The 144,179-nt window shown below is 30.2% G+C and overlaps 7 protein-coding genes and 1 pseudogene across 49 annotated transcripts; 4 read left to right on the top strand and 4 right to left on the bottom strand.

The window, feature by feature from the left end:
• The first annotated feature begins 22,126 nt into the window (after positions 1 to 22,126).
• Positions 22,127 to 33,204, top strand: LOC111295380 (two-component response regulator-like PRR37). 3 transcript variants are annotated; one of them, XR_002690809.2, is made up of 11 exons: positions 22,288 to 22,421; positions 22,898 to 23,010; positions 23,709 to 24,180; positions 26,240 to 26,401; positions 26,514 to 26,716; positions 26,947 to 27,105; positions 30,844 to 30,931; positions 31,020 to 31,473; positions 31,547 to 32,354; positions 32,443 to 32,565; positions 32,741 to 32,963. XR_002690809.2 is itself a non-coding variant. In XM_022888838.2 (10 exons), exons 2-10 carry the CDS (start codon positions 22,957 to 22,959, stop codon positions 32,843 to 32,845), a joined length of 2,505 nt encoding a protein of 834 aa, XP_022744573.2. In that variant the 5' UTR covers positions 22,127 to 22,421; positions 22,898 to 22,956; the 3' UTR covers positions 32,846 to 33,204. The 3 variants fall into 3 exon arrangements, 2 of the variants coding, with proteins under 2 accessions (XP_022744573.2, XP_022744577.2); XM_022888838.2 differs by lacking the exon at positions 32,443 to 32,565 and having other exon boundaries at positions 22,127 to 22,421; positions 32,741 to 33,204; XM_022888842.2 differs by lacking the exons at positions 22,898 to 23,010; positions 32,443 to 32,565 and having other exon boundaries at positions 22,159 to 22,421; positions 32,741 to 33,203.
• Positions 33,205 to 55,086: 21,882 nt separating this feature from the next.
• LOC111294345 (uncharacterized) lies at positions 55,087 to 63,569 on the bottom strand. Of its 19 annotated transcripts, none has more exons than XR_016327640.1 (18): positions 63,129 to 63,557; positions 62,119 to 62,188; positions 61,046 to 61,678; positions 60,795 to 60,974; positions 60,565 to 60,678; positions 60,425 to 60,483; positions 60,092 to 60,158; positions 59,903 to 59,954; positions 59,693 to 59,790; positions 59,430 to 59,513; positions 58,884 to 59,308; positions 58,029 to 58,090; positions 57,654 to 57,723; positions 57,103 to 57,183; positions 56,903 to 57,004; positions 56,270 to 56,394; positions 55,778 to 55,895; positions 55,087 to 55,570 (listed from the first exon to the last, which is right to left on the bottom strand). XR_016327640.1 is itself a non-coding variant. In XM_022887619.2 (18 exons), exons 1-18 carry the CDS (start codon positions 63,200 to 63,202, stop codon positions 55,412 to 55,414), a joined length of 2,571 nt encoding a protein of 856 aa, XP_022743354.2. In that variant the 5' UTR covers positions 63,203 to 63,569; the 3' UTR covers positions 55,087 to 55,411. The 19 variants fall into 19 exon arrangements, 18 of the variants coding, with proteins under 18 accessions (XP_022743354.2, XP_022743355.2, XP_089599780.1 ...); XM_022887619.2 differs by having other exon boundaries at positions 58,881 to 59,308; positions 59,698 to 59,790; positions 63,129 to 63,569; XM_022887620.2 differs by having other exon boundaries at positions 59,698 to 59,790; positions 63,129 to 63,569.
• Positions 63,570 to 67,826: 4,257 nt separating this feature from the next.
• Positions 67,827 to 72,875, bottom strand: LOC111295738 (putative protein phosphatase 2C 38). 4 transcript variants are annotated; one of them, XM_022889422.2, is made up of 5 exons: positions 72,541 to 72,875; positions 71,113 to 71,604; positions 69,979 to 70,346; positions 68,882 to 69,118; positions 67,827 to 68,405 (listed from the first exon to the last, which is right to left on the bottom strand). In XM_022889422.2, exons 2-5 carry the CDS (start codon positions 71,435 to 71,437, stop codon positions 68,175 to 68,177), a joined length of 1,161 nt encoding a protein of 386 aa, XP_022745157.2. In that variant the 5' UTR covers positions 71,438 to 71,604; positions 72,541 to 72,875; the 3' UTR covers positions 67,827 to 68,174. The 4 variants fall into 4 exon arrangements, with proteins under 4 accessions (XP_022745157.2, XP_022745155.2, XP_022745156.2 ...); XM_022889420.2 differs by having other exon boundaries at positions 69,979 to 70,361; positions 72,541 to 72,844; XM_022889421.2 differs by having other exon boundaries at positions 69,979 to 70,361; positions 71,113 to 71,531; positions 72,541 to 72,844.
• A 5,396-nt stretch (positions 72,876 to 78,271) lies between these two features.
• LOC111295740 (deaminated glutathione amidase, chloroplastic/cytosolic-like) lies at positions 78,272 to 82,462 on the top strand. 3 transcript variants are annotated; one of them, XM_089743670.1, is made up of 9 exons: positions 78,272 to 78,539; positions 79,712 to 79,841; positions 80,121 to 80,249; positions 80,385 to 80,443; positions 80,734 to 80,846; positions 80,925 to 81,017; positions 81,225 to 81,327; positions 81,518 to 81,600; positions 82,202 to 82,462. In XM_089743670.1, exons 2-9 carry the CDS (start codon positions 79,729 to 79,731, stop codon positions 82,241 to 82,243), a joined length of 735 nt encoding a protein of 244 aa, XP_089599796.1. In that variant the 5' UTR covers positions 78,272 to 78,539; positions 79,712 to 79,728; the 3' UTR covers positions 82,244 to 82,462. The 3 variants fall into 3 exon arrangements, with proteins under 3 accessions (XP_089599796.1, XP_022745160.1, XP_022745161.1); XM_022889425.2 differs by having other exon boundaries at positions 78,273 to 78,539; positions 79,705 to 79,841; XM_022889426.2 differs by lacking the exon at positions 80,734 to 80,846 and having other exon boundaries at positions 78,273 to 78,539; positions 79,705 to 79,841; positions 80,121 to 80,236.
• A 68-nt stretch (positions 82,463 to 82,530) lies between these two features.
• On the bottom strand, positions 82,531 to 89,401 carry LOC111295737 (uncharacterized). 3 transcript variants are annotated; one of them, XM_089743650.1, is made up of 6 exons: positions 89,066 to 89,395; positions 88,886 to 88,910; positions 87,260 to 87,714; positions 85,175 to 87,143; positions 84,790 to 84,996; positions 83,445 to 84,075 (listed from the first exon to the last, which is right to left on the bottom strand). In XM_089743650.1, exons 3-6 carry the CDS (start codon positions 87,616 to 87,618, stop codon positions 83,755 to 83,757), a joined length of 2,856 nt encoding a protein of 951 aa, XP_089599776.1. In that variant the 5' UTR covers positions 87,619 to 87,714; positions 88,886 to 88,910; positions 89,066 to 89,395; the 3' UTR covers positions 83,445 to 83,754. The 3 variants fall into 3 exon arrangements, with proteins under 3 accessions (XP_089599778.1, XP_089599776.1, XP_089599777.1); XM_089743652.1 differs by lacking the exon at positions 83,445 to 84,075 and adding an exon at positions 82,531 to 82,956 and having other exon boundaries at positions 88,886 to 89,401; XM_089743651.1 differs by lacking the exons at positions 88,886 to 88,910; positions 89,066 to 89,395 and adding an exon at positions 88,314 to 88,822.
• A 687-nt stretch (positions 89,402 to 90,088) lies between these two features.
• LOC111294539 (protein MAEA homolog) lies at positions 90,089 to 93,587 on the top strand (annotated as a pseudogene). Its single transcript, XR_016327243.1, has 6 exons — positions 90,089 to 90,752; positions 91,380 to 91,502; positions 91,782 to 91,967; positions 92,809 to 92,941; positions 93,204 to 93,391; positions 93,486 to 93,587. The product of XR_016327243.1 is annotated as a protein MAEA homolog (transcript).
• Positions 93,588 to 95,728: 2,141 nt separating this feature from the next.
• On the bottom strand, positions 95,729 to 99,863 carry LOC111293726 (serine/arginine-rich splicing factor RS2Z33-like). Of its 12 annotated transcripts, none has more exons than XM_022886630.2 (7): positions 99,779 to 99,863; positions 98,841 to 98,966; positions 98,258 to 98,667; positions 98,020 to 98,115; positions 96,785 to 96,981; positions 96,565 to 96,645; positions 95,729 to 96,270 (listed from the first exon to the last, which is right to left on the bottom strand). In XM_022886630.2, exons 3-7 carry the CDS (start codon positions 98,279 to 98,281, stop codon positions 95,880 to 95,882), a joined length of 789 nt encoding a protein of 262 aa, XP_022742365.1. In that variant the 5' UTR covers positions 98,282 to 98,667; positions 98,841 to 98,966; positions 99,779 to 99,863; the 3' UTR covers positions 95,729 to 95,879. The 12 variants fall into 12 exon arrangements, with proteins under 12 accessions (XP_022742365.1, XP_089599771.1, XP_089599772.1 ...); XM_089743645.1 differs by having other exon boundaries at positions 98,258 to 98,662; XM_089743646.1 differs by having other exon boundaries at positions 98,258 to 98,656.
• Positions 99,864 to 101,229: 1,366 nt separating this feature from the next.
• On the top strand, positions 101,230 to 115,838 carry LOC111295240 (SAC3 family protein A-like). 4 transcript variants are annotated; one of them, XM_089743641.1, is made up of 14 exons: positions 101,230 to 101,263; positions 101,799 to 101,870; positions 102,777 to 103,646; positions 105,663 to 106,100; positions 110,082 to 110,183; positions 110,851 to 110,948; positions 111,083 to 111,263; positions 111,427 to 111,918; positions 112,030 to 112,170; positions 112,301 to 112,360; positions 114,042 to 114,172; positions 114,285 to 114,418; positions 114,514 to 114,749; positions 115,340 to 115,838. In XM_089743641.1, the coding sequence occupies exons 2-14, from the start codon at positions 101,811 to 101,813 to the stop codon at positions 115,436 to 115,438; spliced, it is 3,042 nt and encodes a 1,013-aa protein (XP_089599767.1). In that variant the 5' UTR covers positions 101,230 to 101,263; positions 101,799 to 101,810; the 3' UTR covers positions 115,439 to 115,838. The 4 variants fall into 4 exon arrangements, with proteins under 4 accessions (XP_089599767.1, XP_022744380.1, XP_022744379.1 ...); XM_022888645.2 differs by having other exon boundaries at positions 101,230 to 101,347; XM_022888644.2 differs by having other exon boundaries at positions 101,230 to 101,363.
• Positions 115,839 to 144,179: the final 28,341 nt, after the last annotated feature.

Below are 144,179 nucleotides of genomic sequence, written 5' to 3'. Positions count from 1 at the left end.
TGGATTTTAGAGCCTTGCTAATTGAATTAACCTTTTATTAGTAAATTAAATAATTTTATATGTATTTCATTTTTATGATGATGATGATGTAAGACTTACCTTGTTTTTTAAAATTTTTTGCTGTGGATTTCATATTTGTTTAACTCCTTTTACCAACTTTACATGTCATATGCTAATCCCACTTTTACGTTGACAAATAATTAAGTAATCGAAAATATGTGAGAAAAAAAATTGTAAGGAAAGCATTTTTTGCAAAAACCTAAGGCACCAAGTTAAGGACATAAATGGAACAAATGAGAAATTCTGAATAGAAGCCCTAAAATACAGTTTCACGTACCTTACCTTTTAAAGGTTTTCTATAATTAAGAGGTAAAGAATATCTCAAACAATAAAGTCTCTCCACTATCGCCTTCAACAAATGATCGCAAATTACTTAAATTAAATTAAATTAAATTATGTTACATAATTTTTTTCTTATATTATTTTTGAAAAGTTAAAAGTTATAATGTGTTAGCTTTTTAGGTGAGATGGTGTTCAGAAGGAGGTGAATTGGATTTCTTCAAATTTTTCTCAAATAATGATTTCAAAATAATTGAATGAAAAATTAAAATCATTATTAAAATATGATGTAAATAACAATAAATTGATGAGCTATAAGTAAATATAAACTATAATCAAAATAAAGAGATAGGGATAGAGAAATCAAATGCAAGGATTTATAGAGGTTCGATCCTTTTTCACAAAGCACCTACATCTTCTTTTTTAGTTGTCCACACTAAGCCTTTAATCCACTATTTTTGAATTGAAAATACAACCTTATCTTTTTCTCTCTAAGGCTTAAGATAGAAACCTTACACTATCTACTTTTTAGGCTAAGTAGCAACTTCTTAATCTCACAAATTCAAGAGGATACTTCACTTCTCGATTATAAAATTATTTAATAGAAATAAAAACTTAAAACACCTTTCAAAGGCTAAGTTTTTACCTAATGAAGTACAAAAAAAAATTTATGAATAAAATAGCACAATATAGCTTGGATATAACAAATACAAAAGATATAGATTTTAAGCTCTAACAACTCTTAATTCTTTGAGAGAATGAAAATATAGCGTGTTGGTTATTGTTCTCTTGATTCATCAACATTCTTGCTGTGATGGAGTGCCTAATTTATAGAGGAATTAAAGAACTACTGTTGGGGATGGTTTGGAAAAAGAAATGCTCGTTGGAAGCTTGAAAAGATTAGCTGTTAGAATGTTTCTAAGCATAGGGGATTGATCCTTTTTTGGTACCAATTGATCCTTTTTTTAGGTGATCAATCCCTTAATCTAGGTGATCGATCTCTTTTGCAATCTTGGAGCAAAAAATCTATTTTGGGTAGAAAATCAAATGATCTTTTTTTGAGGGGATTGATCTTGTTAAGCTAGGTGGTTGTCTCATATTTTGCATTCTATTCACTAATTTAATCATATCTTGAGTTATACAATTCCAAATAAAAAACTTTTTAAAGATTTAAAAACTAAACTTAAATAACTTTCCATCCATATAAAATTCATTACCTAATTCATTGTATATAAATTATAGTAAATTTTTAAATCTACCCCTTGTGCAATTTTTAAATAACTACAAAATGTTTAGTAAAAATTCAAAATCTTTTCATAGAAAATTTGAATTTTGATTTTGTTTGATTCATTAGAAAGTAAACTTAAAGAGCTTTCCAACCATATAAAATTCAAATATTAAAGCTTTCTGAATTAATACAAAAAAACAAAACAAGTTTAATGTTAGAAAACTTTGTTCTTGTAAAACAATTTTCTTAAATTAATCTATTTCTCAAAACTAATATTATCAAAATTGTATCAAGTCCAAAATAAATAAGTTCACTTTAAAAACGACAACTAGACATTCATTTAACTTTAAATAAATAATGTTTAAAGATAGTTTTGATTTGACAAATAAGAAAATATAAAGAAATGTTTGTTCAAAATTGAAAAATCATATTATTTATTTAGTACCAAAAATAATAAAACTTAAGAATATGTACTAAATAAATCTTTTTCAAAATCTTAATTAGGTTTATTTAGCTTAATATTTTGTCATTTCAAAATAAGGATTAAATCAGGACTAACAATCTCTTCTATTTTGATATGATAAAACTTAAAGAAATTTGCTTAAAAAAAAACTTTCTTTAAAACATGTAAGATTTTAAAAAATATTTTGAAAAACTCCCCTTAAACTTTACAAGGCAAAATTCTGCTTCAATTAATGCATCTTAATCCAACACAACTAAATAAACATATATTAGTTAAATATATAAATAAACACACTCAAACATATGCATGTCAAGCACAAACAAATTTATACATGCAATATTTCTTTCCCTTTTTTTCATAGCAAAATGGCATAAGCAAATAAACACAAAAAGAAGGTATTAGCAATTATATTCATGAAACATTTCTCTGCCTTTTTATTTAACCTCTTTATACCAAATATTAAAGCTTCTATACCAATTGCTATAAACATACAAGAAGAAATATCTATAAACTCTTCCCCTTTTGTCATAGCAAAAAAAAAAAACGAGATCACTTCAAGGCATGAGACAAAATGTTTGATACCAATAATATCAAAAGTTTTTTGAATGCATGTAATCAAGTGTAATATGCATAATGAAGTTCACATACATGTCTTCAAAATAAAAGCATCAATGTATCCAATTTAAATGTTATAGTACAAAATCATTCATTCAGCCTAGTCACATGAAAGTCATGAGCAAAAGGATAATAAATGATATGCAACCTACTCGTAAATCATGTTATCATAAAATGTGCTTAGAATCTAAAACATCATTAACAATTAAGCATAAATTCCAGCACATGCATACAAACTCATACCAATTGTTAAGGATACCAATTGTTATCACAAAATAAATCAAGCAAAATTGTATTATAAGATTTTTTCTCATTTTCAAAATAAAGATTAATCAATATAAGACACACATAATTTTGCATAAAAGGTACAAGCTATATCAAAGATAGACACATAAACAAGTGTCTATGAAAACTAAAAAATTTTTAGCAATTTTGATACCATAAAATTCTTTAGCAATTTTGATATCAATTGTTACCAATTATTAGCAAATTTATTTAACAACTTTCATAGAGCACACATACTTCAAGTGTATGAAATATTCATTCAATACATTTATAAATGATAATGGTAATCTTTCATAAGCTATCTTATCCAAACAAAAATCAAAAGCTCATGTATTTAATAACGTATAAATACTAATGAGCAATAAGGTTCAATTATCATCATGTCATAACAAATATTATTCAAGTATTTTTCAAATATGATGAACACATAAGCTATAACAAAGTGTGGAAACTGAATTGTGGAAACTGAATGTTTATTGAAAAACTGCTTGTTTTAAATTATACAAAAGTCTTAGGTTTATATACAATTAACTAGGGGTTAAACTAGGAAACTAAATCTTCCTTAATTCTAGGGATACAAATACTTAATTCTAGAGATACAAATATAAATATACAGATTACAATATTACAATCAGCTGTAAAAAAGTGTTTTCCCACACTCCCCCTCAAGCTGGTGAATAGGTGTTTTCCATTCCCAGCTTGAAAATAATTTCTTGAAATGTTGCACTGCTGAGACCTTTAGTCAACACATCTGCAAGTTGACCCTTAGTTGATACATAAGGTGTACAAATCAACCCACTGTCTAGTTTCTCCTTTATGAAATGCCGGTCTACTTCAATGTGTTTTGTTCTGTCATGTTGCACAGGATTGTGTGCAATGCTTATTGCAGACTTGTTATCACAGTAGAGTCTCATTGGTCCATCCCACTTGATCTTCAAGTCTTCTAGGATAATCTTTAACCATAGTAGTTCACAAATTCCTTGAGCCATTGCTCTGAACTCTACTTCAGCACTTGATCTTGCCACCACATTCTATTTTTTACTCCTCCAAGTCACAAGATTACCACCTAAGAAAGTGCAGTAGCCTGAGGTGGATCTTCTATCAGTTACTGAACCTGCATAATCAGAATCTGTATATGCTTCTAGAACTAACCCCGAATTTCTTTTGAATAAGATACCTCTCCCAGGATTGGCCTTCAAATAGTGCAATATACGGTAGACAGCCTGTAAGTGCACTTCTTTAGGACTATGCATAAATTGACTTACCACATTCACAACGTATGCTATATCAGGTCTAGTATGTGAGAGATAAATGAGTCTTCCAACTAATTTTTGGTACATCTCTTTATTTACAGCAACATCTTCATTAGCTTCTCCAATTTTATGATTAGGATCTATAGGAGTATTTGTAGGTTTACATGCAAGCTTCCCAGTTTCTTTCAGAAGATCCATCACATATTTCTGTTGTGAAATAAAAATACAATGCCGTGAGTGAGCTACTTCAATTCCTAGGAAGTACTTCAATCTCCCTAGCTCTTTTATCTCAAATTCTCTAGCCAAACACTGTTTTAGAGATTCTCTCTCTTTTTCATCATCTCCAATTACAATTATATCATCAACATACACTAATAGAACTGTGACTCTCCCTGAATCAGAGTGCTTGATAAACAATGTGTGATCTCCTTGACTCTGTTTATATCCCATTGCTAGCATCACTTTTGGCAAATCTCCCGAACCAAGCTCTAGGAGACTGTTTAAGGCCATATAAAGCCTTTTTTAGCCTACATACTTTGTTTGCTTCTAGAGGACCTCCAAATCTCGGTGAAACCTTCATATATATTTCTTCTTCCAAATCACCATGTAAAAAAACATTCTTTACATCAAATTGTTGAGGCTGCCAATTGTAATTTGCAGCCAATGATAACAAAATTCTAACTGTATTCATCTTGGCAACTGGAACAAAGGTTTCCTGGTAATCCACTCCATAGGTTTGAGTGTAGCCCTTAGCCACTAACCTGGCTTTATACCTTTCAACAGTACCATCTACCTTGTATTTTACAGTGAAAACCCATTTACACCCCACTGGATTTTTTCCTTTAGGCAACTCTACCAGTTCCCATGTCTGATTTTTCTCTAAGGCCTCCATTTCTATTTTCATGGCTTGCCTCCATTTCTCACTGGATAATGCCTCAGATAATGTAGTTGGAATAGAAATAGTGTTTAGGCTCACAAGAAAATTTTTGTGGGATGGTGAGAATTTTTCAAATGACACAAAATTAGATATTGGGTAAAGTGGATGCTTGGTACATTCTCTGGTTCCTTTCCTAATGGCAATAGGCAAATCATAATCACTAGTTATAGTTTTAGGAGATTCATGCTCATTTTGAGAAACAGAGTCAAAAACTGTAGTTACCTCATTTTCAGAGTTAGGATCAGGTTCTTGGACTTGCATTGGTTCAGGATCTGGAACTTTTCTTCTTGAGTACACCTGTAATTCCTTCATAGAATCAAGAACAATATTATCTTTTATCACATCTTCCGTATTTGGAATGGGTTCAGACTCAAATTCAGTGTTTGACTTGGGCTCAGTAGAAACAGGTTTCGACTCAGAAGAATTAATGGGTGTAAATATTGAAGAAGGGGGCAAATCAAGCAAAAAGAAGTCTTTATCCTTATCTTCCATGAATGAAGTCTCCCCCTGAAGATAAGGTTGAGTAAAAAATGGTTTATTTTCTTCAAAAGTTACATCTGCAGACACATAAAATTTTTTGGTAAGAGGATGATAGCACTTATATCCTTTTTAAGTTGAAGAATACCCCATAAAAATACACTTAATCGCTCTTGGATCCAACTTTCCCCTGTTATGACTGTGAACATGAACAAATGATGTACAACCAAATATCCTAGGTGTGAGATTGTTTGTGGTATTGAGGTTGGGATAAAATTGTGAGAGTAGTTCCATAGGAGTTTTAAATCTCAAAACTCTTGAAGGTAACCTATTTATAATGTGTGTGGCAGTGAGAACAGCTTCCCCCCAATAAGATTTAGGTACATTTGCTTGAAAAAGAAAGGCTCGGGTTGTGGCTAGTAAATGACTATTTTTTCTCTCTGCCACTCCATTCTGCTGTGGAGTATTAACACAAGATGACTCATGGATAATCCCCTCTTTTTGAAAATAGGTGGATAAACTCTGATTAAATTAGTCTCTTGCATTATCAGACCTAAATTTCTTGATTCTCACTCCAAATTGATTTTGGATCATGTTTTGGAAGCTTAAAAACACATTATTCACATCTGATTTGGATTTAAGTAAAAAAACCCAAGAGACCCTAGTACAATCATCTATGAATGAAACAAACCATCTCGCACCAGAAATATTAGAAATTGTAAAGGGACCCCAAATGTCACTATGAATGAAGTAAAATGGAGTAGAACTTCTTTTGTTACTGATTGGAAAAGACACACGTCTATGTTTTGCAAATTCACAAATATCACAATGAAAATCTTCAACATTTAATCCTTTGAACAAAGAAGGAAACATGTTTCTCAAGGTTCCAAAAGAAGGATGTCCAAAACGAAAATGATAAAGCCAGATTTTGTCTTTATTGGAAGATTTTTCAGAAAAAAATGACAAAGGTAAACTATTTTTGATACTACTTGTGTTATTTGATGTCTCAAGATAGTATAGTCCATCATTCTCCTTAGCAAGTCCAATCATTTTCCCTGAACTCTGGTCCTGAAATTCACAATAAGAGGGATAAAAAGTTACTTTGCAATTCATATCTCTGGTAAGTTTTTGTATGGATATCAGATTAGTAGACAATCCAGGAACATGAAGAACATTTTTTAGAACAAACGAGGGATTAACTTGAACATCTCCTAATCCTGCCACTGTGGTAAGTGAACCATCAGCAACAATAATTTTCTTATTACTAGGACACAGGTTATATGTACTAAACTTTTGTGAGAAATGTGTCATGTGGTCTGTGGCTCCTGAGTCAATGACCCAAGAACTCGTAATAGGCTTAGCCGAGACATTTAATCCATGAGAACCAGAAGTTTTACCTGAACTAGAAACTTTACCCAAAGAACATACCATAGTAGGCTTTTCAAGGATTTTCAATAAGTTTCTCAGCTTTTCAATCTCTTCCCTGTTGAACTCTCCTTGTTTCTGAGACATTTGTAGTACTCTAGTGATTTTCCCAGTTAACATTTTCTCAAATTGGGTGCTAGTGATATCTTTCATTGAAAGGGTTAGGCAATGAAGGCCTAAACAAGATTTGACAATGAAGGCCTAAAAAAGTCAGCAATGAAGGCTGAAAATTTTGCTTCCCAAGAAGAGCCTAAAGCTCTGATACCATGTGGAAACTGAATTGTGGAAACTGAATGTTTATTGAAAAACTGCTTGTTTTAAATTATACAAGAGTCTTAGGTTTATATACAATTAACTAGGGGTTAAACTAGGAAACTAAATCTTCCTTAATTCTAGGGATACAAATACTTAATTCTAGATATACAAATATAAATATACAGATTACAATATTACAACCAGCTGTAAAAAAGTGTTTTCCCACACAAAGAAATAATAAAAGTATAATTATTCAGATATATTTTAAATTATTTTAATGCAAAGCAATATTCTTAATCCAAACATATACAAGTACATAAATATAGTTCAAATATATTTTTCAATTAAAATCATATAAGCATATGAAAAAATATTTCAAATCACATATGGCAATATACTAATAAAGATACAAACATTTAGATATAATGTGATATATGCTATCTCAATTATCTTAATTAATAAACATGTTCAAAGAAATCTATCTATTTAATTCATATCCACATCCAAAGATTCAAATGAATATTCATGCAATACAAACTAGTAATCAATGCAATCAAGAACTAGGCATGAATATTAATCAATCCAAACATTTAACAAAGTTAAGACAAATTTTATCAAGTAGCTTGGTGATTAATTTGTGCAAAGTGTTCACAAATTCAAACATAATATCTCAATTTTGCACATATAAAGGTAAGCATTTATCAAATCATACATTAAACATTATAAATCATAGGTACAAAGCATAGATTCTATACAATTACCTTCATCATTGTCAAGCTATGTTGTTGTGTTCATTGTAGTTAAGTGAGGCTTTGAATCCTCCATTCCACATCATTTGAGCTAGTTTTTGATGTACTTAAGCTTGATTAATGAAGATGACTTGCTTTGCTTGTTCCACTTAAGATTCTAAAAATTTAAGCTCATTCTGCTCATTTCAAGTTCTCCTAACATAAACTTAGAAAATATTATTAAGAAAGAAATATTTGTTAATAGCATCAAGAATAAAAATTATACTAATTGTTAGAAAATAAATTCCATATTCTAAGTCATTATTGGCAAAAAAAAATTTTGCTCATTAAGCACAAGTTACCAATTTGCTAGCAAATCATTCAACGTTAATTAAAGCTATAGACCATTCATCATAACAAATATCATATAGCACAATGGTGCTACTAAAGCAAAAGTTCTTAAGTAATGTGCAAAACGTCAATATTTCTAGATCATTTATAAACACAAAGAGGACATATTCAATAATCATATATATTCAAAAAATCACCAAAGAATATGTTAAAACTAATTTAAGGTCATATAGAATTCAAAAACTCAATGAAGACATATTTATCATAAAAAATATATTCAATAAAATTTTAGCGCAAAAGCATAAATATATCAACATAAATTATAAGTCATAATCAATAATGACTTAAGCTGAAAATAAGCATAATAAAAAATTCATTTACTTAAATCATGTTGCGACCATGTCAAGTGAAAAAAAATCACATTTATCATATATGACATACTTGACAAGAATAATAGATAAGCTAATAACACATATCATTTACAAGTAAGTAGTTTATCATATTCAAAATCATAAATCAAGAGATATATCAATTGAGCATAAAGATCTAAAACATTTCACAAAATTAATAAAACTGTTAAGCAAAAAAAATTCAAATCACAAATGTATTTCACAAATTAAGAAATAAAAAATTAAGCACTTTCAAATCACAAGTATTAAAGTCAAGGTGAACCAATCATCATATGAGCATATATCTTGACCAAAAACATAGATGAACAAAAAATCAATATATATCTTTTAAGCACATAAAGTTTATCAATTCATCAATCACAAATCAAGAGTTAAGAGAGTTGAGAACAAAACAATCAAGTTTAAAAAATATTTCACATTATCCAAGCATTAAGAACAAATTGAGTAATTTTAATCAACATGGTCATATAATCATTTTCAACAAAAACAAATCATATATGTCATAGAAAATGCATAAAAATCAAATCTATTATGCCAAACTTATTCGATCAAATATATTTATACAAAACATAATAGGATAAATCATTCAAAGCTTAATATTTTTAAGATTTTAATTTTTGATATTTTAAGCTCATTTTTACTTGAACAAGACCTGAATAAATCTCATAACTAGTCAAGCTCATTTTTAACCAACTTGAACCATTCCAACAAATTTCAAATGACAAAACAAAGTTGTTTAAGTGATCATTTAACATTAGAAATAAAAAAATGAAAAAATCAACTCTTAATCCCATATTTCTTTGAAAAATGCTATTAAAATGGGCAAATATATTTAAACACACATTTAAGCTCTTGAAACTATTTAAAAATATTTTATATCACACTTTGAAAAAGTCTAAATGGTTTTTATGCCCATAAATGTTCAAAAACAAGATTTGATATTTTAAGCTCCACAATCTTTTGAAACTTGCATGTAGCATTTATGAAAATTTTAAACCATTGCAAGTTATCAAGTTATCAAGTTATCTTTGCTTGAACAAGTTTAAATCATTGAATTCAAGATATTCAAATTCATTTCCATTTAAAACTTGCTAAAATAATATTTCATATTTTAAAGTTTGGCACTAGCAAAAATCATTTTTAAAGTAAAACATACAATTTTAAAATCATTAAGCTTTGAATGCTCCCTAAGTTTGTGCATAAATATAAAAACAATTTAGCACACAATTAATCACATGAAGCACCAATAACAATTTCACGAAACATGCATGATATCATCAATATCCAATATTCATATACACAATCATGCATTAGCATAAGTTCTCAAGAATGTCAATTTCATAAATAATATCAAAATATCAAGATCATTCAAGCAATCTCAATATTAAGAGCATTAACATGTAATCTCACAAATTCATTAAAGCGTTCATAAATTCTCTTAAAAATGTATCTTAAGCAAATAAGTATTAAGCACAATATCAACAACCATATGAAATATATTAAAATCATACAAAAAAATATATACTTAATTCAAGCTTACATATATCAAATAAAATTGGTATATTTAAGATATATCAATAAATCATATACCAATATCCATTAAGCACTTAATGTTCAACAATAATAGGCAATCGATTTCATATTCACTTAAAATAAAAGTTTAGAGGTTACCTATCTCCATTGTGTATCTAGAGTATTCAATCTTCAAAATCACAATATAACTCCTTTCTCTAGCACACCCACAAGAGACATTTTTTGTTTGATTTTTGGTACCCAAATTACTTTGGATCCGTAAGAGTTAGTGACCAAGTCTCTAGTTTCTTTTAGAACCCACACTTATTTAATTCTAAATACAATTTTTCTCTTTATAGGACAAGAATGTGTAGCATGACCATAAAAATTACAAAAATTATATTTTGTTATTTTAGCACTTAAACAAAATCTTAAAAAGATTTTGTTTTCGTTCATCAATTCATCAAATTTTTTTTTCTAATCAAAATTTTCTTTTTCTAAAAATTCATTTCTATTTTGAGAGGTTTCAAAATCTATTTTCAATTTTTCATTTTATTTTTCCAAAATATTTTTTGCATTCATCAAAAAGTCATTTTTAATATTCAATTTTGAAATCATTTTCTTATATTTCTCTTTCATTGATTCACATTCAACATATAGCTTATTATAAGCATCTTACAATTCATCAAAAGCATATGAATTTGAATCAATTAGGTCAAATGTTACCTTAGGCTCTTCAAGAGTCATGAGACATCATGCATTTTGGTTGAAAATTTATCTTTCATATAACTCGTCTAACTTCTTCCATATCTCATCTGAAGTGGAGCAATTTAAGATCAAGTTGAAGTTGTGAGAGTCAAGAGCTCCATAAGGAATGCATTTAGTCTTTGCATCATCTATTATTTGCTTCATATATTTTGTATCTTTGGAAATAGTATTAAGCCATTTTTCTATCACATTTCATGCTCTAAAATTTTAGACCATTATGAACACCTTCATCCTCATTCTCCATTCATAAAACTCATATTTATCAAACATATGAGTTTTGAAAATTTCGTCACCATCTTAAAATCTAAATTTAACCATAGGATCTTTACTCAAGGTGGTTAAACATACAAAAAGAGACCAAAGCTCTGATGCCAATTGTTAGCTTTCTAAGTGAGATGGTGATCCAAGAGGGGGGTGAATTAGATTTCTTCAAATTTTTTCCAAACAATGATTTCAAAATAATTAAATGAAAAATTAAAATCAATATCAAATATGATGCAAATAACAATAAATTGATGAACTATAAGCAAATATAAACTATAATAAAAATAAAGAGATAGGGATAAAAAAATCAAACATAAAAATTTATAGAGGTTTAATCTTTCTCCATAAGGCACCCATGTTCTCTTTCTTGGTTGTCTATACTAAGGCTTCAATCCAGTGTTCTTGGATTGAAAATATAACCCTATCTTTTTCTCTCTAAGGCTTAAGATAAAGACCTTACACTCTCTACTTTTTAGGCTAAGAACAACTTCTCAATCTCACAAATTCTAGAGAATACTTTATCTTTTAATTACAAAATCACTTAATAGAAATACAAACTTAAAACACCTTTCAAAAGCTATTCCTAATGAAGTAAAAAAAAATTTGATGAATGAAACAACACAATATAGCTTAGATACAACAAATACAAAAGATATGGATTTTAAGGTCCAACACTTCTTGATTCTTTGAGAGAATGAAAATATAACTTGTTGGTTCTTACTCTCTTAATTCATCAATCTTATTGGTATATTGGAGTGCCTAATTTATAGAAAAATTAAATAACTAGTCGTTGGAGATGGTTTGAAAAAAGAAATGCCCGTTGGAAGTATGAAAAAACTAACCATTGGAATGTTTCTAGGTATAGGGGATTGATCCTCTTTTTGGTACCAATAAATCCTTTTTTCAAGTGATCAATCTCCTAGTTTGGGTGATTAATCCATTTGCAATCCTGGAGCAAAAAATCTATTATGGGTAGAAAATCAATCGATCCCTTTTTTAGGGGATCGATCCTGTCAAGCTGGGTGATTGTCTCTTATTTTGCACTCTACTTACTAATTTGATCATATCTTGAGTTATACAATTCCAAATCAAAAACCATTTGAAGAAGTAGAAACTAGACTTAAAGGGCTTTCTATCCATTGTACAATTTTTAGACAACTACAAAAAGTCTAGTAAAAATTCAAAATATTTTCATAGAAAATTTAGATTTAGATTTTGTTTGCATTAGAATGTAGATTCAAAGAGCTTTCCAACCATATAAAATTCAAATATTAAAGCTTTGTGAATTAATACATAGAAATAAAATAAATTCAATGTTAGAAAACTTTGTTGTTGTAAAATAACTTTCTTAAGTTAATATATTTCTCAAAACTAATATTATAAAAAATGTATTAAGTCCAAAGTGAATAAGTTCACTTTAAAAACAATAATTAGACTTTCATTTAAGCTAATAAAAAATGCAAGAAAAATAAAGCACACCAAGATTTACGTGGAAAACCCTTTAGTGTAGGGGAGAAAAATCACGGACCACCAGAAAAATCTTCACTATCAAATAATAGGTATACAAAGTTCTTCTCTAGCTAAAACTAGAGCTAATCAACAACTAGAGAAACAATTGGAGAAATCTCACCAAATAAGTGGCTCAACAAATACACCCTGAATTTGTTCCTAGAGAACTTCAAACCCGATCTTCACCGTTCAGAATGTAGAACTCTAAATCATAAACCTCCTGACAAGGTTCCAACTCAATTGGATCACGAATCGACTTTCGTTCAACCAACTCTCCATTCTTCTTTTTCTCTCTGCTTTTCCTGACTTTTCTTTTTTCTCTACTTAGTTTTCGACACACACTTAAAGTAACCCCACCTCTTTTTTATTAAGTAACTAGGGCTCTGTGTAAAATGAAAAATCAAGGCCTATGGCCTTTACTTGGTCCAAAATCACTTATATGAGGCTGGACCCCATTTTCCTAACAATCTCCCCCTCCAATCCCATTAGGAGGAGATTCATCACCATAGTAGTTTCATTTGGAACTTACCTTGGCCAGGGAACTCATTCCGGCCAAGTTACTACAAAGCTCAAGCTTTTTCCTGAGAAGTATCTTAGTCAACATATTTACTACATTCTTATCAGTATGGACTTTCTTCAATAGCATCTACTATTTTTCAATCACTGAACGTAACCAATGATATCTAATATCAATGTGCTTTGTTCAAGCATGGTACATGGTATTCTTACTCAAATCTAAAACACTCTAACTATCACAAAATATCACATACTCTTTCTGATTCAACCACAATTCAAGAAGAAAACGTTTCATCCAAAGCATTTCTTTACATGCTTCAATTGCTGTAATATACTTAGCCTCTGTAGTTGACAAAGCAACACACTTCTGTAACTTAGATTGCCAAGATATAGCTGCTCCTGCAAAAGTGAACAAATACCCTGAAGTAGATTTCATACCATCAAGATCGCCTATCATGTCAACATCAGTAAACCCTTTTAGAACTGATTGTGAAACTTCATAAGTCAAACATATTTTTTAGGTACCCTTTAAATATCTAAAAATCTAATTCACTGCTTTCCAGTGAACCTTTCTCGGATTAGAAAGAAATCTGCTCACTACACCAACTGCATGAGCAATGTCAGGCCTTGTACAAATCATAAGATACATTAAAGAACCGACTGCAGAAGAATAAGGAATACTAGATATAGCTAGTTACTTTTCCTTAGACACTGACAAGATTTCTTACTTAGATGAAAATGGTTGGCAAGTGGACTGCTAACTGATTTAGCATGTTACATGTTGAATCTACCAAGCACTCGTTCAACATATTTTTCCTGTGACAACCACAATTTTTTAACTCTCTTATCCCGAATAATATCCATACCAAAAATCTGTTTTGCTGGACCTAAATCCTTCATATCAAAGGACTTAGACAATTATTCTTTCAACTTGTAAACCATACTACCATCTTGTCTTACAATCAACATATGATCAACATATAATAATAGGATAATGAAATTACCATTAGGAAATTATTTAACATACATACAAGAATCCGTTGCTGTTCTTTTATAGCTATGACTCACCATAAAAGAATCAAACTTCTTGTACCACTATCGCGGAGCTTGTTTCAAGCCATACAAGCTTTTTTTCAATTTGTAAACTAAGTGCTCTTTTTTTTTCACTTCAAAACCCTCAGGCTGATTCATATAAATGTCTTTCTGTAAATCATCATGTAAAAATACAGTTTTAACATCAAGTTGTTCAAGCTCAAGATTTAAACTAGCTGCTAATCCCAGTGCCACTCGAATAGAACTCATCTTTACAACTGGAGCAAAAATCTCATCAAAATCAATGCCCGATTTCTGAGAAAAACTTTTTACTACCAATCGAGATTTGTACCTCACTAGTTTGTCAGCATTCTTTTTTAACTTGAACACCAACTTCTTTTTTAATGGCCTCTTCCCTGTTGAAAGTTTAATAAGATCATAAGTATCATTCTTTCGTAATGACTCCATCTTTTCTTTCATTGCTTTTAACTAGTGCTCTCTATCTAGAGTAACTTATACATCTTTGAAGCTTTCTGGCTCTCCTTCACTAGTAACTAAAATAAAATATGAACTTGGATACCTAGTAGATGGCTTACGCTCCCTAGTAAATCTTTTAAGCTGAGACTCTATATCACTTGATGTCGAAGGTAGTTCTCTCTGCTCAACACTCTCAGGTAGAGATGATTGCTCCCCTTGCTCAAAACTAATTGTATTTGGCTCATCACCAACTGTGGCTAGCTCATTCATATCCTCAAGTTTTATTTCTTACTCATTTCCATCATCTGTGGCTCTTTCCTGTGGAATCTCTATCGGTATTGAAACATCACACTCAACAGTAACCCGTGTAATTTTTTCATTTTTCTCAAGGTCTGCTATAGTTTTTTTTCATAAAAGACCACATCTCTGCTTCTGACTATCTTTCTCTTTACTGGATCCCATACCTTGTAGTCAAATTTTTCATCACCATATCTTACAAACACACACTGTGTAGCTTTACTGTCAAGCTTTGATCTATACTTTTTCAGTACATGCATGAATGTTTTACACCTAAAAACTTTCAAGTGAGAGTATGAAGTATCTTTTTCTGTTCACACTCTTTCTGGAATGTCAAAGCCCAAAAAAACTGATGGTGACCTATTAAGTAAATAACAAGCTGTGTTGACTGCTTCACCCCATAATGGCTTTGGTAATTTTATCATCCTCAACATACATTTGACTTTTTTCACAATGGTGCGATTCATTCTTTTAGCTATACCATTATACTACGGTGTTCTAGGTTCTGGCATCTCATGCCTGATCCCATACTTTGAGTAATACTCTTTAAAGCCTTTAGATGTGTATTCCCCACCATTATCAGTTCGAATACACTTTAAGAGTAATCCTGTCATCTTTGCAACCATGGCATGAAATTTTTAAAAATATTGTAGTACCTGACTTTTGTATTTCAACATATACACCCAAGTCTTATGTGAAGCATCATCAATAAAAGTAACAAAATATATGCTACCACCTAATGACTCAACCTCAATGGGATCACATACGTCAGAATAAATTAATTTCAATCTATTTTCTTTTCTTTGAGAACTTTTACTAAAAGAAACTCTATGATACTTACCGAATAAACAATAATCACCTGAATCGAGAAACATACCTTTGGTCAAAGGAATGAGAGACTGCCTTGTCAAAACCTGTAACCCTTTTTGACTCATGTGTACTAGTCTTCTATGCCATAAGTTTGCTAAAGCATCATTTTTAACGATATTTACCTGGTTACCGTTCAATTACATCTATGTCTTATACATTATGTAGCATAGTTTTCTTCTTACAATTACCATAGATCCTTTGAGAAGCTTTCACTATCCATTCTTTTATCGACTTTCAGATCCATCATTATCAATGACATTAATAGCAAGCAAGTTTATTCTTATATCTGAAATATGTCTGACATCCATCAAAGTCAACATGCAGTCTATACTAGTTTGTACAATAATATCACCAATCTCAACAATCTACGACACACTCTTATTTTTTATCTTGGTACAACCAAAGTCTCTTACTTTGTAAGTTGTAAACAACTCTCTATTAGAAACACAATGATATGTCGCTCTTGTGTCAACTATCCACTCAATGTTGGAATCACTAACATGATTGCAATCACCATGTGTACAAATTAAAGTAACTGAATCACTATCTAAATTTACTGCTGCAACATTGTCATCATCTGAACTCTTGTTTTTCTCATCTTTTCGCTCTTGCTTCAAAATTTTACAGTTTCATTTTATATTATCTACCTTACCACAATATAAACACTTCACTTTACCTCTAGACTTGGATCTATGTTTAAACTTACCACGACCTTTTGAGTCTTGACCTCTGTTGATATTTTTATCCCTATTCTCTGTGATCAAAGCTTGATTCTCAAGGTCTACATCTTTTCGTCTGCTTCTTCATTAAGTATATTGTCTTTTACTATCTCCAATATTACCTTATAATTAGGAGTTGAATTAAAAATAGTCATAACTAGAGTATTCTAACTGTCTGGCAATGAATCCAAAAGAAATAATACATTCATTTCATCATCTATCTTAAGCTCCATAATAGTCATCCGATTAAATATATCTTGAAAATCACTCAAGTGCTCTATAACAGATTGTCCATCCCTGTACTGTAAAGTTGTAAGCTTTTTAACAAGCATAACTTTATTCATACATGTTTTTCTCTCATACAATGCTGTCAATTTTTCTCAAACAATGTGAGCATCTGACTCCTGCGCTATATGATGCAACACGCTGATATCAACCCATTTTTTGATTGTAGCCAATATTTTTTTACCTAGTTTATTTCAGCTTTCATCTTTCATATCTATTGGTTTAGTCGAATCACCCAATACTGGCTTATATAAATCTTTGTAGTATAGATGATCCTCCATCATAGGCTTTCAAATTGAATAATTCGATGTTGTCAATTTTATCATAGAATCTGTATTACCATCCATGATCTCAAACAGAATTTACTTCTATACTGGGTTGCTTTTGTATCGATGTCTCAAAATAACCCTCGCTTTGATACCACTTGTTGCGCCTGAAGCAATAATCACAATAATACAGAAGCAATAGACAACAATCAATAATAAAAAACGCAAGAAGAATAAAGCACATCAAGATTTACGTGAAAAACCCTCCAGTATAGGGGAAAAAAACTACGGACTATCAAAAAAATCTTTACTATCAAATAATAGGTATACAAAGTTCTTCTCTAGCTAAAACTAGAGCTAATCAACAACTAGAGAAACAATTGAAGAAATCTCATCAAATAAGTGACTCAACAAATACACCATGGATTTGTTCCTAAAGAACTTCAAACCCGATCTTCACCGTTCAGAATGTAAAACTCTGAATCATAAACCTCTTGACAAGGTTCCAACTCAATCGGACCACGGATCGACTTCTGTTCAACTAACTCTCCATTTTCCTTTTTCTCTTTGCTTTTCCTGGCTTTTCTTCTTTCTCTACTTGGTTTTCGACACACACTTAAAGTAACCTCACCTTTTTTTTATTAAGTAGCTAGGGCTCTGTGTAAAATGAAATATCAAGGCCCGTGGCCTTTACTTGGTCTAAAATCACTTACATGAGGCTGGACCCCATTTTTCTAACACTCTTTGGGAATTGAGAGATGATATTGTATTAGTGGTGAACACCTATATTCCATGACAGATTTTCCATAATCAAATGAAAGTAACGGATAAAATTCCTTTGTAAGAAGCTAAAACTATATAACAGGGAAAAATCATCTGAATGGCTGCAAAAATGTGTTGTGTAAAGATAAGAAAGATAGAACAAACTACAAACTAAAAAGCATGAAGCTTTGTTCGATATCTTCTCTTTCAAATGGAAATAGATATCTGCTCCAATCATTTTTTGAGCACCTGGTCCCAAGCTTCAAGCATAAAAAATAAAGTCTCAATTTTTTTTTTATCTTTCATAAAAAAATTTATTGTCGCCATTTATTAATTTCTAGGAATGTACAAACAAAAATGTTAAATGTTTGTTTAATAATTATATTAATTTATTAATTATGATCCAACGCATAATATAATCTTATAAATTGGTATAAAAATTTTATAAAAAGTTACCAGTGCATCTACATAATTTGTAATCCATTAATTCATGCCAAAAAAAAAAAAAAAGGGTTGTATTTTGCTCGTCCATCAATTCAACAGAAAAGGTTGGTGACATGAAGTGATATTCTCACGAGCCTATCTTCTTGCACTCACTTTACTATAAAGTTTTGTAGTCATCTTTTTTTCAAAGTTTATGTTATGCGTCTTTTCTTTGACTTATGCAAACAACAAAAGTCAACATATCTTTAGTCAATTGACAACAACTGATAATGATTGTGAAAAATTAAGAATATTGTACCGAAAAAATTAATTAGACATTAAATTTCCAATGAATTATGATTCTAATCACTCCATAATCATGATATTGCACAATGCACATTGATCATATATAATTAATTTAAAATTTATCTTGGATAAATATTAAGAAAGTTTATTAATGAGTTTTCAGTTTCGTTTTCAATCTCGTGATCTTAATTTCATTTTCAAATTGGAATAATATCAAGATTAATTTTTAATGATTGGTAAATCCTTTTAATATAATTAGGATGATTATGAGTTTATCAAATGCATTTATTCTCTTGAAAAAGGTATATGAAGCAATTTCTTGGAGGAATATATACACTCCAAAATTCGAAGTTGGCTCCCAAGAGACAAATTGGATAGCCAAAATTTAGAACAAAGTTACAACCTAACAAGATACGAAAGAACCAATTGGATAGAGATGAAAGGATTCCAACTAGGAGAATGAGATGAGGAATCCATGAGATAAGGAATCCCTTTTGTCAATTTGAAATGTGAAAAGGTAAGGGTAAATGTGAAGAATAAGAAACCCTTAAACAAAGGCCACAAAGAAGGAATGAGATGCAAAGATTAAAGAGAAAAAAGTAAAACATTAAAAAAGAAAAGGGCATGCAAAGTCACAGTCTCGTAGGTCTTTTATTGCTTTAGCAATGTTAAACTTTTTATAATTGGGACGTGGGAATCTAAATAAGTGGATAGGAATAACGAACCAAATATATATACAAGAAGAAGACACAATATACAAATAGAAGTTATTAGGAGATGTAATATAGAATTTCTTTTTAAAAGATGATAAAAAAAAAAAAAAAAAGAGACCATTTACATGTATGCATTATGCATTTGACTATAAATTGACTAGGTGGAAACATCATGCATGCATGCATGCACTTGTTAAGAACTTAAGTTGATATGAAAATTAAAAAATGGTAGTATTATTTTAATTTAATTATGGTTAATACTTGTCATTTGAAATATATGATAAAACTATATGAATTTTTTTTTTATTGGAAAAAAGAGATTTAAATTCAACTTTTTTGAATTTGAGGATACATCTATCTATATATAAGTGCTAGATATATGTAATTTTATATAAATTAATATATAAAAATCAAAACTTTTGACAAAAAAAAGTCTAATGTGGATGGTCTATAATATTAACATGTGGATAACTTTTATCAATCGTCACATATCTTGTATTAATTATATTTGTTCATTTTTTAAAAATTGATATAAATTGATTTGATTTGATAAAAATTTTAAAATATTTTAAAATATTAATTATATTTATTTTCTTTCAAATTTTCAATTGACTTATCTTTTATTTTTAATAAAATATCCTAAATTATAAATCAAAACTAAATCAATGATATATTATAATCAAAAAATTTCTTAATGATTCAAAAAATTAATAAATACTATAATTATGGTTATTAAACATTTTTCTAATAAAAGTCTAATTAGTTGGAAATATATTTTCATATTTCTTTCTATATAAGTATTAATAACAATTGGTATAATTTATTATCTTATAAGAATTTTTCAAAATTTTAAATGTAGTTTTTTTAAAATAAAAGATATATTACATAAATAATTAATAATGCATTATAATTTTTTATATAAATTACTCTCAATTTATAAAATTTTTTCAAATTCTTATTATAAATAGAGAATCCTGTATACTAAGAGTATTAAGAGATTACTCTTCAAAAGCCTCCAAATGTATTGATTTCATTATAATCAAGAAAATTTTGATCACCAAGTTACATTTTTGTTTTATATTCATAACCTTTTTTTTGTCATATTTGTCAGGGGATTTTATTTCTCTTTTATTCATTTTTTATGCATGTTTATACTCCATTTATCCTTTCATTTTCAATATTAGTTTTTTTTTTTTTTTTTTTTTTTTACTTTTGAATGGAATAATTTCATGTATTTTATCTCTTTTGGTTTTAATCATCGGAGATTTTATCATATTTTTCTTCATGACTAATAATGGATATGAATAAGGTTAGATTTTTTTAGTTAAGTTTGGAGTTTGCTAAAATTTGACACAAGTTTTTCTCTCCTATTTACTTTTTATTAACAATTTTATCCATATTTAATATGTAATATGTAGTTTCAATCCCATTAATAAAAAAAATGCAAATTTAATTTGAATTACTTTGATTTTTATGAATATAATGCAAAGATGAGGACCACCTAGTCAAAGGTTTGCTATTATTATTGTGAGTTCTAAATGTCTTACACCAAAGTAAGGGACAACACCAAGTAAAATTTTTTACAAAAAATTGATTTTAAGTAAAATAGATTTCTATCTTTGAAATCAAATATTATTTAATTTTGTATAAATATCACTATTAGATGAGTTATGATACAAAGCATTTTTCTTTATATTATATAGGTACATATTGATTAGTAATATTTTAATTTTTTATTTTCTTATATAAAATTTATTAATTATATTATATATAATTTAATTATATATAAATAATTACATATCTATATATTACACGAGCTTAAAATTAATTCTCTTAAATTTTTTGATGTATATATATATGTAATATGAAAAATTGACTTAATTAATTAATGATCTTGATTTCATTTTACTCTTTATAGAGTCTGTTTCTATACTTTATCACATTAACTCTTTTGTGATGTCATTACCGTCATAAAGTCTGAGCGTGAGCGGAGCTTTGATGGATCATTTCCCTTGAACATTTACAGTGGGTTAGACATTATTGTTCCCAATTTGCCCAATGGGCATCTTTCGTTTAAGTATTTGAGATTGTAATTTGAAAATTTAGCATCCAATTAAAAAAATGAGGGAGATGTATTTATATGAGACGAAAAAAAATATTTTCCTCAAAATAATATGTAAAAAAAAAAAAAAAGTGAATCCATCAAACTATTGAACCGATCGTATCCGGATCGATTATATTCCCAAGGAGCTAAGCAAGTCAAAAGAAGATTTTTTCTTGCTGACAGGGCAAAACGTTTGAACTTAGTCATGTAAAAATTGAATTATAATTAGGGTATTTCCGTCATTTAATCAAACTTCCACAACTAGCCAATGGCAATGGGCTTCATTGTGGTCACGTCAAAAACGACATCGCTAGCTTATATCGTCTTCTCAGTTCCTGAAGCAGCTTTAACTCATCGCACAAAGTGCCACGTGCCCTTTCGAAGATCGAGTGGTTCTCCTTAGATCCAGCACAAAACAGTTAATAGCCAGCTTTAGATCTCTCCTCCACGTCATCTCATCCAATCCCACGTGGTTTGTTGACGTGGCGTAACTTGACGCCTTCACTTGGGCCATGTCATCGAAACGTTAGCTCACATAATGTCTTCCATGCGACGTATCGTTCTTTCTCATACAGCCTTTTGCCTAGCCGTTTCTCAACGAGTCAAGCCAGTTTCTATTTCAGAATCGTCTTTTAAAATTTTCCGTCTTTCATCTTTTATTATATCTTATTTTTATAGAACCCTGAATTTTAGTTTGTTTTGCCTCGAATAATTGACAAACTTTCCAGAGCATTGCCATTTTTTCCTCTGAATTTTTCATGTTTTGAAGTTTTTGAAATTTTCGACCTGTGGGAGAATGGGATGAGGATCGACTTGATTTGATTTTCAAAAGGTAAATAATTATAGCTTTATTTTTCTTTTTTTTAAAACTTTTTTTTCAAGAATTTTCGCAGTTTAATTGTTTCAATATTTTTTTTCGTTGGAAAACTTTTTATTTTATTTTATTTTTATTTCTTCCCTTTGAAACTCGGAATTTTGAAGTTCGAATGTTGGTTTATGTTGTAACTATTTATTTAATCTCAGAATCGTACTTTTTTTTAATTTCTTTTCTTTTATGTTCTTCAAAACTCGAAAGTTGGTTCTTTTCTTTTTCCAATGGAAAATGAGAATATAGCTTTACTAAAACATCCTTTTTTTTTTGGAGAAAAAAGAAGCAAAATAGAGAAGCATTTCTTTGAACAAAAATGTGATTAAATAAGTCAAAACAATCGGACTCGGTTTACTTTTGGATGTCTCAGCAAGATTTCTTCTTTTATTTTTTCATTTAATTTGAGTTATCCCTTCCTTTTTTTGTTCTTGTTCTCATAGAAAATTGATGCTCTGTTCAACTTCACCGCTGCAAAATTTGAGAATTCTGCTGTGTTACGATGCTTGGACTGTACGAAATTTGGGAAGAAAATCTCATAGATCGAATTTTTGAAGTCTGTTTTAAGTTGATTACTTGAATTCACCATATGCAGAATTTAAATTTCTAATTCATTTTCTTTTCCTGTTTATAATTTCAGTTCGTAACCGTTTCTGGATTCCTTTAAATTTCTTTTAACTTGCTAAATATTATGAAATAGTTAATTCTAATTGCTAAGTTTGAGTCTTTAATTTTAATGTAATTTATGCTCTCAGAAGAACAAAACTTACTGGTTTCTTGAATCAAATGCTCATTTTAAGTGTTTGAGCATTTAAATTTTATTTGACATGTCTCAAAAACATGAACATGTTTATATTCATATCTTTGTCATACCTTTTGATTTTTAATTTTTGCATTTCTCATAGAAAAAAATTGCTTGTGGTTTATGATAGGTCGGTTAGTTTTCTTCAAAATTTCTAATTTAGTTATCTGAAACTAATAATATGAATTTCTATGCCATGAAAATAGAAATAGCGGTATAACCTAGCTTAGGCTTCTTTCGTATTGAATATAACAGTTTCTTATGTGATATTGAAAAAATGAACACGTATTTAGATGTGTGTCCTTTTTTATGAGTTAAATAGATCTGAGTTTTGTGGGGTTTATGCATATTTGGCAGTAAGAGGAGGACTAAGTGTTATGTACAAGTTTCTGTATGATTGTTATATGTGTGTTACATCTTATATGAAATCTTATATATGTTCTCTTCCATAGGATTTCTTGAAGGTCAGACAATGGGATGTGCAAACTCTTTCGTGGAATAAAGGAACCCACTCAATCTGGTGCCATTCTTATTATTGTTGTTTTTTAATCTGGTTGATGGGGATAGTTCAAATGAATAATAATGGTCCCGTGAACAATGGTTTGGTTGAATTGAATACACTTATGCATGATGAGCATAAACAAATAAGGGATGGGGTTACGGGTCAGGGGCAAGGCCTCTCAGAGGAAGACGAGTCACGGATTAATGATTATGTTGAAGACAACGATGATGGGAACGCGGAGGTGGTTAAGCTTCAGGTCCAAATGCGAAGTGTCCAGCAGAGGTCACAACAACAGTCTCGGGGTCCTCTGGTTTGCTGGGAGAGGTTTTTACCTCCAAGGTCTTTGAAGGTTCTATTGGTGGAAAATGATGACCCAACTTGCTATGTCGTCTGTGCATTGCTGCAAAACTGTGGTTATGAAGGTCAGTTAATATTTCTTGATACAAAATTTCTCTTTTTGCAATCTGAAATTAAAATATTGGATATGCTAGTGAAACTCAAACTAGCAACATAAGTACCTGAAGATAGGACTATTTTAGAATCTTATTTGCATACAGGTTCTCAATCCATGTAGTGGGAAAAGACTTACTTTATTATTGCTATTTGCATAAGGGAAACTTATGGTGGATAGGCTTTTTTATTATTGAGTGCAAAATTTTTATATTAACAGTTTCTTTTAACTTAAAAGCTTTATCTGGTAATATAAATATGGATTTTCTTCTTGGTAATGTGAATATAACAGTCGTCCACCCCCTGAAGTCTAGTGGCCCCAAATGCAGCTGGACTTGATATAAGGCTGATAGCCTGAATTGCTTGGTGGTGGCCAGGCAGACTTCAGTCCACTCATCCTCTTGCTCATTCAGCCTTCTGGAGTACTCTGCACGTTCTCCCTCCAGCTCTGCCTCAAACTTTGCCAGCTGCTCCTACAGTTGTAGGGTGTGCACCAAGGTCTGATCCCTCTCTACCTGCGCCTTATTGGTGTGTGCAGTGGCCACTACCTGCTCATTCTGCAACTTATTCCTTTCTCCTTCCACCTCTTTTAGGCGGGCGCTGGTCCCATCTAGCAGCAGCTGCAAAGCAAGGTTTATGCCAGTAGTATCCCTTAACTGGCTTTCCAACTCCTCGATATTCTTCAGATGGAAGCCATTCAGAGTCTTCAACCCTTCAATGGAGGCCTCCCTCTCCTTTATTAACACCTCTTGGTCAGACCTCCTCTTGGCCTCCATTTGTAGGTCCTTCCTCTTGGGGTGTAACTCATCCAACAGTAGCCTCACCTGCTCATAGAGACCCATCTTATTTGCCAAAGTCTGCAAGAACACAAGTCACATCACTCTATCAATTCTACACAACAAGATACAAACACAATACACCAACACCACCATCCATTAGTTGCCTCAGCAGCCAAGCATAATTCAGCCTGCAGGTTGCTGAGTATTGGAAACTTTCCCAACATCAACTTGTCAAATGTTTCTTTTTTAACATCTGCTTAAAAGTAAGGTCCATGTAGTTTAGCACCTTGGCTAATTCTTTAGGTACGGTAGAGCAACAAGGTTGGAATTGTTTCAAAAGCTAATATCTAAAGTTAATATGGTGAAAATGTTGGAAAATAATATGGTCATTTGAGATTAATATTGGATAAAAGAAACCGAGATTTTGTAAGCTGTTTGAGGGCTTCATAATTCTTGTTGAACAGTGCTGATGAAAGGTAGGTTAAAATTTGATGCCTCATTGGTGTGCTTTTGTTAGGATTTGAAAAGGTCTTATCTAGGCTTCAAAGTGAATAAGAAAAGGTTTCTGGCTTAAAATAGTGCTTAAGATACAAAGATGGTGTAGGCTTCACAGCTAGATTTCCTTTGGAATGGCACCTAAGGGTCCCACAGGCTTCAAACCTAGGTTAGGGTGGTTCTCTTTACAATCCCCATGAAACTACATTAACCTGAAGTTTCTGGACTCAGAGGAGAGACTCAAAATAACACTGAGTGTCATTTTTCACAGGATGGAAGTGCTTTATTTATTTATTTTTTTATATAAAATGAGGGCTTGTAAAAATTTGTTATGCCCCATTAGCATGAAGATTTTCGTTTCACAACATAGGCTTCTAAACTAAAAGGAATAAGATGAGGCTTTAGCAAAAACGTAAATGATGTCAATCTGTTCATTGGAAAACTTTATTTCAATTTGGTGGTTAATTTTTATTGTTGATACTTTCTTAATTTACCTAAGCTGCTTTCTCAATTTTTTTTTGACTGATGGTCTTGAGAGAGTGGTATGATGTCTCATTGAGGTTGTGACTGGTCATCAAGTTTGTTCTATATTGCATTTCTTTTCAATGTAAGTAGCTTTCTTGATTGATATGTATATGATTGCTTTATCTAGAAAATATCTTGTATGCACCATTTATGGATGTCCATTTTTTTCTTAATTTTTTTTGTTACTTATGACCCTAAGATCCTTTTTTCTTTTTGTTTTCAATCTTAGCAGTTACTGCAGTGTCAAACAGTCTGCAAGCTTGGAAGATCTTGGAAGCTCTAACCAGTCATATTGATCTTGTTTTAACTGAGGTAGTCATGCCTTGTTTGTCAGGCATTGGCCTTTTAAGCAAGATAATGAGCCACAAAACTTGCAAGAATATTCCAGTGATTAGTGAGTATATTTCCTTTATTTTTACTCCCCTTTTTAAAATAATGCAATTTTATTCCTATTTTTTTAACAAATTGATACTTTTAACTGCTACACCTGTGAGTTTTGTGTGCAGTGATGTCATCTCATGATTCTATGAGTATAGTCTTTAAGTGTTTGTCCAAGGGTGCAGTTAACTTTTTAGTGAAGCCTATTCGAAAGAATGAGCTTAAAAATCTTTGGCAGCATGTTTGGAGGAAATGCCATAGCGTGTGTTGCTATAGTTATCCCACTTTATGTATGAAACAATATGGACCAATTTTGGACTCTAAACTTCAGGTCTGTCCTTAAATATGCCTTTTGTTTTTCTGACAATTGTTGAGCTACTTGAATGAAAAGAAAAGTGTTCACTTTGCCAAGTTTTCTTTACCATTGAAATTTTGGAATGTTTATGAAATATTTTTGCTTTTATGTTTTCATTGTCATTACCAGTTCCTTGACATAAGACAGCAGAAAAGTGCAAATTTTTTTCTCTTCAGTTTTTCATTTACTGTTCATCCTTTCATCAGCCTAGCAGTAGTGAAAGTGAAAGTGGTATATGGACTCAGAAATCCACAAAATCAAAAAGTGTTGATTCAGACAATGATACTGGAAGTAATGATGAGGATGACATTGGAAGTGGTGGTTTGAATGTTGGGGATGGAAGTGACAACGGAAGTGACACTCAGGTTAAGTTATACTTCATTATAGAATCATTATTTTATTCTTTCTATTTTTATCAGTCTGATGTACATTGAGACTATGTTTGCTTCTACTTGGCTTTCAAATATTTGATTGGTTTGCTATTTCCTTAATGCTTTTATAAGGCTTGTGGTATCCTATGTTTTCTCTATTTACTAACAATTAGTATCAAAAGAAATGACAGAATCATTCTTCTATTTTAAGCATTAAAATAATTATTATGAAATTTCAAAATTAATCATCAAATATAGGAATTGATTTGAATTTAATGATAGGTTTTATAATAATCATGTATACTTTTCTCAGCCTATTATATGTAAGCTTTTGTTTCTCTTGAGCTTGTTCCATCTTCCTTTGCTTTTATTATGAATGCAGATACCCTTTGCATAGAGCTCTCAAAATAATGCATACAAAAAGGAAGGTGATGCATGTTATACCACATCTTATTAACTTGGTTAAGTTCATTGATGCACACTCTAATGAATTGTAAAATTAACTTAGTTTTATACGTAATGGTGTGGCACTTATAAATTTGATTCAGTATCTAAACAATCTTTTTTTAGTTTCCACTAAAAATAATGTCATGCTAATCTCCTGAGCAATTTCATTTAAAAGAATAAATCATTGGGGTGACCTTGCAGTATGGGCATAGTGTATAATGCTAGAAAAAACACTCACATTGTTTTGGACAGTTGAAAGGCATTCACTCTAGCATGTATGATATAAGAAGGTTGAGATACCCCTAAAGCAAATTTCTTTCACATGATTAGGGCAGATGTTGTATCTGGTAGCTCGAGGAATTATTGTATTGTCTTGCTTTCTAAGTAATAGAGTCGCTTCCATTTTTTTCTAAACAAATAAAAGATTTATCTGTGTATGTATGAGCTCATGCATTTCCCAACTTATCTTACTTCAAAAGAAAACATTGTTTTGGCATACGTACACTTAAACGGTAAGGTTATAAACAAATTAGTCATGTTTTCCTCTATATTGATTGATGACATATTAGATGAAGTGTAACAGATACTTTCAAGTAGATTTAAACAGCAACTACTTCCATATTCAAATACGATGTGTTTTCTGGAAGATAGCCAACATTCTTATACAAATGATTAGTTATATCTTTTGGCCTATTTGAAAAATATTAGTAAATTTGTGCATAGTTCATATTCTCAAGCCATATACTAAAAAGTAGGTTATTTTTTACCTTGTTTTTTATGGTCTTATGTGGATGGTTGCTTTTAGCAGTTCTATTTTGTGCATCTTTAAAAATGTTGTGAATGAGAGATTGTACCATAACCTTCATAAGAGTAAATTTTGTCAAAAAAAAAAGCTGCTTTTCTAGATTTATGTGGGGTCATTGAATGATATTTTATATTAAATTAGAACTTTCATGGATTAGCCTATTTTTCAATTGCAATTTATTGGCTTTTCTTTTTTCAAAGAACTGAGGTTGAAGAGGCTTCAATTGAGGGAAGAAAATTTTTTATTATTTAAAATAAAAGAGTAGGCTACATAGATAATCGAAAACTTTGGCCTCCTTCCATGCAACACTTAAGACTCTTAAATTCTCTCTAAAGTCAACTGACAACCATTATCTAAAAGTTCACTGCCACTGATGCAATGCTTACTGGAGAACTATAGCATTTTCTTACTGTAGCCAACTATCAGCTTGTCGGAATAATTGAGAGTTTACCGTATGTGTTAGGCTTGCTTTTCATTGTGAATGGATCTATAACTCTCCAACCCCCTTCAACCTTGCTCCCAAACCCCCTATGTGTTTGGCCATTTAATTGATACAGGCTGTTAGCTAATAAACACCATTAATGAGACAAGATGATAGGGTATAGTGCATCATTTTTTCTTGAATTAATACATATCAACCAAAGCTAGTATTCAACTTTAATTTAATTGATTGCTTGACCCCATACATTTTCCAAGAACTATCTATTTTTACATATTTACAAGATCTTGAACTGTGCATTTCTTCATGCTTTCTCTTATGGATCACACTTTCAATTACTTTTCAGATAGTTTTTGATTAAACCTAGGTGAACTGATCTTATAGAGAGCTAAACTTGACGGTGGGATGTCTATGTATATTGACACCTCAAATCATTTCTTTCATGCATTAACCTATTCAATGAAGAGAAAAGCTATCAATGTTTCTAGCTTTTTCTATATTTGTTTCCCTTTTCTTTTCTTTTGAGGTTTTATAAAAGGGTAAATTTCATCCAAGTTCTTTTGTTTTAAGCATGATTTAACGCAAACTCATTAATTTGAAAAATGGACAACCCACAACATTCTGTTAAGCAATTACAAAACTACCCCTCCAAATTTATTGTATTTACATATATTATTCTTTATTTTATATGTTGAATATATAATAACAAAAATTATTTGTATTTCAACATTACAACTTTTTAATTTGGGTTTACTTATTATAAATGATTTTTAATTTAAAATGAATTAGTTTGTCATCACTATATTTTCGCAAACATGTAGATTTAAATTTATGATATATACGAGTATTATAATAACCAAAACCAAATTGACAAATATTCATTTGTGATCATTTTCCTTTTTTTTCAACCAATCTTTTTCATATTATATCCCTCATTTTTTTTTAAATTGTTACATGCTAAAATAATATTACATGCTTAATAAATTCATTTTATTTTACATATATTTATATAAAGAATACTTATATTGTAAGTTTTATTTTTATATGTTGTATCTAAATTTTTTATTATCAGTAGATTTGATATGTTTTGAGAAAAAATTAAAAAAAAAATATTATAAATATTACATTATACGACCTTTGAGGATATTGACTTTTTAAGGGTAAAATAGTCTTTAAATGAGATTTTTAACATAGAAAGACCTAATTGTCCTGTGAAAGTAAAAATTTGAGGTAGGCTATCTATTTTCCAAATTAATGGACTTGTGTTGAATTATGTTCAAAACTCAAGGACCTAAGTGGAATTTAGACTTTATAAATCCATTCTTTCATGGTTAGACCACTATACTTCAGTAACCATAATGCTAGTTACTCCTCTTATATTGCCCTTAGCATCAAAAGGAACCTTATCTTTATAAGCTTTATGGTAAATTTAAAAGACACGTTGATGTCTTGATCGAAATATAGCTTGTTATCCATTTAGGTTGCTGTTTAGATCAAGCTTCTCAACCAGCATGATAACTCAAAAATCTGTAGAACTTGTCCTAGCCAAACAATTTGGCACACAGTCACACTCACATTTTCCTAGTTTGAAATTTGTTCTGCCTCTAATCAGATGAATGCTTGTGTGTTTGGATGTGCCAATCATTTTAGACATGGGGCCAATTACTAAAGCTTTGTTAGAGTATAAGAACACAATTTAAGGTTATAGACATGGATTTTGATTTTTGCATGCATAGCTTACCAAATTGTTTCAGATAACACTCTTTCTCTAAACATGTGATTGTTGGAACATGTAATGAATTCAAGTTATAAAAAGGTTTCAGTGTATGATACTGAAAGGTAGATGACATGTTCACTGATGCAACTAAGGACATATTTATGGCCAAAACCCTTAAATCCATTGTCAATTTGGAATTTCTGGATGCATTAAATTCTTTCTTTGCAAAGCTCATGGACAAAGAGAGCAGTAGAGGTTAAAAGCTCCCAGCCAATATCACAATGAGGTCAGTTAGTTAATCCTCCTGATATCACTTGTGTTCAGGTTATCCATTGCAGGCCTAAAGAGTTAGGTAACAGCTGGATTCCTGTTACAGCGGCAAGGGAGTGTGATGGGCAGGATGATGAACTTGGTATGTGCAGAACTATTCATTATTTACTTCTGCAATCTGTCTGATTGTTGTTGTTGTCTCTGTTTTATTAAATTGTGATGCATCTCAGTGCCAGACAATGTTGTTATGGGCAATGACTTGGAGATAGGGATACCTAAAATTACAGCTTTGCAGCTTGCAAACCCAAGTGAAAAGGTACTGACCAACATAGCAGGTGCTAGCAAAGACAAATTATCAGAAATAATCCCTATGAACGATGAGAAATTAGAGAAAACGCAATTGGAGCTTAGTAGTGAGAAACCCGGTGGTGACTTGAGAAACCAAGCTACTGACCTGATAGGTCTCATCACCGATAACACTGATGCTCGGATAGAAAGTGCGTTCTTTGACATCCCAAATGGTCTCCCGAAGGTCTCTGATGCAAAAGATAAGGTTATCTACGAAACCAAGGAAATACCTTCTCTTGAGCTCAGTTTAAACAGACAGAGATATATTGGAGATACTGGAACAAGTTCCCTTGAACGAAATGTATTAAGACATTCAGACCTTTCAACCTTCTCAAGGTATTTGGAAACTGTGGCTTCTAATGTTTAAATATCCCCATTTTATAGTCTGGTAATTTTCATTTTCATGCAGATACAATTCTGGTTCAATTGCTAACCAGGCTCCAACAGGATATATTGGTAGTTGTTCTCCACTTGATAATAGCTCAGTAGCAGCTAAAACAGCCTCTATAAAGAATTTTCAATCTAACTTTAATAGCGTGCCTCCAAAGCAACAATCCAATGGAAGTAGTAACAATAATGACATGGATTCCACCACTAATAATGCCTTCAGTAAACCAGCGGTACTCAGTGACAAGCAAGCACCTAACACTTCAGTCAAATCTTTTCATCTCTCTTCAGCCTTCCGATCAGTGCAGAATGGCCATGCTTCTGCCCCACAGCCTCTGGCACAAGGTAAGGATGATCCTGTACTTGGTAACATGACTTTTGTTCAAGCAAGGGGCACAGACCAACAGGTGCAAGTGCAGCATCACCATCACCATCACCACCACCACCATGTCCATAACATGGCCCAAAATAAAAAATTAGGTAAACAAGATGATTTATCTTTGGAAAATATGGCAGCAGCAGCTCTCCAGTGCGGGTCATCCAATGTGCCAGGTGCACGAGATGTTGAAGGCCATGCTGGTAACAATAGTTTGAATAGAAGTGCATCAGGAAGTAACCATGGAAGTAATGGACAGATTGGGAGAAGCACTGCATTAAATACCAGAGTAATGAATGTTGAAAGTGAAACCGGGGTGACTGGGAAAGGTGGAGTTGTTTGTGGAATTGGATTCGGAAGCGGGAATGGAGTTGATCAAAATCGTTTTGCTCAAAGAGAAGCTGCTTTGAAAAAATTCTGCCAGAAAAGGAAAGAAAGATGCTTTGAGAAGAAGGTAACTGTAATGCACTGTTACCCTGGAAAATGTATGTTTGTTGAAGTATGGAAATGCATCTTACTTTTAACTCATAATATAATTTCAGAAATTATGACAATTGATGAAACCTTCCGCGCTGAACCTAAATATTTATCAGACATGAAGATGTCATCAATCACCTCGGATTTATGGAAAACTAGATTTTCCCTAACAGCGTTCAGCTTTGCAGGTATCGAATGGGGCTATCCACCAGCATGATAATTCTTATGGTCACCTCACCTGAGTTGATTTACAAGTTTTAAGTGTTAATTTGTTGATTTTTCATTCTAATTTGCATTAGCTTCCGGAAGTCATTTTTTGAATTAAACATGGACAATGACGTCTCTCTAACATCAACGTTTCAGGTTCGATATCAGAGTAGAAAGAAACTGGCCAAGCAGAGACCAAGGCTTCGAGGACAGCTTGTAGGACAGGCCTATGAAAACAAAAACAGTGACACAAATTGTTAACCTAACAACTTCCCTTAATCTGTGCAAAATTTTGCATATCAGATTAGCCCTAATGGGAAGTGAGCATTCAAACATAGTGATAAAAATATTACGTACTCTTTTATCAAAGACCAAATTCATTAAGAGGACTCGAGTCATCTTGAATTGTACGTTATTATCTGACCTATATGGCTACGGCCGAAACTATTAATTATTACTACTACACTACTACTAGTAGTACCATCCAGTATGGTCTGCCGTTGTTTGTTTAAAGACATGCATGCAAGAATGGGTACTTAAGAGACTGTTGTCTTATGAAGTTCATTTCTTGCGCATTTCTTAACCTTTTTCTTATGAAATAAAGTTATGACAATTTTGTTAAACTTTATTATTAGTTTGGTATCTTATGATGTAATTTTGATAATCTTTTATACAATTTTGATAAAATTTTATAAAATTTTGTTAATCTTTTGATGTAAATTTAGTAACTTTCAAGTAAATTATTATATATTTTTTATAATCATTGATAAAATTTTATCATGGTATATTTAACAATAAATTCTCGTAGGAAAATGACTTCAGTTCTAGTGTAAGATTTTTCTTTTTTTTTATAATAACATTATTTTCATTCAAATTTAAAATTTTTCACTAATTTTTTTATTGAATAGTTCATTGTAGGTTTATTCAAGCCTTCCAAGATGAAATTTTTAGTTTTGTTTTTGTTAATAACCAAAGTTCAATTTTTGACAATTTCAAATATAAAAATATTTATCAATGATTGGCAATTAAGTTATTATTAATTCACTATTATATTATAAGCATTTTACTACTAAGCTATCAATAAGATATTGCTAAAATATTAATGATTTATTACTAAGTTATAAATGATTTATTATTAAATTATCAATGATTTGTTATAAAGTTATAATTGATTTATTATTAATTTAACAATAATTTACTATAAAGTTATCAATGATTAATTAATTTATTACTAAATTATCATTGAATTACAACTCAGCTATTTGTAATTTACTATTAATTTATTATAAAACTATTAAATATTTATTAGTAAATTAACCATGATTTATTATTAAGTTATTACTGATTTATATTAAATTATCCATAATTTACTATTAAATTATTATTAATTAACTATTAAATTATTGATGATTAACTACTACTAAGTTATATTTACTTACTTTGTTTTTAAAGATTAACTACTAAATTATAATTTATTTACTATTAAGTTATTTATGGTTTACTACTAATTTTATCAATTAATTATTATTAAACTGAAATTGATGTACTATTAAGTTATTACTAATTTACTGTTAAGTTATTATTGATTTATTATTAAGTTATCAATAATTAATTATTAAGTTATCACTAGTTTTTTATTAACCTATTATTGATTTACTAATATGTTACGCATTTACAACTATGAAACATGGAATTTAAAAAGTCTACTACTAATATATGAGATAATTTTTTTTTTGTATATATAGCTTTATTATTTTATTCAAATTTAGAATTTCTTTACTAATTATTTTATTAAATAGGTTCACGATAGGTTTATTTTAACCTCAAAATTAAAGTTTTGGTTTCGTTTCTACTAATAATTAGGATTTAATCCCTAATAATTTCAAATATAAAAAAGTTATCAAATGTTTACTACTAGGCTATTAATATTTTACTACTAAATTATTAATGATTTACTATTAATTTATAAATAATTTGTCATTAAATTATAAAAGATTTACCCTTAAATTATTAATGATTTCTATTAAATTGTTGGTGATTCATCAATAAGTTATTAATGATTTCTTATAATATTATAATTAATTTACTACTAATTTACTAATGATTTACTAAAAAGTTATTAATAATCGTCTAATTTATTATTAAATTATCACTGATTTACAATTAAATTATGAGCAATTTATTATTATGTTATCAATAATTTACTACTAAGTTATCAATTTACTACTAAACTAACAATTATTTATTATTATATATTTTTTATGTATTTACTATTATTTTATCATTGATTTACTATTTAATTTTTTATTATTTACGACAAAATTATCATTGATTTACCATTAAATTATCTATAGTTCACTACCAAATTATTACTTATTTATATTAAATTATACATGATTTACTATTAAATTATCATTGATTAACTATTATATTATCAATAATTTACTTCTAAGTTATACTGATTTACTTTTAAGTTTTCAGTAATGAATTATTAAATTATCAATTATTTATTATTAATTTATCATTAATTTATTATTAAATTATTTATGATTTACTACTATCAATTAATTATTATTAAACTGAAAATAATTTACAATTAAATTATTACTAATTTACTATTAAGTTATTATTAATTTATTAATAAGTTAACAATAATTAGCTATTAATTTATGACTTTTTTTGTTAAGTTATATTTGATTTAATACTATGTTTTTATAAATTTAGAACTATATTATAATTGATTTACCATTAAGGGATTAAGCATTATTATTATTATTATATTATTATTGATTTACTAAAAAGTTATTAATTATTGACTACAAAATTATCATTATTTTACTATAAGTTATACTACACTAATTTAATACTAACTTATCAATGATTATTACTAAATTATACTGATTACATTTAAGTTTCAATAATTAATTAATAAGTTTTTTTTTTAAGTTACACTTATAATTAAGTATTACATTCATATAATTAACTAATAAACTATAACTTCTAAACAATCAAACCCACACACAATGAGACTTGAACCTAGGATAAGGTTTTAGGGTCTCCACCTTGCTACTTAGTCAAGGCCTCATGGCAATTACTAAATTATTAATTATTTATTATTATGTCATCATTGATTTGTATATATACAAAAAGAAAGTAACTACAATGTATGTTAAATAATAGAATTTATAAGATAGAGAAAGAAAGAGTAAAAAATTCAAGTGTAAATGATTTAAAAAGCATGAGTAAATACTTTTTATTTATTATCCATAGTTTAACTTGTAATAATAAGTTAAAATTATAATTTTTTATACTAATACAAATATTAAAACTAAATTAGATAAAATATACAATAATATTAAGTCAATACTTCTAAGATATTTTTAAAATTTTGTAGTTCATGGTAAAATAGTACATATTAAGATACGTTTTATAAATGATTTGACTAAATTATTATTGTATGTATTTTTATACCTATTAGCAAAGTACAATTGCATAAAAAAAATTAAAAATTTTAAAGTATTCTATCACCAATGGAAATAATAAACTTTATCTAATATTTCTATCTTTAATTATATAAATTTGGACATACATTTTTTTTATATATATGATAAAAGTACTTAGAATAAATTTACTAAATAAAATTTATAAAAATCAAACATACAATAAGTTTAAAAAATATCAAATTCACAATAATTATCTTTGCATTCTCCATAAAAAGCTCTACTAAATGGAAAGATGGTATATTTTTAATTATTACTTTATTCTTATCACCACCATTCAAAATGATTTTCTTTATATTTTGATACAAATCAACTCCTTCAATTGGAAAGAGTAAAGAATATTGTTTAACTTTATGTTGTTTTCCTGAATTAGGATTAACTATAATATCTCTTTCAAATAAAATGTTTGAATTATCATTAGTATCTCCATCACTTTGACACTTGAATTTTTTATTATGTTGTATTCTCAAACAATTTTGAAATTTATTACTGGTATCATAAAAGCATAGCTAAAATAACATGGATTAATCAACACAAACTTGAAACAATTTAAAACTCAAATTAAGTATAAATAAAATTTTTACTAATTTTAAATTTTAATTTAATTAAAAATAATATAATACATATAATTATAAAAATGAACTAATTTGACTCAATTTCAATTTATTTTAAAAAGTCAACAACTTAGTAATTATTTAAAACTCAAAATGATTAAATATAATCAAAATCCGAATTGAAATAATAACCTAACCAAAACCAATATTTCTTATTCATATTCTGTAACAATTTAAAAGTTCTTTATTTAAATTTTTTTCTCTTCGTTCTCAATGTCTTAGTTTTATTATTTTTTGGTCAAATTAATGATTGTTATTTTTTGTAATGCTTGCAAATACACGGTCATAATCAAGTAATAGTAGTGATGAAAGTAGGTATCATCCCATAAGAATTATATAATTGAATTGTTGGGTGAATTTAAGTATCAAAGTTGATGAACTAATATCTTATATCTAAACGAATGAAAACTTAATTTGATTTGCAATTAAAGATAACAAAGAAAGAAAAGATTATATAGGTCTAGATCTATTTATTCAAGTGTCACTTGAAAAGTATTTTGATTTGGCTGAATGAACTAGAACTAAAAATCAAAGTTGCAACTTGAAAATAAGAAAGAATTGTGAAAACTGAATATAGGATTTCATAAAAGAAACAATTGTAACAAAGAGTGCATGAAAAATTGAAACTTGTATTGTAAAATAATTATGGCCGAATATTGGTAAAGAAAAAAAGAACTTGAAATAAAAAATAGAAGAAAGCTTTGAAAGAATGCTTGTATTGAAATAAAAAGATTTAAGAAAACAAAAGCTCTTGTAATGGCTAATCTGTCATCTTAGCTTAATACAAAGAAAACTTAAAAAAAAAAACACTAAAAAACTTAAAACAAAGAAAGAAAAAGAATAGTATGGAATGGGATGTGAAACATAAAAGGTAGCCTCATATTGGGGGTATTTAGTGGTCCAAAGGATATAATGGCCTTTTTTTTTATTAAGAGCCCCTGACAGACAACCATGAGTATTTCAGACATTTGTGTTGGCCTAACATGTCGGTCGACCTGATACACTCAGTGTCATATCAACTTGGCCATGTCATTATTATCCCCCATTGGCCCACTACTTTTCATCTATAAATATAAGTATTTAGACATTATCATCTTAAGTTCCATTTTATCTTGATCCTTTATTTTTCTCTCATTTCGACCTCTTTTATTTTAATTTATGACTTACGTGTCGGAGTGCAAACGTAAAAAACACTTAATGCCTTTGCATTTGGTCACTTTCTTTCAGCTTTTGTTTTTTCAAGAATGCCTCCACATCATAGCTCGACACAAACACCTCTTTATTTATACATAGGAGTTTTAGCAATAGGGTTGGGATAAAGCTTTCATGTTCAATTCTATCTAAACATTAAAAAATGAGAGCTATCTTGATCTATTAGCGTTGGTTGAATATGAGATTTCTCAATCTTGGAGAATTTGGCCAATCATGCCTTTTTGAAACTCATCTTGGATGTTAATCTTACATGCCATGCATCTTGATCATGAAATCTTGATAAGTTTTGGCTATGCTTGAATTCCAAGACCAAGTATTTGTTTTTCATCTAAACACTTGAAATTAACTTTGCAAACTCTTTCTTGAAATACAACTTTTGAATGGTTGATCAAATAATCATTGTTGAACAAAAACTCTTTTGTCCGAATGTTTTTTATAGTCATTCCTTATATTAAACTCTTCAAATAACACATGTGCATGGAGAAGTCCTCTTGAATATGGGAAAATCGAATCCATATGGGAGACCAAGTACCATTATGATTTCTACTTCAAGTCAAATTTGGAAATCTTATTTCAAGTAGAATTTTGTCATATCATTACATGTTTGGCTGAATATTACAAGAATGAAGCTTGTCTAAATCTTACATAATCTCTTGTATGAATAGAAAAACCTATAGATTAAGAAAACAACATTAAAAACATCAAATCCAATCAAAATTTAAAATTTTTCAACCAAATTGAACTTGTAAAACGCTATATATTTAATTGTTATCAATTAATTAATTAATTTTAAAAGTTTTCTAAAGTAAAATTGCAATTATAAGTAATTGAGAAAACTTTTTTTTTATTTGCATTTAGGACGATATAAATTCAACTTTTTAAACAAAGAAAAGCATGCATAAACTATTAAGTTAAATTTACTCAAATGTATAAGTAAATACTTAAGTACACTAGGAATAGAAGTAGATTTATAAAACTTGAATCAAGCTAATTGGTCACTAATCCTATGTCTAAAATCCAACTCAAAATTATAAAAAATTATAATTCAAAATGATTGAAATACTAATACATAATTAAATAAAGATTTATCAAATGAATTTTGTTAATAAATGCTCTCAAATCACTTTTAAATTTAGTTAAATTATAATTTACAACAATATTTTTATTTTAAATATAATAGTGCTAATTAATTTAATGAATTTCAAATCTTTTAAACAATTATAACTTAATATGTGAACTTTAAAATTTTTGATATAACAACAAATACTGATATAAAAGAAAAAATGAAATAGTATATAATGTTCCTAATAAAAAAGTTTCATATTAATTCTATAGAAATTTGAAATCAATACATATATATTTTTCATTGAAATATCATATATCACTAACATTCTTTATCATATGGAGAAGATAGATTTATGCATAATTCATCAATCTTTCATCTCATTTTTTTACTTGGAATAATTTTTCATTGGTGCTTCTATCAATTACATGTAATTGTACATTCTATCAATTGAAAACTTAAATTTTTTTTATTTAAAAAAAATTTATTATACATAAAATTTTTATTATATAAAAATATTAAAATACATAATTTTAAAAAATAAAATAAAAATATATTATTAACCTTGTTATTTGTCATTTTTTTAAAAAAAAAATTCAATTCTAAGAATAACTAACTTGTTATGTAATACCTATAAAATTTATAATAATTTCATTTTCAGCATTAACAACATAAATTTTCATGAATAAATGTAATTTTTGTATAAATACATTCAAATGATAGTTTCAATGAATTTTGTTGTGCTTTGAAAGAATTCACCAAAATAATTAATTTTACGTCACTTGATAATTTTTTACTTAAAATAATTCATGTTAAGATATGGTAGAGGGAAGGTTGCAACTGCTAGCGACAATAGCCTGAATAGAGAATTTGGTTATTTATTACTCCATCTTTCTTTTCATAAATTTATTCTTTTACTTGCAACATTCTTAGTTCTTTCTTGTTTATTATTGGGATTAAGTTGGATTTTATGTTTATTATTTTTTTAATATGTTAATGTGCTATTATGTTAGATTTTGTGTTGACTAATATTAAAATCTATTAATTATTTTTATTCATAATGTTATGATTGTTACGTCACTCTTTTTAGTGATGCTTAATTATTAATATAAGATTTTACTTTTTTTTACTTTTACCCTATTAATTTTTGACTTCTTGGTGTTAACAAAGAAGTTTCATTTTTTATTCATTTATAATTTGTATTGAAATGGGTTTAGTAGATGAATAATTAGATAAACTATCTTTAGATTATGTTTATGGTCAGATTTTTTTAGGTGTTTTAGGTCAAGGTGGAGGAAGAAATACAAAGCTATTTTGATTTTGCATTGAAACATTTGAGGTAAAATTCATCAAAGAAACCATGAGCTTCCATTATTGTTAAGTAGAAAGTTATTAAAGGCGGAAGAACATGTAGAGCTAATGTGTCTGTTATCTCTTATCACTTTTTTTTTTGCTTGGTTACTAATTGTTTGCTGTCATCTTTTGGCTCGAAGCTGGAGAGAACTCATCTTTATTTGTCAATGAGAAATTTGGCACTATACAAATATGTACAATAATCTTGCACTAATATACAAATATTAATACACAATAATAATCTAAAATGAAGAACCCAAATTTACATCTTTTCAAGGTAAATCAAATTGCAATTGTAGCATTTTTCTCAGTTGACTTCTTTGTAAGGTTCTGGTCAAAGAAGTCAACGCTGATTTTATGAACAATTTCTTGAAGTAGTTTTTAAGTTGTTGTTGAGTTTTTACTTTAAGTTAGAGTCATTAATAATTATCAAATCTTTAAAAAATGTCAGTCATGAATTTTACTTTGATAATTATAACTAATTTTAAGTGAAAAGAAAATTTTATATTCTATTAATTGTATCTTCAATTTTTTTCTTTTGCTTACATATATAAAATTCAAAATTTGTCTTTTAATTGATTATGAATATTTTTAAATCATGCTTATATGTGACCTAAATGTCTTTATTTGTTTGGTTTACAATACTTGCCCATTTATTTTTTCTTATTTTGATTATAGACATTATATCTTTTCTTTTATTTTTTTTAGTTTTACCTTTATAAACATTATTATTGTATACAAATGATGAAAAAAAAAAATTAAACCTACAACAAAAGGCGAGAATATTTTTAGTACCTTTAAATAAGGCAAAAAACATGCCATCATTAGTTAAGTTTGTCAAGTCATAAAGAAGCAATAGTATTTGTTGTGAGTGATTAATTGAAAGCTTGGTATTGGCCAAAATGATATACAAAATAAAGCAAATTTCCTTTCATATGTTGTATAATATGAATTCAAATAAACAGTTAACTAACCAAGTGGACAACATCTAATAGACACACAAAAGATATCAAAGATACGAGAGCACATACATCATATGGTATGGTGATTCATGCCTATAAAGTCTCTTAATAAAAGCTGTTATAATAGTTCTGGTTGGAAGAGAAAGATCTTTTTGTGGTTCAATCTTAGACATACTCAAGATACTTTCCCTTAGCCTTGTTGTCCATTCCCCAAGAACCTTTATAAGTATAGATAGATATTATGTTTATCATTTAGAGGATTTGATGAAATATTAAAAGAATGCCACAATAGCTAAGATAATTCTCGAACTTAAAGAAAAATAAAACTAAATGCATTGTATTGCAAATTTACATATTTCAATAAGAAAAAGTCATAAAACAACAATAATAGATACCCCTAGAAAATAATTAATTTGTGAATAACAATATTTCTTACTTTGAGTTTTTGAGATAACCAATTCTATTGTCTCACATAAAAGGCACTTTGACTAAAATACATCCACAATTCTTCATAATTGGCAGAACCTTAAGAAAGAGATCAACCATGAAAATAAATATTCTTCCAACAACAATGCTAAAAAGAAATTCACTAACATGCAATGCCAAGAAGACAACAAAAACTACATATGGTTGATATGTATAGAAGAGTAACTTAAAGTAGTCTTTCTTTGGATAAATTGATTTAACCCATATAAACAAGCCAGCTAAAAGGCTGATAAATCCTTGTACACAAGAAACACCAATGTTTTTTCACTCTAATAACTACATGAAGAAACTAAAATGAAAACAATTGAGCAACTAGCTTTAGTATTTTCATCTTAGCCTTTATCTAATTATAAGATTTCATATACTTAAATATAAAACATAAGGTTGTACAATAGAAAAAAAAAATTGATAGTATTTTTTTTAAGCTTCACTTATCTATCAATACTTTTGTCATAAAATCAAATAATTAAACTCATAATACAAATGAAGATAACTGATAAAGTCTTTCATGGTTAGAGCAAATTGTAGCAAAAATATGATAGCTATTTATTACTATTAGACATAAATCTTCAATCAATTATTCTTTCAGCTTTTTATTGTATGCGTGTTGATCTATTAATTTAAATGTGACTAGCTTTAATAAATTTTTCAAAAGAATATGCTATAACTACTGCAACTTAATTATTACTTGTTTGTAATTCTTTTACTATTAGATCATTCAAATGCTTCAATTGAAATAATATACCTTGATCATTCATTTAAGAAGATTATCAAAAATTTGTCTTTTATATAGATATGCATCTTTTAGCATTTGCATTAAAAATATAAGCATAGGGTTAGCTTATGCACATATATGTGAAATTATATATAGAAAAAATTCCAAGTAAAAAATCATCATGAGGGTTCATTGTATTACACTTCCTTCATGAGGGTTCCTTGTATTACACCATGCAATTACATAGAATAGCCCATTGAGTGTGAAAAGCATAATGGTCAGATGTCCTAACCATGCATGATATCTTGTAGCAAGCTTAAAAAAGATGTCTAATAGATAAAAAAAAAAAAAGTGAACCCCTTGCAACTAAGAGGAACAAAAATGTTAAGCAGAGTAATCCCATCATTCCAAACCAATGTCCTATCATTTTCAATATAACTATACTAGAAAGATGGCATTAGCTTTTTATGGAGAAGAATTTTTAAATTATTATGAACCACATACACTGCTGAAGTTAATTAGCATTACTAGTTGTAAAGGGATTATTTGGTAAGGTGAAAAAGCATTACAAACAAATAAAACAAGATATGTCGAGAGATGACGAAGAAGAAGAAGACTAGAGCAAACCTTGAAGTATTGAGTGTTGTGACAGGTGGAGGTAGGTGATGAAATAAGATTGAGTCGAAAAGAGAATAAGTCCAAGAGAAAGATTTAATAAGAAAGGATTGTAGAGAGAGTTTGAGAGAAAATTGTGAGAAATCTGCCAAAATCCCAAAAATCCCTCATGAATTGTGAAAACTCTTATTTATAGACTTTAAAAATAGAAGTTACATATATTGAGTAACTAATAGGAATAATGGTGACTAATGAGAGAATTAACCATTACAAAATGTGTTAATATATTGGTTAATAAGATTTTAATTAGCTTTTGATGATAAGTATAGTGCACATAGAAGTTCACTATCTGTTCTGAAATATAAGGAAAATCACTCATACTTCAAAGAAAAGTTAAGAGGAATCCTCTTAATTATCTCTATATCTGATCAATTAAGCTAAACTTTTCGAAACATCCTAATAGTGGGATTAACTCAAGAATCTTGTCATATTTTGAGGTTTTTTTCATTTTTTCATTTGGTAAAGTAATATTTGGTGAAGCATCTTTTGTGGAATAACTCTTAATGAAGTAACTTTTGGTGAAAGAGTTTTCAATAAAAGTATTGATATTGTTTCTTAAGAAAATTGTTCCGAGAATTGCTATTCTATAAAAGTGTTATTTCATAAATGAGTTATTTCTTAAATAGTTGTTTCGTGAATAACTGTTTTAAGAAAGTTGTTTCATGAATAATTGTTTCATAAAATAATCTTCTCTGAAACAACCTTTTCACCTATTCTGACTTATCCTCAATTTAAACAATTTTAGAGAAATTTATAAGAATAAAATATTGTAACCAAACTCAAGTATCTACATTGTGCCCTCTACATGAGAATTCTTTGTTTAAAAAGTTCTAATGCATTAGTACAATTAAAGAGTAAAATTTTTAAAATATATATAAAAATAAAATATATTTGTTTTCATAATTTGAAAGATGAATGATATAAGTTTCATGAAAATAAAAAAGAAAAAGATTAAATATATATTTTTTGTGATACCATATGTGCAGATTCATTACCCTCTACATGAAAATTGTTTGATACAAAAAAAAAAAAATGTTTCATGCATAGAATAAGCAAATTTTAATGTTATAAATAAAAAAGTAACATATTAGACAGGTGCATTTCCCAAAAAATAAAAAAAATTCTTAAAAAAATCATTAATGAAAGCATTTCCCTAAAAAAGCAGAATTATCAAAAAGAATAAGTAATTAGGGTATTTTTCTAAAAAATTAAAACACAACTAATGAAAGTGTTTCCCTAAATCATAGAAGAATTATCAAAATGAACAACTATTGAAAATGTTTCTCTAAAAAATATAAGAATAAGTAATGGAAATATTTCCCTAAAAAGTATAAAAATAAGTAGGGGGAATGTTTCGCTAAAAAATAAAAGAATTGTTAAAAGGAATAGGTGATGAGAGTGTTTCCCAAAAATAAAAAAATTAATTGAAGGAATAGGTAAAGGAATGTTTCTTTTAAAAATAAAGAAATTATTAAAAGGAATAGATAATGGAGTGTTACCCTTAAAAATAGGAGAATTATTATAAGGAATAGGTAAGGCGTGTTTCTCTAAAAAATAAGAAAATTATTAAAAAAAATAAATAATGGCATGTTTCCCTTAAAAATAGAAAAATAAATAATGAAAGTTTTTATTTGAAAAATAGTAGAATAAGTAATGAAAATGTTTTCCTAAAAAAATAAAAGAATAAGTCATAAAAATACTTCTTTAAAAAAAATAGGAAAACAAATATTGTAAAATAAATTAAGTATTGTTAAGAGTGAACAAACAGTAAACATTAATTTTATTTTTTTAAAATAAATCAAAAGAGCTATTTTTTTAAAAAAAAAGAATGCTAGGTAATAAATGTTTCTTAGGTAGATTTTCTTTGAATTAACATAAAATGTATTTATTGACAATCACCTCTTAAAATGTAGAAAACATTCCTTGTATGAATGCGAAAGATGTATTTCTCAGAAATTATGAGCGAAAATGCTTCTTGGAACAACATATGACAAATTTGTTTTTAGGAATCATGATTTACATGTAAAAAAAAAAAGTTTTGATATGGAAGTATGAACGAGAAATGCTTTTTTTTTTAAATGACAGGTAATGAGAAATGTTTCATGAAAAGCATTTATTAAAAGTGCACATGAATATTTTGAGAATTCTTTTAAATAATAAGAAACAACTTTTAGAAAAATACATGTGAAATACTTATTAAGATATCATGATAGTACAAAATTAATTTGTGGATTATTATATATAAGAGTGATAGAAGTGGTGAATGAGACTACAATAATTAACTTATTTATTGAAAGATTTATATACAAGAGTAATGGAAATGATGCATGAGACCATAATGACTGACTTCTCTATTGGAAAAAATTATGTATTAGAGTGATGGAAGTGATGCATGAAACCACAATGATCAACTTTTTTATTGGAAGAACTTGTATATAAGAGTGATGAAAGTGGTGCATGAGACCACAACAATTGACTTTTTTATTAGAATACTTATTTATAAAGTAACGAAAGTAGTGCATGAGACCATAACGATTGATTTTTCTCTTGGAAAAACTTGTTTATGAAAGTGACAGAAGTGATGCATGAGACCGAAATAATAAACTTCTCTATTGGAAGATTTGTATACAAGAGTGACAGAAGTGGTGCATGAAACCACAACGATCAACTTCTCTATTGAAAGAAATTGTATATGAGAATGATGGAAGTGGTGAATGAGACCACAAAGATCGACTTCTCTAGTGGAAAAAATTTTATATCAGATAACAAAAGTGGTGCATGAGACCACAACAATCAACTTCTTTATTGGTAGACTTATGTACGAGAGTGACAAAGGTAATGCATGAGATCACAACGATCGACTTCTATATTGAAAGAAATTATGTATAAGAGTGACAGAAGTGGTGCAAGAGACCACAACGATCAATTTCTCTTGTAAGAATAACAAAAATGGTGCAAGAGACCAAAACGATAAACTTCTTTTAAAAAATAATTTATATATGATAGTGATAGAAATGGTGGAGAACCACAGCGGTTGTTTTTTTATTAAGAAAACTTTATTTATGAAGGTGATGAAGTGATGCGTGAGATCACGATGATCAATTTCTCTTTAGAGAATGGCATGTAACTATCTTATATTTATTTAAAATTTATACAAATTAACAATATTTCTACTTTGTATTGATGAGATGTGCTCTTAACTCATTGATAAAAAAAATCATTTACATAATATATGTATGTAAAGCATAATAAGAATTTAGAATTATAGAGATATACTTAAACATTAATGGAAAATTGCTTTAAAGTACATATAAATAGTTATAATAAAAAAATATTTCTTAAATTTGGATACATACCTTCTAAATCAATGTTTAGTTATTCCTTATCTTCTGATGGTAAATTTTTCTCAAAGCATTACATTCTTTAGTGGGATGTCTAATGATTCTATGAAAATGACAATACATAAGACTTGATTTTTCTTCAATTATAGGTTGGCGTTTAACATTCTTTGGTGGGATGTCCTATGATTCTATGAAAATAACAATACATAGGACTTGATTTTTCTTTAATTGTAGGTTAGCATTCAACGTTTGGAATATGTACACTTTCTTCATTCACCCATTTATTCAAGATTTCAAGAACTTTTTCCATAAAGCATGGAAATGAAGGTGAAAAAACTTGTTCATTATGAGCAAGCTTGGATTTCTTATATGATATCTCTTCATGAAAAGCAATTGAAACACCTCTCTTATACAACTAATAAAATCGTTTCTTATTCCCAATGATAGCATTAGTAGTTCTTCTTACAACTTCCACTAAAGCAATGAAAAAAAATAATGATAAATTTTACAGATAAAGCTAAAATTCATCAAATATTCCGTGGATGCACACTTTAACCAATTCTTTCTCATTATAAGCTTTTTGTACATTTAATACTTTTTTCCCTAAAATGTTTGATATAATCTATCACATTTTCTTTTGACTTTTGATATTTTCTTCCTAAGTCAATAAGAGTAACCTTTTCTTTAGTGAAAAAGAATTTTTCACTGAATAACCTACACATTTGACTACAAGATTCTACAAAGCTAGGAGTAAGATTGACATACTAGGTGTATGCTTTTTCAATAAGAGATTTGGAAAATTTTTTCAACTTCAAATTATCCTCCAATCTAGCTAGTCCAAGAGTTTTCACAAAACTTTATTGCATTCTTACACGCATCTTTGATCTTTGCAACCACTCTAGCAGAATAAGATAGCTTAAAATTAAATTCAAAAAAGTTCAAACTTTTGTTCTTTTTTTCAAGCAACTTCTAAAGTTATTCTTTCATGACAAGCCTTGAATTATAGTTAGAGAAAAAGTCACAATAAAAGTACCAACAGCTAAGGTGTTGTTCACACTAAGATTTCCATTAGCACTAAGATTGGGCACATTTAAAGTATTTTTTTCATTGCCATCTGCTGGAGGGATAACTTCATTAAAAGTGTTTCCTTTATCTCCAGTAGCATTTTGGGAAGTTTGAATCATTTTTTTGGAAGTTTGAATCATTTTCTAAGTTCTTTGATGTAGGCAAGGGTTTGGGCATTTTGATTTCCAATAGAATCGTCCATTTTTTGACAAAATAAGGATAAAAATCATTTTGCTTAATGCAATCACTCTTTCCCAGTGGAGTTGTCAAAATATGAAGGGGTTCTTTGGTGAGGTGAGAAACCATTACAAACAAGTAAAATAAGATATGCTGAAAAATGGTAAAAAAAAAAATTGGAACAGACCCTAAAGTATTGAGTGTAGCAACAGATGGTGGTAAATGGTGAAATAAAGCTAAGTCGAAAAAAATAAAGTTGAAAAAAAGATTTAAGAAGAGAAGATTGCAAAGAAAGTTTGAGAGAAAGTTGTGAGAAATCTACCAAAGTTTCAAAAGTCTCCAATGAATTGTGAAAACTCCTATTTCTAGATTTCAAAAATATAAATTATATATCATGAGTAATGAATAGGAGTAATAGTGAACAGTGAGAAAATTGATCATTACAAAAGGTGTTAATGTATTAGTTAATGAGAGTTTAATTAGATTTTAGTGATAGGTATAGTGAACATAAAAGTTTACTATCTATTTTGAAAAAAATAAAAAAGTACTCATACTTCAAAGAAAGGTTAAAAAGAATCCTCTTAACTATGTCCATGTCTGATTTACCAAGTGAAACTCTCTGAAACATCTTAATAGTAAAATTAACTTAAGAACCATACCACATTTTTGGATTATTTTCACTTCTTCATTCGGTAAAGTAACATTTAGTGAAGCATCTTTTATAAAATAACTCTTAATGAAGCAACTTTTGGTGAAAGAGTTTTCAGTAAAGGTCTTCATATTATTTTTTTAAAAAAGTTATTTCAAGAACAACTATTCTATAAAGGTGTTGTTTCATAAAAGAGTTGTTTCTTGAATAGTTGTTCCATAGATAGTTGTTCTGTGAAAGAGTTGTTCCATGAATAACTATTTTGTAAAATAATCTTCATTGAAATAACCTTTTCACCTGTTCCGACATATCTTCAACTTAAACAATTTTAGAGAAATTTATAAGAATAAAATATTGTAACCAAAATCAAGTATTTACATTAGTAAATGACAACTTTCAGAACCTAATAAAGGATTTGTTGAATTAGTGAACAATAAAATTACTTCTAATGCTAATAAAAAATGCAGTTTTTGAGTTCTAATTAGATTCTGCATATAGAAAAATAAATTACAGCATGTTTGGTTCTTATAAATACATTTCACTTATTTTGTTTATAGAAAACACTTCAAATTCAACCTTAAATTCAATATTTTCAAAAGTGTTCATAGAAATCATGCAATTTTCATGGAATTAATGTGATATGTAATTAGATAATGAAGCATCATAAAAGCTATTTCAACATGAATAACTTTGGAATCAAATTCTACTGATAAAAAAAAAGGCATAGCAAAAATTATGAAGTTTCATTTAAGATGGTAAAATGAAGTGAATAGTTATGTAAAAGTAAAACAAAAGAATGGCCAAGGTGAACGCTAATGACTTGATGCAGAAAGAACAAAATTTCTATAGTAAATATCAAGTATATAAAATAGTTCATAAGATTTAGATATTTAAGCATTGTCGGTTAAAGGTGCTATCATAAAAATATCAAAAAACAATTAAAACGGGGGTTTCAATCCATTATAGTAAAACAAAAGTAAATGGTTAAAAAGTAATATGCTAGTTTATCTAGAAAATCAAATAGTATATGTTAATTTTTACACATATATTTACAATTAATAAGGACATAAAACATGCTTCTTTAACCATTTGGAAGAAACATCGATCACTAGTGTTTAAATAATTGTTTATCATAAATCTTCTCCAATCGTGTAAAAACCTTATTTTTAGCAAAATATCTACATCGAACAAGTTAGCCTATACAATTTCTCAAGACTATTAAGATGACATCAATTTTATGTGGTGAAATGTATTTTTTGTAAAATACAGCAGGGATATGTTGTATTTTAAAAAGAGTTTAAAAATTTTAATTAAAAAGAATACAATGATAGTTAAAAATTATTAATGCATGTATCATCAAAAAATTCAAATTATTTAAGTGTAAGAGAAATCATATGAAAACAGTTTATATATGTTATATTACCAAGACACATGATGGTTGATCATTTATCTTCGTCATGGTATGCTCGAATGCTAGATAACCAAAACTATGGTTGTCATTTTCAGTATTAGCATCTTCATCAAGCTTCTTTTTCATATTATAATCTTACTCAAAAGTTGTATTATTAAGATAAATAATTTTTACAACCATTTTTTTCAGCAATTGACTGATTACCCTTTTATTTTTTACTTTTTGAAGAAATCAGCTGATTTGTTTGTTTTTTCTCAGCTATAAACATAAAAAATTAAAATTAAAAAAATTTATAAGATGATGATATTGTTTATAAATGAAAGATATTTGAATTCAAGGAATTACTTGTTCTTATTTGAAAGATATTTCTTGTGATAACAGTCCCAATTCAAGCATATAAAAAAGCATGAAAAGTTGCATCATTGTTGTATTTTATAGTGAGTAGATCATTACATTGCAAACAAAGTGGATCAATGAAAGCTTTTTAACCATTTTTAAAACATAGCTGACCATTGATTTTAACTAAACGTATTTTTAATCGAGTAGCGAGTAAACTTTTAAAAAGTATAGTTGCTGAAGTCTTAACATATTATAGATAAAATAGCTGTAAATAAGGGCATAAATGATACATTAGTACTTAAAAGTTACTCGGATTCAATTCGAATAAAACTCGAATTCAGCTCGGTTATTATCGAGTCAAGCTCGAGCTCAAATAACTTAACTTATTGATTGAGCTGAATTTGAGTATTCTTATACCTGACTGGAGTTGTTCACGAACTTAATCAAGCTTTTGTATTTTAATATATTTTAATTGATAAAATATCTCAAACTCGTACTCAAGTTTGAGCACAAATAATCGAGTTTTTATCAAATATAAGAATCAAGTTTATTTTTACATATTAATCGAGCATAATCGAATGAGCTCGAGTAGCTTAATTTTTATATTGAGTCGAGCTCAAGCTAAAAAAATAAAACTCGATCAAGTTCGAGTCGAGTTTCGAGCATTAAATTTAGAGTCAAACTTAAATTCGAGCTTAATACTATATCGACTTGATCTCAATCGATTACACCTCTGGCTACAAATATAGCATTTATTTGAAACAATTTGTTAACATACATTTCAAGAGAAAGATGCATATACTATTAATCAGAAGTAACTTATGTTTGTACAATGATCATTAGAGAAAAACAAATTAGTAAATTTTTTAATTTTTCTTCATTCTTTTTCGCTTTGAATGCTTATATTGATATAAACATGTAAACTATACATATAGAACATAGAAAGAAAGCTACTATTTCATTTAGTAAATAATGACAAACTTAAAATATATAAAGTTAAATTGTATAACTTAAGATAACAAGCAACATAATAGAAATTAATCAATTGTTCATCAAAAATTTATATTGATAATGTATGTAGAGAAAACATAGTTAAACAAATAAGAAATAGTGTATATATGTGTGTGCATATATTAAACTAAGATTTTAGTTGATGTGTTTGAATGAGATGGTGTGTAAATGAGATAACGAAAAGAAATTTGACTATATTTTTTAACATAGGGTAAATGAAGCAAAAATAGGATTTCACAAAGATAATGAGCATAGGATAAAAAGAAAAAAGAACTATGTCATTCATAAAATCTAAAAAAGTTTTCTACAATCAGGAAACTTTTTTAATTGTAGAAAACTTTTTTAAAAATGTAATTGCAATTATAACAATAATTCAACCAAAAATAATTATATGCAACCAAAAGCATAACGAATAATAAAAATAATAGCATATAGCAAAACATCTGGTTGAAATGTCGAGCAAAATTAAAGATCGAGAAGAATGATAAAAATATGTATGGTTTCATTAGTTTTAATGATTTAAAATCAAAAAAAAAAAAAGAGAAAATTGCAACAAAACAGTTTTGTTACCATGAAATCTTGAAAGATATCCTTGCACACAAAATCTTGAAAGATATCCTCGCATACAAAATCTTGAAAAACTCTTATACACGATCAAGGTTGGCAAGATTTTAGAGCAATTCATCATTTGGGTTTATCATTTTAGAGAAAGGGGTTAGTACATTAGAGGCGTTTGATTTCTTGGAGAATTTTGTAGGTTGTATTTTAGAGTTTGTTGAGTTAACAAATAGAGTTTAAGTAGAGTTATGATTGGTTAAAGTTGGGACTTGAATTATTTTAAACCGAGAAAAAGAAAGGTCAAACATTGTATTTTTAGGTATTTTTTATTTTAGGTTTCTTTACACATGAACATTTTATGTGGGCCTAATTTTTTTGGGTTTTTTTCAATAAATACTGTACTTTTATATAAAAAAAAAAAAACATCATTTTTTTAACAAAAATTATGTTTTCTATTTTAACAAATATTTTTCTATTTTCAACTACATTTCATATGTTAATAATGTAGTCCTTTTTAAACTATAAGAAATTTAAAATTCATATTTTTCAACAACCAAGTATTTAAAAAAATGTTGATTTTATTATAATTAAGTTTTCATAATTTATTATAATATATGACCACGTTTCTAACATGACAATGTTGTGTTTGATAAATAATAAAAGCTTTTATTTAACAAACATGACATTTTGATCATTATAAACGTAGTGTTTGATAAATCAAATACTACATTTTTTATATAAAAATGTAATTAAAAAATTCATAAATATTATATTATACTTACTCTACTAACAACTACGTTTTTATATTAGAAAAAAAGTTATGTTTTATCAATTATTACATTTTCATACTCACAAACGTTATAAATATTAAAAATATAATATTTATTTTATTATTATTTTATCAATTACTATTTTATCAAAATCCATTGTATGGATATTATAATATATTATAACATAAACAATGTTGTGTAAATGACGAAATTTGATTTATTAAGATTTTATTTTATACATCCTTCAATTACATTTAAAATTAAAAAACATTGTCTTTCTAAAATTTTATCAGTCAAAAATAAATATTTAAATTTATAAAAATTTAAATACACATGATAATTATCAAGTATTTAATCATATGGTTAGGAATGTAGTTTTGTTAATCGTGTAGTTAAGAATATAACTTTTTGATCATTATAAAACGTAGTATTTGATAAATCAAATACCACGTTTTTTACATAAAAAAACGTAGTTAAAGACATCATAAATATTATATTATACTTACTCTACCAACAACAACTATGTTTTTATATAAAAACCTTATGTTTTATCAATTACCACGTTTTCATACCAAGAAATATTTTAAATATTAAAAATATAAAATTTATTTTGTTATTATTTTAAATAATCAACTAAATTTCATATGTTAAAAATTTAGTGCTTATGAAAATTTTAAAATTGTAAATTTGAAACAATCTATTACATTTTTCTTTTTAAAATATTATTTTTATTATAATTAATTTTTTAATAACACAGACAAAAAAATCCAATAACAAAGCAATCTCTCACCAACTTCTGTCATCAATCCAATAACAAATCAATTCATCATCAATTGTTATCATGAAAAACATCGTAGAAGTGAAATTTGAAAAAAAAAAATCATATTTTTCGTATATGGTCAAACCATCTAAAAACCTTTATCCCTAAAAAAAAAAAAAAACTGAAAAGGCCGGCAGGAAATGGAAAGAAGAACATAAGAGGTAATTACATGGACATCCTCAAAACGTTTCGTTCTCTACAAAATTCATTGTATGGATAGGTGGATACTCACACATTATTGTGGGTTAAAATTTTTTTGTTTTATGATTTTTATTAATTGGTTTCTTTTGTTACAAGATTTATTTAATTAAAAAATAAAAAAGCCAAATAGGTTTAACATGTGAATATCTTCATTGGTCTTATTTTTTCACAAATTTTATCTAATAAAAATTGAAAACTAAAATTCCAAAAAATTGATAAAAATGAAAATGAAGAAAAAAAAGAAAAAAATCTCATAAGGAGTGTCATACAGATACTCCTATTGAGTTTAAAATAATAATTTTATAATTTAAAATATTAAATAATAACTTTATTAATATAATATATAAATATAAAATTAAATTAATAATAAAATATAAATTTTTATATATTTCAAAATGCATCAAGATAAAACACTCTAAACACACTTTAAACTCGATCTCATTTCTCTTAAAAAGATTTGATCGGTCCCAATTTGATTTCAATTTAAAAAAGAAAACCAAATCTCCATGACACGACATCATTTTCTTATAAAATTATCTAATTAAAAAAATTAAAAAAAAAGTAAAATTATATTTTCATCAATAATATAAAAATGTAAAATATAAAAAATAATTTGTTAAATATAAAAAAATAAAAGTAAATAAATAACAAAAAAAAAAAAGAATTTACATCAAATGAGCCTCACACAAAAAAAAATGTAAAATATAAAAAATAAGCAGAAAGAATAAAAAATTTGAAAATAGAGGAGTCGACACATTGTTTTGTAAGTTTTAGTGAAAGTTAATAGTATGAATAATTTATTATTTTTTGATTGGATCATATGTTTTGTTTTTTTCAAGTTATACCTGTTTATGTGAGGCCAATTTCTTTTAATGATTCATTCATTGACCATTTTCTTTCATGAAAAAAATTCATTTAAGGTTTGGGTCATATTCTATTTTTAATTTGATTTTTTAGAGACGGAGAAAGAAAAAAAAATTTTTTTTTGAGAGAAACGGATCTATTATCATTCATATAAAAAAGTTAAAAATATTACTTGAGCTTAATTCAAGTAGCAAGGGTAGAGCGGAATTTTGATTAGAAATTTCTAAATTCGAACTTAGTGCACCGTTTTCTAATAAATAATAATAATAATAACAACTTAAGTGAAGAATAAAATGACACTTGTAAAATTATTTTACAGTGACGTAAGAAAAGCCATCCCATTCTCATCCATTATCTTCTGGATTAGCATGTAGGACCCCAAACAAATTCGCTTTAGGCTGGACATGGGGAGTGGACCGGATATACACCCACCCAAATCAAGTATTCCGATCATAATACTCGAGTAAAGCCGTCAGATTGTTCATTTAGAATTTTAAAATTAAAATTCAATTATTCTCTTTCGATTTTCTTCTAAAAATGAACCACCTATTGGTACAAATAGGTAGAAGAAGAAGAAGTTTTCACTACTCTTATCGAACAAATGAAAATGCTTACCCTTCGTTTATGCTCTCAATCCCTGGTAAAGACGAAGTCAACCTTATATCTTTTCGGACAATATCTGATTGAGTCAGCTGTTAGAGAGATGAGAGTACAGAAGCATACAAATTAAAAATATGCACTAAAGATTTTACTTTGAAATATCTACCAGAGAACCTGCACTTGATTCCCTATTTATCTCTTGTACTTACATTCTCTTCACTTCTACGAATTAGAATTATTACTATCCAATAACGGCTAAACAATAATATATGAGCACTATATCTGTTTTCCAGTCAAAAATTACAGACAAGCAAACTACTACTGCCCTGAATTTCCAATGTTAAAAGAAAAATTACCTACCAAGGCCAATAAATGCAAGAATTTGAGGTAGCAAAAGAAGGATATATATGCAGTTATTAACATGACAAACTGGCAATTGTCTCACTCCTTATCTTGAACTTCAATGCCGTTTGTGTCCTTGTCATTCGTGTTCCCGCCGTCAGTTTCCTTTGCATCTGTGTCTTTCCGCTGGACTTTGGTATTCTGATCCCCACCTGAGGGCTTCCCATCATTTGGCCCATCGGCATTACTGGGCTTTCCCTGTTTTGTTTAATAAATCTTATTAACAATCTTGGTTTAATTCATTATGATAAAATACTGTAATAATAAAAAGGGCAAAATGACATCTCTCTTGATTGCTCATTTCTCAGTTGTGCCAATTGTTAAGCCAGCCCAACAGTTTAATCAAGCAAAGCTATCATCTGATCACCCCACAACTTATAAGAATGTAAATGTGTGAAAATAAACCTTGTTTCTGTCACGGAAGCCAAGTCCAAATGGTCGAGAAAGTAAACTAATCTTTCTGGCAGGGATTTCTTGTTGGGATTCTTGATTGTAGCGTGCTGGTGAATCTGGACGTGATGATCTGCAATCTTATATTTATTAGAAGGAAGAAACCGATCCAGAAGCATGATGAGCACAAAAGGAAAATAGAAGCTCACATCTTTTGCATATAGTTAATGTACTGAAAATTAAAGCATTTTTTCTTCCAGTTCTTTTCTAAGTTGTCGGTGGGAAGAGGGAAAATAATAAAAAGGGAAACTAAAAATAAGTATTGAAAAGAACAAAGCTTTTTGAATAGCTTTTGAATGGCATTACAAGAAATAAAAAAGACAGAAAAACAACAATTTATTGAGTCATCCCCAAACCCCCACCCCCCAACATATACACAAAACATACCAACTAAAAGGTTTTCACCTAAGCATAAAAGATTTGAAATTGGCAAGGTTGACTACACACCGTGGAGAAGGTTGAGCTTTACTTTGTCCAGACTGGTACTGTAAGGTAGCCTCCAACATTGATTCTGCCATTACCACTCTTTTCTCCATTTCAGCAAGCGAAGCAATGGCCTCTTCATACTTTTCCTGCATTAACATAAAAATTACAGCAAAGGCAGAGATGGAACCAAACAAAACATCCATATAATATTTAGGTACTTTTCTCCAGAAAAGATATAAGAAATCAAAACAATGTTAGGTCCCTTTGTAAGGTATGTTTGAGGGAAAAATTTTATGGGGAAAGGGAAAAGAGCATGTTCTTGCAAATTCTCTATGCTAGAGTTCACCGCTAACATTGTCCTAGTGTTTGGTTAATAACAGCTTGACAGGTGCCAAAAATATTTCCCAGTTCGCAATGATTTTTCTTTGAAATTAAGAGATGCATTAAACATATCTGTTCCCTGCCTGCAGTTTTTTGAAAAAGATGATTTGTTTACAGTGATAAGTAATTAAAAGACCTACTGTTTTCAAAACCAATAACATAAAGCCAATGAATGTTATCACTAACTTCTTCTCATGAACGAAGGGAAAAACCAGCAAATATTTACAGATGAAAATTACATGGCAAACCAAGAGCTTTGATCATAGTGAGTACCTGAAGCACTTGAGTAGCATATCTTTGTGCAGCTGCATCTTGTTCAGCAAATCTGCGAGCATCTTCTGTTACCCTTTGATCTTGCTCCACCCGCATTAGGACCTATGAAATATGTACAAAATCTCATAATCATCAAGACATGTATAACAAAAGAAGAAGACAATCTTCCACTAATTGAACACGAGGAAAACAAATCAAACCTGAAGCATTGCATTTTCTTGTTCCTGCTTCTCAGAAAGTGCCTTACGAAGCTCACCAACCTCCTGCTCTAATTGCTCCACCTAAAGATCAGAAGCAGATATTCAGTATGCAATATATTCCTCTGAAGAAAACACACAGCAACTTTCATGTCAGTCAGACACCAAGCACCAAAGCATATAGGTTATTAGCCAACCGTCTAGGGTCTATCACTGAATCAGGCATGAGTCATGAAAACCAGAAACAAAGGTTCTTTTTTGCAAGTTCTGGTAATAATATTACTCAAATTGTATACTTTATAGTAGCTAGAGCTAGGATACACATCAAGAATCCAACATAAAATTCCATGAAGAAGCCCAAGGTGCTAGGTAAAAGCAAGCAAAATAAGTTGCATGCATGGGAATGATTTGTGGTTCAATAATGGTCCTAAGAACAAGTTAGAAATTGACTGTAAATTTTGGGCGAAGGAAAATGGCAAACATTGCAAGAACAACAATTATATATTTATATTAATGTCAAGGGAACTGCCACTAAGAAAGATATTCCAGTTTACCCTAGCACTTAATTGGCGTCGATTATCCTGCTTAACCATCTCCATCAAAGCTGTCTCTAGCTCCTCAGACCTGATACAAGTGAGGAAGTCAGTATCACATTAATCAGGGGTTATTTTGGAAGAAGAAAAAAGATTATTTTAAAACAAATAACCCACGAATTCCAGCATAAAATGCAAAGATTATGTAATCAGATGTATCCAATTCATAAACCATTGTGGCATAGCTAAGATATGTGCATGAAAAAAAGAAGTAAAGAACAAGCGTGTAACAGATCTGCAACCAACAAAAGAAATTATATTGCATCTATTACACGGTCTATAGCAAACCAAGGATTGCAAAACTTGAAAACCATAGACATAATATAAATTATTAACCTGAGGACAGCTGATCTTTTCTCTTCCAGCAATCTGCACAGCTCAACCTTTAACCATACAACCTGCATGTGATTGTTTATAAGAAATTAAGACTATGAGAACATCATAAAACAGGCCCACAAAATCTTGTGCATGAACATAAAGCAAGCAAAGAATACATTTGAGTATGATCTAGCCTCCTAATCGCTTCAACTTGTCAGTGCCTATAACTCCATAAAAATCCAACAAGCAACATACCCTCTAAACATTTTGTTTGGTCCACAAAATACTAGTGTGACTTATGTTAATCAAGGTGGAATGCTTCAATGTATATGACACCAGCAGATAAATGGATTTAGTCATTGAAAGTTTATATAACATGGCAAAATAATAGTCCTCATATGAACTCTGAGGTCAATTTTATTTCCCTTGACAGGGTTTGAAAATAGTTTCTATATGCTCTAAGAATCTGACACTAGAAAGAGAGCTCATGCTACAATCTCATAAATGCATGCAGCATGGACAACAGAAGAATTGTTCAATTAATTAAGTCCTAGATCCAACCAAATGTGATTGGCAACATAAATCCTTCTGAGGCAAAATCTTCCGTTAAATCTCGGACGACTATACCATTGTATGGTCAATAATAAATTAAATTAGGAAAAAAAAAAAAAAAAAACTCAGGATATAAGATTAGAATACATCACATCATTCAAACTATCTATATATTTCTAATTTACCACACAAAGAAAATATGCAAGTGTCGCACAAAATGGGTCTCTTTCACTAGCTAAATGGACTAAGATCATCCACTCACAGACAATATGCAACACTAATGAAGTATTGTATTCATGAAAAGGAAAATGTACATGCTACCTGCTCTTGAAGATCGGGAATAGCATCCAACTCAGCATCACCTGTCAGACTAATAAGAGCTTCGTCAGCATTTGTGGATCCAAACTCGGAATGAGAGAGATCCCCATTTGTTTGTGAATCAACCAGTCCTCCTGTCTTTTTTGTTTCCATAAGCATCGACCTAGGATCATGCTTAAAATTATATAGCTTAGATGTCAGGCCCTGAGAATCCCTCCAAGCTTGAAGCCCCTTTGATCTTTCCTCAACTGCAGCTATTACAGCATACCGATACTTCTCTCTTAATTCTTGTAATCTTTTTTCATTTACATTTTGGTAACCCATACAAGCTGTCAACACGAGATGACTACTGTCAAATGTTGAGCCAGCCAATGACTGTAGTAAAGTAATCGCATCTCCTGCATCCTTAGTTGTAACTAGTGCAGGGCCTGTAAGAAAACTAAGTTACATTTTGTAGATTAAGCCAGCTTATTAGTCACTATTTTCAGACTTCAACCACCCTAAAGATATCATATAGTTCAAAATACTCGTGCAACTTTTACCCCATACCATATAACTCCATTAAAGCAAGTGCTGTCCTAAAAAGCATGACGCGATTTCCTTCAAACAGGAGCACATCCCAGACTCGAAGCACTGTAATGAGGAGAAATCCATCAAGAAGCTTGTAACTAAGCACTGGTAATTCCAATTGTTAAGTGAGAGTGCAACATCAGTAAAATAGCCACAGAGGCACCAACTATAGAAGAAACTTTCAAATTAGTATGATAAATTGTAAAAGTCATTGAATATTGCTAAAAGACACAGCATGAAACCTGACCACTTTCCCATGGAAGCATGTTCATAAAAATGGAAAGGAACCACGGTCCAGTAACCCATCCCACTTGCACTCCCAGGTAATCTAGATGATTGACTGCAATAAACATAAAAATGTCAATCATAACCTGCCCGCCCAAATAACAGAATGGAAAGAGAACATCTGGGAAATTACAAACACAAAAAGAATATATATTGAAAAAACAAACCTAGTTTGGGAAATCTCTCATGCACCAAGTCCTCAAAAACAAGTTGGTCAACCTAACAAAAGGCAACAAGTTACCAAGATAGTAATCTAAAGCATAATTATTCCATCAGCCACTTTAACATTCTCATTTAGGAGAAAGCAGATAGTAGAAATCAACCAACAAGGAGAAAAAGATTATGCAAAATATTACCTGAGACTCAATCATTTCCTCTGAGTAATAGCCATCAAAATAGTCATCAATAATGCCCATCAAAGTCCTGAAATGTATACCATAACTTAGAAGAATACAAAGCCAATGGCACACTTATTTTTAAAAATTAAATGCTATGCTTGCCATTAAAAAAATAGAGAACCCCACCAAATAAAAGGTAAGAAAACATGCAAATCATGGGAATAACAAAAACTAATCATGTTCCACCAACAAAATATATTGTGATCTGTAACTTTAAAAAGTGAATTTCACAGATAGGGCAAGGAATGCTGGCTTTGCAAGGAATTTTCTCAACTGAGTCTCTGAACCTACCAGAAGGCATTTTCTTCAGGCATCAAGAGGAGTAACAAGGCAGCAAAGAAATTCATGGCCTGCATAAGAAAAATACTTATCCCAAAAAGCCAAAAACACTGCAAGCATGACCATAGCTAACATATTTCTGAAACTAATACCTGACAGTACCCAACAGAGGGATTATGCCGAGCATACGCTGTAAGCAACCGTCTCAAAGCATTTCTACCATCATCATCCAGAGCAGGGTGACCTGGGAATGTTCGGGGCAAATCCTGTATTTAGAACCTTTAATCAGTTAGGAATCTCAAAGTAATAATACCAAACAAAGAGGTAGCATCAACCGCTGAAGAAACTGATATAGAATTGAGAAAACTGAATATGGAACAACCTTCTCAATCTGCCCCTTCCATTTGTCAGGCCCATATATGGACTCTGTGGTTGAACCCTTACTTTCTAACTGGCAATTCTTTTGATCAGTGTTGTTGCCACAGTTAGCTTCATTAGCAAGCAGATGCTGGTAATAGTTCTCCACTCGGCGTGTCCTTACACCAACAAAGGCTTGCCAAAGCTGTAATAACCAAGCTCATGTGAGAGATTGTGGAAAACCAAGAGAGAATAACAGAATATCAAATAAAATACCTCTCCCCTAAGAGCCATCGGCACTCCACCACGAACAAGAACTTCCAACTCTTCTTTCCAGGGATGTAAAGATTCTGTATGAGCTGCATCCGCAGCAGCAGCAACAGCACCTGTTGTGGTACTCATGCTGTCACTTGTAGGGGCATCCTGAACTGGGTCAGATCTCTCTGCATCATAAAATTCATCCTCAGAATCCTCCTCTGATGCTCCCTTTGGGAATCTAGCATCTTCAGTAGGAGTTAATATCGACGACTTTGCTCGACCTGTTTCTTGATCATCTTTTGATAAACTGCCTTTCTTCTTTACACGAATACTCATCATATCTTCAATGGCCCGAAGGGATGGTCTAATTTCAGTCCATATTTGGATTCGATGAACTCTTTTCTCTGGTGCAGACTGTACCTTCTCCTTTTCTGTATCATTCTCTGACAGACTATCAGAACCAGACTTCTTTTCACATAAATCATCCCCTTCAGCTCCTTTCTGGACTTCATTGTTCCCATCCTCTGCAGCTTCAACGTTTGAGACCTCCTTGCCTTCCTCTGAAGGTAATTCATTGATAGGCAATTGAGCAGACTCTGCTTGGCGTTCCAAGAAATCGTTCCACCTATCTGATCTTTCCTCCTCTTCTTCCTAAAGTCACAGGTACAGACAGGAAATAAACCTTTTATTCATCCTAGTTGAGATTATTTCCTTTGATCTCCATTCAGTTGCCCAGAAATTCTTCAAAGAAACTAAATCAAAGATCTGAATTATAAAGCTTGTTATCATTTAGGACCCATAACAATGTGTAAGAGAGAGGTTGGAAATGAAAAAGATAGGGATTAGAGGAAGTATGTTTAGTCTTAACAGAATTTATTTGCTCAAGTTATCTTGTAGTTTCAGAGAATAACTCAATGACACATTATCACCAATTTCTGTACTAAGTGAGAAAGTTAGACACATTATTCAATATTCACCATGATATAGGAGTTGTCATTTAATTATCCTTTTCTTTTTCCTCAGAAGCCAAAAGAAGGTGATGAGCTCAAAATAAAAAGCAATAAAAGCGGAAACAGAGTAAAGAATAATACTTTGTAGATATTAGCATATTCTCGGTATCTTTGCACATGCTGAGGTCTCACTGCAAATCCATAAGCATCCCTGTCAACAATAAACGTTTTAATAACCCCCCAAAAGTTCAACAAAACCATCAAATTAACAACAGATCATTCCATGAAAAAAAAAAAAAAAAGCTCAAAGAAAGATTGCAAATTTCGACAATATTTTAACCAAAAAGTAATTTCAATTATTTGCAATCAGCCTCCACCAATCACTGATTACCACAACATTCAAGCAAAATCTAGCTTAAAATTTAAAATTACTTGCCATATTAACCTAAACTTATTAAACTCAAATCAAGACAACTCATTGCAAAATAAAATGTAGAGCAAGAAATCAGAAGAAACATCAAACTAAAAGCGGAATAGCATGTAAATTAATCAAAATACAACTCGAATTTACCTGCAATCAACCTCCAAACATTGCCTACTTAAAGTAGACAACAACATATCTCGTAGTCAAACCTAAACTATTCTACTCTCCGCTATCACTCACTTTTCCACTCAATTTGCAAATCAAACCAGGTTCCGTGAAATTTTCTCAATAAAAGATCGCGGACTTCAACAATGTTCTCAGCAAAAACTTAAATCACTAGCAACCGGACACCACATTCCTCCATTACTAAACTAACTGTGAAAAATTTTAATAAGATCTTGATCACGAAAAAATCTAACGAAAAATCATCAAAATAAAAGGCAAAAATAGGAAATTTCTATCAAAATCGAGCTTGAATTTACCTGCAATCGGCATCCAAATATTGCCGAATTACACTAGAAAACAACAAATGCCCATATTTTCCACTCAAATTTGTTCAAAGAATTAAATCACATTTCACAGTATCAAATCCAAATCAAGAATCACGGCTAAAAATTGGTCGTAAAAAAGTCAAAGATTTTCTTTGAAAATAAGAAAAAAAGGAGCTGGTCAAAATTGTGATGGATCAGAGAGAGAATCGAAGGAACACGTGGCGAGAAGAGCGTACCTCTTGTGTTCGAAGGATATAAGGGGGTTTACGGCTTTGGTGGTTGTTGTAGTGGTGGTGGCGGAAGACCTCATTAGCTGTGGAGAGGTGGATCGATTATATTGGTCTATGAGATTTTGAGTATGTCGGCGACGGATGAGAGGATTTTTAGGAGACTTTTCTGTTTTGCTTAAATTTCTGCAACGGAAAAACAATGCACGAGAAAAGAAAGGAGATAAAGAAAAAGAGAAGAGGGAGAGGGAGTTTCGGTTTTCGTTGTTTGGGAGGAGCGAAGTGAGGTAGTGAAAGAGGAGAAGAGTAATGGAAATGCAGGCACATGCAAAAGGACGAGATTAGAGTCACATTATTACCATGTTGGAGATTTCTTAACACGGAGATCGAAGACGGAAAAGGCAGGAACGGGTTCAACCATTCTTTGAATCAGAAATATATAAAAATAAAGTACTGAGAGTTGAATCTTAAAAGCAGTAAAATATATAAATGATTATTTTAAAAATATAGTTTTTTTTCAATATTTTTTATTTATTTCTAAATAATAGTTATATATATTGAATATAAAATTATGTATTGTATAAATAATTGAAATAAATAAAAAATATATTCCTAAAATTTTTATTAAAATGGAAATTTTATTTTATTATTATGTATAAAATATATTGCTTTTAAAGTTGACATAAATTTTGAATTTTTAAAATAAAAAATTCAATATAAATTTTAATTTCTATATTCTTTACATGTAAATTCATTTAATAAATTATCTTTAAGGGAATTAGAAATTTATTTATAAATTGATTAAATCTTTTTTATATTTATAATGCTCATAAAAAATATAAATGATAATTTAAAATTTAATAATTTATATATAAACTTTTATTAATTAAAAGTTTTAAAAATATGAAATGAAAGTCTTTTATATTACTAATTTTTCCTTTTTAATCTAAAAATTTAGTAATAATAATAATAATAATGTGACCAATTGCTATAGGCAATGGAACAACAATGCGACCGTTATCGTTATGTCGGCAATGAAAATATTTACTGACAATGAGATGTTATTATGAAAGCATTAAAAAATGCCAAAATTTATTGCACTAGCAATTGGCCAAAGAAAATAGGGTCTTTCAAAACATTTAGGCCCATGCCGCCCATCTAGCCCATGACCATGAGTCTTATTATTATTGACTTATCGTTATATCTTTTATTTAAAAAAAAAAAAAAACCCTCACTTTTTGCCTTATCGGCTAATCCTTTTCTCATGAGTCATGCGCATTTGAAAATAGGATAAATTAATTTTTTTTGTTTGTTTCCTATGTCAAGATTACTTTTTTATGTTAAATACAAAATCGAAACAAAGTTAATCCTTTTCTTTCTTTTATATATATAAATATATATATATTTTCGTATTCATGTAAAAAAGTCTTTTATATATAATAAATATGAAATTTGATTTAAAAATTATATAATGTTTTTGTTCAAATTACATATTGAATTTCATATTCTTTAATAATAGTATTTTAATATTATATGTTAACTCGAGAGTATATATCTATTTATATAAGAAACAAAAAGGTCAAGGGTTTTTTTTCAAGCCTAAAAGTAAGACATTTTTTTTTACATAGAAACCTAAAATTAAGTATTTTAAATAGTGAATTTTCTAGCTTCATTACGTCAACTTTTCCTCTTTAAAATACCAATCCACTTCTCTAAAGTTTTACCCTTAAATAAAAATAACTTTATGTACTTTCTCTCTTTCTGCCTTTAGCCCTATAATATTGGTCACATTTGGTAGATGTAACACTATACTTTCATAACTTCAAAAAAAAAAAAAATATTTTCACTTTTGTATTGAATATTTTTTACCTATCTTCATTAAATACAAATTATAACATACTTACAAAAGTACATTTGCTATATATTTTTAGACCTGAGTTGATACTCCATGATATTTGAGTAATAAATTTTTTAAAAAATACTATTCATCATTTTTACTTTTTGATGTGATAATAATTTATTAATTTAATGATAATATTTTATTTATTAATTATTTGATTTATTCATGAATGAATAAATTTTATTTTAAAATTTGTTCAATAATTACATATCATGTCAAAAATATAAATATTTGAGATAAAATTGATGAATGACTCTTTAAAAAATTATACACTTTTAAAATTTTCTATAACAAGATGATAAATACACACTTTCAAAACAAAATTTTTATTGAAATGTATTTACAAGTCATTGGTCAACATTATACAAAAAAGAAACCACAAAAATTATGAAAATTTTTCTAATTATAATCTACTCAAATTGAGTAATTTGAAAGTGGGTAAATCATTTTTTTTCAAGTACTATTAGTTTGATTACGAATAGGGCGCTATACTTCTCTTTTACCTTGAATCCTTTATATCGCATCCCATTACTTATATGTAATAGGCAAAAATTTAATTATAAAAGACAAAATTTGAAAGAAGATAAATTAGTGTAAATGCATTAAAAAATTGATTGAAAATGAAAATTATAATTATCACTTAATCTTAGCGCAATATTTTTTAGTAACTTAATTACAACCACAAAATCTTAAGTGTAACTTATAATAAATAAAAAGATTTTATTTTAAATATTTTAATTAGATCATTTTAAATTTTTACTTAAAAAACTTTGTTCATATTAAAATTTCATGATAATTATCCAAAAATTGAATTCGTAGATCATAATTATTAACAAAAAAAAAGTTATAAATATTTTATTAAGATACGAAGTAAAATAAAATAGTCAATTATTATGTGGTCTGTAAATAAAATATAAAATATTTAATTTTAGTAATCAATGTTTAAATTTTAATAATTTTAAATATTAAAAAAATAATTAAAACAAAGTCAAAATAAAGAGGTATTTTATATTAAATTTATGTAAATATTTAATATTATCGTAGGAAAATTTTTATAAAAAAAGAAATGACAAATTAGAAAAAAAAAAAAGATAAGGCTTAAATATAAAAAGTTCCTTAACTATTTTTTTGAAAAGGTTCCTTAATTAAAATTAAATTATCATTTAAATTTTATCATTTTATTGCAATAAATTAAATACTCAAACATTTATTCAAAAAAAATTAAATACTCCAATATTTATTTTGATTCAATTTCTAATATCTATTTTATTTAATTGAATTTTTAATTAGATGAAAATTAATCACATAAGTTATGTGAATGTGACAGCTATTAATCAATTTTCATTCTATTAAAAGTTCAATTGAATAAAACTAAAAAATTAAATACTTATAATAGAGTGGATGATCAATTTATACAAGTGTAAAATTATTTAATTTTATAATTTTTTAATAATTTATTTTAATAAATTCAAGGAATGAAATTAAAATTGTTTTTTAACTTGCCTTACTCATTCATTAAATTTATTAAAATTAATAATTAAAAAAATATAAAACTAAAAAATTATTTACTGATATAAGTTAATCCATTTTTTATAATAAATAATAAAAACTTAAATAATATTTTAATTTTAATTCTGATATTTTATGTATTTCCAAACACCTAAAAAAAAGCAGAACAAAAAAATAATAACAAAGGCGGCTAGACAACTACGGGGATTCCCGAGGGGATCAATCCTCGGAAGACAGCAGAGGTCTTCCAAAAAAAAGCCTCCTGTTTCGCTCCCTCTACTTCCCATAAAACCCTTCACAGCTAAAACCATAATCCATCTTCGTATTGACGTAGCTTAAAGTGTCTTGTTTAGATAAATAAGTTTAAAACTACTTCTATTAAAAAATAAAGATTTTGAAGTACTCCACCGTGGTAAAACTCGTCTTGTTCGTTGGTAGGATACCGGTTGTCCAATAAAAAAATAAAAAATTATTTATTTTATTCTTTAAAAAGAAAAAAAAATGCTACTCAATTCTATTGTAATTTTGACCAAAAATATTTATATTGTAATTGACCCTTCATCCATGTACTTGAGTAGTTAAAGTAATAAAAGTAAAATGAGACTTGGATAGAAATTTTAAATTCGAATAATAGCATTCTTTTTTTTTGCATAAAATATATATATTTATTTATTCGAACCACGGCTCAAAGTAAAATTCAACAAGCTGGATAAAACGCCTCTTTTTTTTTTTTTTTTTTAATTTCCTGGAATTGAATGAGGAAACCAACTAGCTTGTTCATAAAAAATTAATATGAGAAGGTAAGTGTTTTGGAATTACTATTATTATTATTATATAAGGTGAGTGATTGGAATTTTCTATGCACTCCTAGTCCCAGTCCCACCCTTGTTCAGAAAATGAAGGGATTTTTTAAGTAGGACAATGAAAAAACAATGAGCTAGAACCAGAACCAGATTTATTTTCTGATATTCCCTGCAACAAGAGCCAAAACAAACTTGTCGACCGCGATCATGGTTCAAGCTGCTGTGCCTTTAACCAACCACAACTTCATACAGCAGAGTATATGAAAACTATTAACTGCCAAAATGTGTTAAAAGTTTACATAAACTTCTGCATCGGTTCATATAGTACATTCATTTGCTAATATGATTCGAGTTGGAATGAAAGTGAAACTAGGAAGCTATATCAACATAGATATGATGAGATACACTGGGAAGAGAAAAACCCTTCTCTTTTACTCAAGTGAAGTTGCACTCCAATCGCAGATAAAACAAGTAAGAGGCAACAACAATTAGAACTGAACCACAAGAAACATGTACTTACATTTAGTGGCAAATTTTGAACAAATTCTTAAAGGCAAATGGGTAATACCATATATGTCAATGAATTTATAGCTTTTCAATTATCATGTGTCAGTCACCAGAGAGTAAACTTCAAAGGAGGAATTCTCTTAGGCACTCTCTAACTGGTAACTAACAGCTATAAATAATTCTATTATGGCTTTGTGGAAACAAGTTCCTGAATTGCGTGGCTATACATTGGGGAAAAAATTAATTTTCAATTGCTTCTTTTTTAAAAGGAAAAGAGAAAAATGTTTCTTCATACAAAAGGAGAGAACAGGGTATAGAGGTCTACGACCTGTTGCACTAGCAGTTGCCATTTCCGGAGACTCCACCACCACCTTGGATTGAAAGCAGGGGTCCATGCCAGGAGCTGCGGCTTATCAGATGGGAATCCAGAAACAAAACAATAACTGTTATATCGTCATGAAAATGTCTCCTCACTCCGCGATCAATCTTTTCCAAGTCTGAATATCTCATTTCTCTCTTCTTTGCTGCTTCATGAAGTGCGGCTTTGACAAGTTTCCTGGCAATACCCTGTTTAAGCATTTCTTATAAGTACATCCAGAAGCAACTTCATCATCAGAATAAAGATGACTTCTAAGTTCTGGGTGAGCTTAGCATATAACTCATGTATATGGAGGAAAAAGAAAAAAAAATGAAAACCTTTAAAATGTTCTGGTTTAATAGTATGTTGACAATTACACTAATTACATAATTCAGGAAAAGCCAGCAGCAGCTGCTTCAAGGACAAGGAACTTGCACAGGATATACACGTAGTTGACTGTACAGAGAAGACAACACTACTCAACCAACCACCTTCATTTGTTTATCACAGATTGGCAAAAAGAGAAAAGGTCCAGAGTTCTTACGACTCAGTAAATTAAAAGAGAAGGGCTGCTAGTTCTGATAGCATAAGAGCCATTATTTCTTAGCACTCAATTTTAAGGGCAACCACAACAAGTATAGCCAGTTTAAATACATCAAAATAAAATCACAAAAAAGAATCTTACATTACGTGGACAGGTGTTGACCATGTTAACTGCCTCCTGATTGCTAAGGTGTTCCCATAGACCATCTGATGCAAATATAAGAAACTGATCTTCAGGAAGGAGTTTCTGTACCAATATTGCTGGCTCTGCTTGTAGGATTGGCTTCTCAAATGATTCTGGAACTCTAAACTTTGGCAATAGAGGTTCTTTGTTGAACTCTGCCTTCTTTAGGTAAGCATCACCAATGGATCTTGAAATCTGTCACACAATAAACTTTGGTCAATGGACTATCAATTACACATGCTTGTTGTAGATCATGCTAATTCTCTCTGTCAGATTGATGGTAATTCAAATGGAAATTCCCCTGAAAAGTTCCTTTGAAAGTCATAAAATATATTTAGATTCTCAAAATATCATGTCTGGATCAAATTTCATATATCTAAATATCGCTTATGTTGTTATTTAACCTGAAATCATTTCCACAAAACTACAAGATGATCACTTAAGTAGGTGAAATATGTACTACTGAGAAATTCTTGAATTTATCCTACCTCAACATTATCAATAAAATCCCTCTACATCCCAAAATAAGTTTTTACAACGATTACTGATCAAAACCTGAAGCTGGTTTTCCTGGCAGCACTATTCAAAGCATACAAGTATTCCCATCAAATGTTGTTATAAACAAGGGAACAATTTCGGAATCTGGTATAATCCATATTAAAGATACAAATAAATGAATAATTAACTGACTAAATAATTTCGGATTTGCTTCCTAGATGGTGGAGAGATTAGATCGCGTAAGGATTGCAATGGGTCATAAGTCTATATTTGAAAGCAAGAATTTATAAATTGCATCATGATCGTGTACTAAGAAAATAAACATGAAACTGATAATGATTCAGGTAGGGATGCTCCCATGGAAACATAAAATGATGTAAAATATTCCAAATTTTGGAACCAAGGAATGAGAAAGTAATTGACTGATTCTCATCAATTTAAAGTGGTTGCATCAATGTCTTGAAAACAATGTTTATAGAAGAAATAATGGATACAACAAACTATCAACAAAAAAAAAAAAAAAAAAAAACAAATATCCCAAAGGCAAAATAAATTACCTGTATTATACCCTTCACCCGCCATACTTTGTGCTTGAGGACCACAATCTGTGGATCATCAGGATGTAACAATCGCAACTCCTCCCGCACAGATTCAACACTTGCATTGTGCTCAGATGATAACTGAACTGCTTCGACCTCTTTAAAGGCTTTTTCCAGTCTTCCTAAGACCACTCGAGAATCTCCAGCATTTGCAATGTATAGCAGTCCACTACAAATTATTCCTACCAAACAACATGAACCAACAGAAGCAATATGTGGCTTACTTAGCCACTGCTTCTTGACAAGAGTAAGAAAATCCTCTTCGGTTGCCAAAAATGCTTTGTTGATTACATCAGCTGACATTCCACGATTCTCAGTTGTAAACTCTGCACCATTAATAGCTGTCAAGTCAGTAAACATATGCATTAGCTATCAAAACTTGGAAATTAGAACTAGAGGAGGAGGAAAAAAATTTGATGTTTGAGGAGCAGTAGGAGAAAAGGATCAGAGTTGAGTCCAAATTTGACATTTTTCATTGCCTCTAAATGATTGAAATGGAGCATATTAGGAGGAATACACTAATACTCAAGCTCCAAAAAATTATTGATGACTTGATTTTTGAAACTCTTAAGACCTTTGCAGTGAGCTGGCATGATTTAAGACTATAGCATTATAGCACAAACTTCAGGAACATATAGTTCAGAAATCCAAGTTCTAAATTCCGAAATCTGCACAAAAAACTAAATTATCTTCCTTTCATCAGAAAGCACAAAGCACTCAATTTTATTTTTTTTTTGAAGATTGCTCCCAACCTGTTCTACAATGTGCAAAATCTTCTCTATGTCATCAACAGTAACCAAACCCCATTCCAAATCTGACTTTTAAGACTGCAATAAAAATATAAATGCTTGTTAAATTGTGAAGTTCCCACCTCACTTCCTCACTTAACATGCCTATTTCAACCTCATTGGTCTTCTTTAAGGTGCATGATCCGGCTATAAATAACTTATAACTATCAATTATGAAGTTATCTAAGACAACCAATGGAAACAAGCCAAGATATAACTTGTCAAACATCAAAACCTATCCAAGTTGAAGAGACAAAATAGCAAATTCTGATTCATTCAGCAAAGAGAAGAAAGAATATCATACTCTTGATATAGCCAAAAAGGTGTTCGTTTATGAACCTAGCAGCTTCTGGACCTCCATGCCCATCATAAATTCCAACAAATGTCCCATAAGGCCCTGATTCAACTGAGCTCATTGGACCTGATTCAAGTTGGCTATGGTCTTCCAATAGATTGTTTGCTTGAATTACTGCCATTGAAAACTCACCACTAACATGTTCTCCTGAATCTTTGTACCACAACAATCCATCAACCCTACCATTAGCATCCCCACCTCTACTAGAATTTTCACCCTCAACAGAAGGCCTCCAGCAGGGTGGCACAATTCGCATTAATGCTGCTGATACCATAACTTACATGTTCTAACCCAAATGATCCAGCAATCAAATTGTTCATAAAATCAACACTGGGAGCTCTATTGATCCTAAGTATTTGCTCTGGTTTCTGCTCAATTTCCAAACCCGCAACAGAAGTTTCAGAAATCAAACACACATTGATAAATGCAGACAACATTAATCTGCATGGTTGCAATAAAAAGATATTATAAAACCTTCATTTTCATCCCATAAACTGCACAATTCTAGACAAAACTTAAAGACAGGCATTACTAACAGCATCATAAAATGGTTATTCACATAAAACTGCAATGAATTCAGGGCAAAAATAAGAATATTGGCACCATCAGTCTATTTATTCTTTTGGAGATCCAACAAACCAATACACATGACCTCGAAATTCATGCAATGAACAAGAAACTCCAAGATTAGAATTCCACATTGTCAACATCTAAATGCATTAAAATGGAAAAAGATTAACGGGCATGTCTAGAACTGCAAAAATATAACTTGGGACAAAATTAAAAAAAAAAAAAAATCAGACAATGATCACTCTATACCTTAAAAACATCAAACAAAAGACATGAACTTGAAAACATGACCAAAATTCCACATTGCCAATTTCTACATGCATTAAAATGGGAACAAATTGATTGTTCGAAAAAAAAAAACAAAAAAAATGAACTTTAGAATAATAAGAAGAAGAATACAATCAAGAAAATTTCAGACACCAATCAGTTTGCACAACATCGAAGGAATTGAAACCATGACTAAAATTCCATATTGTCACCTCTCTACATGCATTAAAATGGAAACCAAATAGAACTCAAAACTAATAACTTTGGAACAAAATTAAAAATTTTCAGACACTAACCAATCTGTACCCTTAAAGCATCAGACAAAACAATTACAAAATTCCACATTGCCAATCTTTTACATGCATTAACATCAACCAAAATGATGGGTATTTCTAGAAATTGCGAAAAACAAAAGGAACTTGGAACAAAATAAAGAATTTCAGACAGACACCGATCACTTAAAAACATCAAACAATAATAAGCAACTACATGTCATAATCATTTAAAAAAATATCCAGCGGAGATTTTCTGCTTACATACCTTATAAAACAATGAAGAATTTTGTATGATCTTTTCAGTTTAAGCCTGTCTAAGATGACTCGAAAGACCCATTATTTTGAAGGATTGGATAAACCAAAGAATCAAATAAAAAAAAGGAAGATTTTTTAAGAATGTTTTGAGACAAAATAAAACAAAGAAAAGAGGAGAAGGCTCTAAGAAAGTTTGAAAGGTAGATTTGGAGAGAGATACGGGAAAGAAAAAAAAAAGGAATTTTTTTAACAAAACAAATCTTGAGTTTGAGGAACCATTATAAAAGGAGGCTTCCTTTTTTCTTTTTTTTTTTCCTCTGCGTGGCTTTTTAGCTTATGGTTTTGGGTTCGATTTTTTTTTCTTTTTTTTTTTCTAATTTATTGGCTACAGGGGTTTTTGACTTTGACCTTCAGCTTTCAACCAACCAACAATTTAGGCAAATTTTACTCATCTAGCTTCCTCCTTTTTTTAGAAAACTAAAAAACTTTCCCCTTTTGAGAATTATTTTGAATTTCTTCCTTATTTCTCATTTTCATGATTCGATTCACAATATAATAGTAATTTTTCTCATATATAAGCCTTGGTTGTAAAATTATATGGATTCTTTTTTCTTCAATAATATTGTTTTGTTGCCTTGCCCAAAATAATTAGAAAATTAAGCATCAAGTTGGATTCAATGTTGTAAAAAAATTTTGTTTTTTTTTTTATATAACTAATTTATTTATTGAATTCAAAAGTGTGTGATCATCGTAGATTTCAACTCAATCATTAAAATTAAATAAGAAATAAAATATTTTGATTGAATCAATGATATCTTTGGACGATTCTTTTGAATTTATGTTAATTTCAATCATGAAAAATATAAAATGAGAAGATTTGGGGTAAGTTCTATTTTGTCTATCATACAAACATAAAAACATAATTTTATTAATCTTTTTCTTTTTCTGTTGTCATTATTTATATGTTTTTAATGTCTTAAATCAACTTGTTAATAAGAGAGAAATTTCTTTGTTTTTTCTTTTACTAATTTCGTCCCCCAATTAATTGTTTGAACAGTAACCAAATGCTTGGATTCTCGACGCATTCACCAATTTTGCAGTGAGGATATTAGATTGAAAGGTACTGTCAATTGGCAAGAGGTTCCCTTTCCCATAATGTGTTGAATGAATGATGATAAAAGTAAAAAAAATTGTAATGGATTAAATATAAATTTAGCCCTTACATTATATAAGTTTTATTAGTTTAATACTTAAAAAACTAAAATTCATAATTAAATATTCTTTTTGTTTTTTTTTAATGTCTCAAATTATATTTTATATTTTTTTAATATTTAAAATTATTTATTTATATTTTAAAATTATATTTTTTATTTTTTTATTTTTGATATTAAAAATTATGAAATTTTAATTTAATAAAAAAATTTTAATTTTAATATTAAATATGTATTGGTTAATTAAATTATTGATTTGACATAAATATAAAAAAATCATAGTACATTATAAAAATGCCACGCAATTGATGGGCACCGTTTCAACATGAAGAAAAATATAAATAACAAAAAGTACAAATAAATGAAAGAAACCTGCATTTTTTTCTCATTTTCTCATTGACCAAACCCAGAATTCCTTTTGTGTTTTCCCTTATTTTCTCACTAACGAAACAACTTACAATGCAAAATCCTTCTTCTTTTGCTCGGCAAATTAATCTCAATTCACTGAAATTCCCTTCCCCAAATCTCTAGCAAAAATCAAAACAGCAAAAACCTATCTCAAGTCTTAATACCCGAAATCATATTTTCCAAATTTAAGCAGATGAAAGAAATCTGCATTTTTCCTCATTTTCCTACTGACCAAACGCAGATTTTCTCACAAACCAAACATCCTACAATGCAAAATTCTCCCTCTTTTTCTTGTCAATTCAATATCATTTCATTGAAATTCCTTTCTCCAAATCTCTAGCAAGAATCAAAATAACAAAAATTCATTTCAAGCCTTAACACTCGAAACAATATTTTCCAAATTTAAGCAAATGAAAGAAACCTGCAAAAACATAAAAAAGATATTGCAACCACATGCCTCAAAACCAGAAAACGTGCTTTTGTTCAAGTGAATCTCATTTAGGTTGTGTCGAAATTAATAAAAGGGCAGAGGGAGAATGTTAAATTGAAATTTACAGAGGAAAATTTAGAGGCTTGTTAAAAAAGGAAAGAACTGAAGCAATGTTTTAAAGAGGAGGACGAAGACGATGGTAAGAGTAACGAGTTGGATATACTCTGCTAAGTAAGGGATTGCTTAAGGTGGATGATGATGGGTATATGTGAGGGAGAGAAATGAAAAGAAGGAAAAACGAAGATAAAAGAATAAATAAAGGGAAATTCTATTTGCACCACTGTGTGTGTTTTTTTTAATATATTTTCTAATTTTTTAAATCAAATTACTAGGATACAATTTTTTATAAATTTTATAACTTTGAAAAATGCACTTTCGATTAATCATAACATTTTTCATAAATAAATTTTTGAAAAATGATAACATTTCTCGACAGAAGTCATTATAGTTTTTGAAAAATCCATAACATCTTTTTACAAAAAATTACAAAAAAATGATTTTTATTAAAATTATTTGTAAATAAATATAATAAAAAATTATCATTAAAAAAATATTTTTGAGAGTCTAATTAAATTAAAGATAAAATAATAAAGATAATTTTTCATAAATTTAAAATTTATTATTTTTAAATAAATATTTTTTGTATTAATTATTAAAATTTTATAATAACTTTAATTAAACCGAATTTTATGAGAAATATTATTTATCTACTTAGCATGATAGATTTTTTACATTAATATATTAAATTTTAACAAAATTATATAATATTTAGTAATATTATTTTTTTTTTTTATTGATGGTAAAAAAAATCTTTAGTTTTGAATTAATTCCAATTCTTTCAACACCTTTCTTATTCTCAAATTTGTACGAGGCACAGGATATGACAATGGAGATTTTTTTCTATTTTTTATACTCTTTGAAATGTCATAAAAAATCCGAACCAGCATATAATTATTATATTCAAAAATGTTGTGTACCTCTAAAATTAAAGTAGTGAAAGTAAATTTTTATTAATTTTAAAATTTATTATTTTTAATAATAACATTTTTACTACACTTATATGTAAATAATTTTAATAAAATTTCTTTTTTTATACTTTTTTCGTAAATTTTGTTACGAAATCTTATAAATACATTTTCAAGAAATGTTTTAATTTTTCAAAAATAAATTTACGAGAAACGTTATGATTTTTTATAAATAATAAATATCCAAAAACTTGCAAAAAAAATATTTAAATAATTTTACTTATAAAAAGTTTGAAAAACAAAAAAAGTAAGATTGTATAAAGCAAAAACTGGGGTGCATTTAAAACTTCTTTAAAGTAAAAAATAAAAAATAAAAAAATTATTTTTATTTTTCATATTTATGCAAATATGGTGATTAATGATGAGATAATTTTTATCACGTGTTATATGTTATTGGTTATCCATATCACATTAGTAAGTTGATTAATATATTAATTTAAAATATAAAATATTTGATGAAATAAAAATTTAAATATTTTAAATATCAAACTAACAAAAATTATATAGTATATGGGTTTCATTTAAATGTAAACCTTTCATAAACGAGACAATAATAGTCAATTGTCAAAATGGAGTTATCATCTAACAAAAACAAAAGTAAGGATTCATGTTATTTGAGATTTGCATGTTTGTTTGACATTGTTTGTCCTTTATTAATGCAAGATTTTTATTTTTTTACAAAAAATTTTGAAATAACTCTCTAACCAAAAAATTACTACATTTATCGTTAAATCAAAATACTACAAATTCAAGTGTGCCATGAGTTTTTTTTTTTTAATTATTATTTTAGGTTCACTTTTTTTACTTTTTTTGAGCAGTGTCAGTTTATAATTTTTTTATAATGTCCCTTTATAATATATAAAAATTTATAAATTAAAATTAAAATAATATATTAATATATTATTATAATTATCCATAATTAATTCTCATATCTTGAAATAAAAATATAATTTTATTATTGTTAATATTATCAAATACATCATTCTTAAAAAACGTAACTAAATCATTTTAAAGTGTTTAAAAAATTTTTTTGAGTTGTGCAAAGAAAAACTTTAGGATGTTTAGGGAAAAGTAAGCCTTTAAATTTTTTAATTTTTGAGGGTGTCATGAACACCTCACCGTAACAAGAACATCCGCCTTTGTTTTTAGACAATACGTACAATCATTTTTGTTTTAAATTTTCAAGATTAAACCGACAAAAACCTTTTAAAAAATTTATATTCTACAAGTTAAATTTAAATTAATACTTTTACTTTAAAAAAATTAGTAAAAAATAAAATAGAAAATTAATAAATAATGTATTAAAGAAAAAATAAAATCTAATACACATTTAAATATAATAATTTTATGTAAAAGTAGAACTTTATATTTTATTATATGAAAATTCTCTAATTTTATTCTCTAAATATTATTTTTATTTTTTATATAAAATAAATAAGAAATAACTTATATTTAATATATTATTAGTGTATAGATTCTATTAACTATAATAAATCAAATGATGTCACTTTATAAACAAGTAAATATAAAAGACTTAAAATAGTTGTACAAAAAATTAATATTTTAAAAAAAATCATATTTATTAATGAGATTATTTATCTGATTTAATTATTAATAAGGTGGTATCGTCTAATTTATTGACAGTATATAAAATTTATACATTAATAATACATAAAATATAAACAAAAAAAAGTAAGAGTTTATGTTTGATACGTTGCTAATATATAAATTTTATATACCGTCAATAAATCAAATGATACCATATTATTAATGAACAAATTTTAACATTTAAAATATATATACAAAAATTAATATATTTTTTAAAATTTACTCATTAATGATATTGTATTGTCTGATTCACCTTATTATAAGGTGACATAATCAAAATCACTAATAATGTATAAAATTTATATATTGATGGTACATCAAATATAAATATAATAAGTAAAAATTTATATTTGATGAACTATTAGTATATAAATTTTATATACTATCAATGAATCAAATGATGTCATTTTATTAATAAATAAATATTAATTTTTAAAATAAAATAAGTTAAAAATGCCTTTAAATTACAATTCAATAATTATTTAAGTATTTAATATTTTATTGCAATCAATTAAGTTTTTAATTTTTTTATTTCAACTCAATTTAATCTTTAATTGTTAAAAATTTAATGACATAAAAAAATTAAATAAAATAATTCTCGAACTATAATCAATTAAATTTTTAAAGGGATTTTAAAAAAAGTGAAAAAGCAAATAGGGAAGAAAAAGAAAAAAAATTATATTTTATTTAAATTTATATATACTTATTGTGTAATGTGATAAATTTTCATTTAATTTATTAATATCATATGATATTTTATTTTAATTAAAAAATTAATGATATTAATTTTTTCATCCAAACAAAAAACTTAATTAAATATAAATAAATATTAAAAAATTGATTGATCGTAATAAAAAAAACTTTAAATAAAATGTTTAATTATAGTTCAACACTTTTTATACCTTTAACCAAATAGATATAAAAAAATTAAAATTTTTTAAAAAAAAACATCGTCGTATTAACTTTATTAGGTAAATTTTGACAAAAAAAGGAAAAAAAAAAATAGAGATACAACTGTTGGCGTTTTTAAGTTCGGTGGATTTACAAAAATTTTGCTAAATTGTTGTCTCTCTTCACTCTCGACGCCGCTGCTCTTAATCGTCCAAGTAGATCAAGCCACGTCAACTCTTACACCAACTCCTCGACGATACGGTCACGCGCCGAGTCAACCATGGCCGCATCCAACTCAGTCCGAGTCGCCGCTGCTCAGATGACCTCCTTCGACGACATCGACGCCAATTTCTCCACTTGTTCTCGCCTCGTCAAAGTAAAGTCAAGTCCTTCATTTTTTTAAGTATATAATTTAATTTGAAAATTTTGAATTAAATTTGTGCTAATTTCACGATTTTCTTCAATGGTCAAAGCTTTTTTTTTTTTTTTTCTAAACGGATTTGAATTCGAGAAATTAATAAAAAATCTGACTTTTTTTATGAATAGTAAAGCCAGGAATTACTGTTTAATTTGGTGTTCTTTTTATTTATTTGATCATTTTAAGAAAATATGGATTTTTAAGGCTTAGTTTGGTTGTTATTTTGTTATATTTAATTTTGCTTTCGGAATCAAAACCTAAATAATAAATTTAGATAAAGTAGCAAGCAATACTTTTAATGAATTAAAATTTAAAAATGAATTTTCAGTATTAATCTATTCATTTTTATCAAAATATGAATTTATTTTTTTAATAATTTCATATGCCTTATAGTCACATTTAAGGAAGCAAAAATGGAAATAGTAGTCAATAGAGCCCCAGGCTTTGGTGTTTTGATATATATTTGGCTGAATTTTTCCGGGTATTAATAGAAGGGATAATACCTCATTTGGCCCCTGAACTTTTATACTTTTTCTAATGTGGTACCTAAATAAAAAAAAATTCTAATTTGGTACCTAAATTACATTTTCGTGTATTCAGTTATCCAACCCTTAACAACATTAAAATGACACTGATTTGGTATTTAAATGCTGACGTAGATGACACGTGATCTAGATGTGGTTGTTACATGTCATTTTTAAAAAATAAAAAAAATTAAAAAATATGATTTTTAGGAAAAACTTTTTTTATTATTTTTTATTCTTTAAAAATGTCACGTGTCATCCACTTCAGCATTTAAGTACCATATCAGCATTATTCTAACAATGTTAAGGGGTTGAGGCAACTTAATCCACAAAATTAAAGTTTAGGTACTTGGTTAGAAATTTTTTTTAGTTTAGATATCACATTAGAAAAATTACAATAATTCAAGGACTAAATAAGGTATTATCCCTTATCAAAAAGTTAAAAAAATAAAATTAATATTAATTTATTCAATTTTATCAAAATGTGAATTTACTTTTAAATAATTGCATTTGCTTTATTGTAACATTTAAGGTTTTGGTCTTTTGATATATATATATTGTTCTGAATAGTTTTCTGGATCTTTTGGTTAATTATGAAGGAAGCAGTTTCAGCTGGGGCAAAAATGCTTTGCTTTCCTGAAAACTTCTCCTACGTGGGTGGCTTGTCCGGAGATAGTCTTTTGATTGCAGAACCTTTAGATGGACCGATTATGCAAAAATATTGCTCTTTAGCAAGGTAGTAATTTTGATTGCTCTTATTTTCTCTTGGTTTTTTGATCACATGTGCCTCATTTTATGCAATGTTTAGCAATTTTCATTGCTTAATGATTGTCTTTTCATAATGTTATTGCTTCTAGAGAGAAAAGAAAAGAATCATTGTTGTCAGTAGAATCCCTTTCCACTTTAATTTCTTTGTAAGACTTTGACAGTGTTGTATATCGACCATCTGCAGTTCTGCACGTAATAAACATTTTTTGAATTTTTGAGATTTGCTTACTTGGTGTCAAGAATGCAGAGAATATGGTATTTGGTTGTCCCTTGGAGGGTTCCCAGAGAAAGGACATGATGATGCACACTTGCGAAATACACATGTTGTAATTGATGATGCTGGGAACATTAGAAGCACATACAGTAAGATACACATGTACGATGTTTATAAGTTTCTATGAGATACTGTTTTCTTTCTTTAATGTGATAGGACATATCTCTCATGTTATCTGTTGCTCTTGGTTTATTATTATATAAATTTATTGATATGACTTTTCCCCTATATTGGAAGGTTTGATGTGGATGTTCCTGGAGGAGCAGTATACAAAGAAAGCAGCTTTACAGAACCAGGTGAACTCCTTCTCATTTTGTTTCGCAGTGTTGGCCTGTTTCTCATATTTGTTAATATTCTTGCTATGGCTCCTTAATTCTGATGAATGTATAAAAGTGTTGCAATAGGTTTGTCTCGTGACATCTTGCAAATCCCTCAAAAGGGTATGCTAATAAGTTTGCTTAAAATATAATGATAGCATGTTCCGGGTAAGAGAGTATGACCTGTGAGTCAAACAGGCTGTTTACTTTTGCAAGGGAAGGTTCTTTCCCACGCTATATTTAATCAATCTAAATTAGCATGAATTCAGGGATGGATATTGCTGCAGTAGACAGTCCTATTGGACGTTTGGGTTTGACAGTCTGCTATGATTTGAGATTCCCGGAACTTTACCAGCAGTTAAGGTTCCATCATGATGCACAGGTGGAATTGGAATTCTACACTTTCCAATGTAGTTGTTTTTCAATGTCACGAAAATTGTTCCATGGATTATGTTTGTAGGTCATATTGGTACCTGCTGCTTTCACAAGGGTTACTGGTCAGGCACATTGGGAGATTCTTCTTCGCGCTCGTGCAATTGAGACTCAGTGCTATGTATGGAACCCATTTCCACTTCACTTTTACTTAACCTGTCTCTCAATACATGGTTTTGGTGACAAATCATTGTTTCCTCCATTGGCAAAATATTTGTTGTTCCAAAGTGTTTTAAGGACAAATTTAGTTTATTAATGGCCCATCTTTTATTCTTTTTTGTCATTTGCTACTTTCTTTCTGAGAATGACAAGAAGACTTCATTATTAGATCGTAGCTTCTTCTCAAGCTGGAAAGCATAATGAGATAAGAGAAAGCTATGGCGAGACACTAATAATTGATCCATGGGGAACAGTTGTTGGCCGATTACCAGGTTAGATGGAGTTGCCCTTTCAGTGGTCAAATTAGTGTGGTTATTTCATTGGAGCAAGCAGTCCCCTTCTTCTTGCAGGAACAAAAAGTTTAATGTTAATTTAGTAATGAATTGAATTGCCTTTTCATTACTTAAGTGCATGTGGTGGCAATTTAAGCAACATTAGTTGTTTTTTTTTTTTTTCTTTCAGATCGATTGTCAACTGGGATCACCATAGCTGATATTGATTTCTCATTGATTGATTCAGTGAGGGCAAAGATGCCAATTGCAAAGGTAAATTCCTATCTATTCCTTTAAGGCTCTTAGAAATATCGCCATGGCTGGTTCTCTATTTAGACTATATTAGCTGTAATCAGCGGGATGGCTCCTTAAACTTAGATACCAGCTTGAGGCTTTGGTAGGTCTGATATCTACAAATAGTTCCATATGCTTGAAACCAACCTAGCAAATCAGCGCATTCTACTCTGAGGGCTAGGCCTTGAACCCTAGGAAAATTTTCAGCATTGACCTTGTTGGTGCTTGCTTAGAATATGTTTAGTGATAGCTGTAGATTTTTCTATACGTGGATGAGTTTATGGTTGTTACATAGTGCCTGTTATTTAATTACTTAGCCTGGGTTGTGCCCTGAGCGGATTATGGTCTGTGTCGTAAACACAGTAAGAAATATAGAAGCATGTAATGGAAGTTTTGCTGGCATCTACATCTACATTGCATGCATGTAGGTAAGCCAGTCAGAGAGGATATGCTGGGTGGTGTCAATTCTAAATTACATTGTAGGTTTTTTTTTTCCTTTAAAAAGAAAAACAAAATTCATTCCTTTTAACCGCATTATACTATTATAATTAACCATTGACTTTTGTAATTTTTTTTCCAGCATCGGAAACCATTCGACTTCTGGAGACCTGCATCCGAATGATTTTCAAAGATGACCACCTTTTGCATCCACTCTCATTCATATGTAACCGTAAGCACATTGATTTCTAATACCCTGTAAAGTGACAATAAGATGCCCATCCCTTGTTGTTTCAGGAAGAATGAGAGTCTTTTTTGTTTTTGATAAATTAAACAAATCTTTGTAAACTTAATTATACATTCATTTCGACTAACTTTAAAAAAGTCTTTTAATTGCCTATAATCTGATTTGAATGACTTTTATCTATAAGATAAAGACTGCAAATGGATTAAGAGATAACATTAAACAGATTTGTGGTTTAAATGTGCAATTTTTTTTTTTTTTTTTAGACTTTAATCTCTTTTGTTAAAAAAAAAATGGGACAATTTTGAGTCTACCCAAACCAGGCTCTATGCAAAATCTATGGTAAACAATTTGCAGCCGGAAAGAACCCTAAACTATCTCCATCTTGAAACTTTTCAAGGCAGAAAGCACGAACATCAAAGTTTTGATCAGTTGTTTCTTCAGTATTAAACAACAAGAACAGTCTTGGAAAGTAGAGCAGTGCTGGAAAGTAGCAAGGCTGGGAAAGGTAGCAGCAGCGCTGGACGAGCCATGGGCGCTGTGGGTTGCTTGGTTGCTGCCTCCATTCGATAACTTGTGATGATTGTCGACGAACGTAAAATTAAGAAAGACCATGACAAAACTGTGAAAGCAAATATTATTTCGAGGCAAATCTGTGGAATCAGTTCAATAGGATTGGGCATGGTTAGAGCCATAGAGTTAAAAAGAGGATATTTCTCTATGACTATGTTCTATTGCTTCTCAAGACAATTTTTTACCACTAAAATTTCATATATTCACAGACAATGCTCAAATTATAGTGGATTCAATTAAAGCAGTGTTTGCCAAATTGTCATATAAGACAAAGGGCATCAAGAATGTAATCAAGAAAATGAAATCCCAGCTTTAATCTGGAAGACCTTATTGCATCAATCTCTTGTACAGAATTCTTTGATTGATGAAATATGAACACAATCTATGTCTGAATGCACGGAGGCTGGAGAAGCCTTCCTTTTTTGGGTCCGGTTGGCCCAAGATTATGCCTTCATTTTTTTCAGCTTTGATAATTAATGCTTTCATCTTCAATGTTATTTTGAATCATTGATAAATTTTTGTCTGCAATGGTATATAGTTCCATATTCATGTTGAAACACTAGGAAACTGACAGTAACAAATTTTTTTTTTTGCCTGAATCGAAATTGTATCTACATTTGCATTTACACAGAGTGATAAATTTCTTCTGGTTTTGTGAGATGAAAACCAACCACATACGATTGGTAAGACTTTTAATCTATAACAAAATAATCAAGTGTGTCCCTTTTTCACCTCTTGCTCACCCAAAACTTCAAAAAAGAGAAAAGAACAAAAGAAAAGAAAAAGAAAAAAGCAACCTCTAGAAAACAAATTCAAAAGTATAAGACTATGAACAGTGTGATTATCCACCTATAAACCAAAACCAGCCTCTCTGCCAATCATTTAAGCAGGAATTCTTGCGTAGAATCAGGACTGCCAAGAAGGTCAAAAGTTTTGTTGTTGCTTATGGTGTCTTTCAAGATAGTAATTTGGCCTTCCTTTAAAAGTATATCCTCATCCAGAGCTTCTATCTTCCTTTTTAATATATTAACCTCCGAGTTTAAAAGCATGTTCTTCTCACTATAATGCTTCACCTCTTCCCACATCAAATCTCTCTCTTGGGAAACCTTAGGCAGGATCCCTCTCAAGATGGTTAGTTCCTTCATTGATTCTTGTAAGTCATTCTGATGGCAGCTTATTTTCTCGTCTTTCTTAAGTGTCTGTTCAAATTAAACCGTATTTAAAAAAATAAAAATAATTAGAAAGAAATGCTTTATGAGCTTTTAGAATGGTCTCCTCTTGTGAATGCTAATGCCATAATTATAGCGAACACATAAGATAAAATATTGGTTCAAACTTCAAAATATAAAAAACACAGAAACTGGACTGCGGCACAAACATCAAGCAACTACAGGGACGCACTCATATCAAACTCTAAGATACCTGAACTTGACACTAAAATATTTCAATTTCCCTGATAGATACCTGTAATTTCTCCCAACTGCTGGTTTTTTTTTTTTTTTTATGCTTCGTTTCTGTTTTTTACTTCTTTGTAACAATTTTCACTAATGGACAGTGGATAAAAAAAATGTATACACGATATCTCAGCCTCCCTTACCCCACCCAACACATACATTCGCAATACCCAATGATCATTTGCTTTTCCTAGCACAGTATGTGATAAAGATTGGTGATTGTAAGTTCCATTAGAAGATATTCAAGCTACCAGCTTAGCTGTTTTCAGTTATAACTACTACAGGATTTCCAAATATGCAAATAAGTCAAAAGCAAGAAACTAAATGTCAGATATGGAAAGAAGCCTATTTCAGTAGGTAGTTACTTGTTTATACCTACTATTCACCTGCAAAATTAGAAGAAAGAATTTCATGCATACATGCAGAAAAAACCTATAATGTTTAAACATTAAAAGTTACCTGCAGTTCAAGATCCTTCAATCTGTGGGTGAGGCAGGAAATGTTGTCCATTGCAATTTGTGCTTCACATCTAAGGATGTCATTACCTCTCACAGCTGCTGCCAACTCAGCTTGCAACTGTTCTACTTCAAGCTCTTTTGAGTATAGCTTTTCCCTCAACAAACTTGTCAGCAACGTTTCTGCTTTAAGCTCAGCTCTTATAATCTCCTAGAAAAGTGTAAAGTGAATGTTAACAAAAGCAGTGAGTATAAACTTGAAAAGAAAAACAATAAACCTATACTTGAAAAAAAAAATTTTAATGAATAAACATACTTAAAAAGTAATCAGCAATGAAAAACCATTTATTCAACGTATACTGCCTTCAATTGTATATTTTGGCAATTACCTCTGAAGATTGATTGTTGAGTTTCGTTGACCCATCAGGATCCATGCATACTGAGTGAGAGTTTGAGGCAACTGAACCGGATTTCTCATGCAGCAAAGTGGATATTGTCCGCAAACTCCTTGTAAGACTTTCAATTCCACGTTTAAAGCCTAGTACTTTCATATCAGATTCAATAATAAATTGACCATCTAGACCTTGCTGAGTTTCTTGAAGCTGACTGGCTCTTCCTTTGATGAACTCAATTAACTTGGAAGACAAGTGGGTGCACTCATTAAGCATAGAGAGTCCTTGATTCTGCAAACAGCATACACGATTCCACAATTCCTTGTCTAGCTTGAAGGTTAAAGCTCCGATGTCTTTTCCATTACCTTTTATGCGATTCGATAAATCAATATTATCATGTCGAAGAGAATCAACTTCGAGTCTAAAAGACTCCACTTCCCTTCTTAATGCCAATTCCACTCCAGTCAACCTCATTTGCTCCATTTGCAATTTTTTTACCTGCTTTTCATTCTTTTCCATGGACTGCTTCTTCTCTATCTCCTCATTATATCCTTCTCGCAACCCTTCAATTGTTTTCTTTTGCTCACTGCAGGTTCGCAATAATCTGGTAATGGACTTTTGCAACTCTTTGCACTCCTTCTCTTTCTCTCCAAAATTTCTTCTAATGCAATCTAGATCTCCTATTGCTGCTCTATACTTCTCTTCTGATTGAGAGAGATTTTGCCTTAGGTCTTGATGCTCATCATTCAACCTTTCCACCGTTCTAGTCAACTCTTTAAGTTGTTCTGCTGAATACATCATAATGTTTCTGTTTTCCGTTTCCTTCTCATTGAAGGAAGCGACCTCTCTCTGGAGTGAAACGTTTTGCTCTGCTAGCTCTCTAACTCGTTCACGAAGCCTTTGCTCTTCTAACTGATACTTCTCAAGCTTAAGCGACCAATCACTTGACCTTCTATCTAACTCCTTTTCCAATCCCAACTCTATCTCATGCTTTTCCTTCTCTAATTTTTTTGTCTGTGACTCCAATTCTGCCCTTGCCATTCTCAGTTCTTCCGCAGCACAAGCTCTCTCAGCAATTCTAGACTGCAGAAGATCTGAAACCTCAAGTGCCAGGTTTATTTTCTCTTCTGTTAGGTGCCTAATGGTCTGAATGAGTGACGAAATATCGAACCCATTGTCATGAAGAAATTTTTCCTGCTCAAGAGCTTCAGAAAGAAGCAAGACTCTCTCCTCAGCTTCTTTAGATCTTCTTTGTAATTCCACATCTACATTCTCTTCTGTTTCAGAAGAGTTCAAACCATCACAGCTTCTCCCAAAGAAACAATATGGCTCCTCCAAGCCTGAGAAATTCTCACGATACCTAATAACATTTTCATAAGGTTCATCTGTTACATAACTTTTTTGGGCCAACATATCCAATTTGGAATCAGGGCATTTATTTAAGTATCCACCATAAACATCTTCTGTTGTGATTGGAATATGACAGTCAAATTCCTTTGAACTTGATCTTGGGATAACATGAATCTGCGAAAGCCTCTCAATCACATTCTTTGCAATCATCCTTGGTGACTCATGCCCAAATCCATTTTCCACCCAGTCTCTAGATGAGAAATGAAGATGCGTGCCTTTTGCTTCACTAAATGAATGAGACTTGTTTTTCTCTTTGGCACTATCTGTTGGAGATGAAGGGGCTGTACATTGAACTTGTGGAGCAAGCCTCCCACGACCATTTCCAAGATTATATCTTTTTGAACTGTTCTTGGACTTGTTAATCTCCAGCTGCTGTTCTCCATCAATATAGCGGTCTATAACTTTACTTGACACATTGCTAGAGCAAGAGGAAGAGCTTCCAGATGAATCATGGTGCATCCTTGAAGAACCAGAAGAATGGGGCCTTTCGAAACCAATTGCTGCCCCTTCACATTGTTTAGCCTTAGATTTCTTCTCAGGAGTAAGAGCCCTCCGCCTAGAATAAACCACAAGAATACGAGTGTTATGCCCTTAGATTTATGCATTAAAAAATGAGGTATAACCAATAAATTTTTATACTCCATAAATGAAGAAGCACATCAAATTCCTCACCGAGCTGAGTGATCATATTGCTGATGTGGAGTAATATTAGGAGACCTATTTTGATCATTTGAGGAAGAAAAATTTTGTTGTCCTAGCCCATCAACAAGAAATGCTGCCGATGACAAAGAACGACTCCTTTGAAGACATGAAGTGTTACTAAAGTTTGGGCTATCATATATTTGCTTTCGAGATTTTCCAAACAAATGTTTAGGACTGTGAAAACTGAATTCAGCCTTGTCACCATGTTGATCATCTAACCCATCATCCAATGTGCTTTCCCGGTAAACTTGCTTATCTGCTGAAGGTGAAGGAACAGCATTGCTATTACCACTGTTAGAGGAAGATTTGAAGAAAAACAGTTTCTTCATCTCTATATATCATCAACAAGAACTGCTAGCTAAAGCTCATGAAAATTTCTGGAATGAATCCCAATGCTTTTATAAAAGAATGAGGCCTCAGAGAACCTGGAGTTAGAACGCATAAACCATAAAAGTTAATAAAAAAAAGAGGAAAAGGATGTCAACACACATACAAATATCATCAATATCACTAGAGACAATGGGGACAATCTAAAAAGCAAATACCAGAGAAATAGATCTTGGTTAAGAAAACAAGTACATACAACTCATCAATTTCACAGTAATAGATTAATATCTCAGATTCAAGAAAAAGAAAGCATATGCAACATTGAGATTCCAATCTTGAAAAAGAACCTGATACAGAGAAATATGCCCTGGTTATGCATTGACAATATTAAAATGCTAAAACCATGGAAACAATACTCAAAATTTATGATTCATTTAGTTGGAAAAGCCAAGCAAGACAGCAAAATAAATACAAATCCAAATACCAAAACAAAGGTACAAAGCAAAAGTTAGTAACCAAGATTCACTGAAAAAGAAAAAAGGGGGAAAATAAAGTGTTTCAAAAAGAAAAAGAGGAAGAACATGCAAACAGTAAGACAACTTTAGCAATAGAGCAAATGTTTTAGAAACCAAAATGCAAGAACCAGGTTTACATGCAAATTAATAAAACCATAAAAAGAAAAAAAAAAAGAAAAAACCTCATATGTACTTATTATATAACTTCATTTTTTTAATGATTTCTGCACCCCTCAGTTGCCTGCAAAAAGATTTTTTGTTATATTAAACAAATAAAATTATGTACCAAAACATTATCCGTCAGAGCAGGGCTTGGGATTGAATCTAAATTATTTTAATCTACCACCCCATAAAGGTAGAGTTATCAAAAGGACCAAATTACCCTGACTCACCATTTTCAACTCCCTAAAAACCTCCCAAAACCCGTTTAAAAAGAATAAAGAAATGAAATTAATTTGATAAAATTCTGACAAAATAGAAGGATCCGAGACTGTTCATGAAATAAAAAATTAATACAATTATGGGAAAAAATGAAAAACCTTCGGTAAATACTAAGTACTATAAAAGAATAGAATTGAAATCGATCTATTGAAATTAACTTATAAGAAAATCAGAAGAAAAGATTTGAACTTGAAAAACAGAGCATGAGAAAACAATCCGTGAAAACTTTATTTTCCATGTCCTTCAACTTTCTCAGCAACCAAACAGACCTGTATGAAAAAATAAAAAGATAAAGAAAAAGAGAGAGACTCACCAAAATTTCCGAACTCAGCTTCCCTCTTCAAACGGTCAAAAAAATTAAGGAAAACCCAAAAATTAAAAAATTTAAAATAAAACCCAGAAAATAAAATCAAGAATTTAACGCAAAAAATTAATCTTTACTTAGAAAACTTCAAAAGAAGAAAAGATTAAATCTTTGCATTTCATTGCTCACCATTAAAGGAGAGATACTGTGTTTCCCAAGAAAGTACAAAATTTTCAAAATTCGAAAATAAAAAATAAAAAATTCCCCGAATTTTAAGGGACTTAAACAGAATTATCCAGACAAAGTGAAGAAAGTGAAAGCTATGGACAGACAGAGAGTGGAGTCAACGGCGTTAATGGCCGACGTTAAAGAACGATTGGAATTCTGGATTTAACGGTGACGGAAAGCGTCGGCCGTTAAGATTTTTAGAGAGAGAAAGAGAAATGATGAGAAGGAAAGGCGGCCAATAGCAAAGAAGAGAAGAGGGGAGCGTTTCTTTCCTGTGAGTGGGAAATTTGGGAAAAGGTTGAGGGCACTTTCGTCGTTGAGGGAATGTTTTTGAATTTTCTTCCGTAGTTGGGAGCGGCGGAGGTTTGATTGGGTGGATCCGGGTGTAGGGAAATTGCTCTTGGGTCCCACGGTGGAGGCTGCAGATGGAGCGCTGGTTAGTGGGGCAAATTTTGACAAATTCTAGCCAATTGAAAAATTAATAGAAGGCAAATAAAAAGCATAAAAAAGAAACAAGAAAAAAACTATCTAAAAAAAATGGGTTGTGACCGGGGACATAATCTCCAAATTCAGTGTCCTTTTCATTAAAATTTTTTTATGCAGCATTTACAGGAGTGATCATCTTTCTTTTTCAATGCAATATGCTAATGATGATTAAGATAAAGTAAAATTTATACTATATGTAATATAATACTTTGCCAAAATGGCATCATAATTAATTAAGAGGGGATGTATAAATATACAGTTTTATCCTTGGATGTAGATTTGTATATTAATATTAATAATTTTATTTTTGCATTTTGAATATTTTATGATAAGTGTATGCACTTTATCCTCAAATAATTAAACTAAACTTTTGATGATAGTTGCAAATATAAAAAAATATATAAATATAAATAATAGTATCATGGTATTTAAATTTTGAATTGCATATCATTTTATTTTTCATATTTTCAAAAGAATTTGTATTAAGGTTTTGATTCTTACGAAATACTATATATATAGAAAAGGTAAAACTTTAGTATTTCGGGTAAAGTTCTGGACATGAAATTTGGGCTTAAATCCCAAATATGAGTATACATAGAAGGTCCAACTCCAATCTCAAATTTTTCATGAAGACTACACTTCATTCCTCATTTGTTCCTCACTTCTCAGGATTTGAATGGCCCCTCTAAGTTAATGGGTAGTGATTAAGTGAAGGAAATGATATTTAATGCAAAATTGTTCAGTTTTTGACTATGTTTATGTGTGTGTTTCATCAATTGACATACTAGTAACCTTTGTACATTCATGGGTAGCGATTTCTATATGTTTTTTCTTCTTTTCCAAGAAATTGTTTCGTCCTTTTGTGTTTTAGTAATTAAGAGATTGGAGTGGATAACTTTGTTATCCAAAGTGATGAATAGCCCTTCTAAGTTAATGGGTAGTGATTAAGTGATGTCTTTTATCTGTTTTTTTATCATTCAGTTGGAAGAGGGGAGTCGAATGGAGAACTTGCAGGCGCAGACGTGTCGGGCTCGTCTTGATCACTTGGAATCAATGGATGCTGAGAACCTGTCTGAAAGGAATAATGTGCGATTGATGCGGATCCTTGTGGATGTCATATTATGACACTGCAATGAAGCTGGCAGAAAGCAGCAACATGCAGGTAATCTACGTGCTTGTTGCATTTCATATGTTTGCCATGGTGGTGTAACAGGTGTCATTCTTTGAAATTTAATTGAATAATGGAGGTGGAAATTCAAAAAAATTGCTCTGGCTATTTTATGTTTTGGTTATTGGAGAATTTGGAAGGACTATCTGGTAGTATTACCTTGAATCAGCATGGTTTCATCATATTTTCTCTATAACAATATGCACGGTACACTCTTGTTTAAGTTTTTGGATTAGAATGCTTCATCATTCATCGGCGTTTCTAGCTTTGACTGGGCACAAAATTTTTTAACTTAAATACTCATTATAGTAAACATTCTTGTTGTCATCTTTGTCAGTGTCTTCACAATAGTTTCCAATTGTATTCCTCATAATACTGCTGAGGTCCGAATAGAAACTTTCTGCTCATTTTAGCATACATTTGGAAGTTACTGCGCTGTATGAATTTCACATCATGTGCCACCCTTCTAAAGAATTACTCTGCTTTGACCTTGATTGAGCATTGGCTCTTCTCTTGTTTTAAGTAAATATACCTTTACATAAAAATAAATAATTTTTTGCAGGCATATACACCTTGTCTGCCACTGGTATGATCATACTTTAATTGAATTTTATGTGCCAGGATATTGTTGATATTGATGTTTTCCAAGAAGCTAGGAAAGTTATTGATGCCCTTAGAAATCATGAGGTGGGTCTTGCCCTTGCCTGGTGTGTAGATAACAAATCACTGTTGAAGAAGTCCAAGGTATGCATTCATTGTGTTTTCTGATTTGTCATGATCATTACCCTCTTTGAGCTTCCCTTGATGTTTTGACATTTTCAGAACCATAATTCTCTAAAAGTTAAAATAAAACTGCGCTTTCATTTTGAATTATCAGCATTTTCATTATTAAACTACTCTCTTAACTGCATTCATTAGATGCGGATATTCTTTAGTACATGCTGTCAAAAATTTGTGGGTATCCCAAATTGGAGTTATAGCTATGATTTTAGATTGAATAATTTCTGTTGATTTTGATGACAGAGCAAATTTGAATTCCAGTTGAGACTTTAGGAGTTCATTGAGTTGGTTCGAGCTGAAAACTACATGCATGCTATTTTGTATGCTTGAAGGTGCCTTGCATTGTGGGGAGCAACTCATTTGAAAGAATTGCAGCGAGTCATGACAACATTGGCCTTTAGAAGTAATACTGAATGTGCAAAGTACAAGGTGAATTTGATCCCTCCTTTAAATTAGTTTAGGTACTTTTGTTGCTTAGTAGAATGACTGGTTGCAATGATAGATATAGAAGAATCTGAAAGAATGGGAGCAAAAGCAAAACAGCTGTATGTCTCTGTTTACTAATGAGCTCAATTTTTTATTTTACATCATTGATGACTTTGTAAATGTATATCATTTATTTAATTTAGAAATGGACAAATGATCTTGTTTTTTTTTGTTTGACACAAATATTTGGTATGGATAATTCAGCTAAAATTGTACAATTTTAAAAATCTACATCTTTTTGTCAATTTTGTTCCAATGGTGATGAATCCTAGTGCTCAACTTAGGATCATTTTGATGCTTTTTTCTTTTGTTTTCAAAGAAGCTTTTGCTCACTTAGATTCCTGAATGTAATAGCAGGTATCACTCACTTCAATTCTGTCTGCCCGAAGATGAATAATCCTTGTCCTCCGCTTGGTATTTCTAATTGGCTAGATATGATTAAGCTCATTACGGTTGTTTGTTTTTTCTTATCTTTAAACTACTCATTTTTGCTGGTACTAGTAGTGACACTGATTTTCTATTCTGATAATTTGCCCCCATTATTTAGCTTCCAAGTTATCTCGAAAGCTATTTTCTCTGTTTGTCTCATTTGCGTACTTAACATCTGCCATGGGTTAGTTGTTTAATGTTTACTAATAAATGACCACACTTTCTCCCAAATGGTAGTTTTTTTCCAAAACTCTATGTACATGAAACTCTAATTCTTTATACCATCTTGTCTTATGGGAGCGAATAAGGCTCAGGATGGAACAATGCTCATAGAATTTGTTTGATTTACTACCAGGTTTTGTTTGAAGCTAAGCAGTGGGACTTCCTGGTGGATCATTTAAACAGGAGTTCTATAGGTTATATGGCATGATGCTGGAGCCATTGCTTAATATTTATCTACAAGCAGGCTTATCTGCTTTGAAAACTCTGTATCCTTGCAGCAATTACCATTATGTTACTCCCTATTGTTTTATCTATATTTATCTGCCAACTTAGTAGTCTCAGTAATGTAAACAGAACACTTAAACTGATATGACTTTTGAGCATTCCTCAAATAGGCATTCCAGGTTACAGATAAATTGGACACACACTTGCATTTCTTTTATTGGATACAGATAAATTCCTAAAGCTCTATAAGCTTCCAGTGCCTCTATATTTCTGCAACTACAGTTTTTCCTTTGACATGATTAGATACTGTTATGAAGATGACTGCACCAAGGAGGACCCATTGTCACAGGAAAGCTTCCGGGAGTTAGCATTGCCTTTACCATATTCGAAGCAGCATCACTCAGAAGGTTGTCTGCCACATAACCAAGGGGCTAATGGATACAGAAAACCCACCACAAGTCTTGCCTAATGGCTATGTCTACAGCACTAAGGTTCACATTTTACCTAACAAATATTTACATTTTACTGCTGGTATTATTTTTTTTCATTTGGTTTAATCTTTTGTCTACTTGTCTTGTGTGGTAGGCTCTCAAAGAAATGGCTGAGAAAAGCAATGGTAAAATTTCGTGTTCAAGGACTGGTCTGGTCGGCAATTATTCAGAGCTGGTAAAGGCCTATATCTCATAAATCTTGATGATCAATACTGTAAATCCATTTAATAGAAATTTCTTCCTGGACTCTTTCCTCAAATAATTGATAGTTTTCTTCAACATCTGTGGATACTTCTCTTGTTACTGACATTTCGAAAATTCCAATTTTTTTTCACCTAAACTTGTTAGGGTATTGAAGAATTTACCTCATGTAAATATGCAGAAAAAATTAGCAAAAATAAGCTACTATTACTGTACATCTCTACCTTATTATGCAATTGAATAAGTATGATTTCTTGTTAGTTGATTTTATTTGTTTTAGTTAGTATGTCACAGCCATTAGTTGTTTGGTTTTAATTGGTAGTTTTGATTTTGGAAGAAATTTTGAGTCCTTGAATTTTTCCTTCTGAACCGAACACAGTTTCACCGCAGTTGAGTAAATTTATGTACTTTTTTTTTTTAAGGCAAACAAACTCTTTGAAACTTTAGGACAACATTTCATATTCAAGCTAAAGTTGATTGACAACTTTAAGCCTAGAGCAATAAAAGATAGATATGAATCCAAGGCTTCATATGGTACGTGTTTTTGTTTTTGCTTTTAAAAATGAATAAAAAAAGTAAAATGTCAAAAAGAAATAAAAATCAAAGGCAAATAATAAAAATAAAATATCTATCATGAGTACTTAAGGTCATGTTTTGTGTATAAGATGATGGATAGAATAGTATGATAATTTTTTTATATTATGTTTGTTTGTATCTAATTGAAAATGATATGATTACAAAAATGTTATCATTTTTTTGGTGTAGAATGTCTCAATCTTTTTAAAGTAGAAAAAATTATTTTAATTTATAAAATTAAATTATAAAAACTTTAAAAAATAATAATTCTGATCAATAAATAAATTATTTTATTTTAATCTTTTCACATATCAAATATAAGATAAGATGATATTATTTAATCTAATTTTATTTATTATATTATCTTATCTTATCCTATTATAATTTTATATATCAAATATGAACTAAATATTTTATTATTAACTTATTATTGAGAACTTTATTACCCCTAAAACAAATAGCATCTCTCAATAATATCATTCCCCCTTTATATATATATATATATCATGCTTTATTACTTCTAGAAGACATCATGATTTAAGATGTAATAATAAGATTAAAGACCAAACATCATTACCAATTTTTTTTTTCTTTTGAGGGATAATAAGAAGCTTTATTAATAAAAGAAGATTAAAGAAAATTCATCATAGCATAAATAATCCCAAACTTAGCACCAAATGATCATTTAAAAGATGATCCCCAATAAAACAATAAAAAATGATATCATCAACCTTTAATGAGATTTTTTGTCACATTTTATTAAAATATAGTTAAAAAATTAATAAAATCATAATAAATAATGAAACATATGATAATAATTTTAATAATATTTGCGAAGTTTAAAAATTTTATTTGTAATGTATACAAAATTAATTCTAAAGCAAATAAAAGTATCCCATTAACTACCAATGGAGTTGAAAACTTCATTTCGTGTATAATATCATAATAGGAAGGGAGAATTTGAGTGCCCCATAAGAGAATCCTAGGTTTGCATGGCAGGCAAGCAATGTTATATCTAAAAAGTCAAGACAGAAAGTAAATGTGCTCGTTAAATATATCTTCACTCTCGAACAGATTTATTTACGCTAAACTAATCAATAAAAAAATAAAAAAAAATAATTTTTATTAAATTCATAAAAAATTATCTTCTCACACCAAATAAATTTAAACCCAAATAATAATAAAAGAAATCCTTTTTTTGCCACCTAAACTAATACGTGAATAATACCACTTTGATAACATCATCATCTATAGCAACACCAAAATAATCAGCATCATACAAAACACTATCTCTAATTCACACCGCTTTTTCTTTTCTTCTCATCAACTAAATAAGGTACATATTCATTCTCAATTTAATTAACTTCAAAATGTTAATTTCTAACATAAATTGAGATGTTCCTTTGGGTACGGCCTGGCTTACTGGTTCCCGAGGAATTAAAAAAATAGATATTATAAAAAGGTTTCAAAAAGAAAAAAAAAAAAAACAACAAATTCATTTTAGGTTATTGCAAAAATTTCAACTTTTACTAGCAGCCGCAAAGTAATTTACCAAAGACAGACAAGAAGAGGAATTTATAGAACCAGACTTTAATAAATCTTAACAGCGCTTAATTATTCAAGAGAAAAAAGTTATCCATCAATATATAAAACTCAAATTTCTTGCAAACCAGATTGTCGCTAAGACAGACCAATTCAAACCACCTCTTGCTTAATTTGATTCACTGCGCCTAGGAGAAGCATGATTATCATCGTCATCGTACATAGGGCTCTGGTCATCCCTGGGGAGTGGGCTAGGGCTGCGGCTGTGGCCATTTTCCTTTTTAGAGCTCCTATAAGCCCTGTCCTCGGTGTCAGCTTCACGATCAGGGCTTCTGCTTCTGCTCCTGCTCCCAGGACTTACACTGTAATCCGAACCATTGGCTTGCCTGCGATCCCGTGGGGAAGGGCTATCTCTCTCTTGTGGACTTCTTTCATCCGGTGTTGGAGTATGCTTCCTCCCTCTGGATGGGGATGGAGAACCCCTGTGGCGCTTAGGACTCCTTGATCTTCTATCATCACGCTCGAAACTTCGATCTCTCTTCACGGGTGATCTTGATCTACTGCAGAAAGGTCAAGATTCAGCGCAAAGAAGAATAAGTCCCAACAGTTTAACAAACCAAAACAATTTTGTAGTTTAAATCTTCCTTAATTCTTTTGACTTGCACGGACACTTTAATGCACAAATCAAAACAAAGTACATTATAATTTTGTTTTAGAATGTAATCCAACAAATAGTAAATTCAGAACAGACAGAATTATTTCATGGGCAATACTATAAGTTAAATGTCAAAGGTAGTTTGTATTTCAGCATTTGACTGTTGTTGCAAGGATGCCAAGGGAAGCCAAATTCAAACCTGTTGCTACGTCCCCTGCTGTAACTGCGGCTTCTGCTTCTACCACGGCGTTGACTAGGTGAGCGTGAGTAACTGCGTGGTCTGCGGTTGCACCAATATATTAGTTTTTCAACTAAATAAATAGAAGATTTAAGTGTTTAAATGGTAAAATATGATACACTCCTACTCTGAAAAAACTGGTCAGAACAAGAAAAATAGATAAAGGGGAGAGGGAGAGGACCTCAGTTTCTTTGGACTGTTTTGACAGTTTCTTTCTATGTGACCTCGTTCCCCACAGCGATAACACTTGTTCTTCCAATCCCCAGCTTTGCAATCACGAGCCCAATGACCATCAATTCCACAGTTGAAGCAGCGTCCTGACCCAGGAGTAGGACCTCTTCCAGGGTAATCCCGTGATCCACCTGGACCACGGGGCACCTAAATTGCAAGCCAAATCAGATTCATTGTTCAATCAATATTGACTAACATACTCCACAAATGAAGTCTAGGACAAGAATGAGAAAAAAGGAATGGGAAACAAGAAGATAAAATGATGCAGACCAGTATAACCTTCAAAATGACACTCAGAAAATCATTCCAACTTCAATGCAAGTTATCTAAATTACACTTTTCCCCATCACCACTTTTATCTCATAGTTTGTTTCTCATGCAGAAGCCAAGTGGCAAATAATGATATTCTATGGGATAGTTATGTAAAAGGTTTTAATCCTTTTCTTCTAGGCAGCAGTTATACAGCACAAGCATGGTTCTATTGGCTTCACTAGCAAGTTGTAACCAGTCCACTTTTTTGGCTAAACCTATATGCATCTTATATTCTGAAATGGAGAAGTATATTGAGACCAGATAGCATGCTAGAAACATGTGCCCAAGGTCAATTCCTCGCATGACACCAGACCTATGTTTCTCTTCAACCTCTTTCTCTGCCCTTCAGATCCCACCATCCAGAATGGCCTGGTACAACACATAAGTCTACTGTTCTATATCCCAAATAATTACAAAGTGTGAATTTATTAGAATTAGTATTAATATTAGTATAAAAGCTATGATAAATAGGAGAATAAAACTGTAACCAGTAGGCTGTCACACAGTATGGCACCATACCAGGTAATATATACGAGCATGCGTGTGCACATCACATTAAACATGTGATGGCACACATGCAAATAACAGAAAGTCAAAGTCAAATATTAGCAGTAACTGAACTGAGCATCCAAATTGTATCAGTCCCATTACCCAAAGATCCGGAGGCATTAAGGATACAAATACACCATTAGATTAACCACTGAAAGATCAAATTAACCAAAATACACCATTAGATTAACCACTGAAAGATCAAATTAACCAATGACTTACGTATAATATTCATTGCTTTTTTGACATTTTTTAGATATTAAAATTTAAAAAGAAAGATGCTAAAAAGATCTCTGTTATGTAAAATGTCATCAGAAAACTTACTCCCTTGGCAAATTCAACAATGATCCGGCTTCCATCTAGGTCTTGACCATTCAATGCATATCTTGCATCATCAGCATCTCTAGGGTCGCTGAATTCCTGTAATCAGGGGGGCAAACAACACACACAGAGATAAAGAAGAAAAAAGATCCAAGCAAAAAAGATCATAACAAATATTGAAGAATATTATAGATAAGAAAAGTTCTTTGAGATTAAATTAAAAGAGTAAAGAAATACATACAACGAATGCATAGTCACGCTTCATATCCACATCACGTATTCTGCGCAAACGGGTGCCAGAAACAGTAAGGCCATCATGACACAATTATCGAAGGGTTGATAGTTTGCCCCTCACAGATGAACCAAAAACACCACTTTTGAGATTGTTGCCATTTCGCTAAAAACACGCAATAACACTATAGAAAGACTCGCCAAATCCACCAAGGTCACCCTCTCACCATAGACCTCCAGGTTAGGCAAAAGCCAAGAAACCTTCAACAAGATCATTCAAGTTAAACCACACAGACACGTGGAGGGTTGCAACATTCTCACTCATATTTTATAAGGAAGACCAGATGTCAAGCACCACAAAAGGGCTTGGAAAGGACTCTATTTTCTCCTACTTCATCGTCACTGCAACCTGAACCTATCCTAATGGCCATTAATATGAAAGAATAAAAAGACCATGACCACCCAAATGGAGAAAAATAAAACAAAAGACTTGAAACAAGTTGACCAAATCAAATGCAGCCATTAAACCAATCTGCTAAATGCAACAATTACAAATTTTAAGAATTCTTCAACATGACAAAAGACTTGATTACCTCCCATATCGGCTAAACATATCCTCAAGATCACGTGATCTTGTCCTTGAAGACAGGTGACCAACGTATAGGCGAGTGCCACCGCGACGGTCATCATACCTAGGCATTTTTCTTTCCCTGTAATAACTATTACCATGCGAACCAAAAAAAAAAAAAAACAATCACACAGATTTACATAATAAAAGTACTCATTCTTACAACAAATAATAGAAGAAAGATGTCTTGTCTTACATATATCAGAATCAACAGTCTAACTTAAGCTCGAGACATCTTAAAGCTCTGTTTGGTTGTTATTTTCTTACTACTTGCTTTTGCTTCCTAAATTGCTACTATGGTAGAAGAGAAAATCGTAATCGATTTTAGATTGATGAGACAACTAGAATACAATACTAATTCTGTGGATTTTTTCTATATAAAACTAAAATCACGCATAGTTCACCCAAAAAAATACCATTAATTTTCAGTTTTTTGAAAAATATTATTTGCTTTGAATCCAATTGCACACAAAAATCAAGTAATAAAAGCGACGACCAAACAGTATCTAATGAACTCGTGTTTCTGTGTACTGATTATCTCTTATTATACATATCATAAAACAAGAATAAATACTAGTAAATATTTCTCAAAACCTAAATTTAAGCACCAAAAAAACCTTGAGTATTATTTAATTTTTCAGATTTCAATTTCTAACAGCCTAAAGCCCTAAAAAATACATCTTTAAATTGCAATTACAAATCAAAAAACCTAAAACAATAAATAAATTAAAAAATGAATAATATGCATGGGGAAAGAATTAACATAAAAGCAGCAAAATTCAAATTTAAGAGCTCAAGAATCTTTCAGATCTATAAATGAATAACCAAGAAACCGGATAAGTAGGAGCATAAGAATTCAAATTGAAATAAAAATTAAGAAATTGAAAGAAAGTAAAAGCTTACAATGAAATTTCGGAGGAAGGCAAAGGAGGAGAAGATGAAAAACCCTAGATTTTTTGAAGCGAACGAGAGAGACAGAAAAGCGAGCACTTAAACGCGTCGTTTTCTTTTTTAATTTATAGGGCCTGAGGATAAGGATCAGTCAAAAATCAGAGATTGTAATTACCAAAAGCCCTCATTCAGTTTCGTGGAATTACAATAATCGGCTTTCAAAAAGTGGAATGTTTCAAACCCGGAGCGGGAGCCCGACCAGTTCTAACTTCCAAGCCCGGTCCAAAAGACGATTTTTTTTTTCCCCTTCTTTTGCTGAGGAAATCTGATAAAATTTGGCAAGGTTTTTCTCACTTGACAATAAAGAAATAAAAGGAAAAAGGGGAAATTGGTGGATTTTCTGTTTTATTTCTTTTTCTTAAAATCCAATATATGTTCTCAAATTTAGTGATATTGACATTTTGAACATAAAAAAGATAAATTACAAATTTAGTTACTTAATTTTTAAAAAAATTTTATTTGATGATCTAATTTTAATTACAAGTATTTATAAAAATTAATATTTTGATCATTAAATTATTAAAAATTAATAATTATTTGAGGTGACATATTAATTCACTTACACGTAACCACATATTTCTCACATCCTGCTATGTTATGTGAGTTATATGAACTTGTCAATTAGACTGCGTTGGGATCGAATAATTACGAGTTTTAATAAGATAAAAAATAATAATAAAAATAAAATTAATTATTATTATAATAAAATTAAAAATAATGTTGTAATTTATTTTTAGATATAAAAATAATGATGACAGTAATATAAATTGTAATGATAAGAAAAAATAACAATTAAGGATATTAAGTTAAAAATTATTTGTATTCAAATTTTAAATTATTTAATATTTATAAAATTAATAAATAATTAGTATTTATTAAATTATTTAATGTTAAATAATAAATTTGTTAATAAATAATTAAAAATAAATAAAACAGATTTGTTTATTAATTATGATATAATAAAATTTATTTGTTTGTTTATTATATAATAAAAATTAAAATGAAAAAAAAAGTTTAGGAGACTTTTTTAAATAACCAAAAAAAAGAAAAAGCCACCAACCATTAAACCAAAATTAAGATCGGCACTCGTTGCCACATTGAGCGTCCGTTTGAGCGTCTACAATGCGGTGGACAAGGTTTATATTTTTGAATGACAGCCGGTCCTCATGGACTGCAATCGGCCCATGTTTTAATCTCATAATATTTGTCAGTAAAAATCCTACAAAAACTTTTCTTTTATTTAAACAAAAATTTTGATTCAATCAGTTAATCTTCTCGATAATAAAAAGTTCTGGAAAAAAGAAAAAAATTAAATAGTTATAACTGTAAGTAATATTAATGCAACCCTTTCATAAACCGACTTTCCTTTATTTATTTATATGTAGAGATTAAAAATTTTAATCACTTCATAAACCAAAACGACGATCCAAAAAACGAGTAAACGACGACGACTTTATAAACATCGACTATTGAATCTCTTCTCTTTCTCTTCCAATTTTTTTCTCTTATAAACTTCTTCCGGTTCTCTTTCTCCTTTGTCTGTATTTCTTTTTCGCTCGTGGGATTTTTTTAATTCAATTTTTTTTGTTCTCTATATTCTCTGCGCTAGTTTTATTTATTTTTTTGATAAAATCCTATATTCAATTACTTCGCAAATAAAATTTTCTTTTTTGTTGTTTTCTTTTTCTCTCTGGGCACTGGGCTTTCTCCTTTGATCTCAAAACTTTATTATTTGCTGCTAAAACCCGTTAAAGGCTTTCTCTTTTCAACTTCAATTTCGAGGGTTTTGAAGGTTAGAAATTGGGTACTTTAATTTAATTAGGGTTTTGTGGGTTTTTTTTTTAATATAATTATTATTTCAATGCAAAAGTTTCAACTTTTTTGGGTAATTTAATTCTTGATTTGATAAAGTTAGTAGTTCTTTTGTGGGGTGCTAATTTTCTGGTTTTGCTTTTTTTTTGGTGAAATATAGGATGATGATGATATGATGAATCAAGCTACTAATACACAAACATTAGCTTCACTTGACCAGAACTCTATTGAGGTAATTTCCTTATTATTTGTTTTGAAAAAAAATGGTTGAAAGAAGTTGATTTAAGTAATGAGTTGGGTTAAAAAAGTGTTGAAATTGAAAATCAAAGGTTGTAGCAATGCTTGTGACGAATTGAGTTGGAAGTTTCTAAGTTATCTAGTTAGTTTTCAGTGCTTTAGGTGTTTTGGTGGTGAAGAATGCTTCTTGCTGTGGTTAGTTTAGTATTGGATTACAAAGGTGTTGAATCAAAAACCAAAGGTAGTAGCATTGCTTGTAGATTGGATTGAAGTGTTATTTAGTTGGGTTTAAACTCTTTAAGCATTTTCGAAGTAAAGAATGTTTTGTGTTGCGAATTGGGTTTGAATAAAGCATTGGATCAAAAGGGTTCCCTACTCTTACTTTAGTAGTAGCATTGCTTGCAATGAATTCAGTTTGAAGTTTCCAAGTTGTTTGGTTAGGTTTTGGGCTTTTGGCTCTTTAGGGTTTTTTGAGAGGCGGAATTTGCTTGTTGTGAACTGGATTGGTTTAGAGTTGGATTAAAAAAGTATTGAAATCATAAACTGGAAGGCATTGTATGTAACGAATTGGATTTGAAGTTTCTAGGTTGTTTAGTTTTTTTATAATACTTTAGGCATTTTGGAAATGGAGAGTGTTTCTTGTTTTGAACTGAGTTTGAATTTAAATCAATGTTTTGTTTGAAAAAGGACAGGTTTTTATGCAGTGGTTGGTTCTACTTTTACATGCTACATCCAAGTTAACGGCATATTTTAGAAGTAATCAGATTTGGAGTTCTGAATTTACAAGAAGCTTATATTAGATAAATGATTTACGTTTATAGTGATTGGCATCTGAATTCTGTTATTTTGGTTGTTTCATTTGTCATTCATTAACTTTTGTTTCTTTTTTTTTTTTCCTCAGAACCAATATGTTGTTAATGCAAGTCAAGGGCAGACATCTTTATATGTTCCCTCAACAACTGGTTCTGAAGCTGCATCATGGAACATGTCTAGGGTGGATAATCACTCCGCAGAAAATGGAAGTTTTTTGAATTCTACTTACCACCATGTTCAGCACACAGAACTGTCCACAAGAACCGTTCAGGATGGGTCAAATGCGGCATCTCTTGCTACTTCATTGAGCTTAGGAACGACAAATGCACAATCAGACTACAGTAGCTATAATTCATACTCAAATTCTTCTGATCCTTATTCATATGGGAGCACAGGATACCAAGGTTACTATAATGGTTATCTGCAACAATCTAACCCCACTTACTCTCAACCAGTAGGAGCATATCAAAACACAGGTGCTCCTTATCAGCCTCTTTCCTCATTTCAGAATACAGGGTCTTATGCTGGGCCTGCAAGTTATTCAAGCACTTACTACAATCCTGGTGATTATCAGACAGCTGGAGGTTACCCAAACAGCAGTTACACTCATCAGACTACCACATGGAATGAAGGCAATTATGCAAATTATACTACTCACCAATATTCAAACTACACTCCAGATACAAGTGGGGCATATGCTGCTGGTAATGCAGCTACAAATTCATTGCATTATCAGCAGCATTACAAACAGTGGGCCGATTATTACAATCAAACGGAAGTTAGTTGTGCCCCAGGAACAGAAAATTTGTCTGTTGCTAGTACATCCACTCAGCTGTCTCAGGTGTCTCAGGTTCCTAGTGTTAGTGGTGGATATCCCACTTCAAACAGCCAAGCTCCCCCATCTTTTACCTCATCTTGGAGGCCAGAGTCCAGTTCATCTCAAATGCCTTCGTTGCAGGTTTGAGTTTATGTTGGATGTATAGTACAGAATAGCTGAATTCATACATAGTGATGACTTGTTTGTGCTAACAGCTAATCTTAAAATATGCATTCTATCGTTATTTTCTTTTGTTTATGTTTAGGCCTTTTGCTGTGTTAGATAAATGTTTATGGTTGAAGTTGATATTTTTGAAGTGTGCTTGTGCATATATTTTACTTATGCTTCTATTTTTCGTTGGATTTGAGTTATGGTATGGTAGGTGCTGTAATGTGTGTGTGATTATTATCGATCAATTTTCTGATTTGATGTGATATTTCATCTTGTGTAGACTGCATTGCAACCCAATGAACCCATTACATTTCATCTGTCTTTGGTTATTTTCTGATCTATTATTTATATTTCATGTCATAAATATTATTCTCCTCAAATTTTGATATTGAATTTGGGTACTATACTAGAATGTTGGGTGCATTTTGTTGACCTTCCTCCTGGTAAGATTGCATTGTTATTAAGATGATGTTTTTTTGGAATTTAGAAAATATACTTTCTTTCTATTTGATACGAGTTAGATCATGCTATGCATGACATATTTTAGTAAGTTTGCTTCAAAGTCTGCCCCCTTAGACCTAAATTTCCTCGATCCGTGGTAAAATCATGACTGCTGCTACTTGTAAATGTAAAAAGTCTTAAGGTGATAACTTTTGCTCTAACATTACAGTATACTATTGGCATTGTATCTCTTTATTGCAGAATTAATGAAATAGGGGATTTGATGTATCCTTTTAACAAGTTTCTCCAGTGCTTACAATTTTTTTTATTATATTTTTGAGTTTTTTTAGTCAGATGCTGTTTTAATGGCCTCGATTTCTACTGTATGGCTATATGTTTTTTTTAGTTAGATGGTGTTTTACTGGCCTAGATTTCGACTGTATGGCAATATGTTAAGCCATGTTATGATGTGAGAATGATTAGTTCAAATTCTTTGGTTCTTTTTAATGTTTAGAAACTGCTATCAGTAAGCTATTTAGATAGTAAATCTCTTTCTGCGAGCCAAGGGCTTTTGATGGTCATGTCAAGATTTGAGTTGCTATAACTGTTCTGGGTTTTCTTGCAAGTATGTCACTGCTTGTGAGAAGGTGCATTGTGTTAGATATGGAGCAGTGTGGATGGAAGTATTTTAATATTACTATGTGTTTGAGGTGAAATGCTTGTTTTATCTTTTGCATTATGTTCAGTAAAAAGGGTGGATTATAGGAAGGGAAAGAAAGCCATTTGGCTTGAAAATTTTATAAGCTTTTAAGTTGTTTGAATTGGGTAAGGAAAGAAAAAGCATGCACCTGCCCTTTGCTTGCTCAACAAATAAAAGGTGCACTTTATGTTGGGTTGGCTTACAAGGAGATCATTGCTTGTTCACTTTAGTACCCTACTGGTGGTGGAATCCCACTTCCCACGCGTTTACTTGATCCCTTTCCTCTCACTAAACTATGGAGTGACGTTTGATAGTCATAGCAACCTTTTTGAAGGTTTTGCTAAAGGGGTATCGGGGATATGGAGTTTGTATATGAACTGTTACCAAGGTGATTCCTGTTGTTCATGATGTGATAATAATTCTGATTCTATTGAAAGATTCCTAGTGATAGTAGCTCTTTATTAATGTTTTTAATTAAATTCTTTGTCATGTAATGCTCCTGAAGAAGAATGCATTTATGCTCATTGGAAGACTAGAGTGCATGATATGTACATCCCGATTGCAGGGTGGATTTCATGTTCCAATTGTACCAGAAAAATGATTAATTTTTGTGATTATCATATTATAATGCATCATGAATTGTATGAAGAGGAAGACTGTAGGAATTATGTGCTTCTTGTTGCTGTGGTTGTAATGACTGTCAGTATTATCTTTTTGAATGCCTATTTAACCATGTAGTTTCCCTTTGTTGGTAATTGCATTTAAGTTAATGTTACTTTGAGTTTTTTGAATTTTTAATGTTTTACTTAAATATTATTTCATCTTTTCGTGCTCTTTTGGGTCAGCCTGGTGCAACAGTTACTGGTGCTTATGATAGTTACTGGAAGCATGGGGCTCCAAGTTTTCAAAATCAGCATCCTAGTCCTGTACAGCCACATTTTCTGAAGCCTCTGGATTCAAAATCTTCATATGATAACTTTCAGGAACAAAAGAAAACTGCTTGCCCTCAGGCTCCCAATTTGCAATATCCTGCCGCTCAGCAGGCACCTCAAAATTACCAACCGCCTTTGCAAACTGTTCAATCATCAGACACGAGAAGGGTAAGTAAACTGCAAATTCAAACAAATCCCAGAATTGCTTCTAATTTGCCATTAGGTTTACCAAAATTGGACAAGGATGGCCCTAACAACAGTGCAGTAGCAAAACCTGCTTATATCAGTGTTTCACTGCCAAAACCCAGTGAGAAAGTGTTGCCCAATGATGCAGCTGATTCTGTACTCAAGGTGAGCTTTCGGATTTAGTTGTTTGCTTATATTTCTTCAGAATAAACACCATAGAATTATCCTGTAAGATTTTCTGTTAGAAAATGAGGAGGTGAGTAAGAAAGATGCCTCCAGCCACCCCAGGCTGAACATCTCCATACTAGTACCTGAAACATATGTACCTTGTCTAATCTGAATTTCTTTGTTTGCCTGAGCTCTGCAACTCGATCATGCATTAGTGGCATAATCTGTTATAATAATTAATGATTTATTGGGCTCTTAATAAGTGGTTGAGTGCTGTATGTTACGGGATTTGGCAGCATGGTGGAAGTATTTCACTGTACATCTAAAAAGCTTGAATGCCAGTAGTCTGCAAGTGAATGATGTTGTGGCTCAGTTTAGTCATTCTATATGCCTATATGTGGAAAAACTAAGAAATAAATCAGTGTGGAAATTGAATGTATATTGAAAAACTGCTCATATATAATTATACAAGAACTTTAGGTTTATATACAACTAACTAGGGGTTAAACTAGGAAACTAAATCTTCCTAAAAAACTAATCCTATAATTGAGGGATTGTCTATCCTAATTTTTTGTCCTTAATTCTAGGGATACAAATACTTAATTCTAGAGATACAAATATAAATATACAAATTACAAGATTACAACCAGCTGTAAATAAGTGTTTTCTCACACTCCCCCTCAAGTTGGTGAATAAGTGTTTTCCATTCCCAGCTTGAAAATAATTTCTTGAAATGTTGCACTGCTGAGACCTTTAGTCAACACATCTGCAAGTTGACCCTTGGTTGATACATAAGGTGTACAAATCAACCCACTGTCTAGTTTTTCCTTTATGAAATGCCGGTCTACTTCAATGTGTTTTGTTCTGTCATGTTGCACAGGATTGTGTGCAATGCTTATTGCAGACTTGTTATGACAGTAGAGTCTCATTGGTCCATCTCACTTGATCTTCAAATCTTCTAGGATAATCTTTAACCATAGTAGTTCACAAATTCCTTGAGCCATTGCTCTGAACTCTGCTTCAGCACTTGATTTTGCCACCACATTCTGTTTTTTACTCCTCCAAGTCACAAGATTACCACCTAAGAAAGTGCAGTAGCCTGAGGTGGATCTTCTATCAGTTCCTGAGCCTGCATAATCAGCATCTGTATAGGCTTCTAGAACTAACCCCGAATTTCTTTTGAATAAGATACCTTTCCCAGGATTGGCCTTCAAATAGTGCAATATACGTTAGACAGCCTGTAAGTGCACTTCTTTAAGACTATGCATAAATTGACTTACCACACTCACAGCATATGCTATATCAGGTCTAGTATGTGAGAGATAAATGAGTCTTCCAACTAATCTTTGGTACATCTCTCTATTTACAGCAGTATCTTCATTAGCTTCTCCAATTTTATGATTAGAATCTATAGGGGTATTTGCAAATTTACATGCGAGCTTCTCAGTTTCTTTCAGAAGATCTATCACATATTTCTGTTGTGAGATGAAGATACCATGTCGTGAGTGAGCTACTTCAATTCTTAGGAAGTACTTCAATCTCCATAGCTTTTTTATCTCAAATTCTCTAGCCAAACACTGTTTTAGAGATTCTCTCTCTTTTTCATCATCTCCAGTTACAATTATATTATCAACATACACTAATAGAACTGTGAGTCTCCCGGAATCAGAGTGCTTGATAAACAATGTGTGATCTCTTTGACTCCGTTTATATCCCATTGCTAGCATCATTTTGGCAAATTTTCCGAACCAAGCCCTAGGAGACTGTTTAAGGCCATATAAAGCCTTTTTCAGGCTGCATACTTTGTTTGCTTCTAGATGACCTCCAAATCCCGATGGAACCTTCATATATATTTCTTCTTCCAAATCACCATGTAGAAAAGCATTCTTTACATGAAATTGTTGAAGCTGCCAATTGTAATTTGCAACCAATGATAACAAAATCCTAACTGTATTCATCTTGGCAACTGGAGCAAAGGTTTCTTGATAATCCACTCCATAGGTTTGAGTGTCGCCCTTAGCCACTAACCTAGCTTTATACCTTTCAATAGTACCATCTGCCTTGTATTTTACAGTGAAAACCCATTTACACCCCACTGGATTTTTTCCTTTAGGCAACTCTACCAGTTCCCATGTCTGATTTTTCTCTAAAGCCTCCATTTCTCACTGGATAATGCCTCGGATAATGTAGTTGGAACAGAAATAGTGTTTAGGTTCACAAGAAAATTTTTGTAAGATGGTGAGAATTTTTCAAATGACACAAAATTAGAGATTGGGTATAGTGGATGCTTAATACATTCTCTGGTTCCTTTCCTAATGGCAATAGGCAGATTATAATCACTAGTTATAGTTTTAGGAGATTCATGCTCATTTTGAGAAACAGAGTCAAAAATTGCAGTTACCTCATTTTCAGAGTTAAGATCAGGTTCTTGGACTGGCACTGGCTCAAGATCTGGAACTTTCCTTCTTGAGTACACCTGTAATTCCTTCATAGAATCAAGAACAATATTATCCTTTGTCACCTCTTCTGTATTTGGAATGGGTTTAGATTCAAATTTAGTGTTTGACTTGGGCTTAGCAAAAACAGGTTTCGATTCAGAAGAATTAACGGGTGTAAATGTTGAAGAAGGGGACAAATCAAGTAAAAAGAAGTCTTTATCCTTATCTTCCATGAATGAAGTCTTCCCCTAAAGATAAGGTTGAGTAAAAAATGGTTTATTTTCTTCAAAAGTGACATCTGCATACACATAGAATTTTTTGGTAGGAGGATGATAGCACTTATATCCTTTTTGAGTTGAGGAATACCCCACAAAAATACACTTAATCGCTCTTGGATCCAACTTTCCCCTGTTATGACTGTGAACATGAACAAATGATGTACAACCAAATATCCTAGGTGTGAGATTGTTTGTGGTATTAAGGTTGGGATAAAATTGTGAAAGTAGTTCCATAGGAGTTTTAAATCCCAAAACGCTTGAAGGTAACCTATTTATAATGTGTGTGGTAGTGAGAAAAGCTTCCCCCCAATAAGATTTAGGTACATTTGCTTGAAAAAGAAAGGCTCGGGTTGTGGCTAGTAAATGGCTGTTTTTCCTTTCTGCCACTCCATTCTGCTGTGGAGAATTAACACAAGATGACTCATGGATAATCCCCTCGTTTTGGAAATAGGTGGATAGACTTTGGTTGAAGTAGTCTCTTGCATTATAAGACCTAAATCTCTTGATTCTCACTCTAAATTGATTTTGGATCATGTTTTGGAAGCTTAAAAACAGACTATTCACATCTGATTTGGATTTAAGTAAAAAAACCAAGATTCTTGATAGGTGCCTAGGAATCCTTTACTTGGGTGCTGAACCTGTTTGGTCATGATTAATCTGTTTGTCTGAAAAATGCTTAGGGTTATTTAGCTTTGCTGTATCTGGAAATATATCTGGGATGTTATCATTTCATGTGCAAGATTGTTGCTTCATAAAAAAAGAATTATTACATTTAAACTGGAATTTGTAGTTTGCAAGGCATTAGTAAGTTTTGATGAATTGATATTGTTTTTAAATATTGAATATACATGCATATTTGTAGGTGTTGGGTGCACTTGGTGTGTTTTTTTCTGGTCCCTTATATTTGAGGATGTCCTGTTATTCATTTGAACTGCAATCTTCATTTCCATATTGGCTCCTAATACCAGATATGACTAAACTTGATTATGAAGTGTTGAATTAAAATGCATCTCCGCATGAATGCATTAGATAATGATGATTTAGACATAAATTACTCTTGGAAATTGGTCTGAAATCCTTTATTCATAGATTTAAATTGTATAGTTTACTTGCAAACTCCTCCTCCCCTTCCCTCTCCCCCCCCCCCCCCCCCCCCAAAAAAAAAAAAAAAAAAGAAAAGAAAAGAAAAAAGAAGACGAAGACTTGTATTGTTTACATGCATCAGGTTATGCAACAATTAATGGCTGCTTTGTTGCTTGCAGGCTGGTGTGTTCCCAAAATCATTAAAGAGTTATGTTGAAAGGGTATTGGCTCAATGTAAAGATGAAAAGCAAATGGCAGCTTGCCAGGAAGTCATGAAAGAGGTGAGTTTTTTTTTTTTTTTTAAATCAATTTTGGGTAGCTGTTATTCAGAATTATGTGCAAAATTAATTGTTTTCTTTTTATTTAATTTTTCTCATGCCACTGTAATCAAGCTCTCTTTAAGAGTTTGGATTTAATGAATTCTTAAAATGCCAACATTTAGAAGCTGTTTAAATGAAAAATTAAAGTGTATTTACTACACAAATTTTATCTTTACAATTTGACAGAGCTAGAGAGAGGGCTAACTTGAACCCTGGACAGCTAATAGCCACTAGGCTACCTTCTGTTGTTTACCTCTCATTTTTTTAACACTTTCTTCTAATATGAATTTAAAGGAGGATACTGGGCCCACTAGAAAGGAAGATTGAGATCAATGATTCATGCCTTAGCTTTATGGTCTGATATCTGACAACTTTCTACTTTCCTATATGTATACTATTATGTTTCTTTACAAGGGATGCTATGGTAAAAGTTACTTTATGTGGTAAGATTAAGCTTTAAAGTTATTGAGATTAATTGGTGTCTACTAGTTAAATGTGCCATAATTTCTGGACATTTTGATGTTTTGAGTTGATTTTTTATTTCTATTGTTCTACTTGCCATTGTAGTATTATTTTCTGCTGGATGCATATTGACTTTACCGCTTCACCTCATACTGTCTTCTTTCAGGTAATTACCAAGGCAACTAATGATGGTACACTTCATACACGGGACTGGGATGCTGAATCTCTCTTTCCAATACCAAAGACAGACATGGCTGATAAGAAGTATGTGTTCTATCCATGCTTGATTTTGTGTCTTTCCTTTATCTGGCAATATATGGCATTCATTTTGGTTCCAACAATAATTTGTTCTAACTCCTTCCTTACTCCTCTCTTCCTTTCTTTTTATCTTCTTGCAGCAATTTACAAAATCCAACCCCTGTTTCTTTATTTCCAAAGTACAAGAAGAGTCCAACTCGACGATCCAAGAGCAGGTGGGAGCCTTTACTGGAGGAGAAATCAGTTGACAAATTGGGTTCTGTCAACAATTATGCAGCAAAATATAGTAGCTGGGTTCATGTCAATGAAAAGGACAGAAAGGTAGTGTCTAATTCCATTGCATTTGTTCTTTCATAGCAATACTACGCTAGAATTGATACATTCTTTTTGCAGTACGTTTAGTGATATCATTGATTCTTAAGGCATTGAACTTCTGCTGCAAATAATTTAATGAGCTTTCTTTGTTGAATAAATTATTCTGCAGCCCACTGGTGCAAGTTCTGAGGGGAAGACTGATGTTATGAATAACATTAGGTTTCCGCTGATGGAGCAGAAGTCTGCGAGTAAAACTGTCCAGAGGCAGGTTAAGAGGCAGCGTCTTGCTGATGTGAATGCTGCTGATAATGGTGATGCATCTAGTGATAGTGATAAGGAACAAAATTTAACAGCATATTATTCTAGTGCAATTGCACTCGCTAATAATCCAGAGGAAAGAAAGAGACGTGAAAGCCGTTCCAAGCGTTTTGAGAAAATGCAAGGAAATCGAGCTGAAATTAATCAGTTTAAGGCCAAAAACGCTGGCACTGAAAACCTATATGCTAGAAGGGCTAGTGCATTGGTGCTTAGCAAAAGCTTTGAAGATGGTGGCAGCAAGGCCGTTGAAGACATTGACTGGGATGCACTAACTGTAAAAGGAACATGCCAGGAAATAGAGAAACGATATTTGCGTCTTACTTCGGCACCAGATCCCTCCACTGTAACTATCGATATTTTATTTCATTGTAGTAATCTGTGCTTTCTGACTTTTGAAATATTTAGGAAGAATGATTTCATTTGCATATTATTGAGCATCCTCATTGATTTACAGGTAAGACCGGAAGAAGTTCTGGAAAAAGCTCTGTTTATGGTTCAAAATTCCCAAAAGAACTATCTTTATAAGTGTGACCAGTTGAAGTCTATTCGCCAGGACTTAACTGTCCAAAGAATTCGTAACCAGCTAACAGTTAAGGTATATCTGATGCATATCCTGCCTCACTGCGAAAAATGATAAGTTCATGGTGATGAGGGTTTTCTTTTCTAAAACCAATATTACCTGGATAAAATACTGTTTTTTCAAGCCTAATTTCAATGGTAATCAGGTTTATGAAACTCATGCTCGATTGACATTGGAAGTTGGAGACCTGCCTGAGTATAATCAGGTTTGCTTTTTAATAACATTTTGTTACAATTTCTTGTTTGGAATAGCTTGTTTACCTGCTTTTAAAAATGTTTAACGTATAATAGATGGTTTCTTAATGGGAGTAGGTTCTGTTTTTCCATATGATGGCTGTCATTTTCTTTCAGCTGGTCGTGTATCAGATGTGGCCGAATGGTTGCTACCAAACTAGGCCTTAGCCTTGTTTGCCAAGCTAAATTAGCAAATTGTGCTGTTAAGAAAATGCAGAAAAACACACACATGGACATGAGTGATTAGTGTGTATCGCCATTGTATGAAACATTAGCATGTCTTGCGAGTTTTATTTCAGTTCTATTCCTTTTGGTGACACTGTTAGTTATCACTTAAGTAATGTTCAATACTAGCCAAAATCACTGTAGTTGATCATATTCTTTAGTCTCTAGGAGTTTTTGTCATGAGCCGAGACTCAAGCACTAGGCTCGCGCGGCTCCAAGACATGGGGATTGCCTCTTCCATGTCCTAAATCAGCCTAACTGTCACGGCTCACACCAACTTGTGAGGTATTGTCTGCTTCGGTCTCCTTGGCCTCGTGGTTTTGTTCCACAAAAAGAACCTCACAAGTTGAAGGTGGTTTGAACCTTTTTATCTCATGACCAACTTTAGTAAACAGCCGATATGGGATTTATGGCTCGTACCTAAGATCATGACATTCTCCTCCACTCCAACGAAGGCTCACAGTCCTCGGTGGCACGTTGCTAGCATCCTTAGAATTGGCTTTGATGTCACTTGTCAAGGGCCGAGACTTAAGCTCTGGGCTTGCACGGCTCCAGGACACGAGGATAGCTTCTTCTATGTCCCAGATTAGTCTCACTGTCACGGTTCACACCAACTTGTGAGGTGTTGTCCGCTTTAGTCCTCTTGGTCTCACGGTTTTGTCCCACAAAAGCCACCTTACAAGTTGAAGGTGGTGTGAACCCTTATATTCTATGACCAACTCTAGTACATAGCTAATGTGGGATTCATGGCTCCTCCTTAGGACCGTGACATTTTAAGGTTGATAAAATTGTGGAAATTTGTGAAGATGTCCTAGCAAAGTAATCAAGGTTAAATATATCTGTTACTTATAAATATGATGAGAAATATATCGGAAAATAAGACCCCCTACCTGGGGACATGAAAGGGAAATTAAAAGAAATTATTAATGGCATTTGAATGCTTTACAAATATTTTTTGCATTTTGAGTGACAAGAGTTTGATAGACAGGTATTTGCACAGTTTTACTTATCTCAAGAATTTATGCTTCTCTCAAGATTTGAAAATGTTAATCACAAGAGAATTGGTAGTAAACTCTTATTAACGGTTGTAGTAGGCTATTTTTGAGACTTTGGCTTTACATCGATGTTGTATTCCTGTTGAAAAGGTTAGAGTAAAAGGTTCACCATAAGTTTATTGTTTTTGTCAGAAAGTAGTAAACTAAGTAGATTTGCATATATTCTTTTTTGCCTCTTTTTGGTGTGTCTATTTTGGATCTAATGCCATGTGAATTTAACTGGTGCCTAGCATTCTCCATCTTGAAAGATTTGGCAGCCAATATTTGATGCAAAGTGGGATATAATGAATGTAAATATATTAAGATATAAGTGTTACTATTAAACATTTTTAATCTATTCTCATTTCTTTCTTTTTCTTCCCGTGGGGTTCAGTGCCAATCGCAGCTGAAAATCCTTTATGCTGAAGGAATTGAAGGTTGCCATATGGAGTTTGCTGCTTACAATTTACTTTGTGTTATCATGCACTCAAATAACAACAGAGATCTTTTATCATCAATGTCACGGTTAGTTGTGTTGCTTATCATTATGAAAGATTTTTTTCCTTGATTTCTTGGATTACGTTAGTTATTCATCATGCTATGAATATTGACACAAAATATCCCATCTGATTTCCAGATTATCTGATGAAGCAAAGAAGGATAAAGCTGTTCAACATGCACTTGCGGTTCGTGTGGCAGTGACTTCAGGAAATTATGTCATGTTCTTTAGATTATACAAAACAGCACCTAACTTGAGTGCCTGCCTTATGGGTAAGTGTATTTTACAGGGTTATATCAATGCTTATAACCTATTACATATATCAAAGGAGTGCTAAGGTTTTTCTTTCATTTGTTCTTTGTGCCAGATCTTTATGTCGAGAAAATGCGATATAAGGCTGTAAGCTGTATGTCTAGGTCTTATCGTCCTCAGGTACCTGTTTTATACATTGCTCAGGTGCTGGGCTTTAGCAGCAGTATTCCTACAAATGGAGGAAGTGATGAGAAAGACTCAGAGGGATTGGAGGACTGTGTTGACTGGTTGAAGTCACATGGTGCATGCCTTATTGCAGATAGTAATGGAGAGATGCAGCTTGATACTAAGGTATTTTTAATGTCATGTTGATAATGAACAATGTGAACTTATTACTGTTGGATTATTAGCAATATTCCACCTTGTACACCCATTAGATCCTCAGGTTGTTAATTGGCCCCTTGATTTGAGCATTAAATAAAATTAAATAAGCTTGATATCAAAAGTCCATTTCTGTAAGAAATTTTCTCTTCATGTCATGAGCGAGTTTATTCATGGGAGCAGTGCGAGTGAAATTGTCCAAGTTCCATCTTGGTGCAACCATTGTATCCTTCCCGTGATACTGAGTTTTAAATAAAATTTGATGGATGGAATTCCTGGTAATTCTCTTTCCATCATGCCATGAGCAAAATTTATTCAAGGGTGCAGTCCAACTCAACAACTGAACTTAAGTTGAACCTTTTGGGATATCATCCTTGTGTCCCTTTTTAGCCCATCTAGAAATACTATGTATTTAACATTTTGGGAGTTTGCCTTTGGCATCCCCTGTGCCTTTTCTTACTTTTCTCATTGTTCCCCCTATGCCTTATCTCCTTTTCAAGATACAGAAGAAAGATTTAACTTTACTTGAGCTGATTTAATGGAGTGTTCTTAATGTGCAGGCTTCGTCTTCAAGTCTTTATATGCCAGAACCTGAAGATGCTGTGGCCCATGGAGACGCTAGTCTAGCTGTTAATGATTTTCTGACGCGGACATCATAGGCTAGTTGTTTGTGCTTAAATTGTATTTGAAAGCATTAGTGAGAAGATTAAGTGGAAATTTTTGCTATCCTTAGTCTGATGCACAACAGAGAGACTGGATTATTTTGAAGAGCTGCTGGCTTGCCGGCAAGTGTGAAGAAGTTAAGCCTGAGTGCCATCGGTGTTGCTTGTAACCTAAGAGAGAGTTAGATCACATTTGTATACCATGAAATACTAACTCAAAAGAATCCAAATTCTCTCAGAAATGCATGTTAGGACAGCAGAGAGTGCTTGAGCTAGCATTGTAGTTTTTGTTCTTGTTTCTCTTTCAAAACATCCATTCATTGTTTCTGGGTGAAGACAGAATATAGATGTATTTGAGGAAGAAGAAAATAAGGAAAATTAATCAGTATGTTTGATAGATGAATGCTTTAGAATTTCGAGTTTCAATGTGCTATTATTAGGTCTTTCTTGATATGAAAATATGGCAAAATGTAGCAAATAATACATGCCCAGTTTTTCAGTTTGAATGAAAATTGATCGACCATGACCTTATGGTCTTCATAGATTTCTTTGTTTTAGTTGTGGCTTGCTTTCCTTTCTCAACTTTTGGTTTTCTGAATTTCAGTAGGATGTAAAGGGTTAAGAAACTTTTGAAAATTATTTCTCATTTTGTTAAATTTATAATTTCCTACTCATTGTTAATAATCAGTGAAGTTATTGAAATTTTTTTATTTGAGAGAGGGAGGATTATGTACTAATCATTTGAGTTAAATGATGGAACGCTACCATAAAAAAAAGTACTGTTTTTTCCAAATCAAGTACCTTCTAAATGGTGCACAAATTTGATGTAGGGTCAATTAACCCTTGTTGCTACTATCACTTAATGACTGAATGGTTCTCAATCAAATCATTTGATGAGTTGAAGAGAAAATGTTGAAGGAATATATTTAAAGTGATAATGACAAAGGAATATATATTGAAGTGCACAAATTAAGGGAATATAGAGTTAGCTGTGACTTGTAACTGAATGCAACGCCTAGAAAAAGTCCAATAATGTGAAATTAACATTTTATGGAAACTGGAGTATGGGGTTGAGAAGAATCTATGGCTGCTTCATCAATGGTTAGCAATCAACCAAAAATCGCTGGCACATATGCAATTTCTTTGTGGAAGCATTGGTTCTGGTCGGAAGGAGTGTAGCTTCAGTTAGAGTTCTGAAAGCAACTTGACATGAAGGGAAATTCAGTCTTAATGCAGCGTTTGACAGACTTGAAAGTGGCTGTGTTTCTCCACAGAACAATGATTTGTAACTGAACTCATTTCACTTTCAGTTCTTGCTTCTTTATTCTGGTCTTTGATTCGAAGTGACAACTGAGATTTATTCTTTTCTGTTGTTTGTCAGATAGGGATTGAGAGACTGAATAATGAATGATCATGTTCCCTAACTTGAATTAGCCATCTATCATATATTACATTGAAATAATGAGAAGTCAGTAACGGGAAATACAAATATATAATCTAAGATTGATTCACACTTTCACAGTCATTGGAGCGAAAGCTTATGCGAATAAATTGCAGAGGAAATCTTTGATACGCAGAAGGCTGAGATAGCATCTAACTTTACTGGAAAAGATGCCCCCATCTCATATTTTAATCTCATATTTCGATTTCTCAGGAAATAAAAAAGATTAGATTTAAAATTTTACTTGACTTGCTCACTGTTTCAGTCCTATTTATTTCAACTTGAGCATCTTGAAGAAAAAATACTGTTCGGAAAGGGCACAAACAAAAGACATTTTATCAAGAGAACTTTCAGTGATGATGATTAGATTACCATTTCGTTTCTGATCATCAGGAATTTTCAATTTGTATTCATCCCATCAATTACTTTCTTTCCCAGAACGAGACTATATGGCGATGTATAACATATATTATCCAATGAACTTTAGGAATTATATAATATAATTATTGAAAATGCTTAATTATGTATGATCATAAGTCTACTATGGAAGAGAAAAATATATTAATTAATTGAGCTTGTAATATTCTATTTTCAGGTATACGTAATATTCTTTGATTTTATAGTTTCCAAGGTTTTTATTTTGGCTTTTCTTCAAACAATGACTATTAGCCTTGAATTGATCTTTATTTTGAAATGACAAAACATTAAAGCTAAATAAATTTGATCAAGATTTTGAAAAAAGATTTATTTAGTACATATTCTTAAGTTTTATATTTTGATATTAAATAAATAATATGATTTTCAAAGCTTAAATAAACATTTCTTTGTTTTCATATTTCTCAAACCAAATCTATCTTTAAAGATTATTTATTTGAGCTTAAATGAAAGTCTAATTATTCTTTTTAAAGTGAACTTATTCATTTTGAACTTAATACAATTTTGATAATATTGGTTTTGAGAAATAGATTAACTTAAGAAAGCTGTTTTACAATAATAAAGTTTTCTAACATCAAACTTATTTTATTTTTCTGTATTAATTCACAAAGTCTTAATATTTGAATTTTATATGGTTGGAAAGCTCTTTGAGTTTACTTTCTAATTAATTAAACAAAATTAAAATCCAAATTTTTTAAGAAAAGATTTTAAATTTTTACTAGACACTCTATAGTTGTAAAAAAAACTACACAAGGCATAATTTTAAAAATTTACTATAATTCGTACACAGTGAGTTAGGTAATAAACTTTATATGGATAAAAAGTTCTTTAAGTCTAGTTTCTAAATATTCAAACGGTTTGTGATTTAGATTTGTATAACTCAAGATATAATCAAATTAGTGAGTAGAGTGCAGAATAAGAGATAACCACCCAGCCACTGACAAGATCGATCCCCTTATGAAAAGGATCAATCGGGTCATGATTTTCAAAGGTAAATTGGTTCAAAACATGAACCAATCGATCCCCTCATGGAAGGAATCAATCGATTATGGGCAGAAACACTCAAACGGCTACTTTTTGGTGCTTCCAACGGTTATTTTCTTCTCCCAAACACTTCTAACGGCTACCTATTCAATTTCTCTATAAATTGGGCACTTTAACACACCAAGAAGATTGATGAATCAAGAGAGCAAGAGCCAATAAGCCACATTTTCATTCTCTCAAAGAATCAAGAGTTTTTAGAGCTTATAAGTCCATATCTTTGTATTTATTGTATCCAATTTTTATTTGTTGTTCATTCATCATTTTCTTGTACTTAAACTTAGCAAACACTTAGCCTTAGAGAGGTTGTTCTATTGTTAATAAAATTATCTTTGATATACAAAGGTGGAAGAGAACAAGAGGTGAGGTATCCTTTTGAGAGCTTTGTAGTGAGATTAGGTTAAATACTACAAACAGTAAATGTTTCTATCTTAAACCTTAAAAAAAAAAGATAGGTTGTATTTTCAGTTCAAGAACAGTGGATTGAAGCCTTGGTGTGGACAACCAAGAAAAGAGGACGTAAGTGCCTTGTGGAGAAGGACCAAACCTTTATAAATCATTGTGTTTGATTTCTCTATCCCTATCTCTTTATAATTTATTGTTGTTTAGCATTATAGTTTCATCAAAAGTGCTTATTGTTTTAATTTCCATTCAACTATATTGAAATTATTTGTTTGGGAAGAATTTGGAGAGATCCGATTCACTCCCCCCTCTTGGTTCACCATCTAACCTATAAAGCTAAATTGTTTTCAAGATCAAGGCATTATAGTTTCATCAAAAGTGCTTATTGTTTTAATTTCCATTCAACTATATTGAAATTATTTGTTTGGGAAGAATTTGGAGAGATCCGATTCACTCCCCCCTCTTGGTTCACCATCTAACCTATAAAGCTAAATTGTTTTCAAGATCAAGCACTTACCACTACACCAAAAGCTATAGTTGATAGTGGCGCAGAGCCCCGTATTAAGCGACAGGTGGACATAAAGGGCTTCGCAAAGCCTTCCCCCCATAAAGCTAAACTGTTTTCAAGATCGCACTTACCACTACACTAAAAGCTATAGCTGATAGTGGCACAGAGCCCCATACTAAGCTAAACTGTTTTCAAGATCGCACTTACCACTACACTAAAAGCTATAGCTGATAGTGGCACAGAGCCCCATACTAAGGACAGGTAGACATAAGGGGCTTCGCAAAGCTTTCATGGACAAGTAGACATAAGGGGCTTCGCAAAGCTTTCATGGGATACCTTATCCATTAGGGCTCGGCAGGATGGGTTGCCATACACCGAAATTTGATTCACCCCCACCCAGATGAACCGATATACCGAGTCCCAAAGGGAGACCGCTAGACCCTATAATCCAATAATCTCCCCCCCAATGGCACCTAGGGGACTCGAAACTGTAACCTCACTCTGATATTAGTTTTCAGGATCAAGCGCTTACCACTACACCAAAAGCTATAGTTGATAGTGAAGGCGCAACTCTATTTCTTTATTTTCTTTTAATAGCATAGAGCCCCGTACTAAGCGACAGGTGGACATAAAGGGCTTCGCAAAGGCTTCATGGGATACCTCACCCATTAGGCCTTGACAGGTTAGATTGTCATACACTAGAATCCGATTCATCATATAATACCTCACCCAGAGGAACCGACATATCGAGTCCCTAAGGGAGACCGTTGGACCCCATAATCCAACAATGACAATATTTCATTTTGTCAGTTTAATATTTGAAGGAATCTGATCTGCTTTCTGGTGAATTATTAGCTGTAGTCTGTGCATTTGAAATTAATTAAACTGCGTTTTTATAAAGCTGGAAATAAATCTAACCCATCCCACTTAACTACGCGTGAAACCATACCCTTTTGTTCAATAATTTCTCATTTCTTATATATATACTATTCAAGAAACTAGGCCTAACCAAATCAAAACAATTGCAAAGAGAAACCTGGAGCAGGATATTTTCTGGAGATAGAAAAGATGAGCAGTTGTCTTGATCAAGGGGCTACAGCTAGAGCAAAGGACGCCTATCCAGGAGACAGTTTTCGTAAGGAGAGTTCTCAGAGTTATTTGTATCCTATTCCTTCCCAGCAACAGCAGATTTCACAATCACAAGGATATCCTCCAAAGGATGATTATCTTCAATTTCCTTACTCTTCTCAGCAGTCCCTGCCTTCAGTTCAGGTTGTACCTCCTCAGCAAAATCCTCCAAAAACTGATTTTCTGCCACCATTTAGTCAAATTTCGGATCAATCCCAGCGACTACATCCTTTCAATGGGGTTCAGAGTCATCAAAGTTCCTATCAGCCTCAGCCTCAGCCCCAGCTGCAATCAGTTCGGGCTCTTCCTTTGCCACAAAATCCTCCAAAAAGCAATTATCATCCACCAAGTTTTCAAACTTCCGACCACTCCCAGCAACAAGAGCCTTTAAATGGGATTCCTTCACAAGGATACTCCACTCATGATCTTCAGAGTCATCGAAGTTCCAATCATCCCCAGCACCAGCAACAGCTGTCTTCACCTCAGGTTCTCCTTTTGAAACAAAATCCTGGAAAAAGCGGTCATCATCCACCAACTGCAAGTAATCAAACTTCCCAACAATCCCATTGTAAACAGCCTCCAAATGAGGTTCCTTTAGAAACTCATCCTACAAAAGATAATCTCCAGAGTAATTAACCCCAGAAACAGCTGCCTACAATAGGGTTTCCTTCACAAGATCATCCTCCAAAGGACATGCATCCTTCCAGGGATAAGAAAAGTTCCAACCAATCTCAGCAGCAGCTGCCTGCTTCTTCAAAAGATAATGTTTTAGTGCCAAGTTCCCTAAACACTGAGCAACCTGCATTAGTTGGGTTTGCATTTCCTAATACTACACAAGGTAATCATCCCAAGCGACAGAGACCTATGCTTCTGGCAGATCCTTCTTCACAACCACAAAAAGATGAATTTCCCATCCAAAATTATGCAGGTGTTGATGCTCATGCCAAGCAAATAGGTGCTGAGCCTGTGTTAGCTTTTCCAGATCCTAGCTGTTTGCCAGAAAGCTATCTTAATCAGATAGCAACGTATGTACAGTCCAAACAGCAATATTCAACAAATGCACAAGAAAGAAATCAACCACCAGAAGCAGTCTCGCCTCCTCCTCCTCAACGTAGTTGTTGTTGTAGTATCTTATAAAGCAGTAGTTCATATTTTTGTTAAATCATTTTCAAAATATTAAATCACATAACTTGCACTTGATAGTGAAAGATTATATATTTTTTAAAAAGATAATTATTTATTAAGAGTTATCTTTGAAAAATTATATCTATATAAATAGATATATATTTGAATAATTAAGTCTATATAAATATGGAAAAAAACTTACATGAAATTTTATATGTGAAATTCGTAAAATTCTTTATTAGAAATGATTAAATAAAAATTAAAATTAAAAATCAAAATTAATAAATTAAAAAATCTCATCACATAGATTAAGCATGGAAAATTTGAAAAAATTTTGATATATTTATTAAATAAACATTTTTAGTAAAAATATTGATAGAATTTTTATCATTGAATAAGTATCGATCAGATTTGAATTATAAATAATATTTTTTATAATTTTTTTTTTTACATATGATTGATTTTCACATTAAACTTTATCAATCTATTGATTTGAATTTTCTATTAAAGTTTTTATTAAATCATTTAAAAAAATTTTCACAAATTTCATATAAATAACTTCATATAAGTTTTGTCTATACAAGTTATACATTTATTTGGCCAGTTATGTTTGTACAACGAGATATTTATTTAATTATAAATAAAGCTTTATGATTTTTGGAAGATGTACAAAATATACTTTATGTCAAGAAAATGTTAGTAATCAAACTCAATTCTTGACAATTTTAAGTATAAAAAATTTATCAATAATTGATAATTAAGTTGTCATTGATTTAGTACTAATTTATCATTGATTTACTATTAAGTTATTAATGAATTACTAATAAATTATTAATAATTTATTACTAAGTTATTAATGATTTATTATAAAGTTACAATTGATTTATTATTAATTTATCGATAATTTACCATAAAGTTATCAATGATTAACTAATTTACTACAAAATTATTATTGATTTACAACTAAATTAGCATTGATTTGCAACTAAGTTGTACTGATTTACTATTATGTTATTATGTATTTACTACTATATTATCATTGATTTACTACTTAGTTTTTGATTATTTACTACAAAATCATTATAGATTTATTACTAAATTAACTATGATTTATTACCAAGTTATCACTAATTTATATTAAGTTATCCATAATTTATTATTAAGTTATTACTAATTAACTATTAAGTTATCGATTATTTACTACTAATAACTCGTATTAATTTACTTTTAAGTTTCTAAGAATTAACTACTAAATTATCATTGATTTACTATTAAGTTATTTATGATTTACTATGGAGTTTATTTATTAATTACAATTAAATTGAAACTGATTTACTATTAAGTCATCATTAATTTACTATTAAATTATCATTGATTTATTATTAAGTTATCAATGGCTAGCTATTAAGTTATCATTTGTTTTTTAACCTATCATTGATTTACTAATATGTTGTTATGCATTTACAACTATAAAATGTAAAAAGTCCACTAATAATATATGAGATAATTTTTTTTTATAGAATAACATTATTGTTTAATTCAAATTTAAAATTTTTTACTAATTTTTTATTGAATAGGTTCATGGTAGGTTTTTCCTAACTCCAAAATAAAAGTTTTAACTTTGTTTTTACTAGTAACCAAGTTTAATCCTAACAACTTTGAGTATAAAAAAAGTTATAAATGATTAAAAATAAAGTTGTCCGTGATTTACTACTGAGCTATCAATGCTTTACTATTAAATTACCAATAATTTACTATTAATTTATGAATAATTTGCCATTTATGAATAATTTACCATTTAATTATGAATGATATTTATTAAATTGTTGTTGATTTATTACTAAGTTATTGATGATTTATTATACATTTATAATTGATTTACTACTAATTTATCAATAATTTACTAAAAAGTTATCAATGATTAACTAATTTATTACTAAATTATCATTAATTTACAATTAAGCTATTAGTAATTTATTATCAGTTATTAGTGATTTACTACTAGCTTATCAATTTAAAATTAAATTATCAATAATTTACTATTATATTTTTATATATTTATTACTATGTTATTATTAATTTACTACTCAATTTTTGATTATTTACTATCAAATTATCACTAATTTTCAATGATTCACTATCAAATTATTACTTATTTATATTAAATTATTTATGATTTACTACTCAGTTATCATTAATTAATTGTTAAATTATCGATGATTTATTATTAAATTATACTAATTGACATTTAAATTTTTAATAATTAACTACTAAATTATCAAAATTTTACTACTAAATTATAATTGATTTACTAATAAGTTATTTATGATTTGCAACTATCAATTAATTACTATTAAGTTAAAACTTTTATTAATAAATTATCGATAATTTGTTATTAAGATGTCATTGATTTATTACTAATTTATCAATAATTAATGTCACTTATTTTTTTTGTTAAGTTATCCTTAATCTAGTATTATGTTGTTATGTATTTACAGTTATATTATAATTATTTTATCATTAAAGTATTATACATTATTATATTATTATTGATTTATTAAAAGGCTATCAATTATTAACTACTAAATTATCATTTATTTACTATTAAGTTATTTCTAATTTACTACTAAGTTACGGATAATTACTACTAAATTATATTGATTACATTTAAGATTTTACTTATTAATTACTAAGTTATTAATTATCTATTATTACGTTATTATTGATTTGTGTATATCTAAAAAGAAAGTGACTACAATGTATGTTAGATGATGAAATATATATGGTAGAGAAAAAAAGTAATAAAAAGTTTAAGTGTAAATAACTTGAAAAGTATGAGTAAATGATCTTAATTTACTATCTGTAGTTTAACATATAATAACATGTTAAAATCATAACTTTTTATACTAATGCTAATATCAAAACTAAATTAAATAAATATACCCAATATACATTAAGTCAATATTTCTAAAATATTTTTTAAAATTTTTAGTTCTTGGTAAACTAATTCGTATAAAGATAAGTTTTATTAATAATTTGATTGAATAATTAGTGTATGTATTTTTATACATATTAACAAAGTACAATTGCATATAAAAGATTGAAAATTTTGAAAAGTTCTATTACCAATGAATGTAATAAACTTTATCTTATATTTTTAACTTTAAGTATATAATTTTGGGTAAAAATTTTGTTATGTATATGATAAAAGTAATGAAAACAAATGTACTAAATAAATTTTATAAAAATTAAACAGACAACAATTTTAAAAAATTTTAAATTCATAATAATTACCTTCACATTTTTTATAAAAAATTTCTACTATTAAACGAAACAATGATATATTTTTAATTGTTATTTCATTCTTATTACCATCGTTCAAAATGATTTTTTTAATAACTTTTTTTGGTTTGAGACTTTTTTGATATTTTGATACTAATCAACTTCTCTATGTGAAAAGAGTAAAGAATATTGTAAGGAGTCATAACAACCTAAATAATATTTAATTTTATGTGGTCTTCCTAAATTAGTATGAATTATGATATCTCTTTCAAATAAAATATTTGAATTATTTTTCTCAATCTAGATAGTAGCAACTTGATCAACAAATGAACGATTATAAATTTATTGATATATATTAATATTTTTGTAATACAAATTTCAAAATCCCCAAAGAAGGTATATCATTTAATCTTTGTAAGTCTTGGGCATAAGAATTTTGTTTTAGAATTATCATTAATATCTTAATGACTTTTGTACTTAAATTTTTATTGTGTTGTGTTCTCATTCTATTTGCAGTTTGTTACTGATGTCATAAAAATATAGTTAAAATAACATAGATTAATCAATTCAAACTTGAAATAATTTAAAATTCAAATTAAGCATAAATAAATTTTTTACTCATTTTAAATTTTAATTTAATTAAAAATAATAAAATACACAAAATTATAAAAATGAACTAACTTGATTCGATTTTAATTGCTTTTAAAAAGTCAATAACTTAGTTGTTATTTAAAATTCAAAAGGATTGAATATAACCAAAATTCAAATTGACATAGTGACCCAATTGAAATTTAATATTTCTTATTCATTTTTTGTAACAATTTAAAATTTTTTTATTTAATTTTTTTCCTTTATCTTCAATGTCTTATTTGTATTGTCTTTATCGTTGAATTAATTAATTTCAAGAGTATTTTAAAGTGAATTTGCAATTATAAATAATTGAGTACACTTTTTTTTATTTGGATTTCGGATAATTTGAATCCATATTTTAAGATAAAGAGAAGCATGTATCAATTATTGAGTTAGATTTGCTTAGATGCATAAGTAAATAACTGAGTACATTATGAGTAGAAGTAATAATAAAACTTGACTCAATCTAATTGGTTGATGATCATAAGTCTAAACTTCAACTTGAAATTATAAAAAGTTAAAATTTAGAATAATTGAAATACTAAATACACAATCAAATAAAGATTTATAAAATGAATTTTGCTAATTAATCCTGTAAATCACTTTTAAGTTTAGTTAAATTATAATCTATATTAATATTTTTATATTAACTGTAATAGAGATAATTAATTTCATGAATTTAATTTCTTTTGAACAAATATTGTCTAATATGACAACTTTAAAAATTTCGATACAATAATAAACCTTTTTCAATTGATATAAAGGAGAAAATGAAGGAGTGTACAATTTTTTTTTTAAATAAAAGAGTTTCATATTAATTCTAAAAAATTTAAAATCAATATATTTGTATTTTTTTATTGAAACATCATATAGTACTAAATTTTTTTGTCATATGAAGAATACAGAGTTATGCATAACTAGTCAATCTTTCATCTCATTTTTCTACTTAGGATAGTTTTTCATTGATGTTTTCATCAATTGAATGTAACTATATATTTTTCCAATTGAAAGCTTAATTTTTCTTTTAATTAAAATTTTTTATTATATAAAAATATTAAAATACATAATTTTAAAACTTAAAATGAAATAAAATAAATTCCTAACCTTGGTATTTATTATATTTTCTTAAGAAAATTTCAATTCTCAAAATAATAAACTTGTTGCATAATACCTATACAATTTATAATGATTTCATTTTTAGCATTAACAACATAAATTTTTGTGAACAAATGTAATTTTGACATAAACACATTCAAAAGATAGTTACACTAAAATTTGTTACATTTTAAAATAATTATAAAAAAAATTAATTTTATTTTATTTGATAGTTCTCTACTTAGAATAATTCATGTTAGGTCATTCAATCACTAGGATAATAAAAAAAACCAAACAATTTATTATAATTAAGAAAGATTAAATAATCTTGATATATAAATTAATCATATATATACATATTAAAATAAAAGTTAAAAGAAAATTAAATCAGTTATTGCTTTGATCAGGGTGAGCAATTCTTATGGTAATTTGATTGTATCCATTTCTAAGCTATTGTTAACTCCATTACCTTCTGAAACATTTAATTCTATAGGTGAAAGTCTAATTAAAGTGTTTATTGAATCACAAAATGCTAATTGTTGATGAAGGGTGTGCAATTGATTTGCATTTGATTTGATATAAGTTTTTGTTTATGGGAATAAGAATTATAAAATTTTAGAAAAAAATAAAAGAGAAATTAATTATAGAGGTCAGATTAACTTGTAAAAATGATATGTTAAAGAACTGTTTCAAAGGACTAAAAAGATTTAATTATTTTATCAATAATCAATGTAGACACCCTATTTTGTCCGAGGATTTTTTTAGGACAAAAAACGAGGCTTCAGGCCAAATAGAAAAATTTTTAATTTTAATTTGATTTGATTTGATTTTACTTGTTTTAAAAAAAAGTCAAGAAAACACAAGAGAGAAATCAGAAAATGAGTGATTTTGGCTTGATTCATGCAAATCCTGGAAAAGAAAAAACTTAAAATTAAATCACATATTACAAAATCGTAATAAAATCATAATCAATTTGATTTATTTTTCAAAATTAAAGGGATTTAATCCCTATAAATAAACAGAAACCACACAAAGAGGTAGATCATTTAAATATATATATATATATATATATAGAAACTCTTGAGAGGAAAGAAAAAAGAGGAGAAAAAGACTATACAAAAACTCTGGAGAGAAAAAAGAGAAATTTGCTTAGCAACCAAGAGATTTTAGGTTTCGGGTTTGACTTGTTTAGATTTTTTAGAATTGGGATTTGGTGTTTTTAGGTTTGAATTTTTGTAGGGTTTTACATTCTAGGGATTTAGGTTTAGTTTCCTGGACTTGACCCTCAATGCAACTTAATTTTGACCTACTTCCCTGTCTATTGCATTGAGCCGAGTTGCATTGGAAGTCGAGTAGCATTGGAAGCCGAGTTTGAAGCCACTTAAGTTGATTTGTGCCTGTAACGGCTTTTTTCAACTGCCAAACCAAGCCAACTGTAGGTAATTTTGCTTTTCTTTATATGCTATTTTATTTACTTATTCATTTATTTATTTATTTATTTTAGTATTATTAAAAAAACATTTTTATATCATAAAATAAAAATTGAAATAAAAGTCTTACCAATAAATTGGAAGGCAATCGTTTTTTTAAAAAATAAGGTTTTACCAACATATTGAAAAATCTTATAATTTTATTTATTTAAAAAAAATAAATAAAAAAACCTTACCAATAAATTGGAGAACTTTATGAATTAATTTAAAAAATTGTATTGTTAATAAAATATTTTGTATTTTATCCTACCAAACTATTGAAGAATTATTTTTTTCAATTAAATATTACAAAACTATTAGAAGATTTAATATATTTTTTAAAAAATAATTTTATGATAAAATCTCACCAAACTATTGGGAGATCTGCATCAAAATAAATCTTAGCAAATTATTGAAAGATTTTACTGATTATTTTTTTAACTAAAATTTAAATGGATCTGATGACAGAGTATTTTCAGAGTAGGACACTAGTCTCCATGAATATTCCTAAGGTAAGAGAATTATCTTAAATTGCTACCAAACTATTAGAGTAATTTTAAGATTAATTTTCAGTATTAAATATTTTGGTAAATCATAGATATGGTTAAGGTTTGGATAATTTGAAATCAAACTGATACTATCATTTGGATGGGCACTGTAAGGGTCTTATAACCTTTCTCATGTGTAACTGCACTCTTGAATATGAAATATGATTTTGTGGACTAAAATCTCCTATTTAAAGATACTTAAGTCAATCTTGAAACTTTTTTTTAAATAGGACAGATTTGATCAGGTGATCAGTCACACTTTAACAAACAAAAATTGATAGTGATTCCTTTAATCCATGTCTGATGTTATATATATATGTTATATATAAAGTGATTCCTTTAATCTATATGTTATGAAAAGCAAATTGAATGATCAATTTATAAAACATATAAATAATAAAATTATTAGCATATATATATAGTTAACAAATCTATCAAAACAAAAAATTGAAAGGCAAAAACTAGAAAAAAAATGCTTCAATGACTTAATTATGATTATTTTTAATGAATTTATTTATCAACATAAATTATATATACAATTGTTTTTATAACAATTAAAGGAAAAACTCTATATAATTGTTCTATTTCTAAGGTTTGATCTCGTTCTATTTGTATTTTTATTTGATGTGAAAAATCATTCTAACTATTAAAAATAAGTCTAATAATAAAAAAATCATTTAAATTAAAATTTATAAAAAAAATAACTAATAGTATTTTAATCAATCACTTTTAACATATTTTAAATTAAAATTTTTATGAAAGTAATTTTAATTAATCACTTTTAATACTTTTTAAATTTAATTATAAAATTTTAAAAGAAAAAAAATACAAGAAAGAAATCAATTATAGAGGTTAGACTAAAATGTAAAAATGATATGTTAAAGAATTGTTTCAAAAGACTAAAAAAATTTAATTATATTATCAATAATCAAATTAAATGACCAATTCATAAAACATATAAATAATAAAATCAAGCGTTAAATATGTATTTGGCCCCTGAACTTTATATTTATTGTCATACTTGTCATAATGTATAGATCCGTGGACCATCGCTAAACATAGATTAAAAGGAGTCGCCACCAATATTTTTTGTCCATGTGTGATTGGCCACTTGAATCATATTTTAATTTTCGAAAACAAATGTTAGGTTCAGGAGTTGGTTATGAATGGGAAAGGTTGTAGCACCCTCACAACGACCATCCAAAAGATGGTATCAGTTTGATTTCAAATTATCTAAGCCTTGATCATTTTTATGATTTGTCAAATAATTTAATATTAAAAATTATTCTTAAAATTGTCCCAATAGTTTGGTAACAATTTAAGATAATTTTCACACCTTAGGAGTATTCATAGAGATTAGTGTCACATTCTGAAGAGGTTCTATCGTCGGATTTATCATCATATTTTTATTTAGAAAAATTAGTAAAGTCTCACAATAATTTGGTAGAACTTAAAAATAATCCTCAAATAGTTTAGAAGATAAAAATTATTTTTTATTTTTTTATTATTTATTTTTTTAAAAAAATTGATTTATAGAACTTTCCAACAGTTTGGTGGATTCCATTTTAAAAATTAAACCCATGAAAACTCTCTAGTAGTTTGATGGAATTCATGAATTTATTTTGTAAGGATTTTTATTTGAAAAAGATTTTTTTTATTTTTATAAATATTTTTTGAAAACTTTATTTTAAAAGATTTTTTTATAGAATTATTTTTTAAAAAAAACCTCATTTATTTTCAAAAATAAAATGATAGAAATAAAGCAAAAAAAATTAAAAATAAAATGAGTTAAATAAAATAAAGTAAAATAAAATCAAAAAATAAAAATAAAATAAAAAAAAAATAAAAAAAAACCTGCGATCGAGTCAGGTCAGAATGCAAGTAAACGCGCGGGTCCTCGGGTCAGAGCGCAGATCTGAGGTTGCCTAAAATGACGTCGTCTTGACCTTATATAAAAGCCAACTCCAGCATTTTTGCTTCACAATCCCCTTTGCTCCTTCTCTCTCTAGACCGATAAACTTTGACTTCTCTATAGAATTTCACAAGAAATCCACTGAAAACTGGGAATTTCACTAGTTTTTGCAAAAGTCACCAAAAAATTCAATCGAAAATTGGAAACCCACCGATTTATGGAAAGTTGGCCAGAATATGGCTGAAAAATTCAACCGATCATCGAAAATGACTTTGAAAAATTCAAACCTTCATCGAAAAATTCATCCCAACCCAAAGAAACCCAAAAATTAAAAAAAAAAACCCAGATTTCTTCCAATTTTTCTACATTTCTCTCAAATTTTGCTCCGATCACTCCCAGAATTATCCAAAATCCTAATTCTAACCCAAAAATCTAAAATCGAACCTAAATTTTAGATTGAATCCAAAATCTCGAAATCAAACTTTCAGAGTACTCTCACTGCCCAGAATTTTTCCAAACCCTTTTCCTCAAAATTTTTGTGTTTATCTTCTGTAATTCTAGTCCAATTTATAACCAGTTTTACGATCAATTTTAAGAAATGGACAAAATCAATCTCAGGCTTGAATCCTTGGATTGCATTCTGTCCAACGTGATTTTTGGTCTAAAATTTTAGCACTTGTATTGATAGAACTTTGACCAAAAGATTTTGATCCTGATTCTCTTTCCTGTTCACATGCAGATTGGAACAAAAAAGGAAAGATGAAAAGAAAGAAAAGAAAAGAAAAAAAAAAGAAACAAATAATAATAATAATAATAATAATAATAATAATAATAATAATAATAATAATGGTGACATTAATAATACTATATTATAATGTATAAAAACATACCAAAGAAAAAAAAAAGGAAAATAAAATAATAATAATAATAATAATAATAATAATAATAATAATAATAATAATAGTGACATTAATAATGATATAACATAATACCATATAATATATACTATAATAACAAAAACACAAAAAAAATTAGTCCAATTAGGCTCGGACATAAATAGGTGTCTACAGTTGTCCCATTTTGCACATCTCTGTTAGACAAAGATGTTGCAAAGACCTAGTCACCCACTCCGTTCAAGTCAAATTAGAAATGTTCTGTGAATCTGAAAAATGATCTGGACTGAGCCAAGATCGGGTGACTGAGATGACCACATGTCAGGCTGAAACGATCAAGACTGAGTCAAGGTCGAAAATAACTGGGATGAAACCACGAATCATAAGAGATGATCTAGATTGTGCCAAGATCAGATGGTTGGGAGGAAACCACGAATCATAATAAATGATCTAAATTGAGCCAAGATCAAGTGATTGGGATGAAACCACAAGTCAAAATGAGATGACTATGACCGAGTCGAGGTAAAAAATGACCAGGATAAAACCACGAATCATAAGGAATGATCTGGATTGAGCCAAGATCAAATGACTGGGACAAAACCATGAGTCGTAAAGAATGATCTGGACTGAGTCAAGATTAAGTGACTGGGATGAAACCACGAGTCAAAATGAAGCGACTAGGATGAGTCGATGTAAAAAATGACTAGGATAAAATCACGAATAATAAAAAATGATCTGGACTAAGCTAAGATCAAGTGATCGAAATGAAATCATGAGTCAAAATGAAGTGACTAAGACTGAGTCGAGGTTAAGAATGACTAGCATGAAACCACGAATCATAAGAAATGATTTGAACTGAGCCAAGATCAAGTGATCAGGATGAAAGCACGAGTCAAAATAAAGTGACCATGATCGAGTCAAGGTAGAGAATGACTAGAATAAAATCAAAAATCATAAGAAATGATCTGGACTGAGCTAAGATCAAGTGAATGATGTAAGTGCATGCCCTATCAAGGATGCAAATGAAAAATTAATTATGGTACTAAGGCTTCTGCATTGTCATTTCTACACACCTTTGGCAAAAAAACCATTTTTCATTTGCCTGAATATTTAACTTTATCCCAAGAAAGACTATGAAAGCTATTTTGCTATTATTTTGAAGGAATTTATCTTGGTCATTGTCATTTTTAATCATTCAAAGTAACATACAACTTCTTATGACTTTGTTCAATTATTAATCATTATCCTAATTTCAAAGTGAGAGATACAAGTTATGTACTTCTTCCATTCATGGCAAGGTATAAAGATAGGGGACAAATATATATTGGCAATGTATTGAACAATAAGATTTATTCAAATAAGCAATAAACTACAAATGATGGTATAAAAACAATAAGAGAGTGTACAAAGTAGCTATTTGGGGTAGTAATGCCTCAAAACAAATAATAAGATAATTATGACAACATATCTTGGATTTCTTTCAAAAACTCAACCAAAATATGATGCCCCGACACTTCAAAGCTCTTTGAAATTCATTGTCTCTAGTATGCCTTCCAAGTAATGTATTCTATTCATCCATGTTTTCTTTCATTCAATTCAAGCTACCTTTCAAGGTTTTCAACTTGAACTTTTTTCTTTGGATCCAAGTCGCCCTTTCAAATTTTCAACTTGAACTCGCTCTTTTTTTTAAGGTCAAGCAAAGTACTTCTTTATGGCATCAAAATTAACAGGATTAGAAAGTTCATCTTCATCTATTTCGACAAGATTAAGGCTTCTCTCGAAAAAGCTCTCTTTATCACATATGGACTTTTTCAATTCGGAGTCTATTTTTCTCTATTATAATGCTGACTTGAAAGAATTCTTTTCAATACCAACTCTCTTTCTCAAAATCAACAAGGTTTGACCTTTTTATCATGAGCTCTCATCATTTTTTTTGGTATAATTGGCCATGATAAAATGCCACTAATCTTTTTTTTTTCAATGAAGTTTAATTATTCATATTGCTCTTGGACCTATTCAACTTTTTCTAATTCTACTTCCCTTAGAACTCTTAGGGATGAGATCTCTACTTCTATTGGCAATATAGTTTTTATCCCATAAACTAAGGAAAAAAGAGTTGCCCTAGTAAAAGTGAGTAGGAAAGTTAGATATGCATATAGGGCAAAAGGTAATTTCTCATGCCAATCATTGTATATTTCGATCATTTTTTCTAAAATCCTTTTAATGTTCTTGTTAGCAGCTTCCACTGCCCCATTCATTTTTAGACGATATGAAGTTGAATTGTATTATTTGATCTTGAACTGAACGCATACTTCTTGCATCATCTTGCTATTCAAATTCTTTGCATTATCTGAGATGATTTATTTTTTTTTTGGAGCTCATATTTATAAATTATTTCTCTTTTGATGAATTTACAAACCACTGATCTAGTCACAATTGTGAAAGAGGTGGCTTCGACCCATTTAGTGAAGTAATCAATCATTACAAAAATGAATCTATTCCCATTTAAGGCCTTTAGGATAATTGGACCAATAACATCTATTTCTCACATAGAAAATGGTCAAGGCGGCATTATAACATGTAAAGGGTTGGGCGGTGCATAGATTTTATCAGCATAAATCTAGCATTTATGGTATTTTTAAGCATAATCAATGCAATCTTTTTTCATCATCAACTAGTAATATCCAGTTCTCATAACTTATATTTCTATCATATGCTCATTTGTATGTGCTCCATATACGCCATTTTGAATTTCCTCAATAATCTTTTTGGCCTCAAAGGCACTTACATAATATAATAATATTTGGTCTTTGCCTCTTTTGTACAAAATCTTTCTATCTAAAAAGAAACCCATTACCAACCTTCTCAAGGTTCTCTTATCACTTTCTGTTGCTTAGTCTGGATACTATTGATTTTTTAGATATCGCATAATGTCATGATACCAAGGGTTGCCATCCTCTTCCTCCTCTTTTAGGTTGGCACAATATACTAGCATGTCCTTGATATCTAGTTTAATAGGTTGAATTTCAATAGTATCACCAATCTGTATTATTCAGCCAAGGTAGCCAAGGTATTTGTAATTTGATTTTCTTTCTTAGGTAAGTGTTCAAAGTAAATTGCCTTGAATTATTTGTATAGCTCTAAAATGTATTTGTGATAAGGGATGAGTTTTGAATCCCTTATTTCTCATTCACCATTTAGCTGATAAATGACTAGAGTTGAATCCTCGAACACCTTTAACACTTCAATTTTTTCGTCCAAAGCAACATGCAATCTCATAAGATAAGCCTCATATTCAGCTATATTATTGGTGCAATTGAAGTTCAATCTTACTATAATAAGATAGTAATGCTCTGTTAGAGATATTAAAACTGCTCCAATCCTATGTCCCATGGCATTGGCAGCCCCATCGAAATACATTCTCCATATCTCTTCCTCACTATTATCTTCTTTTGACCCTAAGATGGCCATTAATTCTTCATCTGAAAAATCCAACTTTATAGGTTTGTAATCATCAGCAGTTCTATCTATAAAAAATTCAGCAATGATGCTTCATTTGATTACTTTTTGTTTTACATATACTATGTCATATTCTGAAAGCATCACTTGCCATCTTACAATTATTTTTTATAGTGATGGCTTTTCAAAAATGTATTTGATGGGATCTAATTTAGCTATGAGCTAAGTTATATGGTAAAGCATGTATTGCTTGAGTCTTTTAGTTGTCCAAACCAAAGCACAATACATTTTTTCTAGTGATGAATATTTGGACTCATACTCTATGAATTTCTTGCTTAGGTAATAAATAGCTCTTTTTTTTTTTATCGAATTCATCTTGTTGGCCTAGCACACATCTTATTGATTTCTCATGTACCACTATGTATAGGATCAGTGGTTTTCCTAGAACAAGTGGTGCTAATATTGTAGGGTTTGATAAGTATTGTTTAACTTTATCAAAAGCTTCTTGGCATTGTTCATTCCACTCACTGGGATTATTCTTCTAAAAGAGTTTGAAAATTGGGTCATATTTAAAATCGAGTTGAAAAATGAATTGAGAGATATAGTTCAATCTGCCTAAAAAACCTCGAACCTCTTTTTGTGTGCTTAGAGGGGATAAATTCTAAATGGCCCTAATGTTGTTCGAGTTGACTTTTATTCCTCTTTCACTGACTATAAATCCCAATAGCTTTTTTGACCTGACTTTGAATGTATATTTAGCTAGATTCAGTTTGAGCTGAAACTTTCTCAACCTTTCAAATAATTTTTTGAGATTGACTACATGATCCTCTCATTTTTGGGATTTGAGAATCATGTCATCCACATATACGTCAATCTCCTTATGTATCATATTATGAAAGAGGGTTACCCTAGCCCTTTGATAAGTTATCCTAACATTCTTCAACCCAAAAGGCATAACCTTGTAGCAAAAAGTCCTTCACATAGTGATAAATGTGGTCTTTTCCATATCATCCTGGGCCATCTTTATCTAATTATAACTGAAGAATCCATTCATAAAAGAAAACATTGAATGTTGGGCGTATTGTCCACTAATTTATCTATATGAGGTAAAGAAAAATTATCTTTTGGACTAGCTTTATTTAGATCTCAATAGTTTACACACATTTATACCTTTTCATCCTTCTTAGGGATGGGTACTATATTAGCTACCTATTCAGGATATTTGGCCACTTGTAAAAAACCTACATTAAATTACTTTTTTACTTCATTTTTGATTTTTAACAATATCTTCTATTTCATTCTTCTCAATTTTTACTACACTAGTTTGCATTCTAGCTACAATGGTAGCCTATGCTAAACTATTTTACTGCTAAGCCTAGGCATATCTTGGTAAAAACTGACAAACACATCCACAAACTCCTAGAGCAAATCCTATAACCGTTGTTGGTCAACCATTGAGAGTGAAGCACCAATCTTGACTTCTTTCTTATTTTTAGTATTATCCAAATTGATCAATTCAACAACTTCTTGATGAGGCTCAATGGATTTATCTTTTTGTTCAATTAACCTCTTTAAATCCAAAGTCAAAGTGTATTCTCCAGAATCTTTTTTAGTATCTAGTTCCATGGTATTAATTGAATTTTCAAAATTAAACCCTGGATCATTGTCATGATTACCTTCGCATTCATTTTGGGACATTGAAGAAAGATTAAAAACAATAGGCATCTAGATGACTCTTAAATTTTGTAATTTATATATAGGTAGGCAAGGGTAAACTAAAGCTTCCTTATTTTGACTTTCATTATCCACCATATGAATGAAGAGCTTAGCAAAAGCTTCTTCCCATTTTGATTCTCCTTTTATGTCTTTTTCAGCCCCCGGATGCATGTATCCTCCAAGAATGAAAGTTTCATTTAAATAGGGAAAGATCATCGATTTATTCTTTACCTTTCTACTGTTATTTTGTATTTCTTCGATTTTATAACCCAATTCTGATCTACAACTTAATCCTTAATCTTAGAGAGCTTTCTTATCCCTTGAAGGCTTTTGTCCAAGCTAAACTTAATACTCCAACCTTTGTTAATCATCTAATTGATCATAATTTGACTGAATTTGAGTCCTTCTCTTACTACATTAATAGGTTTAAAAGATCTATAAGAACATTCCAATGATTCCTTTGTTGCTTCCACATATGGGGTATTTATGGGTTAGGTCACCAATAGATCTTTTTCTCTAGCCACAATCATCAATTGTCTTTTTACATTGAATTTGATCTTTTGATGCAGTGAGAAAGGGATGACGCCCGCCTTGTGGATCCATGGCCTTTCTAATAAGCAACTATATAATGAAGATATATCTATGACCTAAAATTTTATGTTGAAGACACACAGCCTGATTTGTATGGGTAATTCAACATCTCTTAAGACTTTGTGCGTAGTCCCATTAAATGCTTAGACCACCATTTGACTATCTTAGATATGAGACATATTAAAGGGCAATTTAGCCAAAGTGGACACAGGCATAACATTAATAGCTAACCCATTATCAATAAGAACCTTAGCTACTATATGGCCTTTATATTTAATAGTAATGTGCAACGCATTGATGCTCCTTCTACTTTTAACTGAAATCTCATCATCGCTAAAAGAGATATGATGTGGCACTATTAGATTCCTTGCTAAATGATTCATATATTCATGGATACGTTATGGGCCACATAAGCTTGATTCAATACTTTTAATAAGGCATTATGATGTGGCTCAGAGTTTAAGAGAAGTGATATTAGAGAAATTTTAGCTGGCATCTTATTCAGTTGCTCCATCATAAAATATTTCTAGGCTTGACTAGCTTAAAAAACTCACAGACCTCTTTTTCAAGCATAGACTTTAGGGTATCTTTCTTTGAAATCTTTGGTTCAATCTTCTTCTTTTTTTTTTCTTATTTTTTCTAGAATTTTTAGAGTATAACATCTTTCATTTCTAGTTATGCCTTATACACCTATTATATTAGCGATTTTAGCTTTTGGCATACCTTTTTGCTATCTTTGAGTCATTACTTCACACTCATATCCCTAAGATACCGTTATTTCATCTTGTAGAAAAATAGGCGTGAGACTTTGAAAGTTACTGGTTTAGGAACAAACTTATTCTTAACTAATTGTGGCTTCTCCTTACAGCGTATGGTGATAGGTTTTGGCATCCACCTATCTTTCATAGCTATCCTAATGTCTTCTGAGGCTCCTGACTCCTTATATAACTCTATTTGGTAAGAGTCTATTAACTTCTGAACTTTACCATGAAATTACTTACATACATCAATTGAGTGTCCTAGAGCCCCGCTGTGATACTTACATCTTTGATTTGGGATGCATCTTTTCACATAAGTGCATGAAGCTACTAGTTGTACCATTCTAACTTTATATAGGGCTTCATACAGCTGGTTAAATGGCATCTTAAACTTTTTTATCCTTCTTTTCACATGCTTTTTACCCACGTCCAAAGCATTGACTATATGGTTAGGTAAGGAATTTTTGCTAACATTAGTACTGGATTTTTATTGGTATCAAAGCTTATCAGTCCCTCCTTGATTAGACTTTACACCTTATGCTTGAAAGGCACATAATTCTCAGTAGAATGTCCCATTACTCCTAAATGGTAGTCATAGTGAGCATTAGAATCATACCATTTAAGGTAAGAAGGTTCAAGCTGTTTACTAAGACGAGAGCAATTAGGTGGTTCTTGTAAAGTTCTTAGTATAGCTTAGTGTAACTTATAGGGATAAGGTCAAATGTAGGTTTTTTTTTAGTTCGTGGTTTTCAAGCACTACTTGTTGCATTGACTGGGTGAGCTAGTGATTGTGGTAAAAATGGATAAAAAGGTCATGTAGTCAGTTGATAGGTAGAGGCATGATTTGCTGTGTGATGGTATGTAGGATAGGTTAGTCGAGAGTAGCTTTTGAATTACTGCCCTTCAAAATTTTCAACTTGAGCTTTTTTTTTTTTTCTTATTTATTCTTTTAGAAGGCTCTTCTTCTTCAAGCTTACCATTTTTAATGACATTTTTGATGATCTCTCTCGAAATCACTATATCAGCAAAGTTCTTAGTCGCATTTCCTATCTTTTTTTCAAAGTATAATGACTTTAAAATCTTACAAACAGCATTGTAGTTTTTTTCTGTCAATGGAGATTATACCTGAACAGCTACATCCTGCCACCTCTGGCCATATTGCTTAAAAGATTCAGATGCTTTCTTTTCCATTTCTTATAAAGAAAGGTGGTTCAAGGCCATGTCAATAATGTGATGATACTGATTAATGAAGGATAGGGTCAGATCTTTTCATGTCTTTATGTGGGTCCCATCTAACTGGACATACCATCTTGCTATAGACCTAGTTAAATTATTCTAAAAAACATGCATGAGCAACTTCTCATTACTGGCATGTGTCATTATCTTAGGATAATACATTATGATATAAGTGCTAAGGCACTTAGTGCCATCACACTTTTTAAATTTTGACACTTTGAATTTGGGTGGCATCACCACATATGGTACTAAGCAAAGCCCTACTGCATCCATGGATCCATAAAAATCAATTCTTTTGATAACCTGTAATCTTTCCTCGAACCCTGTTTATGGCCTGATCAATTTTAGAATTTTCCAAAGGTGTAGCTATTTGTGTGTTTTTCTTCTATTTTACCTTGTCCAGAATAAGGAGTTAAATGGGCTCGACCGCTTTTCTATAAAAATAAGATTTTCATAACTTTGAACATTTTTATGACCAGGTGCATAAGTCATTCTCGGGTAATTGTACTTTGGAAAAGCTACTTGTGAAGGTTGAAATATTGAGGCAGTTTGAGTCTGCTGTGGACTAAAACCTGGAGGATATGTTGATTTAGTAACTTCCGGTGAGGTATCTCTCTCTATTGCTTTTCTTCTATTTGCCTTTTTCAGGGCTTCCAGAATCTTGGTCAATTTTTCTTTTAGTACCTCTTAAGCCTTTTCTATCTTTTCAAAATGATTTGCATTGTCTTGCTCCATCTTATTAGCTTTAGCTTGGGTATTGTATGAGTGGGTAGCTATTCTTGCACTTTAGTACCACAATTAAAGATTCAATGATGATGTTATGATAATGAATGAATAAATGTGATGCAAATGCATGAAAAAGAAAAAAAAGAAAAGAAAAATAAAATATTTACCCCTTAAAAAATTAAACAAAAGTGAACTTTCATTTATTCCATAAGAGTTTGTTTTACATCAAATCTAATATTGTCCCTTTATAAAAATGCTTAACTTGCTCATATTGATTTTTAGCCTTCTCAAATGAAGTTTAACAATCTCTGTCCAAGCTCTCTTGCTGGTGTAATTAAAGCTTTCAGTGCCTCAGCCTCTTCTACCATCTTACTTGCTTTGATCATAGCCTTACCTATATGAGATGTGAGGTGCTTTATATATCTTTGTCTTCCCAGACCTTCTTTTTTGCCACACCACACCTGATAAGATAACTCTCTGTGCTTCTCTATGAGTGTTCTGACACGATCTTTTTGTTCATTCAACTTTAGTGTCGGGTTCAAAATGTATTTTGAAAGCATTTCATTTTCTTGTTGAACTTCCTCAAAATCAACTTCTATTTGTGCACATTCTTACTTTAACTCTTCATTCTCATGAGCCAGATTTGTGTTATTTATTTCTTTGGCCTACACCTGTATCGTAAGCTTTTATGTTCTTGTTATAGCTCTTTCAGTTCTTTAAGGTCATCATTCTATTTTCTAACAACTTTCTAGGCCTTGCTGTATTCCTTAAAAATCTTGTGGACTTGAATTTCTAATTATTTTGCTTTATTTTACCATTGGTCCTTTTCTCTCTAGAACTTTAGAATTTCTTATTTTAATTTCTCTTTTTTTATTTTATATTTTTTCATTACGGATTTTGATTCTAGAAGCATATCATCTGTCATATGGTCTACTGACTAGCAATGGTCTTTAGGTATAAGTGCCATTTTCTAACCTTTTTTTGCTCTCCAAATTAGATACTTTTGAGTGGCCTTATCAATAAATGATCTAGGGCTTATCCTTTTGGGCTTCTTTCAGGCCTTGATCACACTATCAATCTTTTAAAAAGTTTTGGGCTCTCCATAAGAATAATCAAACTGGCTAAGCTTATATATCCTAGGAGTAAACTGTTCAACTCCATGTTATCTCCTTACTATCAATGGTGCATAACTCATTGACCCCCATAATCCTAAAAGTGGAACCTCTGTTTTATCTCCACATTGATATAACATCGATTCCCTATTCATTCATGGAGCTAACCATTTTACTTGACCAACTGTGAGTTCTTGTAATAGATTTTTTCACTCTTTCTGAGTCTATGCTTTTGGCCAAATCTCTGACAAAACTCTCTAATTGGGTTTCATGTATAGAAATAAAGCTTGGAGAAGGTACTCATTTTGCATTCAAAATGACTCTTCATCCACAGTTATAGTAATGGTATGCAACCCATGAATCTTGTCTTGTCATTTTGTCCATAAAAGCTCAAAGATCTAATGGTTTTTGCCAAGATAGCTAGAGAAAGATTATACCTTTTCTCAATCTGTTTAAAAAGATCAACCACTTATATCTCAATGTGGCCAAAACTTTAGGGAAAATGACCAACTCATATGTGGCTAGAGCAAATACATTTATTTTTTTATCATTATCTGGATGCTTGACAATGAAATCTCGAAGAATTTCTCATGGGATACTTTTATGTTCTCTTTTTTCTCAAATGTAGGAATCTATAATCTCTTTTCCTACTCCTAGAATTTGACCCAATTTCCTATGATTCCCTGATTTATGGTTTTTCACATATATTTTGTCCGGATATAGTAAGTGCATACCTACTAAAGTCGAGTACTCCTCTATAGTTGGCATCAAATCAACTTCATTAAAGATGAAGCAGTGGTAGGCAGGATCCCAGAACTTTATCATTACCTTCATAAACGAGTTATCAACATCCACTAATAAGAGATATGCAATATGCCCAAACATCTGACAGAAAGCTTCTTACCTTGGATGAGTCATGCTATTCCATATATTTGTTAGGCTTTTCAAGTCATTCTGTTTGAGGAGTAGGCGAACTTCTTTTGGTAGTGTAGAGATATGACTAGGTGGCAAACAATCTCTTTATTCTAATTGTTTCTTCTTTGATTCTATTTTCACATCTATGGGGGAGTCACATTTGAACAGCGTAGATGAGGCACAAACTTGACGCTTTGTGGAGTCCATGAAAGCTTTTGTTGAAATAGCTTTGGGGCAAGAATATTATGCAATCTATAAACATGTTTATGAATGTACACAAAAGGAAAAGAAATAAAAGAAGACAAAGAGAGTAGTTAGTCACTTCAGTAAAACTTAGAGTAAAAATTATATCAAGTAAGATAACAACCTGACCTTGAATTTTGGATTGACTATAAAGGGTGGGAAGATAAGGCTCTATCTATGGTTGGGCTTTTAAGGTTGACTATATGTGGCTTGGGTCAATTCTAAAAGGTTTCTAAATTGTTCCTTACATCATGATCCATCATAGATGAGTAAGGCACCTTAATCCTCACCCATCATAGGTTACAAGCGAAAATGGTTCAATCTAAGTGGGAGTGTTTTATAGGCCCATGCGGAGACATGAAATCTCACGGCATAAGTACTTCACTTTCTCCTAAAATTTTATAGAATCATTGTTTTAAAAAAAACTCATTTATTTTCAGAAATAAAATGACAAAAATAAAGCCAAAAAAATAAAAAATAAAATAAAGTAAAATAAAATCAAAAAATAAAAATAAAATGAAAAAAAGAAAACTTGTGATTGGGTCGAGGCAAAATGTGGGTCAATGCCTGGGTCACCGGGTTAGAGCATAGATCTTAGGCTGCCTGAAATGACATCATCTTGGCCCTGTATAAAAGCCAAACCCAGCATTTTTGCTTCAGAATGCCTTCTACTCTCTCTCTTTCTAGACCGAAAAGCTCCGACTTCTCTTTAGAATTTCTTAAGAAATCCATCAAAAACTTTAACCCAAACTGAGAATTCCATCGATTTTTGGAAAAGTCACCGAGAAATTCAATCAAAAGCTAGAAACCCACAAGTTTCTAGAAAGTTGGCCGAAATATGGTAAAAAAATTCAATCAGTCATTGAAAACTTTGTCAAAAAATTCAAACCTTCATCGAAAAATTCATCATAACCTAGAGAAACCCAAAAATTTTCAAAAAGACCCGGATTTCTTCTAGTTTTTCCACATTTCTCTTAAATTTTGCTTCGATCACTCTCATAATTATAAAAAATCCTAATTCTAACCCAAAAACCTAAAATCGAACCTAAATTTTAGATTGAATCCAAAATCCCAAAATCAAACTTCCAGAATGCTCCCACTGCCCATAATTTTTTCAGACCTTTTTTCTCAAAATTTTTGTGTCTGTCATCTATAAATCTAGTCCAATTTATAGGCAGTTTTAGGATCAATTTTAAGAAATGAATAGAATCAATCTCAAGCTTGAATCTTGGGATCGCATTCTATCCAACGTGATTTTTTATCCAAAATTTCAGCACTTATATTGATAGAATTTGACTAAGGGATTTTGATCTTGATTTCTTTTCCTGTTCACGTGTAGATTGGAACAAAAAAAAAAAGGAAGAAAAGAAAAAAAAAGAAAAGAGAAAAAGAAACGAAAATATAATAATAATAATAATAATAATAATAATAATAATAATAATACAAAAAAAATCAGTCTAATTAGGCCCAGACTAGTATATGAAAAATTTTATAGCCATATTGGTATCTGAACTTTTAAAATTGTTATCTTGTTGGTACTTGCGACTGATGCTATTAGTTAACTTTTCTAACTTGACATCAATATCCAATAATATATTGACATGTATAAAAAATCAAGTAAATGCCACATTATTAATGCTATGTTAGTATACAAAGGAAAAATTAAAAAAGAATTCTAAAATATTCTAAAATTTTTAAAAAATTCTAAAAATTTAAAAATTTCTAAAATTTTTAAAAACTTGAAAAAATTCAAAAAAATTTTAAATAATTTTGAAAAAAATTCTTAAAATATTTTAAAATATTTAAAATTTATAAAAAATTTAATTTAAAAAAATTATAAAATTTTAAAAATTTTAAAAAATTCTCAAAAAGTTTAAAAAAATTTAAAAATTCAAAAAATTGTTAAAAAATATTAAAAATTTCAAAAAAATCTAGAATGTTTAAAAATTTCTAAAAATGAAAAAAATGAAAAATTTTTTTACAAAATTAAAAAATTTAAAACAACTCAAAAAAATTTTTAAAATTTCTAAAAAATATTATAAGAAATTTTAAAATTTAGAAAAAGATTTTCAA

Source organism: Durio zibethinus, chromosome 14, assembly GCF_047325235.1.
Source record: "Durio zibethinus cultivar Kanyao isolate XHJ-2024 chromosome 14, ASM4732523v1, whole genome shotgun sequence".
Lineage (NCBI taxonomy): Eukaryota > Viridiplantae > Streptophyta > Magnoliopsida > Malvales > Malvaceae > Durio > Durio zibethinus.
This window is presented reverse-complemented; position numbering and strand designations above follow the sequence as displayed.

Excerpts from the sequence above, each read along its gene's own strand:
- LOC111295380 (XM_022888838.2), top strand. The coding sequence starts at position 22,957 with ATGCTTGGACTGTACGAAATTTGGGAAGAAAATCTCATAGATCGAATT. Across the intron at positions 23,011-23,708 it reads TCATAGATCGAATTTTTGAA|GATTTCTTGAAGGTCAGACA; the intron begins GTCTGTTTTAAG and ends TCTCTTCCATAG. Across the intron at positions 30,932-31,019 it reads TGGGCAGGATGATGAACTTG|TGCCAGACAATGTTGTTATG; the intron begins GTATGTGCAGAA and ends GATGCATCTCAG.
- LOC111294345 (XM_089743654.1), bottom strand. The coding sequence starts at position 63,202 with ATGAGGTCTTCCGCCACCACCACTACAACAACCACCAAAGCCGTAAAC. Across the intron at positions 60,679-60,794 it reads GGAAGGGGCAGATTGAGAAG|GATTTGCCCCGAACATTCCC; the intron begins GTTGTTCCATAT and ends TTCTAAATACAG. Across the intron at positions 60,484-60,564 it reads CCTCTGTTGGGTACTGTCAG|GCCATGAATTTCTTTGCTGC; the intron begins GTATTAGTTTCA and ends TTTCTTATGCAG.
- LOC111295738 (XM_022889420.2), bottom strand. The coding sequence starts at position 71,437 with ATGGTATCAGCAGCATTAATGCGAATTGTGCCACCCTGCTGGAGGCCT. Across the intron at positions 70,362-71,112 it reads CCTTTTTGGCTATATCAAGA|CTATTAATGGTGCAGAGTTT; the intron begins GTATGATATTCT and ends CTGACTTGACAG. Across the intron at positions 69,119-69,978 it reads GGGTGAAGGGTATAATACAG|ATTTCAAGATCCATTGGTGA; the intron begins GTAATTTATTTT and ends ATTGTGTGACAG.
- LOC111295740 (XM_022889425.2), top strand. The coding sequence starts at position 78,444 with ATGGCCGCATCCAACTCAGTCCGAGTCGCCGCTGCTCAGATGACCTCC. Across the intron at positions 80,847-80,924 it reads GGTTCCATCATGATGCACAG|GTCATATTGGTACCTGCTGC; the intron begins GTGGAATTGGAA and ends TTATGTTTGTAG. Across the intron at positions 81,018-81,224 it reads CAATTGAGACTCAGTGCTAT|ATCGTAGCTTCTTCTCAAGC; the intron begins GTATGGAACCCA and ends CTTCATTATTAG.
- LOC111295737 (XM_089743650.1), bottom strand. The coding sequence starts at position 87,618 with ATGAAGAAACTGTTTTTCTTCAAATCTTCCTCTAACAGTGGTAATAGC. Across the intron at positions 87,144-87,259 it reads CAATATGATCACTCAGCTCG|GCGGAGGGCTCTTACTCCTG; the intron begins GTGAGGAATTTG and ends GGTTTATTCTAG. Across the intron at positions 84,997-85,174 it reads TCAACAATCAATCTTCAGAG|GAGATTATAAGAGCTGAGCT; the intron begins GTAATTGCCAAA and ends ACACTTTTCTAG.
- LOC111293726 (XM_022886626.2), bottom strand. The coding sequence starts at position 98,947 with ATGCCTAGGTATGATGACCGTCGCGGTGGCACTCGCCTATACGTTGGT. Across the intron at positions 96,982-98,019 it reads TTGTTGAATTTGCCAAGGGA|GTGCCCCGTGGTCCAGGTGG; the intron begins GTAAGTTTTCTG and ends CTTGCAATTTAG. Across the intron at positions 96,271-96,564 it reads AGCAGGGGACGTAGCAACAG|TAGATCAAGATCACCCGTGA; the intron begins GTTTGAATTTGG and ends ACCTTTCTGCAG.
- LOC111295240 (XM_089743641.1), top strand. The coding sequence starts at position 101,811 with ATGATGAATCAAGCTACTAATACACAAACATTAGCTTCACTTGACCAG. Across the intron at positions 110,949-111,082 it reads ACAGACATGGCTGATAAGAA|CAATTTACAAAATCCAACCC; the intron begins GTATGTGTTCTA and ends ATCTTCTTGCAG. Across the intron at positions 114,173-114,284 it reads CTTTTATCATCAATGTCACG|ATTATCTGATGAAGCAAAGA; the intron begins GTTAGTTGTGTT and ends TCTGATTTCCAG.